This window comes from Rhinolophus sinicus, chromosome 7 (assembly GCF_057876585.1).
Source record: "Rhinolophus sinicus isolate RSI-liver-muscle chromosome 7, RSI-T2T, whole genome shotgun sequence".
Taxonomy (NCBI): Eukaryota; Metazoa; Chordata; class Mammalia; order Chiroptera; family Rhinolophidae; genus Rhinolophus; species Rhinolophus sinicus.
In genome coordinates, this window is record NC_142507.1 from 21,575,674 (window position 1) to 21,719,852 (window position 144,179).

The following is a 144,179-nucleotide window of genomic DNA, read 5'->3' on the forward strand; positions in this document are numbered from 1 at the left end:
TTGAATAAATGACTTCGGTTGTGAAAAACAGTAAATTAAATTTATTGCAATTTAATTACTTAAATCTTTCTCTTCTTTCCTCATTACTTTGGAATGAGGAGGGTCCACAGGCTGTGGACACTTTTGTCTATAAGTGAGCTATGGTAACAACAGAGGTAGACAATAAATGCTGAACTGTGGCACAGGAGAGACAGCGGGAAACTTGGTGGTGTGGAGCTTCTTCATAGAGGAGGTAGCTCTTAAACTGGGGACTTGAGTGAATCAATGTATCAATAGATATGACAATCAGTTCTACCAGATTGTCATAATGGCTGCAGAGAATGTCTCTACTGAATTTTAGATAGTATTTCTACAATAGCTCTACATAGCTCTAAATAGTATTTCTTGACATGTACGTACCACAATCTGTTTAACAATTCACTGTTTTTGGATACCTATGTTGTTTTCAGCTCTTTACTCAAAAGAGCACTAAAATAAACATCTGCAGTTTGTTGTCATTTCGTGTTTAAATTCTTACTCTCCTGTAGCCTGACTTTTTTTTAGTACAAACTTTTATGCCCTGTGGACCTGTAACATTCATGGCGCTTCCGGCGCTTAGTCATCAGGATTATACTCAGCTACTGAGCTGGTGTGGCTAGTTCTCTCTTCCTCTGTCTCTCTCTCTCTCTCTCTCTCTCTCTCTCTCTCTCTCTCTCTCTCTGTCACACACACACACACACTTCAATAATTGGTTTCCCCTGTAGGAGGACACAAGCAGAAGGAAGCAGTAGCAAAATCAAAGGCTGATGAATACAACCCTGGAGTGTGGGGTTCAGTGGTATCCAATCTTGTAAAGGAAAAGTTTCGAAATTCTGGGTAGGTCTTACTCTGGTCAACATAATCTAGCCTGCCTTGACCCCAAGTAAAATAGAGAATGAAGGGAATTATTTCAACACATCCTGCTAAGATCTTGAATAATTTAGCCGAAGCCTTTAATTTCATTTTGTACAGTATCATTTTCAGCTTAATGCCTATTCTAGAACAATTGTTTCTTTCCTTTTTGAATAAGTATTTCAGAGACAATTATGACATAAGGAATGCTTATTTGGCACTTGGTTTACAGAATAAAGATTAAATATAATACTTTTCGTCATGGTTTTTCCCTTTGTTTGGGTCAATTCCTAAATATTTACAGATTAAATTCTGAAATTAACTTTTGAGTTACAGCACTACTGGAAAATCAGAATTTGCCATATTAAAATGGAAGAATTTCTTGTTTTATTTTTCATTTATTTTCGTTAAACTAAATGGAATGGGAACTTCCCAACTAATAGTGAAGATCTGCCCTTCTAGCTTGAAAGCAGCCACAGACAATATGTAAACAAATGTGCTATGTTTTAATAAAACTTTATTTATAGACACGGAAATTTGAATTTTATTTCATTTTCACGTGTCACAAAAAAAATACGTTTTTTCTTCTTAAAAACTATTCATAAATATAAAAACCATTGTTATTTGAGAGGCCTTACAAAAAAAGTGATGGGCCAGATTTGGCCCATGGGCCATGGTTTGCTGAACCTTGATGTAGCAGAACTAAGAAATTTCAAATATTCTCCCCTCTCCTTTGATTAGGTATAGGGCATTGATGGACGATTGGTGCGCAGAAAGATGAGGTATAGCAGACAGAGAGTGAAGCTTTCTTGCTTTAATGATTTCTACAGTAAGTCTAGAATTGTTGTATCCCCTCCCTGGTTGCACTGGGTGCTTATTGCGTGATGGCTTTCAACAAGGGCCACAACATGTTTTGAATGAAAAAACACCTGCTTAACCATGCTAACCAGACTCAGAAGCAGAAAGCATAGCAAAAGAAATCTTTCCATCCAAGCAGGCTTTTCCGGTAGTGAAACTAGAAAAGCAGCAGCACATACTGATGAATCTGTTTTCACATTTGTACTGAAGGGCACGACACAGTGACCACACCTGGGAACTCTTCCACTCTGGGTTGCTATGCAGCGGAAACCAGCAGACTTCCCAAGGGGGACGCTGTTTCATGAATGTTTCATGAGTGGGACCATCACTACCTTTAAAGTTGAATCCTAGTTGTTGAAATGGATTTTAAATCTCATTTTTTAGAGTTGTTTAGGAGGTAACAGGAATTATAACTTGTATTTCCTTCGGACTTTCACAACACCTAAAGCATCATTTTATCCTCAACCTTCTCACAATCATTCTTATGTTTCAAGGCAATGCAGTGTCTGAAACAGTGCAAAGTGCTGTGAGCCCCTCAGCAACTGTATGAGCTCTGCTTACCTCTATGTTACAGTTAAAGCAAAGGCGGTTCAGAGACACTGGGCTATCAACACAGGTGTGAAGGACTCTAAGAACTTTAACTACTATATTATACTATCTCTGTTAATTTATCCTCCCAATTAATTTGTGAAACCAGAAATGTTATTTCCATTTTAAGGAACAAAGTGTCAGAGATTACTGAATGACTTGTCCAAACTGGATCAAATTATGGTCTTGTGACCTCAAGGTCAATATTGACACTTCTTTATGATTAAGGTAATGTGATCAGGAAAGTGAGGGTTTTAGGTTTAGAAACAAGAAGACATAATAACTCTAATATTTACACCTCTAACTTACTTGCAAAAAAAAAATAATTTTTTTTTTCAAAATTCTTAGGAAGGTAGTTTTTCTGCAACAAAAATTAACTAACTGTCGCATTGTAAGCTTCACTATGGAGAGGCCTATTTGCTGAGGAACTGAAGGCAGCCTTTGGCCAACAGTCAGAGGGGAGCTGAGAACCTCAATCCAACAATCCACAAGTAGCTGAATTCTGCAGTAAACTTGCGAGAGATGTTGGAAGTAGATACTTTCCCAGTCAGGTCTGGATATGACCAGCCCTGGTTGACGCTTTGAATGCAGCCAGCGAGAGACCCTGAGTCAGAAGACCCAGCTAAGCCACACTTGGATTCCTTCCCCACAGAGACTATGAGATAACAAATATTGTTTTAAGTCACTAAGTTTTGGGGTAGTTGTTATATAGCAATAGATGACTAATACAGACTGCCTGTATTTAAATCTCTCCCCTTATTAGTTATGTGAACTTGGGCAATTAACTTGAATTCTATCCCTCAGCTAACTCATCTGTAAAATGTTGACAAAAATAATAACACCGTCTGCATAAGGCTACTGTAGAACTAAATAATTAAATACATATTAAAAATTGAATAGAGCCTGGCACAAGGTAAATACACAGGAAATAAATTTTAAAAAGTTTTCTCATTAACAATCTAAGAACCATGTTTTTTTTAAATTGAGATATAATTGACATATAACATATTAGTTTTAGATGTACAACTTGATGATTTGATATATGTATATATTGCAAAATGATTACCACAAAAAGTGGTCATTACCACACAGACACAAATTCTTTTTTCATTGCGATGAGAACTTTTAAGATCATTCTCTTAGCAACTTTCATCTTCCTTAATTTTTAACAATTGAGATATAATTTGACTTACTATGTTTTTCAGATGACAACATAATGATTTGATATTTGTATATATTGTGAAATGATCACCATAATTAAGTCTAGTTAACCTGTCACCATAGTTTACAAAATTCTTTTCTTGTGATGAGAACTTTTAAGATCTACTCTTAGCAACTTTCAAATATACAATACAATGCTGTTAACTATAGCTGTGCATTACTCCCCTGGGGCTTATAATTGGAAGTTAGTACGTTTTGACCACCTTTAGCCATTTCACCTAACCTCCACCCCTCACTTCTAGCAACCGTCAATTTGTTCTCTATCTATGAGTTAGGTTTTCTTAGATTCCACATGTAAGTGAGAGTATACAGTGTTTGCCTTTCCCTGTCTGACTTATTCCACTTATCATAATGCCCTCAAGTTCCATCCATGTTGTCTCAAATGGCAGGATTTCCTTATTTTTCATGGTTGAATAATTTTCCTGTGTGTGTGTGTGTGTGTCTGTGTGTGTGTGTGTGTGTGTGTGTGTGTGTGTACGTTTCCATTTTTTAGATCCATTCATCCATTCGTGTCAGTGGACACTTAGGTTGCTTCCATGCCTTGGCTATTGTAAATAATGCTGCAACAAACATGGAGGTGCAGATATATCTTTTTGAGATAGTGATTTTATTTCCTTTAAACAGATAGCAAAAATGGAATTGTTGGATTATATGTAGTTGTAGTTTTAGTTTTTTGAGGAATCTCCATACTTTTTCCATAGTGGCTGCACCAATTTTCATTCCCACCAACAGTGCATAAGGGTTCCCTTTTCTCCACATCTTTGCCAACTCTTGTTATTTCTTGTCTTTTTGGTAATAGCCATTCTAACAAGTATGAGGTAGTATTTCATTGTGGTTTTGATTTGTATTTCCCTGCTGATTAGTGATGTTGAGCACCTTCTCATGTACCTATTGTCCTTTTAGATATCTTCTTTGGAAAAATGTCTATCCAGATCCTCTGCCCAGTTTTTGATTTTTTTTCTTTTGAATTGGATGAGCTCTTTACATATTTGAATGCTAACCCCTTACCAGATATGATTTGTAAATACTTTCCCCCATTTGGTAGGCTGCCTTTTCATTTTACTGATGGTTTCCTTTGCTGTACAGAGCTTTTTAGTTCGATGTAGACCCAATTGTTTATTTTTGCTTTTGGTGTCAAATCCAAAAAAATAATTGCCAAGATCAAGGTCAAAGAGCTTACCTCCTAGTTTTCTTCTAGGGGTTTTATAGTTTCAGGTTTTATTTTTATGCCTTTAATTCATTTTAAGTTGATTTTTGTGTATGGTGTAAGATAGTGGTCCAGTTTCATTTTTGCATGTGGCTGTCCAGTTTTCCCAAAAGCATTTATTGAAGAGACTATCCTTCCCCTATTAGATGTTCTTGGCTTCCTTGCCATAGATAAATTGATCATATACGTGCAGGTTTATTTCTGGGCTCTTATTCTGTTCCATTTATCTATGTTTGTGCCAATACCATAGTGTTTTGATTACTGTAGCTTTATAATATAGTTTGAAGTCAGGAAGTGTGATGTCTCCAGCTTTGTTTTTCTCTCTCAAGGTTGCTTTGCCTATTTGGGGTCTTTTGCAGTTCCATACAAATTTTAGAATTGTTTGTTCTATTTATGTGAAGAATGCCATTGGAATTGTGATAGGGATTGCATTGAATATGTAGATTGCTTTGGGTAGTATGGGCATTTAAACTAATTCTTCCAGTCCATGAACATGGCATATCTTTCCATTTATTTGTGTCTTCAATTTCTTTTATCAATGTCTTCTAGTTTTCAGTGTTCAGGTCTTTCACCTCTTTGGTTAAATTTATTCCTAGGCAGTTTCTTCTTTTTGATGCAATTGTAAATGGGATTGTATTCTTGATTTTTCTTTCTGATAGTATGTTATTAGTGTATAGAAATGCAACTGGTTCTTGCATTCGAATTTTGTATCCTGCAGCTTTACTGAATTAGCTCATTATTTCTTACAGTTTTTTTTTTTTTTTTTTGTGGGAGTCTTTAGGATTTTCTATATATAATGACACCTGCAAATAGAAACAATTTCACTTCCTCCTTTCTGATTTGAATGTCTTTTATTTCTTCTTCTTGTCTAATTGCTCTGGCTAGGACTTCCAGTAATATGTTGAATAAAAATGGTGAGTGGGCATCCTGGTCTTAGAGGAAAAGGTTTCAGCTTTTCACTGTTGAGTATGTTTGCTGTGGGCTTGTCCTATATAGCCCTTATCATGTTGAGATACATTCCTTCTATAATCAGTTTAGTTTTTATGACAACCTTCTTTGATTCCTCATTTTTCCTTAAGAATGATAATGAGCAATACTAGCTAGTCCTTACTACATTCCAGACACACAGAAAACTTTACATATTAATATATGTAAATTCTCATGTAATTCTCATGATCACCCTATGAAATAGGTTGTTATTAGTATCTCTGTTTTTTTAGATGGAGAAACCAAGGCATGGAGAGGGAGGCTCCATTTCTAGACTCATTTTTCATCCTCATACGTCTAGGCCATAGAGGGTCCTGTTTGTTAAGTGTCAGTTGGGCAGAAGAACGAAGTAATTCCAGAGACAGAGTACCTGGGTTCAAATACTGGCTACTTACTAGTTCTTTGAACTTGGACAAATTACTTAGTCTTCCAGTACTTCATTTTCTTGATCTGCAAAAATGAGCAAAATGTTCTACCTCAAGGAGCTAATATACGTAGTTAAATGAGTTAATATACAGAGAGCATATAGAGTAGCCTCTATCCATTGTGAGCACTGCATTATTTCGTTTTACCACAGTTGGAGTCAGCCCCAACCCTGATACTTGTCCTGTCATCCATTTTCTCGTCAGCTCCCTGTAATGATCAAAGGCTGTGCTGGAAAGTGGCTTAATGAGGAAATGTAGGTAAGGCCGCATTGAAAATCATAGTTTAATTCCCCATTTCCGCCCACCCCCTCACCCCCTGGTAACTATTCTTTATGTCTCTATGAATTTAACTATTCCAGGTACCTGACATAAATTGAATCATACAGTATTTTTTATTTAGATATATAGATTGAGCACCAAGAACTGTGTACTTGAGTTAGAAATTATCCATATGCTCCACTCATTTTTTTTTTTTTTTCACATTTAAAAGCTGAACTATCTTTGCTTTTTCATGAGAAAAAAAAGTTCTCCAAATCTGGGGGGCTACATAGCCTTTGGGGCAGGGAAATACTGGCAAAAGAAAAGGATGAGCCTCAGAAGAGGAATAATGGAAGTCATGAAGACATGAAAATCATCCCTGTAAAAAAATAGTAAGGTGAAGAAGGTAGAAATCTCTTTCCCTTTGATGGGCCCCTCCATTTTCTCACACATTTTACATTTTATGCATGTTTTTCTGGACTCTTTCTATATTGGTGGAAGTAATTAAAGCTATCCCTAATAGCTGTTTTTGCATCTTTACTGTTGATAGGCAGTCTTATGGATAGGGACTTGACAGCTACTTAATGTATCTGTGATTGTAATCGGCATGCCTTCAATTGCAAGAAACAAAAAATCTGACTCAATTGATTTGAGAACAGAGGAAATTCATTACTAATGTAGAGTTCAGTAGCAGTGTGATTTCAGGTATGAGTGAACCCAGATATTTGTTGCTGTGGTTTACTCATGGTTGTAAGATGGCTATAGCTTCTTGTATACATCTTCTCAACCATGTATGAGAAGGCTTACTTTCCTGCTGATCGAAGAGACTTCGATTGTGGATCCACTTCTAATCTAGTCATTGTGACAGGGCAAACGGGACTATGCTGATTGGCTTTGGTCACTGAGGGCCCACCCTTAGAAGCTAGGGTTCATCTACTCAAATCACATGGCAGGGAGATTGAGGATCCTTTAGGAATTACTGGTAGGTTGGCAACCACTAATATCCTTTATTAGTGGGTTAACAGAAAACCATGTGTATTGTACTTCATAGGGCAATTAGGGAATGTCAAGTCAGAGCTGAAATTAAAACATCCCAAGTCAAACTTGCCCTTATCATCGATTGACTTGGGTATTTTTTTTTTTTAAAGATTTGATTGGGGAAGGGGAACAGGACTTTATTGGGGAACAGTGTGTACTTCCAGGACTTTTTTCCAAGTCAAGCTGTTGTCCTTTCAATCTTAGTTGTGGAGGGTGCCGTTCAGCTTCACGTTGTTGTCCTTTCAGTCTTAGTTGTGGAGAGCACAGCTTAGCTTCAAGTTGATGTCTTTTCAGTCTTAATTGTGGAGGGTGCAGCTCAGCTCCAGGTCCAGTTGCCGTTGCTAGTTGCAGGGGGTACAGCCCACCATCCCTTGCGGGAGTTGAACCAGCAACCTTGTGGTTGAGAGCCCACTGGTCCATGTGGGAATCGAACTGGCAGCCTTCGGAGTTAGGAGCACAGAGCGCCAAATGCCTGAGCCACCAGGCCGGCCCCCGACTTGGGGTATTTTAAGTGCTAATTTGACAGCCTTGACCTCTGCCTACAATGTGACTCTGCTTCAGGGACTGAGTGTTGGATCTGGGTTTAAAAGACCCAAATTGAAGTTGTGGCTCTAGCCCTTAATAACAAATCTGCTCTTAGAGCTGGACTCCACACCTGTGCTTTAGAGGGTGCACATGCCACCAACAATATACTTAAAGGCACACAGGATGTGTCCCTCCATTGGTACTCTAGACGTGGCTCCTGCAAATGGCAGGGTGAGGTCTGACCAAGGATTCACTGAAACGCTCTCAATCTCTGCTCATGTGTAAGGACTGATCACAGCGCCCAACATCCTCCTGGGACCATCTGGCTGACCAACTGAGATAGTTACCTATGTGAAGGTATAGGCTGAGCCATAAAAGCACCACACACAGAGATTTTTTGCTACACAACACAGTTCCTGCTATAAATATTCTCTGGGAGGATACAGACTGCTGTACAAGTTTTGTTTTTTTTTTCTAAGTGCCCAAATACTGAGTTTTGATTACAGATTTTTTCAATGATTTATAACTCCCTTCTTCAACTGGAGTAGTTCTCATATTGCGGGTGTCCATAACTCAAAACAAAAAAATGATTTTAAAAAGAAATTAAAAGTTTAATGTAAATTTTATAATCATTTGAATAGTAAACAGGAAAATTTGATCTTTAAAATTCACCTTTCATGTATGAACAGTGAAAAATTAGACAGACCAAGGCTAGAAAATGAGTTCAAAATTGGCACTTTAATATTGATCACATGGTGACGCAAAATCTAATTTTTCATCATTTTCATCAATAGAATAGGAAAAGTGAATTCACCTTTAAGAGTCCTGTTGGCTATGGATTTTTCCAATATGGTGAAAATGTTCATGTAAAAGACTTCCCCGGTCAAAGGGTATTTGGGGCACATGCAGTGTTTTGTAATGCGGGATATGTTTCTTTTCTCATGGGCAGAAAGCACAAATCAATGGATAAGTGAGCATGAATGGAGGAGGAAGTGTTCCTAAGAACTCAGGACAGAAGACAAGAGATCCAAGAAGACTCAGAAGAATTATATGCGCTAACTTTGAAACTCATAACGCAATTGTGGGTCAATTTCTCTAAACTGAAAAATCAGATGACAATAAATACTTACCATATATTTTTTATTTTATTTTTATTTATTTTTTTATTGGGGAAGGGGAACAGGAATTTATTGGGGAACAGGGTGTACTTCCAGGACTTTTTCCAAGTCAAGTTGTTGTCCTTTCAATCTTAGTTGTGGACAGCGCATCTCAGCTCCGGGTCCAGTTGCCATTGTTAGTTGCAGGGACGCAGCCCACCATCCCTTGTGGGATTCTAGGAGTCGAATCAGCAACCTTGTGGTTGAGAGGACGTGCTCCAAACCAACTGAGCCATCCGGGAGCTCAGTGGCAGCTCAGCTCAAGGTGCCGTGTTCAATGTTAGTTGCGGGGGGTGCAGCCCACCATCCCTTGTGGGAGTCGAGCAGTCGAACCGGCAACCTGTGGTTGAGAGCCAGCGCTCCAACCAACTGAGCCATCCGGCCACCAGGGAGCTGAGCGGCAGCTCATTGACTTCATTCTAGTTGCAGAGGGCGCAGCTTGCTGGCCCATGTGAGAATCGAACTGGCAGCCCTGTTGCCCAGAGCTCGCGTTCTAACCAACTGAGCCACCCGTCCGCCCTACTTACCATGTATTGAATGGAGTAAATTGCAAGAATTGTTTGCCATCTTTCCAGGAAAGTACAAAGGATAATGACAACACAATTATTCTAACTGAAGATATGAAAAGCTGTGGTTAATAAAGCGTTTTTACATTTTAGCAGGGGTTTTTTTGCTTAATGCTTCAGCCCCAAGTGGTCCACAACCTGTCATAGGGCAGTGTAAGTAGTGCAGGAAGACACAGAAACTCAGGGGACAGAGAGACTGATCCCAAGAAGAATTGGAAGAAGGACTGGAAAGGCTGCTAAAGATGTGATGTCTGATCAGTGAAAGCTGAGTTAGTTCTAGTCAGGTGAAGCACAGTGTGTTAGGGGAATATTCCAATTGAGGGAACAGCCTGTGCAAAAGCTGGGAAGAACTGAGAGCTGTAGGATCAGGGCTAAATGGTGGGATGAGAGGCGTGGAGGGAGAACAGTGTGGCTGGGCGGTAGGCAGTAGTCAGATTCCTCTAGAATTCGTCTGGGTCCACTTCTGAGCAGCCTGAGATACGATATTAACATGTGGGAAAATGAGTGAACTGTACATGAAATTTTTTTGTGCTCGTTTTTCAAACTTTTTATGACAGAAATTAATAAAAAATGAAAAGTTAAAGAACGAAAGCAAATAACATGAGATAATGTGCTAAGTTTATATCAACAAACCAAAATCTAAGTGAATGGATATTTTCCAGGGGATTATAAATTATTAACAAAACTTATGAAGGCATTAATAAACCTAAATAAAAAGATGACTTAAAAAAATGCTACTATCAAAATGTCTTCCTTAAAAAGGTATCAGGTCTAATATTCCTGGAGCTCTACCCAGGGTTCAATGAATAAATAACACTAAAGTTATTTAGGACAGAGAAATAAATGGAAGGCTTTCAAAGCATAAACAAAACAAAACAAAGTAAACTAACCAAGTGAAATCCAGTAGTGAACTATAATAATACATTATGATAAAGCAGGATTTAATGATAAAATGCAGATACGATTGTATAACTGGAAATTTTAAGTTATTTAGTATTTTATTCAATAAGAACAAAAAAAAATCTCCAGGAAAGAAAAGTAATAACTTTAATTTTAATGCAAGCTACATTAATATTTAATAGAAATGCTTCTAACCTTTCACTGCAAAATAAAAAGCAAGGAACAAGTGCCATTATCATAATATTCCCGGCAGTACTAACCAATGCAATAGGAAAAGAGTAAGAATTAAGAGGCATACATATTGGCAAAGAGAAAAACTCATGTGGATGTCATGATGGCCTATTTAGAAAATCAAAGTGAATCAACTGAAAAACTATTAGCAGAACTATCAAAAAGAGTTCAGTAAGGTGATTGGATATAAAAAATTAAAAGCACCGTTACATATTATACAAACAACACACGCATTAGAAAATTTAACAAAAAAGATCTCATTCAAAATCAAACAAAAAATGTGAAATACAAAGCAATAAACTTGCAAAAAATATGCAAGATTTATATGGTAGTCCCCCATTATCTGTAGGGGATATGTTCCATGACCCCCAGTGGATTCCTGAAACCTCGAAGGTACCAAACCATATATATAAACATACATATATACATATGTATTTACAAATGAAATATATATATAGATGTATATATATACATATATACACATACACATACATAGATATATACACACACACACACACGCCTGGGGTGCCAAAAAAATGTATACAAGTGGACACTTTAGTCAACATTGCTCAAGCAGTAGTTTGCCGTAATCAGAAGTGTCTGGACGCCGATGGCAATCACTTTGAGCACCTCTTGTGATTGCAGAAGTTAAACGGGACTTGTATTCATCTTTTGTTACTGGTATATATTGAGTATTACAATTTTAATACAGTTTTTTCCTTTTTAAAATGTGTGTACATTTTTTTGACACCCTATGTATGTTTTCTGTTGTCTTCCACCCACAAATTTAATGGCTTTTTCATTTTAACTAAACTCTTATCGTGCACAGTGGCCGAAACTTTTGCAGTTTGAGGTGTGACAGCAAACTATCATGAATTTTTTTGCTTCTTCACAATTTCATGAATAGAAAATTCATTACTGTAGATCCTAGCAACCTCAGAATAAATTTTTTTTCCCTAAGTCAAGAACTTGCACCTTTTCACTTAAAAGGAGCACCTTACACCTTCTATTTAGCATATCTGAATTGTTAGCCTCTCTACTCTTGTGCTTTGGGGTCATTAATAAAATAGGGTGACTTGAATGCAAGCACTGTGATACTGCAAGAGTTGATCTGAAAATCGAGACGGCTACTACCGTGTTTCCCCGAAAATAAGACCTAGCCAGACAATCAGCTCTAATGCGTCTTTTAGAGCAAAATTAATATAAGACCTGGTATTTTATTATATTATTAATTATACTATTAATTATACTATACTATACTATACTATACTATACTATACTATACTATACTATACTATACTAATTATATTAAAGACCTAGTCTTATAGTAAAATAAGACTGGGGTCTTTATTAATTTTGCTCCAAAAGACGCATTAGAGCTGATGGCCCGGCTAGGTCTTATTTTCGGGGAAACAGGGTAAGTGACTAACGGTTGGGTGTCATACAGTGTAGACACCAAAAGGCTGATTCACGTTCAGGGATTATGTGAGATTTCATCATGCTACTCAGAACATCGCGCAACTTAAAACTTATGAATTATTTCTGGAATTTTCCATTTAATATTTTCGAGCTACTGAAACCATGAATAAGGGAGAACTACTGTACAACTAAAATGATAAAACTTCACTGAAAGACAAAAGATCAGAATAATGGAGGAGGCATGTGAAGTCTTTGAATAGGAAGTCAATCCTGTGAAGACATCATTCTTCCCAAATTGAAAATTGAAAATCCTAAAAGATTTCAAAAATAGAACTTGATAAATTCAAGTTCATCTAAAAAAAGTAAAAATACTCAGGAAGAATCAAGAAAATTTTGAGACTGATAATGGGGGAATTCACACGTATCCACACATATAATGAAAATTATAGTAATAAAAAACATATGGCACAGGAATGGATAAGTGATCGATGGAACAGGAATTCCAGAAAAAAGTACACACACACACACACACACACACACACACACACACACACACACACAGAGTTAGATTTCAAATTAATGAAGAAAGGTTAATTCATTTAATAGAAAATGATATAGCAATTAGGTATTCATTTGGTGAAAAAATTAGACTAACACATGCATTTGGCTAATACCTGAAAAACTACTCATACCTCACTAGTAATCAAGACATTCAAATTAAAATAACTTTACTGCCAGTTAGATTGGTAACGTCAGAAGTGAAAATATGCAATGTTTTTGAGGGTGGGGGAAACTGGTCCCTTTCATGAGTAGTTGGTGAGAATGTTTTTGAAAGACAACTTGACATGATATACCAAATAACAAAATAAACATGACCTTTGAGCTAAAATTTTCACTTCTAGAAACCTACCCTACTTAAAAAAATACGCGGCAATACTATCTGCAATTACAAAATCTGGGAACAATTTAAATGTTTACAGTTGGGTAATGGTTAAGGAATTCTTACGGACTTGTACTATGTGACTGTTAAAAATGATAGTGCAGGTGTATATGTGCTGATGTGGAAAAATTTGTAAGACATATTAAATTAAAAACTAAATCAAATGTCAAAATAATATAAGCCCACCATTGCACTGTGTGCTCACAAGCTTTTACTGCATAGGAAAACGTCTTAAAGGATAGATATTAGGGTTAACTGGTGTTGCCTTTGGGAAGAGGAATGAAAATGTGGGAGATGGGGCGGACAGCAAGGGCTTAAGGCAGGGGGTGGGGGTGAAGGGTGTTCACTTTGTATTTAAATTGTTAAAATACATATTTATTTATAAAAATGGCTTTAAAATTTTTGCATTTTAACAAGAAAAAAATGATAGAATTGGACGCTAGCAAGGACTGCTAGCGTCCTCACTTGTTTTATGTTAAGCAGCTCCAAAGGTTTTTATCTGTTTTGCATATTTGGCTTCTCGGTGAGGTTTTATTTGAACATGGGGGTTGCATAATAGACTAAAGTTCTTTTGAGCACTAGTAATCTATAGACAGGTCTATAAATCAGTTATATCTGCGTGTGATTAGGGGGCAGGAATATTTAAATCTTGGTCAGGCGTTCTGTTCTACTCATATAAGGTCATGCATGTTCAGGAAGACAAATTAGTTTTAATATTAACAATATACAAGTAAGACAATGTATTGTGGAAATAGCGTATACATGAAAGGCTAAATGACAAACACTAAAAATTAACTGATTTTGGAAATCCGCTTTAACCCCTCCACCTACCATCCCAAGTGGCTAAGTCAAGTCACAGTCTAGTACTAGGGGCCACAGATAGATCTATTTATGATCAATGCTGCTATTATTTAAAAAAATGGTGACAAGTTTATGATATATACCCTAATGCTACATGATGAAAAAGTGTAAAAACAAAACATTGACAGATTTTGATGTTGTAAAACTAATAAAAAGTAATTTAATCCTAATGACCAGTGCAATTGCTCTGTATTGCAAGGCAATCAGGCACGTTGTAAAGTTACAGGACACTGAAATCAGCATTGCTTCTCATTCTCCAACAAAGGTCTTTATTATTCAATAGTTAATTTTTTCTAGTACTTACTGAAAATCCCCTCAAATTAGTCTGATTTCCCCAGCTTCATCCCAGTCCAAACCATGTTTTGTTTAATGTTTAACATGCCCACATTAAAAGATAAAGGTCCAAAATCCCCAATAGCCAGAGTCCTGTCTCTTTCTTTTTACCTACTTGTAAAAATGAGTGAATACAATTTTTATAATACATGAATAATGAAGCAACACATATTCTTCCTCCATTCACTGCCATTTTAATAGAAAAAATAAAAGCCACATTATAAAATATATTTCACATTGTTTTTGCAATGGAAATTTTTAAAACACTAACTTTATAAACTAAAATGTCAAAAAACAAATTCTAAGTGGAGCAAAGACATGAAAGCAAGAAAGTTCTAGAAAAAAGCTTGGATAAATGCATTTATATTGTGGGAGTGGAAAAGATCTTTCCCAAGGACGTAAATGCAGAAGCAATGAAGAAAAAAGACTGATGAGTCTGAGTATATAAAAACTTATGGCAAACAAAACAAAAATACCCACAAGATACGAGGTGTGATCAAACAATATGGTGAATGTTTAAATATAAAAAAAAAAAATTTACTACAGTAAAAGCTACCTTGCCATTAATCTCCCTCAAAGTACTCCCCCTCATTTCAAACATACTTATCCCATCATTCTTGCCACTTTCTGAAGCAGTTCTGGAAGTCCTCTTTTACGTGTCTTTAGTTGCACTGTCATGGCTGCCTCCATGTCCTGAATCATTTTGACTTTGGGGAGAACCAGAAATCGCATGGTGGCAGATCTGGTGAATAAGGTGGATGAGGACACACCGAAATTGCCATTCCAAAAGCGATGTGTGACACGGAGCATTGTCATGATGGAGGATGATTTATGGCACACTTTAAAACACACCTTCTCTCAACCATAGCTCATACCCAACTGACTGAACTGAACAAGATGAAACTTGCTACACACTGTTATTAAGATTCCGCACACTGCTTCCCGTATTGAAGATCCCTGCCTTTTGGTTGGATGGCACTTGGCGGCAGCATTCACCTATGTTTTGATCACAACGGAAAGGCTCTGTGTCACACATCACTTCTGGTACAGCAATATCTGTCAAATAAAAACATTACAGTGTGTCCTCATCCACCTTATTCACCAGATCTGGAACCGTGCGACTTCTAGCTCTTCCCCAAAGTCAAAATGACCAGGAAAGGAAAATGTTTTGAATCGATTTAGGACATCAAGGCAACCAGGACAGTGAAACTAAAGACACGTACGAAAGGACTTCCAGAACTGCTTCAGAAAGTGGCAAGAACGATGGGATAAATGTGTTCAAAGTGAGGGGGAGTATTTTGAGGGGGGTTAATGGCAAAAGTGTCTTTAACTGTAATAATTTTTTTATTTATTTAAACATTCACTGTATCTTTTGATCACACCTCATAAGTCTAACGCTAACAACTGGAAAAACATATTTGCAATACCTACTAAAAACAAAGGGGTCTTAATACATATTAGTAAAGAAAATAACAATCCAAAAGAAAAACTGATAAAAGATAGGAATAGTCAGTTTAAAAGGGCAAAACTATTTTGAAAAGACCAAAATTATGGAAATATGCTCAAATCTCATTCATAATTAAGGAAACACACACTAACAATAAGATACCATTTTCCTCACACATGAGATAGCAAAAACTAAGATGCTTGATGATGCCCCGAGCTGGGGAGGGTGGAGGGAAACATGCATGCTAACCACAGCACAGAATAGCTGATAATTAAAAAAACCCCAAACAGCCCAAATTTCTATCAACAGGGAACTGGTTAAATTATGGCATATCCAGAAGATAGAATACAAGATGGCCACTAAAAGGAATGAGGTAGCTCTGTATGTATATGATGACATGGAAAGGTCTCCAAGATATACTAATAAAAAAAAACTCATTAAGTAAAAAAAAGGTGGGGGGAGTATTGAACAGTGCTGCAATGAAGGGAAAAAAGTGTATTAAGAGTCTACTGCAATTCCTTTCTGTCCTCCGAAGGAATTATAAGATACTGTTAGCTGAGGGTATTTTTAGAGGGATGAATGAAGAGTAGAGGAAGGGGGTGGGAGACTTTTATTTTTCATTTGGACCCATCCTGTACTGTTTGTGCTTCTACCCTTGAAGGTTTACCGTTATTTATTTCAAAAGGGGTTAAATGGGTAGATAGACTATAACTCATTCATTGTTTTCTCTCTGCATTAAAAAAATAACAATAATTGCTTTTTACACATACACACAAAGATGTTACACAAAAATATCTAAAATTTTATAAAGATACAGACATATACACATATATACACACACATGCTGACTGACATTCAGCACAGGAGAATGCCTGACTGTTTCATATCAGACACTCACTGTCCTAATGTACAATACATAGTTAATATTACCCAAAGATCTCAAAGTACTTCATTAACAGTCATTAATCTCCTGTTAAGTTTCCATTTTACATGGTGATATAAGACAATGGGTAAAAAATATCAGTGAATACAGAAATTCCAGCGTCTCATCTGAATAACATTGTAACCACTACATTATCTTTTTGTCCTTTTACCACCTTACTGTTATGATTCAGAGTCTGGTCTTCGGATCAGATCCCCGAAATAAGCAGTGATTGTCTTCAACTTATTATTAAGAAAGTTTTGTTCTATTTCCACTTGCCCTCCAGGCCCAGCTAAGGATGCCACCTAAAAAAAGGAACAGAAGTCATACATACATAAGCATGATTTCAAAATAAATCTTTCAATCATATGTTTCATCAAATAATATGACGACTCTGGCTTTCTATTCAAGTCCTTCAAATCAGGAGGCATCTCAAATGTTCACTCTTACTTTCCAGGTATTAATGCAGTATTTGGTGGCAGAAATGCTTGTTTCAGACACTTTCGATACTACAGATAAGACGATAGTGCTGTTATTGTACAGAACCTAATCTTTCTAATGTCAGAAGCTAAAGAACTCAGAGAAAGAGAAAATGAACACATCCTTTCCAAATATCAGGCTTACTTAGATAGAAATTTAAATAACTCACTTTCAAAAGGTGAACAATTTTGTCCTGTTCCCCTTATCTTCCACATCTTACCCTCTCAATCGTTCAACAGTATGTACTGAGCTATGATATATGATGCATGACACTAGGGATAATACATCAGAGAGCAAGACAGCTATGACCCCACTCTCATGAGAGTTCTGGTGTCCTACTAAATACTTTTTCCTTCTCTAACTGGTCTCCTTTGCTATTTGCCAGCGTGGACTGCCTCCTCCACCTGTTGCTCTACTGTGTGTGTGTGTGTGTTTAAATCTACCCCTCCCTATTTTATTGTGGTAAAATATATTGCTCTTTTTGAGGTCTACTAGAACACAGTGATGAATCCCTTTATTAGGAAGCTAAAAGCACCACCCTCTCCACCTCTACAGAATGAACATCAAAAGAATGCTTCCAACTAGCAGTGCTTTACCCTAAGTTCTTATTCAGGTAGTTTTGTTTTAGTCCCATATTTTTTCCTCCAACCTCTCAAGTCTATTAATTAGTAAATATACTACCTTGTAACTCATGTTGTCATCACCAGAGATCAGGTTACGGAGGAAGCAGTGAGAACTAAGGGAAAGGAGAACGCAGCGGGAAGCCCTGGGAGTCACAGCATTGGAGACGCCGAGTGTTGGAGAAAGGGATGCCCAAAGTACTCCCAGGGACAGGGACAAACAAGAGACATGCATTTTAAAAATTAATTCTGTAACTGTAATTGGCAAAACTGTAGTTGTATACTTTGCAAAGAGAGGCACTATTGGTCTAATTTGGTTTGGAGGCTGAGAGAGTTCAGTTTAATTACACATACATACTACACCAGCATTTAGTAGAATGAAAGATTTATTGTCCATTCCTAATGAGTGTGTATTTTAAAGCATTTCAACTTCCTCTTAGAAAAGAACTAGCAGATACAGAAATAGGGAAGAAACAACAGGTCATTCTATGGTACATTCTTAAGAGAAAGAAAAAGGCCAATAAAGGCAGTAACAATGTCAACATCACCTCTGCCCACAAAGGGACACAAAAGAGATGGGTGTGTTCTTATCAATAGGAATAAGTGGCAACACGAATCAAACAAAGTATTTATTATAGTGATAAAAAGCACACGTACATCCCACTGTTTGCTAATAAAAATGTCATAATTAAGTAAAACTAGAAATTAAAATAGCCTGGTAGTCTCAGAGTGACAATTATTAGGAATAATTGTTTTATTTTCTATTTTGGTATCTTTGTCAGTCTGAGTTTTTTACAAAGGCAAAATGAAGAATTATGTCTTTAAAAAAGCATTTTGTCTAGTATATCTAAAATATAATTGTTTCACAATTTTTCTAAAAGATATAACTTAAGTGCAGTATTTCTCCCATCCCTTTAAACTGCAATTTATTTATAAACAAAGTGAGATTGGCAAACTGAAGTTTTCTTGGGGTGGGGGTGGAGGGTGGGGAAGAACAGAGGAGAAGAAAGGAGAGAACAGAAGGGTTAAGAGAATCTAAGCAGAGCTGAAACAACAGCAAAACATTTGCTAGGATGGGTCTGGTAGAAGAAAAAGCAGTCAGAGGGAAATTTTAATATAAGGTCTACCAATAATTTGCTGTATTGATTTGGAAAGCCCTTAAGATAGGCTTTGACTTTCTAAATCTGAAAAATGGGAATACTATCCATCTCCCCCTAAAAGGCATTTTTTTAATAAGCCATAAATAATGTTACATTAAAATAAATCTCTGAGGAGATATGGTAGTTTCTTTTCTCCGTCTCCATTCTTTAGAGGGTTGCCTGAATTTGGGTGCTTTGGATAGAAAAAGGAATAATGATGTCCTTACTTAAATAGAAGTTTTCTGAGGTCTATTACAAAACAGCAAATGAATTATTTTATTCAACAACTATTTACAATGTGTTTATAGGTTTTTGTTTTAGGCTGTGGAGTGTAGCAAGAAAAACAAAAAAAACCTCTGCCTTCATGAATCTTAAATTCTAGCTGCGAGAGTCAGATGATGGATAAATAAAACAAGTATTGCTCCTGATACTAGAGGCAAAGGTGAATGAATCTATGTCAAAATATAATGACAGGGCAAACCCCACATGCACACTTGGCTCCTGCTTTTAGCACACTTAAAAAAATATTTGAAAGCAGATCTGCTTAGTGTTTAGAAAGAAATTTACAAAAACTTAACAGACTACATACAAGTGTTCTAATTAAAAATAATTTCTGATGGATAATAAAAGGGGACAGGATTAAGATGTACAAATTGCCATATAAAAACACTCATGGGGATGTAAAGTACAGCATAGGGAATACGGTCAATAATGTTGTAATAACTATTTATGGTGTCAGATGGGTACTAGATTTATCAGGGTGATCACTTAAGTTATATAAATGTCTAATCACTATGTTGTACAGTTGAAATGAATGTAAGTATGCTAATTGCAATTGGAAAAATAAAAATAATTTTGAATTTTAGCCTTTTTGCACTTTTTCACATTTTTAGGAGTTGGAAAGACTGTAAAGTTTACGTAGTTCAAGCCAATAAATTAATCCTTTGCTTTAAGCGAACTTAATGACATCAACTTCTAGCTGTCTTTATTTTTCACTAGCAGGTTTAACTGACAAAATATTACTTGGTTCCTTCCCCTTTCCTAAAGTTTAATGGAGAGGAAGAGGGAAGGAGAGGAGAGAAGAGGGAAGGAGAAGAGAGGAGAGGAAAGGAAGAGAGAAAAGGGTGGGTAAGTAAACAGATAAATATAAGCAGTTCTGATTACATGTGATGTTTTTGGTATATTACCTAAATGTACTAGATTTACCAAAAGAAATCCCAATTAGTTTGGACTGCAACCAAAACTAAGGACTGAATGCTCATCAACTAGATTTTACATCAGACAATAAAGTTGTTCTTTGGGGATGCGGGAAGGAGAAACAAGTAAAGATCACAATGAAGGTGATAACTTTAGTAACATGTAACACAGAAGATTTAAGAGTCAAATAAACACTCAAAACTGCATTATTCTTCAAAAGCGAAGTGATTTGAAGTAAAAATGTATGGTAATTGAATGAATGAGGGAAAATAACTTCCAAACCAGATCCTAATGGAAAAACATAAATATTAAGGACAGGAACACTTTAAAATAGGCAGAAAAATTAGAGCACTGAAAAAAAAATCTTCTTTTACTACATGCAAATTACACTAGGTGAGAATTAAGAATACTTTTTATGGGGCCTACAGATCTCTGTCAATTACAGTGACAGGAGCAGCAAACATCTGAAATACTGGCTGTGATTAGAAACCTAATGTCAAAAAGTTTGTGCCTTACCCAAGATGCCTTGTTGTGATCATGTTTCTTTTGTTATAGCCAATTAAGAACCACACAGAAATAAAAGCAAGTTGGGTAAAAATATTTCCAATGAACAGTTATCTGGGAGATAAAAGACAATATTTTTATCAGTGGAAAACCAAGCAACACTAAAAATTACAGGTATTTATTAAAGTTTGTTCTATTTCTTTGCACATGGTAAACAGAAATGAGATTTTTCTATGCTTAAGTGAATAAAACTTAATTTTTTTTTTTTTCCTGATAGTTTTTCATATAACGTGAAGGCTAACCTCCGGTTCTCACAAATATTAAAGCTTTGTCCCTTACCTGTTCTCAGAAACAGATACTGGAAACATGCAGATTATTCTTAAATTCAACAAGTTACTAAACATGATAGACCAGAGTCGGGAAGCCTTTGCTATTAGCAAAGATCTTGTATGTAGCACTATGTGTGGCGTCCTTCTATTCTTTATCTACATCATTTACTGAAAGAATTTACTCAAAGGAGTGAATATAAGCTTCTATTCAGAAATATCTGTGCCTTTCTACTTTGACTTACAAGGCTAGTTCCACAGCCCATCTGGAAAACAACATGCAGTACAAGGATGAATACTGTTTTTAACTGTTCAGCAGCAAACTTTCTAAGGGAAAAGCTGGCTAATAAACATTAGAAGCTGATCAATGGTATCCTTAATTGCAATGTATGATTAAGCAGTGGATTTCACTAAGAACAGAGTTGGTCTAAAAACCTGGGAACGGGCTACTAGAAAAGAGAATACCCACGACAGATAAAGCTCAGCAGCAAGTGTCTTTCATTTTGTGGTGAATTTTTAGCCCTCTGTCGTCTTTCTCACCAACCAGGAATGAAATAAAATGATTCAGCTGAGATTCTATATAATTCCCTTTGCTTCTCTTGTCATAACTTCTATTCACTACTCTCAACCTCAAGGTGGGCTAACTCTGTGATAAGAACTGAATCTGCTCCTTTTCAGTAATGGATACCTGTCAGTGGAGACAGCAAAGCACTCTGAATGCTGCCATTGTGAGCCAGGATGACCTAGCAAATCACTGAACTTCCCTAGTTCACCCGCCAATAAAACCAGGCTCATAACCTGACTCGCTTACTCCAGAGTTATGATGAACAACGAAAATGTGTAGGGAACCCCATAAACTCTAAGTATGCCATTAAGAAGAAGTATTTATTAAGCTCCCATGTTGTAATACAGATGCAGGGTACTGGTCCTTTGCAGCAGGAATGTGCTTTGGAATGCTCTGAGTTTTAAAGCTTGGGTATTTTCAGGTGAAGCAGTTTTAGAATTAATTATTCCTACATGTACCAGAAGTCCAATTTAGTTCTTAGCCCTCTTTCAACTCTCTTCTGCTTCCGGTGTCAAAAACTGGACTAACACCTGTTGAGATGACTCCATCATACCGACTACATGGGTAGAGTTTTGACTGTATTAGAGTGCTGCCATTAGACCAGACTGCCACCATGGAAATTTCATTTTCAACAATTTGACACAAATTTGTTATTAATCCTAATATTTAGAAAACAGTAAGGTGCCATTTTTAAATTGAATAAGCAAATACTACGATAGCTTGGAACTGATATTTGCAAAGAAATTAATGGTCAATTTTTATTGTATTCAGCCAAAAGCAAACACTAAAAATGCTAATGAACTGAACTTAGTTGTATTTAAAATGTATTTCCAAATAATATTACCGGTTTCCATATTTTAAAATAGTTAACAATACAAAAATATTTAGTTTTATTCAAATGCATATAACTGTATTCTTTTGTATGACAAGTTTAAGAAATGTTACCTATCAATAAGCCCTCTCTCTCCCTTTCCCTAATAAACTATTAGAAGTGTGATGACTGTTATAAGGAGGAACTTTTCCCTTCTGAGACATTATGTGTTGGCTCCAATGGGAGGCTCAATCACTCTACCAACTAGAAAGAGATCTCTTGATTAAATCTAACATTCACTTTTATACTTAAGATACAACTTAAACAAATGCAGGATAAGTTCTACCTACAGTATTAGGTCAATTTATAAATATTTTCCTGCTTTATCAGGAAATAAAATAGGTAGGTTTTGGCCTAATTGTTATGATGTCTATTTGAGTGGAGTCATAGGAGGGTGCAGTACGTCTACTAGACAAGCGCCACAAACTACATGATGCACGGCCTCCTAGTTAATTTTCAACACAATTCTTAGGGATGATGCTCAGTGTTGTCCTACTCTCTCGTACTGGTATGAACAAATTAATATGGCCGGAAAAGTACAAATGCTGTCACTTTTCTGAAGCTAGACATTTTAGTTATAAAATCAAACAAAGATAAGGAGGTACTATATCAAACCAACCAGGAGCTACTCCTCTCACCAATCCTGTGTCTGCCCAATGTTAAGAGATTCCACCTTGGCCGCCCGGTGACTCAGGCAGTTGGAGCTCCGTGCTCCTAACTCCGAAGGCTGCTGGTTCGATTCCCACATGGGCCAGTGGGCTCTCAACTACAAGGTTGCCAGTTCAATTCCTCGAGTCCCACAAGGGATGGTGGGCTCTGCCCCCTGCAACTAAGATTGAACACGGCACCTTGAGCTGAGCTGTCGCTGAGCTCCCAGATGGCTCAGTTGGTTGGAGTGCGTCCTCTCAACCACAAGGTTGCCGGTTTGACTCCTGCAACGGATGGTGGGCTGCGCCGCCAGCAACTAGCAACAGCAACTGGACCTGGAGCTGAGCTGCGCCCTCCACAACTAAGACTGAAAGGACAACAACGTGAAGCTGAACGGCACCCTCCACAACTAAGATTGAAAGGACAACAACTTGACTTGGAAAAAAGTCCTGGAAGTACACACTGTTTCCCAATAAAGTCCTGTTCTCCCTTTCCCAATAGAATCTTTAAAAAAAAAAAAATGATTCCACCTATAGGGTTCTACAAAGATGGGGCCTGACAATCATAGCTTCATAACTGTGTAGCTTCCTAGGGGAGACTAAACCATTCTATTCTGCTCAGAGACCTCTATCCATATTGTACACACTTACTACTTGGAAGAGCTTTTCATGGTTGGAAAGCATGACAGGCGCAAAACTAGTATTGGCTGCAATTTTACAGTTGTCAAAGGAAAGAAATGAAGAAAAACATACCGTGTGTCCCCAAAAATAAGACCTAGCTGGACAATCAGCTCTAATGAGTCTTTTGGAGCAATAATTAATATAACACCTGGTCTTATTTTGCTATAAGACCGGGAATATAATATAATACAATATAATACCGGGTCTTATATTAATTTTTGCTCCAAAAGATGCATTAGAGATGATGGTCTGGCGAGGTCTTATTTTCGGGTAACAGGATATAGGCATCAAGTAGATAAAATACCCAGGAATCTCAGAACTGAATTTAATCTGTTCTCAGGTAACTACAGTGATTTCAGAGAATGAGGTATAACTTCTCTCCAAAGTGCCCATCACAAAGACTTTTTAAATTATTCCGTTCTTGAGTTTGATAGTGAAGTCTGAGTAACAAGGAATACATGTCCTGAAATAGCCCCAAAGAAAAAAAGGGAATAAAAGATCGAGGTAATAGGCGACCTAGAAAAATATTTTGCTAGACTTATTAGACTCATCTCCTATGTGGAAAGCTTGGCAGACAAGTTGTATTTATAGCGCCCATACTCAGTGTAACTACCCTAAATATAGATATTACCCAGAGTACAAATCTCCTTGGAGGGGAAATTAATGTTCTTTCTAGTCATTTCTATGGAAAAATGTAGCCTGAATTTTAAACAGCAGATTCATAAACTTTGGGAACCCAACCCATTTGGAAGTTCAGGTTGTTGTGAAATTCTAAATATTCTTTAACAAAAAGTGGACTTCTCTGTAACTCTGCTCTCTCTCAATCTTGCAGTAGTACTCTCTTCTCTCATTTTGAAAATCCTACACATAGATTTTCTTCACTTCTAAAAAGAAACGTTGATTTCTCACTGTTATTTGATCTAAATCCAATAGCAAACAATATACTTGAAACCTCAAGTTTCCTTTTTTTATTTTAAAGATTTTATTGGGGAAGGGGAACAGGACTTTATTGGGGAACAGCGTGTACTTCCAGGACTTTTTTCCAAGTCAAGTTGTTGTCCTTTCAATCTTACTTGTGGATGGTGCCATTCAGCTTCAAGTTGTCTTGTCATTCTTAGCTGTGGAGGGCGCAGCTCAGCTCCAGGTCCAGTTGCCTTGCTAGGTGCAGGGGGCACAGCCCACCATCCCTTATGGGAGTCGAACTGGCAACCTTGTGGTTGAGAGGATGCGCTCCAACCAACTGAGCCATTTGGGAGCTCAGCGGCAGCTCAGCTCAAGGTGCCGTGTTCAATCTTAGTTGCAGGGGGCACTGCCTACTATCCCTTGTGGGATGCGAGGAATCGAACTGGCAACCTTGTGGTTGAGAGCCCACTGGGCCCATGTGGGAATCGAACTGGCGAACCGGCAGCCTTCGGAAGGAGTTAGGAGCACGGAGCTCCAACCCCCTGAGCCATAGGGCCAGCACTCAAATTTCCTTTTTGACTTTTATTATTCTCTAGTGTCATTACTCCCTCTAGAGGTAGAACTACCAACTGTAATTCTGGCAGGTGTTTGAAGTAATTCAAAACCACACATTAAACAAAAAAAGTTAACTTTCTCCTTGGGCTTGTGTTACTTTAACTAGAAAAAATTTAATCACTGTAACTTTTACAATAAATAGTGAATTTCCTATTGTCATTCAAGTATACAGATAAGCTCATCTAATATTTTATATAAGGATCATACACAGCCTCTTTTGAGACTAGTTATAGAGCTATTTACATACAGGAAAAATAAGAATTATGGAATCAATAGGTTCAATCTTATGTGAGTCTAAAATGTAGATCTGAGTCATAGATATGAGTAACAGATATTAGGATTAATATCAAATTTGTTATAAAAATGCATGAAGGGACCTTTTTCCTTGTAACTGATATAACATGTCGTAATTGGGAGGCCTAATGTTTAGACACAATAGCTCATAAATAGATGATATGCAGCAAGATATAATTTCATTTCCTTCTAACTCAGAGAGTAAGAACTCAGGGTTGTTAGTTTTTATTTACTCTTCTTTTAACCCAGAGAATCTTAACTCTGGCTGCACATTACAATCACTTAGGGAGTTTTAAAAAGATTCATGCTTGAGCTTCATTCCCAGAAAATAAGTTAGAATCTTTCCCAGTGGACCAGGGTAGCCAGTAGTTTTAAAAAGCTACTTAGCTAAAACTATAAAACTCTTAGAAGAAAACATAGGGGAAAATGACATTGAACTTGGAAATGGTTTCTTGGATATGACATTAAAAGCACGGGTAGAGGCCGGCCCGGTGGCTCAGGCGGTTAGAGCTCCATGCTCCTAACTCCGAAGGCTGCCAGTTCGATTCCCACATGGGCCAGTGGGCTCTTAACCACAAGGTTGCCAGTTCAATTCCTCGAGTCCCGCAAGGGATGGTGGGCTGCGTCCCCTGCAACTAGCAATGGCAACTGGACCTGGAGCTGAGCTGCACCCTCCACAACTAAGACTGAAAGGACAACAACTTGAAGCTGAATGGCACCCCCCACAACTAAGAATGAAAGGACAACGACTTGACTTGGAAAAAAAAGTCCTGGAAGTACACACTGTTCCCCAATAAAGTCCTGTTCCCCTTCCCCAATAAAATCTTTAAAAAAAAAGAAAAGCACAGGTATTACACAGAAAAAATAGGTAAGTTGAACTTCATCAAAATTAAAAAAACTTTTGTACAGCAAAGAACACTACCAAGGGAATAAAAAGACAACCCACAGAACAGGAGAAAATACTGGCAAAGCATGTATCTAATAAGGGATTAATATCCAGAACACATGCACATGAAAAGATGGTCAACATCATCAGTCATTAGGGAAATGCAAATCAAAGCCACAATAAGATACCATTTCACATCCATTAGGATGGCTATTATCAAACCACCACCACCAGAAAGTAACAAGTGCTAGCAAGAATGTTGAGAAATTGGAATCCTTGTGAATTGCTGGTGTGAATGTAAAATGGTTCAGCTGCTGTGAACAGTATGGTGATTCCTTGAAAAACTAAACATAGAATTACCATACGAACCAGCAACTCTACTTCTGAGTACATATACCCCAAAGAACTGAATGCAGGGACTCAAATAGATTATTTGTTTATCCATGTTTACGGCAGCATTCTTAACAGCCATTTTGGGGAAACAACCCAAAATGTCCACTGAGAATGAATGGATATACAGAATGTGGTATATACATACAATGAAGATTATTCAGCCTTAAAAAGGAGATTCTAACATATGCTATAACATGGATGAACCTTTAGGAAATTATGCTAAGTGAAATAAGCTAGACACAAAAGGACAGATATTATTTGATTCCGCTTACATGAAGTACCTAGAGTAGTCAAAATTTTTATAGAAACAAAAAGTACAATGGTGGTTACTAAGGGCACGTTGTGTGTGGGGGTAATGGGGAGTTATTGTTTAATGGGCGTAGAGTTCCATTTTGGGAAGATGAGAAAGTTCTGAGATGGTAGTGATACTTACACAACAATGTGAAAAGTATTCAGTGCCACTGAACTAACTGTAAGCTTAACAATAATTTATGGTAAATTTTGTTATATACATTTTACCATAATTAAAAAACAAAACCACTCAAGAGATTCTAATTTGCAGTCACAGCTGAGAACCAGTGTTCTAAATTAAAATGAGAATATGTCCAGTACAAGGGAGTATATCTGGTTTCTGATAGGAGGAAGAAAACAATCTATAATCTGGGGTTATGTTTATAAATTAAATTCGATCATTTCACAAATATTAAAGCTGTCTCTATTCTTTCCTCTAGAGAAAACACGTCATCTTTTCATATTGGTCCTCTTCAAAATCACAGTAACACTTACATTCTTTCCACAATAACTTTATAATAGGATCTTCTAAGTAACAAATACAAGGCTTTATTGAAGATTTATGGGCTAGAGGTACTATGATAAATGCTTTACCCAGTTATTGCATTTACTCTTCAAAATCACCACTAGAAAGCTAATAAATGGCAGAGCTGAGACTAAACTCCAGTATGTATGACTCTGCATATCTTTTTTTTAGCCTATTATTTGAACATTACCCACATTCCCAGTTCCATGTCATCGATATTCTTGCCACCTTCATTCACCTCAGTGCCTATGATCAAATCTTTAAAGTCCAGTTCACATGCTGTATCATCCAGGGCCTTTCCTGATGTCATCTACCAGGAAGCCAGAGCATTTAATCTCTACCTTTCTTATAAGAAGGTTGCATTACTTTTACTACGTATGCACCTATCTTGTAATCCCTAGGAAGATGCTGAACTAGTATGACTGCTGACTCCCTTAAGGATAGCTCTGGAGACACCAGAGGGAAAGCACCAAACAAAATAAACTTATGGAGACCTGGGATGGTCTGAATGTGACTGTATGTGTGGAATGAAGGGTAGGACCTCTGGATAAAAGATAAACCAGGAAGAAGGAAAACAAGAAATTTGAAACTCTGCTCTTGCTACCTGTTACCTTTGCTGTGTATAAACAATGCATGCTGCCTCACTTGCAGATACTGAGAACTCTGGTCTATGTTCAGGAGTTAAAAGTTAGGGCAGTCTAATATGAAGTTTTGCTGTGAAAAGCTAAGAGAAACAGGTGGAAACTAACCTAGGCAGCTGTCTTGCTCCTCCCTCTCTAAACCCCTAGAGCTGATGAATTATACTTTAAGATTAAAGAGACCAGCCTTTAAAATGCTGCTTTTGCCCAGCTCCTCCCCAAAGGGCGGGGAGCTATGTCTGGAGATGGTGTTTAGTGAGTACAGTCTTGTGGTGCCTGGCTTAGCAACCCTAGAGTTTACCCACCTTTATCCCTTAAAGTTATCACTGGGGCTGCTGACACAGGCTTCATCACTGGTTCTCAACCCAGGCTACACATTACAATGACCCAGGGAACTTGGCAAAAATGGTTACATCAACTTCTGGGTGGGGCTTGCACAGTCATAGTGTCTGTACAAGTATCCCCAGTGATTCTAAAGTGCAGCCAATTTGACAGTCAGTGGATTCTGGCCTGTCATTTATCCTTCTGCATTACTTGAGAACAGCTAATATCCAATAAGACATTTGAGGACCATGAGTATTTCATGGAAGAAAAACAAAGTGGATAATAAACTGTACCAAAGGCAGAAAGGATAACACAGGTTAATAATTTAAACTTCTTAATATAGAATTTTACACATGAAATCTATGTAACTTTACTAACAATTGTCACCCCAATAAACTTTAATTACAAAAAAAAGAATTTAAACTTCTTATAATATTAGAATGCAAAAGAAAGCAAAAAAGTACAGAAAGGATAAGTGTAAAGAATAGTTGAACTAGGGGCCGGCCCGGTGGCTCAGGCGATTGGAGCTCTATGCTCGTAATGCCGAAGGCTGCCGGTTCGATTCCCACATAGGCCAGTAGGCTCTCAACAACAAGGTTACCTGTTCAACTCCTCGAGTCCCGCAAGAGATGGTGGGCTCTGCCCCCTGCAACTAAGATTGAACACGGCACCTTGAGCTGAGCTGCCTGCCAGATGGCTCAGTTGGTAGGAGCGTGGGCTCTTAACCACAAAGTTGCCAATTCGACTCCCGCAAGGGATGGTGGGCTGCGCCCCCTGCAACTAGCAACTAGCAATGGCAACTGGACCTGGAGCTGAGCTGCACCCTCCACAACTAAGACTGAAAGGACAACTTGAGGCTGAATGGCACCCTCCACAACTAAGATTGAAAGGACAACAACCTGACTTGGAAAAAAGTCCTGGAAGTACACACTGCTCCCCAATAAAGTCCTGTTCCCCTTCCCCAATAAAATCTTAAAAATAAAAGAGTAGTTGAACTAAAAAATACAACAGATGGACTATGATAACAAAACGTATAAACCTGAGGAATGAACTAGATAGGAGACCAAATTGAGATAATCTTTCAGATGGAAAAAGCAGGCAAAACTCCAGAAAATAGTTATAGAAGACTAACATCCACATAATAGATGTCCCAGAAAAAGGAAAAAAGATGGTAAATAGAACATAGTTGAATAAATAATGGAGATAATTTCTCCAGAATAAGATGAAAAAAGCTCAGAATGATAGGGTCAGTTCTCAGAGTACCAAATAGGAGAGCAAGGAAAAACCTACACCTAGCAACACTGTAATAAAATTTAGAATATGAAATACAAAAGATTTTCAACAGAATGCTTAGTACAAAGCAGTATATAATAAGTGCTTTTAAAAAGATCAACAAAAGCATGAAATAAAGACACGATTGGATCTGTATGAGGCAGTTATATCAGATCAAATTCTACTAGGGAAATAAATAACATGGTTAAAATAAATGTTTATGGTAAGAAAGGAATAAGAACATTTTCATGTTAGTCAAGTGTCTTTTATATCTCAAGACTATAGTTGAAATTGATCCTGGCCAAATTAAGGTTTTATTTAGGGTACTATTTTCAGGAATACCTAAAACTTCTATTCTCAAGGTAGGTTTCAGTAAAGAAAAATCTTGTCTAGTTTAGATGTGCACATTTGAAACACAACACATTCAATCATCTGTTCAGAATGATTAAAAGCCCAGAGTGCTTAAAAAAGCCCAGAGCCCAGAGTGATTAAAAGGCCAGGAACTGTGGACGGAGATGAAGATGAAATAGTTATGGATTTAACTGTCAAACACTTCTAGTTTTCTAGTAACGGTCAAAAAACCAGACTTCTCATTAATACATTCTCAAAGAAATACTCTTTATCTTTTTCTGCTCATTTTTTGTAACAGTCATGGCAGAGGCTCATAGTTCTTCAGTAATGGCTTACCTGGTCAATATCAGCATTTCTTGGAAGAAAATAAACAATATTATTAGTGATCTTCTGGGACAGTCTGAAGATTTTGAAGGTGACAGTAGTTAAGGAAAAGTAACAAAAATAGCAGTAAATTTCTCATCAGGTTAAGTTCTTTCCTTATTATATCATAACCCATATGTATTTTAATATGTAATAATCAGGCACACATTTAAATCCCTTAATGGAACCTAAGAGAATTAACTAGCAGATTTTACAATTCAGTAGCACAGGTCAGAACCTATTTTTCATTTATCCTAGTGGTAGGCAACCAAGAGTTAGAAATACACACTCTCTTTCTGTATTTCCTAGTTATTGTGAAAATAGAAACAGCAGGAAAGCAAAATACGACCTCTTTCCAGTAAAGAATAAAGACAAATAACTGTCCATTGTAGTCTACATTCTAAGTTTTAATTAGCAATTTAGAAACATGTTTCCTGTTAGAGTCAAAAAGATGGTTCTTCCGGGGAGTAGAGATAAAGAAAGGGACAAATAATATGAACATTATTCTTTATGAACTAAGGGCTTGCTTCAGTATCTTGTAAGAATAACAGGAAAAATGTGAAGCTACACAGAGAATGAGCACAAGCCAGTGTGAACTGAAGAAAAGTTAAGGGACCATCACCCAGACTTTAGGTACAGGTCTTGAGAAAATTCCTAATTTCCAGACAATAATTCCAAACAATTAATGCTTTCTAGTTCTTGTTTTGTAATGGTAAAATTGGATAGTAACCAAAGGAAGTAAGACCCCATATTTGCTATAACTTTTGGAGATCCATCACCAGTTAATTTTTACATACTGTACCTGCTTTTTATGTAAAACTAGAATCTATCAAGTGCTATTAGCTCTTCTCCTCTTCACTAATTTCTTTCAAACACACATACACACACACACACACACCCTTCTCACAACCAGTGTTTGTGTAAATTCTTAGGACGTCTGAAGGATATCCATCAGGAGACATCATTGTCCTAATGTCAAAGGTCTCTGCAGTAGCGTAGTCTGGCCCTCCCCACGGGGGGCTGAGGAACACAACATCAGCCTTTAAATGAGAAGCCAGCAGCAGGAAATCTCCACAGATGAACTCTATCTTGTCCACTACCCCATAAACTTCTGCATTATTGCGAGCAAGATCAATCTTAACAGGATCAATATCAATGGCAATCACTAAAAACGGGAACAGAAAAGATGAGTCAAATGATATGGATTAGCAGTTATATAGAATAGAATAGTTCACCTTCTGATCAGTCTGTTTATTTTCTGTACAAGAATCCTTTTTAAAGATCAAGTGAGATTTGGTCTTATATACCAGAAATAGAGAATTTAATTAAAATTTTCTAATCTAAATTACAAAGATTCACTTATGTTGTACCAAGAAAACACGACTGAAGGACATGGCTTTCAGAGTTGTCTCACTCAGCCAGCTTTACCAAAGCAGCGCTAATCGCCACCAAGTATCTAAGAGCCCAGAATGTGCTCATCAGCACTGTGCTCTGTGCAGTGTGAGACCCGAGCAGCAAATACTTGGAAAGGCCCCTGACTGCACGTAAGGCCTATAAATGCTAAGATGTCTGGGAAGACATCTTCAAAATCTCTTCAAAATGAGGCAACCTCCAAAGAAGACAAATGTGACAACTTCTACAGTAAAGCAAAATAAAACAAATTTTGAGAAACCTAGATAGCCAACTTATGAATAAATGTAAAATCATCTACTGCTGATGTTTAAAGAGACATTTTAAGTAGACGAAACACGACAACGTTATGTTTTCACCAAAAGGGCTTTCATTAAATTTATTGCAATTTCATAATTAGCAATGCAAATATAAGTTAAATTTAGGTTACTCATGTCCTGCATTAAGTACACCTGTACGTGCACTAGTGTGTTAGCTAGTGGCAATATTTTATATTTGGAAGGGCTAAGTGGAACCCTGATGCATACATCATGGTTGTCAAGGAAACAGCTGTTTTCTAGAAAATGTTTTCAAAATGTTAACACTTTTGAGATACAATGCAGGAAACAAATCACTTGAACAATGAATACAAGCAGCAATTATGCATTGCAAAATCATGCATTTACAATGCTATTTTTTCTGTTCTAAATAAACTAACATTCATTTTTGTAAGAGAAAGGATGAAAATATCCTTTTTAGCTGTTCAATCTGCTACATTTATAGTACAGAGACAGATGGAAAGACATGCTGACAATACCAAAAAGTCAATGGAAAAAATGACTTTCAACATCAAATATATTCAGTTAATCTTCATGTTTTCATGTGTACTTCCCTTGGAGGAAGACTTTGTTTTTAGGCCTAACAGAATGTAAGCACTTAATGTATCACATAAATGAAATGCTGACAAATGCTGGATGACACTATATGGAACTGTAATAATGGCAGCCACCAGCCACATGTGGTTATTACCTTTAAACTGATTAAAATTAAACAATATTAAGTATTTAGATCCTTGGTTACACTGCCACATTTCAAATGCTCAACGGCCACTTGTGTCTAGTGGCTACCATACTGGACAATGCAGATATAGAACATTTATATCATCACAGAAAGTTCTAAAGAGTAGCACTGATACAAAAGTACTGGAAGACACAGAAAGGGGAAAAATCTTTAACAATAGAAAAATGTAAAACTGGATTCTCTAACCATTTAGTTGGGTATATGCATAGATAACAACTATCTGAGTGGAAATAAGTCTAGTGAAAATAAGGGTAAATAGTGAATTCAGGGAAAACAGGAATAATTGCTATTCCAGTAAATATGAAGATAGCTTTCACCCTGGAGACAACAACAAGTTAGGACATGTGCTCTGGAGCACAGCAGTGATTGAACAAGGGCACACACAGTTCACCTGCATTGGTCTTAAAATCAGTGTTAAGTTTCACCTCATCATTTTCTACCTTTTCTATTATCCTTTTCAGAACCATATGGTTTCCTAGGTAACATTAAAAACTTTATATACTCAAATGAAATTTACTGAAATGGAAGCTATATGTAAACTATAAGGACATTGGGGGAAAGAAACATTTTCAGAGTATGACTTAACAACTGATGCCTCTAATATATCACATTATACTACACTTTAAAAAGAATTTAGAAAGAACAGGAATATCAGGTTCAGAAAAAAATGAGTAAAAGCCCTGGCTTCACAACTCAGCTATATCTATTTGGGCAGACTATTCAATTTCGTGAAGCCTTCTTTTCCCTGGGAAACAGCACATGTCTACTTACTTGACACAGTTCCAGGCAGATAGATAGTAATAGAGGTTTTCTTTTTTGTGATTCCAAAGTAAAGCTACTACAGGGATGATCTACTATGTGAAAGATTTTTAGTGTCTTAGAATGTTAAAGCTGAAAGATATCACAGAAGTTATCTCAAGTTAATGTCTCCTTTAAGGTTAAATGACGCCCAAAATCATAAAGGTAGTGAGTGGCAAAGCTGGGACTCCCAGGCTACTCTTCTTTTCTTCTAAAGAATAGTTTCCCAATTTTAAAATTTTTAGTTTTCTATAATATAATCTTGGCTCCCCTAAGTGGGGTCTGTGTAATCTTAGGCAAGTTACTTCATCTCTTTATTTTGCAGTATTTCTGTGAAACGTAGATAGTAAACGGTGTACTTTACAAGACTACTGACTAAATACATAGTGAGCACTTACATCTGTTTGTGACAGTGTATGCTTTATATATGCTAGTTATCATTTTAAATATTTGGCATTAAGTTAATAATTATACATTAAATTTCAGCAAAGATACGCTGACGCAAAATGAAACATTTACAGAATAAATTGAAAATAAATTCTTTTTCTTCCACTGGTGGCTAATTACCTCTCTTTCCGGTTAAGGCAAACTGAATGGTATTTCCTCCAACTCCACAAAATGCATCTACTATAATGTCACACTTGAAGGACTGACTGACCCGGCCAGCAATGTGTTCAGCGATCTTCTCAGGTGTAACTGAAAACCAGCCCTCTGCGAACAAAGAATATTTCTATTAAGAGGTTCAATTTCAAGAAGCCAAGCTGAGCATAAACATAGCAAGCATTACTATATGATATACATTTAAAAAAAAAAAACTTAATTTCTCTTTTCAAAACTTATAAATAACCTACTTTTAAAGAAAAGTTCTACAAAGCTTGTTAGTAGAAAGGAGCTACTGCTCCATTTCCATTCCTAATTTCCACAAGAGCAACCACCTCAATTCTGGCCCGGTTCTTTTGCAATGTATCTCCAAAAACTGAATGTAATTTCGATTTTTATATTTCAGTATTAACTATTATCTACTATGGAAAATGGAAAGTTAGCTATTCTAATTGGCCAACTCCCCAAACTCCAGAGTTTCCCAATTATTTAATTCCTAATGGGGAACGCAATGAACCAGACTTGTACTGGATACTTTGGAAAAATTCAAACATTTTTAAAGGTTCAGGAAAAACAAGAAGCTGATAGCAAAAGGCTGCAAAGCTGTAGGAATAGCAGAACTCTCACTGTTTTCAGAAATGAGGTCCCATGACCATGCCAGAGGAAAGAGTATACTGCTTTCCTTATTTCCCAATAGAAGAAATTTATATTTTTCAGAAAGCTATTTCTCTGAAGAAAATGATGCACCAATTTTCCTGTTTCTTTTCCTTACCGAAACATTAAATGGCTCCTCACTGCTGGAAGAATAAGAATATAAAGTCCTTTTACAGAATTAAAAGCTTTTATCCAGTCTTATTTCTCCCAACAAATTCCCTTGCATTTTTCTCAATACATAACATTTTGTAAATAACTATAAGAGGTTCATAGACCCTGAAATGCCACCAGTGGTCAAGACCTCCTGATTTTGACCGTGGGTAAACACCTAATTTATGTAGCCCCAATATGAAAATAAGCATCAACCTGCAGAATTAAATAAGCTATTCAAGGTCACAGCAGGGAAACTCAAGAAAGAATTAAAAGTTTCCAGGGTTAATATTAAATTACATCTTTTTTGTCCCCCCAAGTCAAGTAGTTGTCCTTTCAATCTTAGTTGTGGAGGATGCCGTTCAGCTTCAAGTTGTTGTCCTTTCAGTCTTAGTTGTGGAGGGCGCAGCTCAGCTGCAGGTCCAGTTCCCGTTGCTAGTTGAAGGGGGCGCAGCCCACCATCCCTTGCAGGAGTCGAACCCGCAACCTTGTGGTTGAGAGGACGCGCTCCAACCAACTGACCCATCTGGGAGCTCAGCGGCAGCTCAGCTCAAGGTGCCGTGTTCAATCTTAGTTGCAGGGGGCAGAGCCCACCATCCTTTGCAGGACTCGAGGAATTGAACTGGCAACCTTGTGGTTGAGAGCCCACTGGCCCATGTGGGAATTGAACCAGCAGCCTTTGGAGTTAGGAACACGGAGCGCTAACCACCTGAGCCACCGGGCTGGCCCTAAATTACATCTTTTTGCACTAGGTATTTCTTCCTCAGATATTCTGTTGAATAATCTATCAGTTTCTTTTGCTATCTATCCTAAGATGCTACAAATACAGACTAAACCTGAGTTTGAAAATTAAAAAAAACATATATAACCAAACTGAGAGACACTAGAAAATAACTGGCTGCTATTCTTTGGAAAATGTCAAAGTCATGGAAGACAAAAAAGGCTGAGGAACTATTCCAGATTAAAGGAAAGTAAAGAAACACAAAATTTAGATGCAATACACGATCCTGTACTAGATGGAAAAAAATGCTATAAAGGATGTGATTAGGATAATTGATAAAACGAGAGTATGGATTGTAGATCACAATATTGTAACAAGGATAACTGGATCAGAAAAAACACACAGACACAGAAACACACACACACACACACACACACAGAAGGATAAAGCAAATGTGGCAAAATGTTAAAAAATAGCTGAATTTGGGTAAAGTAGATATGAAAATTTTCTTATTACTCTTGCAAGTTTTCCAATGGTTTGAAATTATTTCAAAATGAAGCTAAATATTACATATATATTTTACCTCTGTCCAGCTTAATCCCATCATCAAAACGGGAGAAGAGCCTGTATCTCTGGGCCCAGTATTTTGCCAGCTTAGGAACAGCAGCTATCTCAGGAGGCAGACCAATTGCCTTTTTGTTCTTCTTTTTCTTCTTCTTCTTTTTAATTTCAGCTGCAATAAAAGAATATGAAGAATACAGATGCTCACTTTGAAGAAAGGATATCACAGGTGAATTTACCCAGAAGTGCAGCCACATCAAACAGTTACAATTTGGGATTCTGCCCCAGAATGTGTGCAATGACATACCTGGGGAAGTAGGAGAGCATAATGGAAATAGCACTGACTTCAGATTACAGCCTCTAGCTTGCTACTTACTGGCTCCCCGATTTTGGAAAAGTAATCGAGGCTCTCTAAGCTCTGATTTTTTTAAAAAAGGAATGAATGAATAAGTAGTATTTTACCTACCTACTTCACAGATTGTTAGGAGATATGTGAAGGTACTATTACAGTTATAAAAGTTAATACTTCTGCTAGATAAGACACTGTTTTAGTTGGTGAACTATAGAAATCCAAATTCCCGTCTTTAAAATAAAATTTGCTAAGGACTTATTAAATTCTAACTCTCAGCTACATCAATCCTCTAAACCCAGCCATGACCTAGAAGTCATAGGGCCACTGAGAAATTGAAAGATGGGTCACTAATTCTAGAAAAAGATCTCAGTGGTAGATGAGGGGAAAGGGGATCAAATATATGGTGATGGAAGGAGAACTTACTCTGGGTAGTGAACACACAATGGGATTTACGGATGTATTACAGAATTGTACACCTGAAATCTACGTAAATTTACTAACAATTGTCACCCCAATAAACTTAAAAAAACACACGATCTGATTCATTCAGAGACTGACTTTTCTTAGATAAACGATTTTTATTAGTTTGGTTTTTTGGTTTCAGTTCTGAGCAGATCAGAAGATGACAACTAAGTATAATGACAAAAAGTGATGCCGACAAATAAAACTCTATTACGTTTAAATGGTCCTCAAGGATAGGACCATGTCTTAATATGGTTATCTGATCACTGCAAATAGATAAAGCTGTCATCAGCAGCAAAGTGCAGCGAAAGGTTCACAAGAGAAGGAATACTGACATTTTGAGTGAATGACCCTTACAGTGTGAGACCATCCTGTACACGACTGAACCTTAAGTACTAAATGCCAGAATTCCCCAGTCATTCTGACAACCAACATCTTCCAAATGCCCCTGAAATAGTAAGAACTACCAGTACTGTGACAAGTGGTGAAGAGGGAAGTAGGGTAGGGGGGAAAATGGGATTTAGGAATCAAACAACTTGGTACTGTGTCCTAGCTATGCCACTTACTGGCTGTGTGACCTCAGAAAACTTCTTAATTTCTCTGAGCTTTAATTTCTGTATTTATAGAACAAAGCTAATTCCACCTACCTCATTGGGTTATTTTACAGATTAAATGAGAATAAGGCTCGTGAAAGTATTTCAGAAATTTCAAGAGCACATGAACATGAGTTATACATAAAAAAATTGTTGCACAATAAAAATATTTAACTACCATAAATATGCTGTTTAGAAAGAAAAGAAGTATGTGATATAGTTATCATAGATCTAGACACACACATGCATGTATGAAGAAAAAAAAAATCAAGATTCAAATGAGGTTATATTCCTCAAATACAAATTAAGAAAGAAATCATCACAATAAATATAATTGTTCCATTAGGGCAAGTTTGAAATAACTCATCAATAAAAATGAATACTATTTCAAATAAAAATTTCTCCCTTTAAAAGCCTCAATGTTTCATTGAATATAATTATTATTTTTTAAATTATAAAAGAACATTTGCTGTAAAATAAATTCAAATAGTACAAAAGGGCATAAAATGAAAATGCTACTGTTCTCCACTCGTTATAGCTAACTACTGTAAATACTTCATGTCAATGTACCATCCAAAAACAAATTACCACTATTCACAGCCACTAAAAAAACAAAAAAATTAGAATGATCAAAATGAAAGGCAGGACAATACTAAATCTCAACAGGGATAAAACGACTGGCCACCTTTAGACCATGGCAGAGACCAATCTTAATGGCACAGACTGAGGTACTCAAACACAGTTCTGCCATATGCTTTCCCTTTGATTTTATCATGATTGGCAACAGTAAAGTGTGCTCTGGGTGCCAAATCATTGCCATTAGCACATTCCCACTTAATATGCCTTCTTTCAACATAAATATAAATTGCAGTAAATCCTAAGTGAAAACTGGAAAAACATTAAAAAGAAAATGTATTTATCTAAATCCATTAGGAAATTGAAGCACATTTAGCCTTACCTTCAGGTTCTACCTGAACAGAGTCTGTTATATCCTGAGCAACACAATCCTCATCTGTAACAGCTGCGACTGTGCTGTCCCCTTCACATTTTTCTGTTTCAAGTTCACCAGCTGAAGCAATGGCGTGACACTTTTCAGGTTCTGGATTGCTCCTCTCCAGTGGGTTATCACCTTTTGTAACAGACATTTCTTGTTCTGAATCACTGCTTGTGCAAGTGTCTTGCACAGTGTCATGAGAGACTGACTCCTGCGAAGCTTCCTCATCCACTGGTTCATTGACCCATTTCAGGAATTTTTCTACCTGAAATTGTATGACGTTACAAGAAGGAATTACTTCCAATTACAGAGAATATTCCTACCTGCTTTACCATTTGTGCCCTGACTGATAAGCTGCATCACAATTATTAGCTCTGGTAAGAACACTGATTAGTCAAGCTAATGTGAGTAAGTAATTCCAAGCTAATTGCACTTTGTTATCTGGACATATCATGACCTTATTAAAGATTACTTTAAGAGGAAGAAAATATCAGATTAAATACAAGACTATGGTCTTCCTGTTATCAATTAACACTAAGAGGACAAAGCTGAACTCTTCCAGTAGTTTTCCATAAAGACTTCTAACAATATAACTGTCCGATGTGGTATTACCATTATAAATGTACCTACCTATAATTAAGTCATTGATTTTAGTTTTCAAATTATATAGAGCTTTCTGCAATGTCCAGGCTATAATCTATGTTAAACGGTGCTCAGCACCAAAGATAAACTTTAAAAAGATTTTGTGTTAATCTGTTTATAAGAATAAAAACCAGTGCTATCTTGGAAAGAATGAGAGCTGCCTTTTAATGAAGCAATGAGAGCCAGTAAGATGATTCCTAAAAACTAAGCTTTTTCTATGAAATGTTAACAAGGCTCAAGGTCAGATGATATATACTTTCTTGCAAACTTCTGTAACACAAATATTCTTCACAACAGACCTTCATGACCTTCCTAAGACTTAGGAAATTAGACCAAGAATGGTCGACAGAAGATGGGCATGGATAACGACCCATGATGCATAGGGATAACTTCCTTTGATGCATAGGGATGGTGCCTATGCATCAATCAGATATCTAAGGACACGACAGCCACATTTATTTTTTTCCTGAGCAATACTTAGCAGTTGTTTCTGTTCTTCATTTACAGATGAATGTATGGGGACTATTACATCCAACACATTATAAAAGGTCCTATAGGACTGATTGAACTGATATTGGGAATCTGTTCCAGATATAAGTAGGGCCACTAAAATATTAAAATAACACCAGCAATCAAAACATCTGGAATACAATAAATGTAAAACCAGCTATAAATTTGTTGCATGTTTTGGAAGAATACTGGAGTTAGGAAGGATAACGTACACTGGGGGAAAAACAAAGTCATGATGGGGTCTGAGATTTGGTTCTGTTGACTTAAAAGAACTGCTGAGATGTGACTGATAAAATGGTTCTGCTCACCCAGAAGGTGCTTTTTTTCTATAATGGAGAAGGATCACTCATCAAACCAAGCAAAAGCAATTTCAATTACTTTTGTTTTCCAGGTAGTTAGAGGACAGGTACAGCAATGTCCAGGAAAGGGAACATGAATATTCTTGTTAACAATGTGAATAATTAAATTAGCCTTGAGTCTCATGTCATTAGGATGGACTTGTTAGTGCAAAGTTTAAACAGTCACCTTTAGATGACCCCAAAATTAAGGATTACAATAAAAGCTGTATCAGACATTGGACTTCTAGGATTCTATTTAGCCTAAAACAGATGAGAAATTTCCACTGTCTGTTACCACATACACAAGGCAATTTTACCTGTTTATCTTCCCAGAAACTACTACTTTGTAGCTTTTAAAACATCCTCTTTTCATATTATCAACTTAATCTTTTCCAAATTTAGTTTGCACAATATATGCCTTTAGGAAGCAAGGGGGAAAGAATTTTAGGTATCCTTATATTTGGTAGAAGCAGCGTATCCATTTGAAAACAATAATTTTAAGGAGTCAGGCTCACAAAATGAAATTATATCTTTAAATATAAAAGAAAATTTATACATACCTTACTCAAAGCTTTGCTTTTCTTGAAACATGTTTTTTCTGATTCTTCAGTAAAGAAAATATGCTTGTTTTGCATACTGATTTGTCTTCTCATGTCCAAGAACTTTGACTTATACTTCACATCTTTCTGTAGATACCTTACTCGCCTATGACTAAAATTTGAAATTCCACCATATCTGTGACCAAATCAAAAGAAGTTGATTGAAATCTTAAGTTCTGAGTTTGTTTCCTTATATGAAAAGAAAACAAATATTTTCACTATTTTTCTATTAGCAGCTAGTATCTTAATTTCCTTTTTCTAACTTATGAAAATTATGGAATAAAGTTCAAAATGCAGAAGTTTAAGGTCTAGTTTGTATGTTAATTCTCAAGTAAATGTGAAACACCAAACTTGGATTATCAGCATATCTTACATAGAGCAGAAAGTAGAAATTAAGTAGTAAAATAAAGAAATAGCAGAAAAATACAACCCACTGCAGTTGGAGAAATATAATTTTTTCTTACAATGAGGTGATGCCAAAGCTCTTTATCACATATCTGGATATGTTCGAATTATCTTAAATGTGGTCACTAAATACTTAACCTAAATGAATCTGAACTCACCAAAAAAGCAAACCCATATTATTAAAATAATTAGAGACTGTCTTTTGATGTAACCATTTGCATTTTTCCTGTCCTGAAAGATGTATACATGTATCTGCTATGAAGCCTTTTTTGACTATATAAGTCACATTAACTTCCTCTCCTACGGACTATTAGACACTTATGAGTGTAACATATAACTTAGCACTTATAAACTCCTAAACAGTTTGGTTTTAAATGTCAGGTGTTATCTTCTAGCCATATTAAATACTTCTTTGTAAAAAGTGTATCTTATCTTTCCCTTTTAAATAAAACTGGGTGCTCTAAATAGAGAGAGAATAGTTAAATCCAAGGTAAGAGAATAAATCTCAATAAGTGTATACTAGCAAGAACTACCCAAGCAATTTCTCCATAAAATTACAAATGGGTAGAAATAAACTCTGCCAGGAATTTAAATGTGACACTATCAGGAAAATCCATTATTTTAGTAATCTTTTTTATCTTTAGCCTTAAAAGACTATATGAACTACAATTGCTCTGAAGTACCATACGGAGAAATAACTGACAGTCTTTTAAAAAAATATTCACAGTATTATAATTATGAGCATGTATTTCTGAACTGATTTGGATTTAATTTAGGTCAACCTATGTCCTTTTCTTGCTGACTTCATAATATGTAGTTTCACAACTAACAAAATATGTCTCAACTCTCAGAAACATCAAAGACCTTAACTTTGATTTAAGTTACTGGTGCAAGCTGACCAGTAGGTAGGTCATCAGTGTGCCTTAAGTACGCAGTTTAGTATTCATGTCATGTGCAATAATCTCATCAGTTTCCTTGTATTTAATTCTTAGGTATGTAATCCCATAGATCATTTACACTTTCTGTATACAAAAGTTCATAGCAGCTTTATCTATAACAGCAAAATACCACATATAATCCAAATGTTCTTTAATAGGTAAATGGTTGGACAAACTCTGGTACCCCTATACAATGGAATACTGTTCAGCAATATGAAGGAATGAATTATTGGTACAGGCAAAAATCTGGGGTTACCTCAAAGGCATATGCTTAGACCTTAGGAAACTACCTCGCTGTACATACAGGATAGTCAATTAGATACAAGGCCTCACTGAAAGGATCAGGTAAATGTACTCATAAGGCAGGGTGTCATGGTATATTATTGAACGAAAAAAGTAAGCTGCAGACTATGTATAGTATGATTTCCTTTCTGTATTTTATAAAAAGAGAGTAAGATGTGTGTACATGTACATAATCATAAAAACATACATGAATAAATTAGAAAGAATATATGCCAAACGATGCTTATCTCTCTAAAGTGAAAGGAAAAATTTTCACTTTATACTTGTTACTTCTATTTTGTTTAAGTTTTACTACTGCCAAAATATAAAAGAAAAAAGGTTACTGCAGATTTGAACTTTTTATGGCATGTTCACTATACCCCTCAGATGTACACAGAGATATGTGATACACTAGGTGAAGACAGAACCATGCTTAGAAATCTCAAGAGCTGGGCTTGAATCCCTTCTCTTCAGCAAATGATGTGATTGTGACCAAGTCAAACCCTCAGGAGCTGTAATTACTTTCTCTATGAAATTGGAGTAACAACACTGGATTGCTATGAAGCATAACTGCGTTAATTAATACATGTGAATACATCAAATGTATGGTGATACCTCTACAATTCTTACTAACAAGAGAGGTTAGTGTTTTAATTGTAACATCTTAAGTGCTATAAAATATATCATCATTATTAGCTATCTGAATATCAGAGAGTTTTAAGACGGCTGAAGTGTTTAACATGTAGGGACAACAGCACTTAGGTATAATTACTTTTGTCCTGAGCCATGCTTGAATCCTAGAAGGGAACCATTGTCATCAAAGTCTGAATCTGGATTTTCATCGATGTCCAGTTCATGGCTAAAGAAATAAACAAAAGGTAAATACTGATAAGCCGTTACCACCAGAGCCCCCCAGTTCAGGCAAATATCAACAGGTACATATAGTCAACCTATGCAAACTTTCCCATCATAACAATCAACCACAGTTCACAAATCCAGAAAGACAGGAAAAAGAACACTTTAACTAGGATTTTTCCAAATGAGATAAAGTACCCAGCAGTGTTTGGAACACAGTAATAAGCACTCAAATCTTAAAAAACGTTAAGTAATTATCTCTATTCCCGAACACGGTACAAACATGGATCTCTCCATTCTCCTTTGGGAAAACACCAGTAAAAGCTGCCGCCTTAAACTAATCTCCTAGAAAAACACCTCTAGAGGTTTTTCTGAAAAACAAGGAAACATTTAAGTAACAAGCCAACCAAAAAAATTACAAAAGAAAAAATATTGTTGTGAAGAATAAGATTGTGATACAAATGATATTAAGTAACCCAAGATCATCCATCTATTGGGGATAACTTTTAATGCTCCCTACTATCTGGGAGACAGTAACAAGTAAACAAAAATGATGAGAGACTATTTGTACCAACTAAGTTATACTCACTGAACATTTATGGAGGAACTACTGGGTCCCAGGAATGCAAGTGCACATACAGTCTGCCTTAGGGAACTAATGGAGGAGTTAACAAGCAATGCCTACTATGCAGAAGAAACACAGCAAAGGTATGCTTTTATCTACTAAGTTGCTGAGCCTCTAAAGCTTGTTTAATGTTTTTCTAGACGCTGTATGGAATATAAAAGTCTTATGTGGAGCACTTCATATCCTGTCAAAGAAATGTTTCCAGCTAACGTCCAAATTCTAAAATCCATCCTTTCCTTGTATTTCACATCATTAGCTTTTGACCATATGCTACACCTTACATTCTTTTTTTTTTTTTTAATTAAAGTTTATTAGGGTGACAATATTAGCAAAGTTACATAGATTTCACGTGCACAATTCTGTAATACATTATCTATATATCACATTGTGTGTTCACCACCCGGCGTCAGTTCTCTTTCCATCACCATATATTTGATCCCCTTTACCCTCATCTACCACCCCACATTATTTTTTATTTGTTTAATTACTTGTATCAATGGTATACCAGAAAGAGTACTGTCTCTGAAAGAGTTGGACTGAACTCTAGCTTTTGAGCTGCCATTGTTGCTGTATAAATCTGGGTAAGGTATTTATCCTTGTTTTGTCTTAGTATTCTTATCTACAGAAAAGAGCATTAGATTTATCTGATATATTTCAGCAATAAAATTCTGTGACAATATATACCCAGAGTTTTGAAAAAAAATTAAAACTTCCTCGATAAAGAGGCCACACCTACTTATGTATATATTACTAATTGATAGCTACTAAGTGTCAGATATATTACGTTATCCCAATGATCTCACAAAAAAGGCATCAGTTCCATTTTATAGATAAAAAATTATCGTAGAAGAGGCAGAGTTGGGATCTGACCATGTTCCAAAGCCCCAGGTCTTGCCTTATCTCTTCTCCTCACAGGATTAGCAGTGTTGTAATGTATCAAGCACTTTATAACTGTTCACTCGTGGACAGAGTGCTTATGCTAACATGTTCTGGAGAAACGTAACATGCAACTTACCTCCTCTTGAGTTTGCTTGGCTTGTGTTCAGGTGGATCTTCCTCATTCTCATCTCCATCAGTACCGCTGGGGTGTGGTCTTTCTTTGGCTGTGTGTGCTTTTGAAGATTCCTGTGAATCTAAAGCGGCAGAGATAATACTGTGGATTTCCCCCTTGGTTTGACAATTCTTCTGCCATTTGCAAAGGTGATCCAAATATTTCAGTGCCTTTCCTGCATTGAACTGTATGTGCACATGAGACAAAGTGCCAGACTACATCTACCAATTCTGCGTATCTAGATGAAGAGTCTGAGCGTAAAAAAATTAGAGCAATGTCTATTAAAGTTTAAAAGTTTCTATGATGTAACTACTTAAAAAGTGCACTAAAACTACTTTTTTCCTGATAACTGTTCAAATCTACACAAACTAATCCACAAAGTTACCTTTTTCATAGCTGTTAAGACATTTTGACGGAATTTTCATCTCAATGACTCTAAAGATGGCATGATCACATTGACTAAAATTAATCTCTTTATTAAGAAGCAAATACATCTCATTGTCTCTAATACAGTTCTTAATAATAGAAGTAACAGAAAAATAAACACCACCATTTAAAAAGAGGATTAACTTGCTATGGCTTTGAGGTCATGTCTGTCTTAGTTCTGTATTTCTTCAGACTGGAACAAAGTAGGTGGTGGAACTGGAAGCGGAGAGGTGTTTGCAATATAGAAGTGGGAAGTTTTGACTGTGCAAGGACAGAATATTTCAGGTAAACGTCCAACCACAAATAGTAGAAAAAATACTTACAGAGAAATGCACTATAGACCTTATGTTTTAATCTCAATGGAGAATCAAAAACAAATCAAAATCTAGAATTCTCAAATCGGTCCTGATGGCAGTCACAATGGAACTAATTACAGAAATGGTCATAATTAAGGGAACAGGAAATAGAAATGGTCAATCTATACACATAGCTTAGGGAACAGGCAATAGAAGACAGACTGTGAGGTTCACTGTGTGACAAAGCAAAAACGTAGGAAGGGAGGATAATCAAAAGGAGTAACACGAAGCAGTAAGATAGGGGCCAATGCATTGACCAATATACACATTTCAAGTTTTATTGTCAAAATAAGTATAGAAAGTAATGAGTAGAGTATTGAAGAATAGCGAAAGACTAATATAAAATAATCACATAAAAAGGATAACGGCAGCAAAATAGAAAGGAATGAGAATACTGTACTAAAGTTAAGCTCCATTCTAACAGAACAAAGAGAATAAAGTAGATAGAGCTCTTTAGTGACTCTCTAGAGGACTTTCAACTAGATGAAGTAAGATCCGCAACCTGAGATGAGCAAAGCAAACCTAACTGTTAGATAAAAGGCCAAAACCTTTTGCTTCATATAGGACTAAGGCTGAGAAGTCCCTATGAACCAGACTTCCAGTACCAAACATCAAGGATGCCAAGGTAACATCTTAGTGGCCTTCAGGAAAAATCCAAGTTATAAAAATTTCCTCCTCTCCCATTTTCCTGGTGCCTTCAGTTAGCAGTACCCTTTCCCTAGCAAGAGCCTTCTTATCCACTCTTAACTTCTCTTAGCACCCCTCTTACTGGCTTTCTTTAGTCCTGACAGTGGCACCAGTCTGCATTACGATTTTTTTTTTTTTTTAATCACTTAGGCAGGAGTCAACCAAGTTCCTTAGCCTGGGTATTTTGAGAATCCTGAAATCAACCCTTCCAGTTATAAGTTAATATCATGTCCTGCTGAGATTCCCTATAGAGCAAGACTTCACTTGTCTCAGCTGAATTCCAGATAGGACTCCCATTCAGATTTGCCTAATGGCAAACGTGCACTCTCAATCATTCTTTAATGTGCCTTCATTTCCTCTCCAAATTAGACTTCTCAAGGGATTTCCAAGTTTTAATTCACTAGCCACAGGCATAAGAGGAAGGAATGATACTTTTGAGAACTCTGTGCAAATATGCTTCTTTATTTATATAAAAAGGTAATAAACAACTTGTGATATAAAAATAAGATGGATTACATAATTTCATTATTTATCTATAAAACGTACCTGGCATCATTTAACTCTACCATAAAGGATTAATATTAGTAATTTTGTTAAATAGATGCATTTAGTTAACTATTACTTAGTAGGATAAATCTTGGTCAGTCTTACCTTGAGCTGGTTGATTTGTGCTTCTGTTCTCAGACAAGTTGTTGCCTTCCTTGGTTTCTCCATCACATGGTTCACTTTGGCCAGAAGCAGGGCATTCTCTTTGGCTGTTAACAGCACTTAGCCACTGATGTCCATCAGAACTTACAGAGGAATCTAACTGGTTGTGTTCTACTTTCCCTGAATTCAGACTTATATTACTAATTCCATCAAGTATTTCATTATGATCTTTATCACTTGAACTAGAGCTTTCACTACCAATTGATGAAGATGGAAAAGAAAGTAAGACTGTTTTCATGCAATTTTCATCCTTCTCGTTGTTCACTTCTGTTTTAGACTCACAGGTGTTTGTATCACAGCTTTGTGAGGCATCAAAAGTCCAACCCTGAGCATCCCAATACTGAAATTGTTCCAAATAATACCAATAAAGTTGACTATAATGTTGTTCCCATTCTTCCTTTGTATCAGGACTGTTCCAAGGTTCAGAACATAGGGTTTCATCTGAATGTTTTTCTTGCCAGCTTTGCCATAATAGTCCTCCACCATATTTGTTCCAGTACTTTTCCCATTTCTCTGTAATTTCTAGCTGTGGAGATAATGTATTTTCAACAGGAAGGTTTTCAGTTTTAATGTCTTTTTTGGTTTGAAGTTTACGTGTTTTGGTGTTCTCATACTGTTCACCTGAATACGGATCATCTGAAGCCAAAATGTCATCTTCTTCATATTCTTGTTTCCAAGATTCTCTCATAATCTCATCTAAGTACTTCTTTTGATATTTTTTCTTTTTCTTTTTTATTTTAACTTTATTTCTAGTATTCATAGACACCTGCATGAGATAAATAACTTGAATATGAAATGCATTTCATGAACTAAAAGAGAAAGTAAAACCCAAGTCTATTTAGACATTAAACAAAAATACCCTCAACCTCCCCACCCTGGGCTTTTAGTTACACAAACAAGTTAATCTTACTACCTAAGTTTCCAAGAGGAGAAAAAAAAAAATCACATGTGGGACATATCGCAGCATTCAGTTTTGTTTAATTTATAAATACGTACATTGAAAAACAGGTGGAGTGGTCTAATTCATGAATGTATTAGATTTGGGACAAAAAAAAATTCCACGATATTTTACAAAGAAAACTAAGAAATAACAAAATTAATACTTACCTCAAAATTCTTATGTGCAGACATCCCACCAAATTGAAGTGGCAGTCCCATACTTCTCATGAGTTCAGCCTCAGAATCAAGTCCATTTTCATCTAGGCCTATTTCTTTGCTATCACATGATTCTGCAGTGTCATGGGAACGACTACCTTCTTCTTCTTTAGCTTGGTCTCCTACAGATAGTATTTGTTAGCTTAATTTTTGAGGAAATTGAGACGCGAGTTTTATCATCATTTTAATGAAGAACCCGAAATCCAGAGTTATTACATGACTTGCCCAAAATAAAAGTACACAAATGTTAGAATTTCTAAGGGGAAGAAAAAGAAAATTGATGGCAATATGGACTAGTTAAAAAACAGTCAACTAAGAATCAAGAGATAACTTCTAGTCTGGTTTTGCTTGCCACTACCATCCAGCTGCTCATTCATCTTATATTTACTGAGTATCTCCTCTGTGCTGGGCATTGTGCAAAGTACTGAGGACATGAGATGATATGCAGCAGAGTAACCACAGGGGAAATATGTACATTTTCACATTCCTTTTGTGCAATATTACTGAACTAGATCAGTGGATTTAAAATGGTATTTGTAGTTATCTTAGGAGCTGTTAATAGCAGAGGTGAGAGGTATGTCTTTAGGCCCCTCATGGGTACTTCCATCGCAACTGGGTTTACATCCTGGGACTCTATGGGAGAGTTGACTTAATGAAAGTATCCTGCTATTAAAAGTTTGAGGGCCGGCGTGGTGGCTCAGGTGGTTGGAGCTCTGTGCTCCTAACTCCGAAGGCTGCTGGTTCGATTCCCACATGGGCCAGTGGGCTCTCAACCACAAGGCTGACAGTTCAACTCCCAGAGTCCCACAAGGGATGTTGGGCTGAGCCCCCTGCAACTAAGATTGAACACGGCACGTTGAGCTGAGCTGCCGCTGAGCTCCCGGATGGCTCAGTGGGTTGGAGCGCCTCCTCTTAACCACAAGGCTGCCGGTTCGACTCCCGCAAGGGATGCAACTAACAATGGCAACTGGACCTGGAGCTGAGCTGTGCCCTCCACAACTAAGACTGAAAGGACAACAACTTGAAGTTGAATGGCACCCTCCACAACTAAGATCGAAAGGACAACTTCACTTGGGAAAAAAAAAAGTCCTGGAAGTACACACTGTTCCCCAATAAAGTCCTGTTCCCCTAACCCAATAAAATCTTTTTAAAAAAAAAAGAAAGTTTGAAATCTACTGAAGTGGAAGAAAAACAAGTTTCACTTTATCCTAATACTCGTATGCTGGTTTTAAAAGCCTGTAACTCTTGTTGCAGTTTTCCCCATGTCTAAAGAAACATAAAGGATATGTTTGGAAAGGACAAATAGGGTCCTGATAGGGAAGTCTGAGAGAGACCATGATGGTTTTCGGATAACAAGGTGAGGCTCAAAGTATAGAACAAATTCTATTATTTGATAAAGTTAACACAGATCATGGCCTCTTTATTTCAGGCAAAAGACTATGGATGTTCACTCGGAATTTATCCTGAATCATTTATCTGTACAATTGTTAAAGTATTTAAACAAGGAGGCCATTAGATTGAGATGGCTGTAATGCCTTGGTAACCTACCCAAACAAATCAAAACCTAAGCCAGAGTCAATGCACTTGAACCTGAGAAAATGAAATTTAAGAACAAACAATCACAAACACCTAACTAAGTTTTCCCAATTAAGGCAACTGCTTAAACTGCCAACTAAGTTTTCCCAATTAAGGCAACTGCCAATCAAATAATCTTGTTTTGCTTCACATCTTCTCTATAAAAACCCCTCCCCTAGCTCCAGTCAGCAGAGCATTCCTAGCTACCTTTGGTATGGTACTGTCTGATTTGAATAGATGTATGCTGAAATAAACTCTTGAAAAAATGTAAAATGTGCCTCAGTTTATCCATAAGCACAAAAAAATTTTGTTGAAGAAACTATATGCTCTCTACTTTTCAAAGCTTCAAATTTCAAGTTGCTTTTATCTAATGCTAACAACTTAGGAAAGAACGCTACACAGCGCTAAAGAAGTTACCTCAAGTCCATGGAGAAGCTAGCTATAGGAAAAGAAAAGATCTGCTTTGATAGGGATTCTAGAACCATGTTATAATAAACAATAAAGACTGTTTATGATTACATGGTTATTTGCCATTTATAATATTTTATGCTAAGAAATTAATACAGTTTTATAACAAATTATAATACAGTATTATGGTTAATTTTAGCAAGAAAGGGTTATATAGTTTTATACAGTATTACCTGCATTGTTGACATTACCTTTAACATAGTAGCCTTTTAATCCCAAATTGCACAACTTTCGATCTCTGTGAAGCAAATTAAACAGTCAATATTGAAAAAGATTATTAAACTATAAATTTAGAGAAAAAACAAGTTCAGGGCAGCAAAGATATTTAAGAAAAACATTAAGGAATAAAAAAAGCAATCTGCTAATACATTTTCCTCATCTATAATACAGAAGTATTTCTGTGATCTCATTTCGGCACTTTCAGAAAGGACTTCCTTTTATTACTATTAATAAAAGGCCACACAGCTGATTATTGGTAGAGCTGGGATGTGAAGCCCAGATAGATATTCTGCTCCTAAGGACAATATTCTTTTAAATTCTGGCTCAGGAACTTGTGGGAAAGGACATATCCAATGATTGTGTTGAGTTTATGATTCTTCTGTATATGAAAAACCAGAGGTCACCACTAGACACTGTCACATAGGTATGACCAGAGATAAATTCAGGCTCTTCAGTTTCCACAACAGTTCTCTATCTCAACTAAAATACATTATGTTAAAGTATTTTAACGAGTCACCAGTGTTAGTGACTTTAGACCACTTAAATACCTTAATCAGAAAGATTCACTTATGTTCTAGACAAATTCAAAGACCTCCAGGGCTGCCACTTACCTGACTGTGGGATTTTTTTTGAAAAGGCCATTATTGAGACTAAGTTTTCTATTCGAATAAAGTAAAGATTACAAGACATATATCTCAGGGTGTTGCCGGAATGCTTACATGGGGGAAAAAAAGAATGAAGTGTAAAACAATTAGTGCCTGGCACTCAGCGAGTAGCTTTTCTAAAAAAAAAATTGCCAATTATAGTGGATGTTTTTTAGTTTTCAATTTGCTTGATATTGTATCAGCTTTCCAATGTACTCCTTCCTTCAAACATTTGGTGACAGTATACTTGAGCTTGTCTTCTACCTTTTTCTCCCCTTTTAATCTTCACAAAATGTTGGAATTCCTCAAAGATGGATCCCACTTCTTCCCAACCCCCGACCCAAGTGCTAAATCAATGGCTTCAATGACTATTTATACTAGAATGGCTCAAGGTTTTAAAACTTCTCTAGAGCTGCAAACCAACATATTTAAGCACCTATGACATTTAATCTTGGATATCTGATAGCTACTCCAAAATCAAAACACAGTAAATTGATTATCTCTTTAGTATCTTCTGCCATACCTCCAAAAACCCATGACTCACTAAGTGACCCCTATCTCAATGAAAGGCATCAATATAAGCCGGAAACCAGGGAGTTACCCTTGACCTACTCTCCTCTTTCCATCCTTTATCTTTCCTTCATTCCCCCAAAATCCAATCCAATCCCCTAAAGTCAACAATTTCTCTCCTATATTTCCTCCTTTCTCCATTTCCACTGCCACCAAGCCTTATCCACGCCACGATAATCTGTTGCCTGGAGATGGTTTTTTTAAGTGGTTCTCCTCCTCCAAACCATCCCCCACCCTGCTGCTAGAGTAATCTTGAAAAACGTAATGATCATTTAAAAATGATCCTGTCCTCCAAAAAACTCTGCATGTTTTGATCCTGCCTACTTCATTAACCCTATTTTCACAGGCTTTCTTTTGCTTTCTCAAGGCTTTCAGAGTTCTGATTGGGGAATGCTTCCTCCATTAAATAAACATATCCCAGTTTATTTCCATTCACACTTGACCTCTTTTTAAATGCTACCGAACTTCCTTAAAGAAATCATTGTCATCTGTGGAGAAAGGGTAGGTTTCTGCCATTACGGCATCCTGTACTTCTCTTCCATAGCACTTATAACTATAATTAATCAAATAATTATGTAACAGTTGTCTTAATATCGATCTCCTCCTCTAGAAAGTAAATTCAAAGGGTGTAGGGACTGGCTGTGTCTTGTACCACCCCGTGCCTACTCGTACATAATACAAAGAAGCACAACAAAGATTTGTTGACTGAATGAATACATGCAGACATGAATACAAAAATGTCAACACTTTCACATATATATAACACAGTGTTTAATTTCTATCGGATTTTCAGATTACCCCACAAAAACACATGATGAAGCACTGTTTCAAACTTAAATTCTACTACATTAAGCTACATTAAAATTCACTTCTACAAGTTGAATCTAACAATAAGCCTGTGAGATGATTATGGTAAATACACCTGTTTTAGAGATGAGCAAAAATTAAATGGCTGAACTCACACATGAAATATAAAGAAAACAATCCCTAGAATATAATTCTTTAGGCAGTTTTCCTACTCACTAGCTATCTTCCATGCATGGAAATTTCAACCCAAAACATATATTTTCCAAAGGTAAAGACAGCTCAAAAACGGATGTAATGAGTTAAATCTTTTACCTTAGGTAATTACAAGTTCTATGTAGGTGCATTTGCGCTTTAATAAATCTTAAGGTTTTAAAAATGACGTTAACCAAAACAAGTTACTTATCTTTTAAACCATCACCTTGTGATGTCACATCCATTAACGAGATTTCCTTTTACATTTCACTTTCCCCCAATTTTAAAATGCCCCTCTATTTACAATGAAAATAAAATTACATATATAAGCCACCACATTTTTTTCCTAACAGCCTACAAAGTAGATTTACTCCTTCACTTCATTGTAGTAGGGGGCCACTCCGTAAAATCTGAGGACTTTTACCCCTTTTTCTTAAACATCACCTTGCCTAAGGGTCAAATACTCTGCCCGTGGTTCCAGGGAGCAGTTACAAATAGTCTGCAACACCTACATTTCTGGGACATGATCGTGCTAGAAAGGAAGAGGAAGACGTTTTTACTCACTCCACAAACGCCCTGGAGCAGAGGCAAAAGATTTTAGAATCCTCCTCTAGGTCTTCAATGAAGAGAAACATTTCAGCCACGCGGCTCCACTTCTCGCAGCACATTTTACCACCTCAGATCAGGCAGCCCTGCGGTAAACGGCACGGGACCGGCCGCTCGGCCTCTGCTGGGTTATTGGAGACCCAAAGCAGGCCTCGCCGGCGCGCCCCGTGGTGTAGGATGAGGAACCGAGTTGAGGTCGCTCCCGCCCGGAGCGAGCCGGACCAACCAGAGCAAGCTACTGTGCCTTCACCGGAAGTGGCTCCGGGGGAGGGGCACAGGAAGAGGCGGGGCGACGGGCGGTGTAACACTCAACGCTGCTCGGGCTGCAGCCGCTTTTTGGCTATTTCTTCACCGAAGGTTGCTCGCGAAAGTAGGCCGCTCACGTTTCTCCGCTTCCCTCGGCTGCTGAGCCATCGAGGAGCTGCCGCCGCTGCTCGAGTGTGAGGGCGAGCCCCCTCTGCCTTCTCCCGCCCGAGGTGCGTCGGTCCCTGCTTTGATCTCACGCGCTCCTCCCTCCCGGGAGCGCGTCAGTCTCGCGGGGCTGAGCCGCGGAGGCCGCGCGGCTGGTCTCCCCGGGGCTGCCCTGGAGTACCCGGCTGCGGGCTGGGTTTCCCGCCGGCCTCGGCGTTCGGCTCCGGCACCCAAGTGCTGGGGAGGGGAGGCCCTGCCTGGGTTACAGCGAGCCCGTTCACCTCGCTCCGCATCTCCTCTCGCGCTCAGAAACACTCAGTTCGGGATGTTTCACTTCTTAGTGTTGGAGCGAGGACTCTTCATCCTCACTAGAGGCCTCTGGGCTGGCTCAGTGTGGCCTCCCTGATCCCGGGCTTTGAATCGACCCTGCTGTGTATGAAAGCTAAAAGGAAATCCTGTGGTGGTCACGAGTGGAGTTGAGAGGCCGCGTTGGTGGTGGTGAAGTGTGCTCGCATTCAGACAAATCAGACCTGGAATCCTGGTTTATGCCCCTTTTACTACCTTTGTGACCCGGGCTAGCGACAGCCTTTCTGAGCATCATTGTGATCGTCTGTAAAATAGGGATGATTAACAGTACCTGTTCCCCAGGGCTGCAGAAAGGACTAAATCCTACCTCATATGTGCTATTAATAGTTTGCGTGGGTACATTCTTTGTAAGCTCCAGGCACTGTTGGTCTGCCCGGGTGTGCAGCCTGTAAAACAGGTCTCTGCCCTCAAGCGGCTGATTAATAAGAAAAATACATTTGCACATAACCAGGATGTCGAAAATTGTAACACCACTGCTAGATTTGAAAATAGCAGTGTTTGGTGTGGAGTGTTGGTTGAGACCACTCAGGCAGCTTCCTAAAAGAAGCACGTTCAGGTTCGAAGACCGTCGGAGCTCTTAGGACTAGGTTGGTGCTATTAACGCCAAAATGGCATTGGTATTGCTTTAGAATATTTAAAAACCAGGGTAACATCTAGACATTTAGAACAGTCGCTAATATTTTGACTGCATTTACTAGCGAGTGGAATAAGAAGATTAATTTTCAAATATGTTTATTCCAACATCCTTACTGCTGCCTTTTATGTCAGATAAGCTCATTTTAGTGACTCAGGAAGTTACGAGTGCTGCACAGTTACATATACCTCATGTGCAACATTTTTGGGATGAGGATAGGTTAAGAAAATAATGGTAGAATGGTAATTATCAAACAGAGTGGACGCTTTTAGCTGGAAGTTGAAGCACATTCTAGGGTTAAAAAAATAACCGTGAGAGGTGATTTATATCAGAACCTATAGTTTAAAGCTTGAAATCTAAAAGGTATTGTTTTAAAGATAAAGTGATTGGATTTGCTAGGTATCTTTTAACTGATAAACTTCAGCTTTATTGATTGTTTGAAATCGAATGCTTATTCACTAAAACTGAGTACTAAAACCCCTGCTAAACCATTATTAAATATACAAAAAGTAAAAGGGGAAATTAATTTATATTTATGCAAGTGTTACTTTTAATTGACATTGTCAGCATATTCTCAATGTGGCTCACGTACTAAAAGTAAGAAATGGATCTGCTACCACCATGGTGGTAAAAGTCCGGTATGGTGTTTAAAAGTAGATTTACTTCCTTAAGGTTTTGTAGAAAACAAACAAAAAATCCTGTGTTCTGATTTATTAGTTTTTGAAATATTCTGATTTTAAACGTCTATAAAGTCAGTTATAGTAAATGTTCCTCACCATCAGTATCAATGTGGTGATATTTCAACTTGTGAACTTTTTCTTACAAGTTATATTAGTTGCAGATGGGAAAATTAAGCTACTTTCTATGTGATGCATAGGTTTGTGTTTTATTGTAGATTTTTTTTTTTTGGATAGGAAATAATCTGGAATTTTTGGTAACTAAAATGTTGTATCTCCCCCAAAACACCTTTTAACAACTATAGTTTTTGTTGGATTAAAATAAAGAGGTAGAGTCAAGAACAGAACAGCCTGTGGTAGATTGGAGGAGGAGAAGGGCCAGGCAGAAGTAGAGGGAACACAGAAATTGTAATCTTAATGTTTTCAGCCTTTCTGTCGGGGGTGGGTGGGGGGGGTGGGGGGTGGGGGGGGTGGGGGGTGGGGGGGTGGGATTAAAGAAATTGTAATGAAAACCAGAATAGGAAGTAGGAGAACTTGGTTTTAATTTTGGCTCTTGGTTTATCAGTGAATTAGTTTGGTAACTTTGGGCAAGTCAACTTGGCTTACTGTTTTTTTTGTTGTTGTTTGTTTGTTTGGCTTTCTGTTTACAACTTTTGTTTTCTACAAAATTAAGAGGTTGCGTTCATTGAGTTCTAACACATTTTCTCACATTATCAAAACTATTTTATCAACTCAAAAGCTTGTTATTCAAACTCCTTTGTTAATTCTCTAGTAGCAAGTTTTAGGGCACTTCTTGGTCTACATTTTTATTAAAGACTTGGATAAACACAAGTTTAGATCTATCTGAATTTAGCTGGTGTTTGTGCCTACTATGTGCTAGGCATATTATTCTCAGTGCTTCACCTATGTTTTCTCATATAGTCATCTACTTGTTTACTGATGGATCCCTTTTTGCAACAATATTCCTTTGAAGAGTTGTCTGTATTTGTGGTTTCCAATTCATTTACTCCTGTTTTTTCTTGAACTTACTCCACCTGATTTTCATCCCCACTGTTTCAAAACAGTTCTTATGAGGGCTTGCCAATGCCTCTTTGTTGTAAAATCCGATGATCATTTGTCATTCTTTATCTTACTGGATCTCTGAGCATCATTCGAAACAGCTAAATACTCCTTTCTTGTTGAAGTGCCTTATTATTATGATATCCAGGATGCTGCTCCTGGAGGAAGGATGCTGGTTCCTCATTGTCTTCCCAACTTCTAAAATGTTGAGTTCCCCCAGGCTCAGTCCTAGAAGCTATTTTGTATTCACTCCCTAGAGCAGGGCCCGCGATCCATTTTATTGGCCCGCAGCAAATTCCAAAAATATATTTAGTTTACTTAAATAAACCAGGTGAGGCAATACATACTTCACCTGGAGTGAGTGGCCCGGCTGTTTGTGTATTTTATCGAATATGGCCCTTGGTGAAAAACGTTGAAAAAAGTTTGGACACTCCTACCCTAGAGGGACCTTATTTAGTTTCGTGGTTTTGGATACTGTCTATATATGTCACCAGTTCCTACATATATTTCTCTAGCCCTGATCTTCCTGCTAAACTCTGCTGACGTCCAGCTGTATATTTAACGTCTTCACTTGGATGTCCAATAGAAACTTAACATGTTCAAAACTGAATTCATGATCTTCATCCCATCCCCAAACCTGTTCTTCCTGAAACTCCATCTTTTCACAAGCAAGCAGGTAATGATGATGATGATGATGATGACGATAGTGATAGCAATATTTAGTGTTTGCATAGTGGGAGGCACACTTCTAAGCTTTTTTTTATATAAAATGTTCACAACAGTCTTATTAGGTAGGTACTGTTATTACCCCATTTCATAGATGGAGAAACTGAGGCAGAGAGGTATTAAGTAACTTGCGTAGGTCAAACAGTAAGTGGCAGAGCCTCCCAGGATACAAACCCACGTTGCCAAAAAACTGTCGTCATCCCAGACTTCTCTCACTCACATTCTACATCCACTCATCAGCAGATCCTGTTGGTTTTATCTTTAAAATATATCCAGAAACTGATCATCTCTTATGACCTTCATTCTGCCACACTTGTCTGAGCCACTTTCTTCACTATTTCAATTGTTGCAATAATTTCCTGTTTGTTCCCTGTACAGTAAATTCTCAACATAGTCATTTAAAATCCAATTCGGGCAGTCTCACTCTTCTGATGCCTTCTTCATCTCCCGTAGATAAAAGCTGGCCCACAAATTCTACAATGCTGCCTCTCTCTGCCCATTTCTTACTGCTCTCCCTATCACTCTTCCTCAGCCTGCCTACCTTGCTGCTCCTCAGACCACACCAAGTATACAGCCTTTGGACTTGCTGTCCTTTTAGCCTGGAATTCATTCCAGATACTCACATGGTTTGCTTCCTTACTTCCTCAGGTCTCTGCTCAAATGTACTTTTACATGTAGCCTACCCAGACATAGTGACCCCCTCCTCACTCCTCCCTTGCCTCCTTTAGATCTCTTTATTCTTCTTACCCTGCTGTACGTTTTTCTGTATGGCACATCTGGATTACTGTACATGCTTCTCTTAATATCAGTTAACTGGAGTCAAACACAGGGAGTAACCTCAGTCGTGAAAGGTTATGAAATCAAGGTCAGAGAAATGGTTGAAAGAAAAAGATTCTGACCAGAAAAGGGGATTTTGCAGTTCACGATCTCTGTCCTAAAACTTCCAAGGTTGTGTAATGGAAGAGGTTCTACAGGACAGAACTAGATCCAGTGGGAAATGGTTACAGCGAGGTTCATATAAGGGAGATCTTTTTAGTAGTTTGATGGATGGTTTTGAAAATTGAATGGGACGCATTTTGAGTTTTCTGTTCTGGAATGGTTTAAATCAAAATTAAGGATGACCATTTGTGGAGGAAGTTCTTGCATGCAGCACTGGGCACTGGTAAGGGACTGCTAGATGTCAGGAAGGTTTCTGTGTAACCTTGCTCACTGGCTGTCTGCCTATGCACTCACTGTCCCTTTCCCCTCACTGTGTGTGTTAAGGATGTATACTAATGTATCAGAATGTGTTCCAGGCTAAGAGGTGTAGTTCTATTACCATATTGGATTGGAGGAGGTACTAAAGAAGGTTTTAAAATCACAAGGTTTTATAATCCTGTTAAAAATCAGAAATGAGGCTAGATTACTGGGGACAGTTGTATTAAGCAATAAGGGTCAAATCACCTAAATGATTGATTTTTAGGCCTAGAAAAAGCTTGTAACATATTTGAGAGACTATTATAAATTTTAGTTTATTAACAATATTTAACAGCTCTTTTTTTGAGATATAATTCACCATAACAATTTATTACTTTAAAATGTACAACTCAGTGGTTTTCAGTATATTCCCACGTGTACAGCCATCACTACTATCTAATTCTGGCACATTTTCATTACCCCCCAAAAATACCTCTGTTTCCATCAGCAGTCATTTCTCATCAGCCCCTCCCCCAGTCCCTGGCAACCACTAATCTTTCTGTCTCTATTCTGGGTATTTCATATAAATGTAATCATAAAACATGTGGCCCTGAGTGCCTGACTTGTTTTGACTTAGTATAATGTTTTCAAGGTTCTTGAATATTGTAGCATTAACCAGTACTTCATTCATTTTCATGGCTGAGTAATCTGTTATATGGTATAGATAGCACTTTTGTTTATCCATTCATCAGTTGATGGACATTTGGTTTGTTACCACTTTTTGGCTATTATGAATTATGCTGCGGTCAACATTCGTATACAAATTTTTGTGTGAATATGTTTTCAGCCCTCTCAGATATACGAGTATACACCTAGGAGTAGAATTGCTGGGTCATATGATAACCCTATCTATGTTTAGCTTTTTGAAGAATTGCTGAACTGATTTCCACAGTGGCTGCACCATTTTGCATCCCCACCAGCAATGTGTGACGGTTCTAATTTCTCCACATCTTCATTAACACTTGTGTTTCTTTTCTTCTTCCTTCCTTCTTTTTTTTTAAAATATTTTTTTAATTGGGGAATATTGGGGAACAGTATTTTTCCAGGACCCATCAGCTCCAAGTTGTTGTTCTTCAATCTAGTTGTGGAGCGCGCAGCTCAGCTCCAATTCCGGTCGCCATTTTCAATCTTAGTGGCAGGGGGCGCGGCCCATCCCATGTGGTAATTGAACCGGCAACCTTGTTGTTAAGAGCTTGTGCTCTAACCAACTGAGCCATCCGGCAGCCCCTCTGGCAGCTCAGGGGCAGCTTGTTATCCTCAACCTAGTTGTGGAGGGCGCAGCTCACTGGCCCATGTGGGAATCAAACTGGCAACCCTGTTGTTCAGAGCTCGTGCTCTGATCAACTGAGCCATCCGGACACCTCCCTTCCTTCCTTTCTTGACAATAGCCATCCTAGTGGGGAAAACTCTCACTGTAAAAAGTAAGAAGTTTTGCTCTGTTTCATTCTCAGTGATCAAACATTGGTGAATTATAGTGGTTTGACTCAGAATGTGATGTAGACAAAGCCCAGGCTTAAGTGTACTGTAGTCACTTCTGTTAGCATAACAGGCCCAGATTGCTGACAGGTAAATAGTTACAAGAAAATTAGACTAAACCCTCCATCCCTGGAAGAACAAATCAAAGTGCATGTCCTGCTAATAAGCCGGTTAGCAAGATAATCTTGGCATAAACATAACATGTAATTGCTTTTGTATTTCTGTTTCCCTCTCTCCCCCATGCCTTTCATTCATGCATTCATTTCCCGCCTCATCCACAAAGGATTTGAGATCATTTTCATTAAGATTATGTTGTATGGCATAAAGGTAAAATATCTCTAAGAATAGAATCAGAACCAGAGAAAAGAAGAATGGAAAAAGGAAATCTTATGTAGGAGAACATGATCATAAGGGCTAATATAATTGTATCATTGAATTTCATGTTTGATCATCAATTTATTATCTGGCAAGGTTACTAAAAAGAGACATAGTTACACATATTAACACCATACTTTTTCTCTGAAGAAGCAAGCTTTGTTTTCTGTATCTCTAAATTAAAAATAAATAGTCTCAGGTGGAACTTTGTATAGTACAACTAAAGAGTGTATAGGGGTGTCCTAAAGCATTGATAGAGTATAGTTTTTAATTCTGATACAGTGGTGTGGGGCTGTATTCATATTTGTCACACATTTGTGCATGTCTCTTGCTATTTTATGGAAATTCTAATTCTAGGCATTAATGATTATCTGTTTTTAATCATACTTTTTTCCGTTTGTATACTGTGTTTTCCAGAATATATACATTGAAGCTTGGGACAAGATATCTGTCTAATTTCTGGTAGTTAAATGACTTGTTTAGAGAGTAACAAAATAATCGTATGGCTGTATTTTCAGTCATTTAAGGTTGAAGAGAAATTTTAGTGACTAGAAGATAAAAATGATACTGATAAAATATTTATTAGTACATGATGTCAAAAGACAGCTTTTCTGTAAACCTGCTTATAAAAGACAGTATCCAAAAATATATATGTCATCATTTCCTAAAGATTTGGGTTACTTTTATTGAATCAGATATTGATGTTTTCTTTTGTGAAGAAGAGAGATATCTCAGTATAACTTATTTAAGACACAAATGTTCAGTATGATCCACTTAAGATATAAGTCAAATTAATAAGATCAATCTGAAATTTCATTCTTCATCAGCTTTATTTTTCTCTTTCAGTTATAGCTTGTGAGTTCTTTCAAAAGCTAAACCTTGAAATACTTCATGGGTTGACAAGTGAAAGTTTATAATTTTCACATATCTATGTGCAGCAAAGTTAACCATTTACAATCTACTCGTTTTTGGTATTAAGAAATGACTAGTATTTATGCAGATAAAAATTTCACTTTTCAGCTGTGAAGAGAATAACATTGGATTCTTTTTCCCTTCTAGTGGCAAAATTAAAGACCTGTGATGACAATGAAGAAAGAGGCTGAATTTGTCATTTTCACCTGAAGAAAAATGATAGACAAAAATCAAACCTGTGGTATAGGACAAGATTCTATGCCCTATGTGACTTGTCTGATTCACATATTTGAAGAATGGTTTGGTGTGGAGCAACTGGAGGACTATTTGAATTTTGCAAACTATCTCTTGTGGGTTTTTACACCACTAATACTTTTAATACTTCCTTACTTTACTATCTTTCTTCTCTACCTTACTATTATTTTCTTACACATTTATAAAAGGAAGAATGTATTAAAAGAAGCCTATTCTCATAATTTATGGGATGGTGCAAGGAAGACGGTGGCAACTCTGTGGGATGGACATGCAGCAGTTTGGCATGGTAAGCAAGGTTACTTTGATCGCTGTGTTGCTGTTCATGTGTGTGGCACAAAAACTACATCATCATTTCATTTATTGATTGAGAAGATACTGAAAAATATAATGGAAGGTATATTTACTATTTCTTGTTACTTATTTGCATGCATTGTGCATATACATGTTTTTCTTAAAATGGGCTTTTCTGCACATTAGTGTCCATTAAAGAAAGAACTATATCACAGTATAGACTATTACCATAAGCTAAAATATTAAAATTTATATGTAAGACATCTGAAAGAATACAAGTTTAAAACCGTATAGAAGACTGTTTTGAAGATACTTTAATTATTTAGCATTTACTTCCATTTTGTTCAAAATAAGTTTGACTTTCTCAGTGTAGAGATTTTTAAAAAAGGAATATGAAATATAATTTGTATATCAAAATTTACCTTATTTTGATATGATTTATTTCAGAGGTCATTATATCTTTCTCAATAAATGAGGTAGCAATAAGTTTCTCTCCAGAATATTCATTCTTTTCTTTGTTATTTTAGACTGTGATGTTGTACATTTAATGATTGGTGTACATTTGGCCATCATGAAAATTGCCCTCTAGTGGCCTACTTTCAAGGACTTAGTATTTTTCTCTACTAATTTTTACCTTACTTGTTGGTCTCTTTTTGTTTTGGACTATACAAAAGTACAGAGGATTCAATGGGCTTGTAACAAAGATGTGCTTTCTATATCATGTTGTTGAGCATCAAAGTGGTCTCACAGAAAGACATGGAAGGAAGCACAGATTTTGAAATAGACACGTGAGTTGGTGATAACATCATAAGGAATATAAATGCCGAATCACTGTTGTACACCTGAAACTAGTATAATGTATGTCAACTATACTTTAATAAAAAAATAGCCACTTAAGGATATATATGATTGAAATATAAGGCTGCTGTTAGCAAAGATCACTAGTAATGTGCTTGTCAGGCTAACGTGTTGTCATTTTAATAGTCCATACTACATTCTTACAAATCTTTTCTGAGCGCTTAACTATGCCATACCCTGTAAAATGCTTAGCATGTATTAATTCTTTTAAACCTTATAACATGACAGACAGATTCTATGTATTACCTCCATTTTACAGTTTTCCATGAGAAAACAGGAGCAGAGAGGTTGTTATTTGCCCAAGGTACACCAGGAAGCTAGGAAAAAGAGCCAGAATGCAACCTCAGATATCAGGTTCCAAGGCCTGTACTTTTGTAATCTGTCCTGTGTGGTAAATTTGTTGGGGATTCAGGGTCAAAAGAAGTGGTATTCAGCAAACATGGGTTTTGATGTATTGAATTCTTAATATTTACTCATTTATACTAATGCTCTTGCCAGTCAGTACAACACTCATACATACTCTCTCATGGTTGTTTTACATGAGGCAAGATGATACTTTAGCATTCCATGTGTGCATGTCTGTAGAGACTGTGTCAATGTAGACTTCTGTTATTCATTGTCTTTAAAATAATGGTACAAAAATTCAGTGGCATCGTTTACAATACTCATTGGGAATATATATATCTCCCTCCCACATACGCATCCCTTATTTCTCAGAATAACATACATTGTAAGGAATTTTAATTCAAGCGCTAAACTTATTTTGTAGCAGAATATATAATTTTGAGGTATTTTATTTATTGAGGTAATTTTAAATATGCACTTTTGACTTCAGAGGAACTATGACATACATAGTTCTTAGGCTGTTTTAATGTTTTATTATAACATTTTATTAGCATAAGTGGTATTTTTAAAAATGATTTTCTTTATCCTGTTCTTTAGTGACATATATAAAAGGCATTTGTATGCACATTTATATTTTGTATTGGTGTCAAATCAGTATTATTAATTCATGCTTTCAAAGGAATCTTCAAAGGAATTTTTTAACTATTATGAATGTTTATTGTAAAGAATGTGTCAAAAAAAATAAAGAAGAAAATAACAGTTACTTAAAATTTACCATGCATTAAGTTCTGTTAAAATTGTGTTGCGTTTATCATTTTTAATGTGTGTGGCAGACTAGTGGTTTTCATGTCACTCAGCCTTCTTAGTGACTTCTAATGACTACATGGAACTCTATAAATCCTAAAACTAATTTAGTCAGTTATCTATTGAACTTTCAGTTATTTATAATTTGTTTATGTAAGTGTCTCTGTACAAGAATCTACCCAGTGTTTTCTGTTTTGAAGTAAAATTTTACCCTCATACTATATATACTGTAAGTGCTGAACATTTTTTAGAAAATTCTCTGATTCTTATGTGCTGTGCCACATAATACCTACACTATCAAGAAACGTTAGTTTGATGTTTCTTTAATACCTATATTTCTAAGCAGTTTGCTTGGTGTTGATGGGTCAATGAGGTCCTTATCCTCGAGTTGCTTACAGCCTTTAAACTGCAAAAATTGGAGTTATTTTTTAAAAACATTTCCCTAGAAAGTATGAATGACATTTTAAAAAGCTAGACTCTTAATATTTAATTATTTCCCCTGAAAATTAATTTGATGAGGAAGAGTCTTCAATAAGATACCTAGATTTTGTTTGTTTTTGTTTTTATATTGGGGAAGGGGAACAAGACTTTATTTGGGAACAGTGTGTACTTCCAGGATCTTTTTTTTCCAAGTCAAGTTGTTGTCCTTTCAATTGCAGTTGTGGCGGGCGCAGCTCAGCTCCAGGTCCCTTTGCCGTTGTTAGTTGCAGGGGCACAACCCCCCATCCCTTGTGGGAGTTGAACCATCAACCTTGTGGTTGAGAGCCCACTGGCCCATGTGAAAATCCAACCTGTAGCCTTTGGTGTTAGGAGCACGGAGCTCCAACCGCCTGAGTCACCGGGCTGGCCCTAGATGTTTTTGAGAAAATTTAAACTATATTTTAGGATGTTTGTAAAGATAATGAGGTCCATGACTTTTAGTTTAGGGAAGTAGGTAATATTTTATTTGGGGGCTTTTAGTTGTTTGTTTTATCGTGTGTGTGTGTGTGTGTGTGTGTGTGTGTGTGTGTATTATACAAAAGAATATACTTTGTTCTCTGAAAATGGTGTTTATGCTTACCTAACACTAATAGAACTGATTCAATTCATTGCCAATACAAAATTTTGGAAAAATGCAAAGGTTTGATTAAGTAGTCTGATCATATGGGTTATTATTTATATTACATGAGTGACTGATTTTTTTTTAAAAGGACTATAATAGCACAAACTCAATTTTCTTTTACTTTTTCTTTTTTTTTTTAAGATTTTTTTTATTGGGGAAAGGGAACAGGACTTTATTGGGGAACAGTGTGTACTTCCAGGACTTTTTTTCCAAGTCAAGTTGTTGTCCTTTCAAGCTTAGTTGTGGAGGGTGCCGTTCAGCTTCAAGTTGTTGTCCTTTCAATCTTAGTTGTGGAGGGCGCAGCTCAGCTCCAGGTCCAGTTGCCATTTTCTAGTTGCAGGGGGCACAGCCCACCATCCTTTGCGGGAGTTGAACCGGCAACCTTGTGGTTGAGAGGACGCATTCCAACCAACTGAGCCATCCGGGAGCTCAGCGGCAGCTCAGCTCAAGGTGCCGTGTTCAATCTTAGTTGCAGGGGGCGGAGCCCACCATCCCTTGCGAGACTCGAGGAATTGAACTGGTGTGGTTGAGAGCCCACTGGCCCATGTGGGAATCGAACCGGTAGTCTTCGGAGTTAGGAGCATGGAGCTCTAACCGCCTGAGCCACCGGGCTGGCCCCTTACTTTATATTTTTTAAAGAAATAGATACATTTTATTTACTAAAAGGATCATATGAATTAAACTATATGTAGCAAAGTCTTTATGGGAAAATTAAATTGGGGTATCAGGAGAACATTACCTCTCTATTTCCCTTAGATAAGAGTTTCCTTTCAACTCCTCTGTCTTTAATGCAGTGAAGGACTCCTCAGCCAGACCGCGAGAGTTTAAAACCAGGCTCTCCCCAATTTCTGGCTGGGTGACCTTGGCAAGTTATCTAACATTCTTTCCCTCTTTCGTCTTTTTCCCTTTCCTTTTGCTTCTCTCCTTTCGCCCTTCTCCCTTTCTCTTCCTTCCTTTTGCAACAATCATGATTTTTTTAAAATTTCATTTTGAAAAAGACTTAGAAAAGTTAAAATAGTATTGAGGGTTTCTGTATATTTTTCACCCAACTTCCCCTAATGTTAACATCTTATATAACCATTTGTACAATTATCAAATTAACAATTGTACAGTAATATTAACTAAACTACAGATATTATTCAAATCTTACCAGTTTTTCACCAATATCTTTTACCAGGATCTGAATACTGCATTTTGTTGTCATGTCTCCTCCAATCTATGATGGTTTTACTTTTTTTTGGTCTTTTATGGCCTTCACTATTTTAGAGAGTACTGCTCAGTTGTTTTATAGACTGTCAATTTAGAGCTGATGTTTTCCATAATTAGATTGAAGTTACGCTTTTTTGACAAGAATACCGCAAAATTGATGATGTGTTCTTCTCAGTGCATTATATCAGAGGTTCATGATGTTGACATGTCTTATTATTGGTGACATTAACTTTGATCACATGTTAAGGAGGTGTCTGCCAGGTTTCTCCACCATAAAGTTGCTACTTTTTACTTTGTTCCTGATAAATATCTTGGAACTACCTTAAAACTATGTAAATAGCCCTTCTCCTCAAATGAGATACTTAACTTTTCTGAACCTCATTCTCCTCTTCTTTAAAATGGGTTGTTGTAAGGATTTAGTGAACTTTCATGTAAAGTATTTAGCATAATTTCTATTACATACTAAATGTTCAATATAGTTATGTGCTGCTTAACGATGGATATACATTCTGAGAAATGCATCCTTAGGTGATTTCATCATGTAAACATCATGGAGTGTACTTACACAGACCTAGATGGAAGGGCCCACTACGCCCCTAGGATATATCTATATGGCATAGCCTACTGCTCCTAGACTACAAATCTGTACAGCATGTTACTGTACAAAACAGCATGAGATTAAATGATGCACAAGAGAAAATGATGCAATCAAGAGAAACAGTAAACACGAGATATATGAGGCTGCTGCCAGAGTAACATGGCATACTCTTTTATAGCAGAGTTTTTTTAAATAAGTAAAGTACACTCTAAAATAATAAAAAATATACTACAGTAAAAACATAAACCAGTAACATAGTCATGTATTACATTATGAAGTATTATGTACTGTACATAATTGTATGTGCTATAGTTTTATATAACTGGCAGTGCAGTATGTTTGTTTACACCAGCATTACCACAAATGTGAATAATGCATTGTGCTACAACATTATGATGGCTACAGCGTCACTAGGCAGGTATTTTTCAGCTCCATGATAATCTTGTGGGACCATCATTGTGTGTGGCCTGTTGTTGACCAAAATGTCATTATGCGGCAGATGACTGTAAATGTTAGCTATCATATAGGGCATCTTTCTTGAATTGGAAGACACTAAAATACATCACTGTATGTTGATCATTGTTAAGTTCAATTTAACTTACCTACTATGTTCAGGGTCCCTAGTATTTTAAGATACAGTTTTAGGCTATCACATTTTTGACTATTACTCCTAGTAAGAAATACATTTTGCCACCTAGTATACACACATGTATATACTGTTTCATGAAAAGTAAATATACTTTGTACATGTGATTTGCTCTATTTTTAGTCTACTCTCTCTTTTTTTTTTACAAAGAAAAATGTTTGTCATAACTCACTGAAGTGATTTCATAGGTCACTAATAGAGTGCAACCAGCATTTGAAAAATCACAGCTAGGTTAGCATGGACATAACTGTAGTAGGACGTGTGCTATGGGGCAAAATTCAGACTTTGGTGTTAGACAAATGTGGGTTTTGCATCCGGAGCCCCACCACTGTGTGACCTTGAGTAAGTTTTTTGGGCTTTTCTCACTTAGGTTTCCTCTTCAGTTCCCGGTTTCTGTGAGGACTAAATAAGAACAGTTGTTATGGGCCCAATACAGTGCTTGTCATGTAAATACTCAATAAATAGTCATTCTGTTTTCTGCAGGGCAAAAAAAACAAAAAGCACTATTCAGAAAGGAGGTAGCTTTTGAACAAGGCTTTGAAGAATGAGTAAGAAAAATTTAAAATTTAAAAACCAAATGAAATGGACAGTTTTGCAGGAAAGTAGAAATGATCAAAACTGGTTCAAGAAGAAGAGAGAAAAACAACAGACCAATAATCATAAAATTAGTTGGAACAAAAAGTCGAGAATCCACAAGTTATAGCAAACTTTTAAGCAACAAATAATGCCCATCTGAAACTGTTTCAGTGTGTAGAAGAAAATGTGGCGCTATAGTTTATTTTGCAAGACTAGTATACTTTGCTATCAAAACTAAGGAGAGCACACCCAAAAAGGAGATTTCTGGGTCAGTCTTAGAAAATAATTTTAGAAAATTCAATATATATGATTAAAAAAATCTTAGCAAGTGAGGACTAAAAAGTACTAATTTGACTAAGAAAGGGACTGTACCAGAAATCTTTAACAAACATGATCCATAATGGAGAACTGAAGAAGTATTAAACCAATTGCAATCAGTACAGACCAGGACAAGGATGCTCTCACCACTACTATTTAACATTGTCCTGGAGGTCCTAGAAATAAGTATAAAGATTAGAAAAGAAGATACACCTGAAAGAACCAAGTGAATCAACTAACAAACTTATCAGTTATAGTAAGACTGGTTAGCAAGCAGAATGTGCATAAGGTCACCATAAAATTAGTAACTACTCATATACCACTAGTAATTCTCTTAAAAATGGAAAGGAAAAATTTGGTTAAAGACTGAAGCTAACAAAAAACATGTAAGAACTTTATGGTGAAATACTTTACAGGTGGAATTCGAAAAAGAGTTGAAGAAGTGGATAAAGAATCTCAGTACAGTGAAGATGTCCCTTTACACTTTATAGCCCATACTACCAGTTCATCTGTTAATTCGATACAATTCTAACTGATTTTTCATGCAATAACCGAGGCAAGTTTTCAAAAAAACAAAAGTATTTTCCCTATCATATCAAAAACATTAACATTTTTAATGATTAAAATTATGGTATTGGTACAGGGAAAGGATTATCACAAATACATCAAACATTAAAAAGTTCAGAAACACGTGAATCTAGTAAATGATCAAAGTAGTTTTCCAGATCAGCAGGAGAAGACGTAGGAAAATATTTGATGACCTCCAAATATAGCCTTAAAAATGAGTTTACGATGACAAGTTGAGATGGGATCTATCTCAGGAGAAGATTATCCTTATCTGAATTCATGCTGTTGATGTCTAAAGCCAGTAGGCAGTAACTCATTTACATAATAAACATTGCTGTGGAGATGAGACCACTGGAGCTCCTTGTAATGTCAAATCCTCTCTCCATGGGCTAAGCTATATGGAAAGCCGAAAAATCAGGAGAGCGTAGCACGGGGTCAGAGCAGGGGAGGTAAATAAATTTGTACTTAATAGCATCAAATAAGAGCCGCATCATCACAAAATAGGGATGTTGTTATTAACAAAGCCCAGACTACTCAAAATTTGCATATTGAGGCTCCCCATCCCTTTACAGTGGTTGGATGGACATTGACAATAATTACCTTTGTGATTGCTTTCTCTGAGCTTCTTTTGCTCATCAGAAACCCTTAGGATTGGTGATATGTAGGCAGAAGATAATGGGGCTGCACTTTGAAACTTATATTGGGAAGAGGGTGTGATAGGTTTAAGGCAGTTTCTGGAGGTAGAATGTATAGAACTTGGTGACCAGGTGAATGTAGTCTGAGATAGGAGGAATTAAAGTGTCCTAAGATTTTTACTTCTGCTAGATAGAGGAACGTTGGACAGGAAGTGCTTCATTTAGATGTAATCACATGAACAGAAGCACAAAGGTGGGAAGGTATATTTAGGAAGTCACCATTAGTCCATGCGATTCATGAAAGAATCTGACTAATATCACTTGATGGGCAGTTGGAATCTAAAAGGCCTTGAAAATGTTGGACTAAAGTGATAATCCACTAATGCTTTCTGTGCAAGAAGTGGTATGATCACACCTATGCGCTGAGAGTGACAGTTAAATAATATTTGGACTTCATATTTAGTGTTGCTATGGTAAACTTCAGTTTTTGTCAATAATTGAATTGATTAATTGAATTTTTCTGCTTTCAACCAGGTGATTTGGTATTATGTAAGTAGTTCAATTATTTCTTAATTCTTTGTTTTAATGTTCTGGAAAGCAAGAGAGAACCTCAGAAATACTCTGTATAGAATCCCCCAAAGAAATACTCTAGTATTCTTTATTTTTCAGAAAATTTATCTGATGGGACAATTGATCCTTCTGGTAACTTCAGATAATCTCAGTGATTGTTCTGTAGAGCTTAAAGTAAATTGAATTACTTGATTAGAATTAGGTAATTGGAAAGAAATTTTAAAAGTATAGAAATACATAAAATCTTGACATATCATTAAATTTAATTTTTAAAAACATTCTCTTAAGTCCATTTGAAATATTACCAAGTGGTTTATTCTTTCAACACTAGAATCACAGTTACCACACTTAATCTGTTTGGTAAAGACATTATACACTAATTTAAAAATGAATTTCCTGCACTAAAATTTACACTAAAATGTTTCCAGTACTTGAATGCTTGTTTCTTAGCAAACCAAAGAGGGATAAAAACTTAAGGAAAGAAACTGACAGTTTCAGATTTCCATATTCTGGACTTTCTTTTGGTGTCTTACAAAGAGTGTGTCAGTCCTTCTTGGGACAGCTGTTGCGTGTGGGGCAGTATGGTTATAGGAACTTCCTTTCCTTTTCTGCTATAGCCACTGGAAATTTCCTTTTTACCTTTTTTTTTTTCTTTCTTTGAGCTTAATTCTGCTCTTGGCCTCTGAATGCTTCCTTTTTTCTCTTTTTCTCTCTCTCCCTTACTCCTTCCCTTCCTTTCTTTCCTTCCTTCGTTCCTTCCTCCCTTCTTCCTTTCCTCCCTTTCCCACCCTCCCTTTCTTCCTTCCTTTTTGGAGAAAGCCTTCCAAAATAATTATATTTAACCCAATGGAGTATAAACCAGAGGTGGTGGTTCATTTATGACATTAAAAAATAGTAACAAAAACATCTTAATTTATATATTTATAATTTTTTTTCATTTTTTAATTGAGGTATAATTGACATATAACACATAACATAATGGTTAGATATTTATATAATTTAAGAAGTGATTCCCCCTGACTAGTATTACTGACTATACAGTGGTACCTCGGTTTTCTAACATAATCCATTCCAGAAGATCGTTCGAGTTCTGAAACGTTTGAAAACCGAGGCACAGTTTCCCCATAGAAAATAATGCAAAATAGATTAATCCATTCCAGACTTTTAAAATCAATCCCTGAAACTGCAAATTTAGCATGAATTTTACTATCTAATGATACCATAGATCCACAAAATTTACGGCATTCGTAAACTGAAATGTTCGTCAATGGAGACGAAAACCAAGGTACTACTATACTTCCTATGCTTTATTTTACATCCCCATGACAATTTTGTAACTACCAATTTGTACTTCTTAATCCCTTCACCTTTTTCACTGGTCCCACAACGCCCTTCCCATTTATCACCCTGATAAATCTAGTACCCATCTGACACCGTACATAATTACAATATTCACTATATTCCTTATGCTATACCCTACATCCCACTGACTACTTTGTAACAACCAATTTGTACTTCTTAATCCCTTCTCCTTTTTCACCCACACCTCCCAATCCCCCTCCCATCTGACAACCATTAAAATGTTCTCTGTATCTAGGAGTTTGTTTATTTTGTCCTTTAGATTCCACCTATAAGTGAAATCACATTGCATCTATCTTTTTCAGTCTAACATACTCCACTCAGCACAATACCCTCCTGGTCCATCCATGCTGTCACATATGGCAAGAACCCATTCCCTTCCATGGCCATAAGCAATATTCCATTGTATACGAGTATATATATAATCACATGTTAAGGAGATAACTTCTCTTTATCCATTCATCCATCGATGAACACCCAGACTGCCTCCACATCTAGGTCATTGTAAACAATGCTACAGTGAATACATGGATGCACATGTCCCCTGAAAGTGGCGTTTTGGGTTTCTTTGGATAAAAACCCAGAAGTGGGATTACTGGGTCTTTCTTTGTCTCTTCTTATAGCCTTTGTTTTAAAGTCCATTTTGTCCGGTATAAGTATTGCTGCTACAGCTTTTTTGTTTGTTTGTTTCCATTTTCATGAAACATTTTTTTCCATCCCTTTAATTTCAGTCTGTGTGTCTTTCAGTCTGAAGTGAGTTTCTCGTAGGCAGCATATGTAAGAGTTTTGTTTTCTTATCCATTCAGCCACCCTATGTTACTTGAGTGGAGCATTTAATACATTTACATTTAAAGTAATTGTTGATAGATATATGCAGTTACTGCCATTTTATTATTCATATTTTTTATTTTATTTTATGTTTTTTGTCTTAAAAAAGCCCTTCTAACTTTCTTTTTAATATTGGTTTGGTGGTGATTAACTCCTTTAGCTTTTTTTTTTTTTGTCTGTGAAGCTCTTTATTTGTCCTTCGATTTTAAATGATAGCCTTACTGGGTAGACTACTCTTAGTTAGGTCCTGGTTTTCATCACTTTGAATATTACATGCCAATCCCCTCTAGCCTGCAAAGTTTCTGTTGAGAAACACCTGACAATCTTATGGGAGCTCCCTTGTAGGTAACTAGTTGCCTTTCTCTTGCCAATTTTAGGATTCTCTCTTTATCTTTAACCTTTGGCATTTTGATTATAATGTGTCTTGATGTGGGACTGTTTTGGTTCATTTTGTTTGGAACTGTTTGCACTTCCTGGACTTGTGTCTATTTCCTTCACCAGGTTAGGAAAGTTTGCAGTCATTATTTCTTCAAATAGATTCTTAATCCCTTGCTGTAGCTCCTGTCCTTCTAGTACCCCTATGATGTGAATGTTGTTAACGCTTGATGTTGTCCCAGAGGTCTCTTATACTAGCCTCCATTTTAAAAATTCTTTTTTCTTTTTGCTATTCCGATGGGGTGTGTTTTGCTACCTGTCTACCTTGATCTGATCCTCTGCTTTATCTAGTCGGCTGTTGAATACTTGTAGTGGACTCTTCATTTCAGTTACTGTATTCACTTTTGACAGATTTTTTATGGTTTCTGTTCTTTCTTATGTTTGCTATCTCTCTGTTGAAGTTCTCACTAAGTTCCTTTAACATCCTTATAACCAGTGTTTTGAACTCTGTATCTGGTAGGTTGCTTGCCTCCATTTTGTTTAGTTCTTTTTCTGGAGTTTCCTCCAGTCCTTTCATTTGGGATGTATTTCTTTGTTTCCTCATTTTGGCTGCTTCTCTGTGTTTGTTTCTATGTATTAGGTAGATCTGCTACATCTCCCAGTCTTGGCCAAGTGGTCTAATGTAGTAGGTGCCCTGTGGGCCCCAGTGACACAATCTTCCTGGTCACCTGTACTGGGTACTCCAGGAGTGTTCCTCGTGTGGGTTGTGTGTGCCTGCCTGTTATAGTTGAGTCTTACTGCTGTTGGCACGTCAGTGGGTGGGATTGACTTTTAGGGTGACTGACTGGCTGTGGGGTTTGGCCATGTCCACAGCTTATGGGCTGCTGTGTGTGGGGCTTACCCCATAGAGCAAGATTAGCCCCAGCAGGCTCTGGTGCCTGTTGAGACTGCCCTTCACGTGTGCTGCTTGTGGGACTACTTGGGTGATGCTCTGCTGTGGTTTGAAGACAACCTCCAAGTACGTTGGTTCTGGGGCCTCTTGTGAGGGGCTGTGGTGCAGGCCCAGATCACCCATTGCCTGTGACCAGCCAGGCACTACCTGGTGGGAGCTATAAAGGCATTCCACAGTTGTTGCCTGTGCTAAAACTGAAGATGTGTGAGAGAGGCCACACTGTGAACCGAGGATGGCTTGCACATAGCTCCACAAAAAGCCGGGACATCCTGAGGCCTGTTGCCATCTGCCAGTTCCTGTAAGGTTCAGCTGCTCATAAAGCCTTGTGTGGTACATGAGTTGGGTAAGGCAGGGTCTCAGCTAGTCACCTGGATGGGATGAGTTGTGTTCACCAGGTTAATGTGCATTGTGGTTTGGTGCCAGTGCTGAGCCTGGAGCTACTCAGCAAAAGTCTCAGAGCACACCAAGCTAGCCACTGCCCATCTGGGGCCTATGGACCTTTGATAGTTGTCGAAGAAATAGTGTGGGTGGAGCTGGCTGTTTGCTGAAAAAGTGCTTCCAGAGTTGGGAGAGTTGGGTGGGCAGGGACCCAGGGAGTCACCAGGGTGGAGCGAGTGGAACTTACCATACCAATTCAAATTCAAATTTGGCCGTGGGCTTGGGGAGAGTGCTCAACATAGGAATGATGGTACGCGACTGCCAGCCACATGGAAGAGGGACCCCACACAGGGAAAAATGCAACTGTCTCTCCAGTCCTCACTCTGAAGCCACACAACTCAGTTTCTCCCTGTATATCTCCAAGGCCCACCGAGTCACTGTCCTCCTGCTGGAGCCTAGGGTGAGTGTCAATGAGCAAGTGAGTCTGTGCATGGGCCCTTTAAGAGGATGTCTGGGTTTCCCACAGTCTTCCACCCAACAGTCAGGATCCCTACTGTTTTTCACAGCCAGGTGTTGTGGGGACTTCTGTTCCCAGCACCAGTACTCACAGCTGGGGAGCTGGGTGTGGGGCTGGGGTCCCTCGTTCCTCTGGGTGCAACCCCCATGACTGAGATATCCGTCCTGATTCTCAGACGGAATCAGATATCCGTCCTGATTCTCAACCACCACACAGGTTTGATGTTGGCTTGTCTGGGTCTCCACCTCTCCTACCAGTCTTGACATGGCTTCTTCTTTATGTCTTAGTTATAAAACTTCTATTCAGCTAGACTTCAGATGGTTCTCCAGGTTGATTATTCTATAATTTAGTTGTAATTTAAATGTGGTCATGGGAGGATTAAGCAGAATGTTTATCCACTCTGTCATCTTGGATCTTTCCAAAATTTTTCTGGTTTCTTGAATAGACATTTATTGCTATGAATTTCCTTCTTAGAGCTGCTTTTGTTCCATCCTATAAGTTTTGGTATGTTGTGTTTCCATTTTCTTTTGTGTCAAGGTTTTTTTTTGGTTTTGTTTTGTTTTTAAATTTCTCTTGATTTTTTCATTCACCCATTGGTTGTTCGATAGGGTTTTTTCTTTTGGCCAGGATCAGGTGAGGCAATGGTCTGACAGTGGTGAGATGAGACAGAAAAGCAGGTATTAATGACTAGAGCCATGATCACATTCCATCTGGTCCTCAGAGTATCAGTTCCCAATTCCTGTGATAAAGTACTCAGAGTATTTTTCTTCTGAAACATAGGTGGAGCTTACTTAAATCTTTTATATTCCCTGCAATTCACCAGCAGCACAGATTGCTGTAAAAAAACTATGTTGGTGTTTGGTAGCAGTGTGAAGGACAGTAAGCAGGTTAATCTCTTTAGCTGGAGTAGGAGAAAAAAGGTACTGCCAGGAAGTGAACCTTGAACCTTGAACTGAGGTTAAGTTAGAAGGAAGCCTCTAGAGATCATTCCCCTCCCCATCTCCATTACCCTTTTCATCCTGTCATTTGCTTTCCTTGCTGAAACCCTTGTTCCTGCTTATGGTGACTTAGAATAGGGTTTATAATGTGGCAGGAAGAGGAGCTAAAGAATGGCAAGAGTCTCTAATGTATTACCAGTTTTCTTGGTCACAGTTTTTCCCCCCAAATGTAGTAGTTAGAGTCAATAATATTATTTTTGTTTTTAAAGAATAAAATGGGAATTCCTGAAGAATAATTTATGTTTATGAATTAAATAAAAGTTTTAAAAATTTACACCGCTATTTAGTTATTCACATGTTAACAGTTTAAATGGTGGTTTATTTTGTATTGGGTCACTAGTTAAGAGTTTTTTCCTGTTTTTATCAGTAATTATTTAATGACTGTTAAATTTTACTCTAGGTTGTGTTACCTCATAGGAAAGTTTTAACTTATTTGATGTCTCCTACCCTGACCCTTTTCACCCACCCTTCTTATGTTCCTTGTACTCTTTAGTAACTACTCTATATCAAGCATCACAGTTCTTTATAAGCCTGCAGATTCAATGAAGTGTGCTTCATGTTTCAGAGATGTATGATTCCTCCGATAACCTTGATTAGCAATCAAAAGTAGTCTTAAATTCTGATATTGTTTGTTAGGTTGAAACCTGAAGGTCTTTTTACCTTACAGAGTGTATGATTCTCTGATTTTACATTATTTTTCCATAGATGGCAATATGATTGTTCATTTTATTTGTAGACTTTTAAAAAATTAATATTCCAGGTATTGTACAAAGAACTTACTTTCTTAAATCATTTGACTGTAAGTCCGTACATTGCCCTCTCTTTAATACTGTTAGTGTACATTTCCTACAAACAAAAATGTTCTATTTAACATCACTAAAATCAGGAAATGAACATTGATATATTCTTAACATCTAATCTTTAGATCTCATTCAAGTATTTGAATGAGATAGCCTTTCCACTAGATTCATTGTTTTTTACAATTCCCTTCTACGTGTTGAAATTTCTAATCTGATTATATGCCCACTTTTTCTGCTAGATTCTTTAACATGTTAAGCGTAGTTATTTTAAGGTTACTATCTGATAATTTAAACATTTGGATCTGGTTCTTTTGATTAAACAATCTCTTGGCAATGGGTTTTTTTCCTTGCCATTTTGTATGTCCCATAATTTTTTAAATGAATTCTGGGCATTGTTTGAACAAGAACAGTAGAGAATGTGGTAAATAGTATTTGTCACTGAAAATTGTCCTTTTTCTGTCAGGTCGTTAGGGAGTGGGGTGGGGGTTAATTCAATCTATTCAATAGTTGAACTGAGATTGGGGTTTGTGGTAGCTATAGTTACCTTCAGTTCAGCACACACTTCAAAATCCTCCTGCTGCCTTGTGCATATGTAGAACCTAGAGTGCCAGAGGGGTATTTCTCGATATTCCTACTGCACCCTGAATCCTACATGCCTGTGCCACAGAAGGGCTCTCTCTTCATGCTGCTACTTCTCCTCCAGGAAAAGGTGGCCTTTACTTTTAACTCCATGTGAGGCTTGCGGTAAGGATGGGGGTGGCGGGGGCACTCCTTAATATTCCTGGTTTAGCCAAAATCTTACACAGGCCCTGTAGGCCTGGGCCTTTCTCAATGGTCCTCTCACTTTTTCCTGTGGCAGGCAAACTTTGCCTTGTATAGATGAGGGTTTGAGGTTGGGAGCAAGTTTCCTGTCCTTCCTCCTGGTGATAGCAGATCTCTTCTGTGTGTCATGTCAGGACCATGGGCCTACCCTATTCCGCCCAGTGGAGATGCTTTGGCTTCTACCCTTCCCTGGTAATAGTGTATTTTTGCCTGAGACTGGGATGGTGGCGCGAGGCCCGAGAGAGGAGGAGGGGGAAAATGGAGCAGCACTGTCCCTTCCAGCATCAGTTGCATATGCCTTTTCCTTAGAAGGGGTGTCAGGGTTTGCTTTTACAAGAGAAGTTTCCAGGGAGTAAGTGGGGTTTTGGTCTCTGTACCCTTAGCAGGGGCTCTCTTGGGTCCCTTGACTGCCCTGCCCCTAATTTTTCTTGAGAGCAACCACTGAGGCCTGTGGAGAAATGTTGGTGAGTGAGTGTGGACTCTTGTTTGTATCTGGGGTGCCTAGGGATTCTACACTCAATACTCTTCCACGCTTGGCCTTTAATTATTTAACATTTCAGTTGTTTTCTTACCTACTTTTATGGCACCTACTGCTTCCTCCCATACTCAGTTTTTTCTCTGTCATCAGAGGGGCTTGTCACCTTTTGGAGCTCAGTACACCTGATTGAGAGAGTGACCTCAGTTTTCTGACATGCTGCTCTTTCCCATTCTTAGGGTGGAAGCAAAGTTCGCTTACAACTGCAGAGTTTATTCTAGTTTTTTCTTGTTCTGTAGTTGCAACCACCTTCTCTAACAGTGAGAAACCTGGCTGACATTATTCTTAATATGTCGACTAATTTGATCAGTTCCCTCTGTTAATAAACAATCTGCCATCACTGCCACCATCCTCTTCCTCTCACAGGTAGCATCTTATCCCACTCGGGCTGTAATACCCTGTACCAGGCCGCTTCCACGTCTGGATGTCATTCTCATTTTACTCAGCCTCTGACCCCCCATGCATGCCCCGCCCTTGGCTCCTCTCCTTTTCCTACTCAGGCCCCAGCACCCTGTTCTAGGCTCTTCTCCTGTGTGGATGCTCTTGTGGCTGCTTGGGCTTTGACTCCCTACTCTGGGCCACCCCATGTGGAATCCATTCTCACTCAGCCTGGGCTCCAACACTCACTCCAGGCCACCCCCCTACACAGGTATCTACTTTTCGCTGGCCCACCTAATGGCTATGGGCCAATTTGTTCCAGAAGGGAAGGAAGGGCAACAGGAAGGCGCATATACTTCTATAAGAAAAAACTGAGTTCCTGAGTTAGTGACCATCCCTTAGTATAAATAACTAATAAATATATTTTAAGTATTGTATTTTGTCTTTAACAGGTTATGAAGTTCATGGAATGGAAAAAATACCAGAAGAAGGACCAGCACTTATAATTTTTTATCATGGAGCTATTCCTATAGATTTTTACTACTTCATGGCTAAAATTTTTATCCATAAAGGCAGAACTTGCCGAGTAGTAGCTGATCACTTTGTCTTTAAAATTCCAGGTAAACTTTCACTGTAGATATGATATAAAAATTTTTAATTAACACAATCAAATTTTGTGGAAATCTATGTCTTTGCTGTCTAGTATCATTTAGAAAAGCTTTTTGCCTTTTTTTCCCCCTTCTTCTGCCTCCCCCTGCCCCCCACTCCTGTTCAAGCCATTGTTTCTCAGTCTAGTTGTGTAGGACACAGCTTCCTGGCCCATGCTGGTATGATGAGCCTTGCACTCCCGCACCCCCACCCCACCCCACCCCACCCCGGCTAAGGCAGTTGGTCACCAGTCCTTGGTCGGCCACTCACAGCAACTCACGGCAGCTCTCACCAGCTGCGGGCTACTCTCGCCAACCTCCGGCTGCTCATAGCAGGCCAGCTCCAGGGAGAGCCATTGTTCACAATCTTAGCTGTAGAGGGTGCAGCTCACTGGCCCATGTGGGAATCGAACCAGCGACCTCGGTGTTAGGAACAGGGCGCTCTAACCATCTGAGCCACTGATCTGGCCTGCTTTTTGCCTTTTTATGTAACACACTTGGAACTCCAATTTGGGAGCATGTAATTATCCTGTATAGGTTTTATATTTAAATATAAAAGCATAATGGCCCAAATGTTATCTAATTTCTTTCTTTATTAACAGGTATTTAGTCATTATTTTTCAAAGTTGAGTCCTGAACTTTTACTTTAAAAAAAAATAAATTATAACTTTTGCCAAACAATTAATTTATATTTTGGTATAAAATGTCTTGTCTCTTATCATACTTGATTTGCCTGGTAGACTTATGACTCTTAATCTTTTTAATCTGTTTATAAAAGCTGTGTACCTTTTAAAAAAGATTAATTAACCAAATCGTTTCAAACATGATAGAGTTTTTAAAAAAATAATTTTAAAATAAACTTATTGAGATTAAATGAGATTAAATCTTATTTTCTTCTGTCACTAAGTGACCAGAAACAAGCCAAAAAGTTTACAGTTTGTTCTCTGGAATAATAAAAACAAAAGCCACTCAACCAGACAAACAAACCCCAAGCAGTGAATTAATAACAATCTACTCCGTGCCTTTTTTCATAGACATGGTTAATGTTTTGGATATCCTAATGTCATTAAGACGTCATTTGTACTTTGGGTATAAACTAAATTGGCTATAAAAGGTTTTTCTTTAGAAAGTAATACGATCACTTTATAATAAACTTGGAAACTAGAGAAAAAATGTCATTATAACTTTACCACCTTAACCTAACCTTTTAATTTGCGTATGTTCACATATTCAAACCATTTTGATCTTTTTTAAAAAAATTAATGTTAGCATTAATATTTTACCATGTGTTATGAAGAATGGTTTTTTTTAGTAAACAATAGTTTTAGTATATGACTAAAATATTTACTTACCTAGTTTTCTCTTATGGAACATAAGAGAAATGGTTGCTGCCATTTTTCTTTTTATATATAATAGCATATGAATATTTAGCATTTGGCTTTTTAAAAAAAGTTTCCCCTTTATGATATTTATGATCTTATAGTTTATGAAACCTCCCCTGTTCATTCATTGACTGTGAAAATGCATTTAGTTAAGTCAGTGAGCTTTTAATGTAATGTAGGATGAAAATTATTTCAATCTGACTAATACTTATAATCTTGCTTCAGATCCTTAAACCTATGAGAATTTGGTTAGTCTGCACAGTTTTCACTATCCATTTCCATATTTTCCAGTATCAAGGAATAATGTATACCAACATCAGTGCTCTAAAGTTCCTGTTTAGGATTTGGTTAAAATATTTAATTACTTGGTAGGATTATTTTTTTCATCCACAAATAATTGTAATTAGAAAAACTGTGTAGTATTAATACCTGGAATTGGCTGCTTCTGAATCACTCACTTTATTAAAAACTCTTAATAATTTTGCTATTATTATTGATTTAAAATATTTAATCGTGGAGAGAAATTTTTAATTTCAGTAGGTTTGATTATGGCTTGCAAATTTGGTAGGGCTAAGCATAGTCAGATTCATATTCTCTTGAGTGATTCTCTTTCTTATAGGGTTCATATGCTGATGGGATATCATTTCTGATTGCTCTAGTAAATACTGTAGACAATGTTCAGCCATGAGACTCAGTGGAAGGAATTTTGGACTAGACATACCTGGACTGGAATCTCTGCCCTGCCATTTGCTAAATGTGTGACTTTGAGCAAGCTACTTAATCTCTGAGCCAACTTTTCCTCATCTGTAAAATGAGGATAAGAATTCCTGTTTTCCAAGGTTTTTTGTAAGTTTTAATTAAGAGTTTAAACATGTAAAGTAGCCAGAGTAGTAGGTGATCACTATGGAGGTGATCAATAGTAGGTGATCAATAAGACATAGCTGTTACTTTACCAGCAATGTTCATCTTACGTTAACCTTAAGAATTCTTGTTGATTGTAAAGTAAAAAAGAATTTACTGATTACGTATGGAGAGAAAATTATGTAGGTTGTGAAGATATTTGCTTTTGAAGAATTGGGCAAGAAGTACTTAAGATATGTTCATACTAATGTTTCTTACAGGGTTTAGTTTATTACTTGATGTATTTTGTGCTCTACATGGACCAAGAGAAAAATGTGTTGAAATTCTGAGGAGTGGTCACTTGTTAGCTATTTCACCAGGTGGAGTTCGAGAAGCCCTAATTAGTGATGAAACCTACAACATCATATGGGGTAATCGTAAAGGCTTCGCTCAGGTTGCAATTGATGCAAAAGTGGTAAGTTGTATAAAACTACTTACTAAAGTAAAAGTTAGGTTGAATTTATAATAAATGTTTAAATAGTGAGCCAAAGTATATAGGAATTTAGATACTGTCATTGCAGTACTTTAAAAATTAGTGTACATAACTCTTAAAACAGTGTACATAACAATAGACGAAATTCCTTGTGGATGAAAAGCCATCTAAAAAAAAAATCAGTCTGGAAATTTGGCAAATATCCAGCAGAATTTTATTTTACATTTCAAAATCCAGTTTCTTTTAATCAGATTTGTAAAATTCTTTGTATTCCTTCAGTTATACTTTTTAAAATAAGTAATAATCACTCTAGTTCTATGTATTTTAATCCTTTTGTACGATTGAGTTGGCCTATTTTAATGATGGTTGTTGGTTTTCATTGCAATTCTTTTATTTGTGACCAATTTATATAACAATAGAACTCAAATAATATATGATTCCTATGATTTTTCATCAGCAAATGTGATCAGCTATCTAATAATATGAATTAAGATGAGAAATAGATATGGGCATAATTTAGATCTTTTTAAAAGGCTTTACAAGTGAATTTGCCAATAAAATTAAATGTTCCTTTGGGATTCACTCTAATTAATGTACTTAGTAGACTGAAGAACATGGATGCCATTTTATCCTTTTCTTTGGCTTTGGAAAGTATTTCTCAGCTTTTTGGCCTCCATATTGTACTTTATCCTATGAAACACTTATTTATTACTTATGGAATGTTTCTTCTTTGTTTTCTTTTTGTTTGCATTTTAGATTGTCTATCAGGAAAAGAAACCGTAGTACCTTTGACAAGGTGGTTTTCTTTTCCAGGCCAATTAGAGACAGCTGCCAGTGCTTTGACATTTCAGTTTTTTTGTGTACCCACTGCTGCTACATAAAGAGGCCAGTCTTCACCCTTAGCTTGCCTGTTCATCTTGCAAATAAGACTGATGATTAAAAAGGAAAAGATTGTGGATGTTTCACTCTAATCCAAGACCAGTATTTGAAGAAGAATGGAAATTTTCTCTTAATTTTTTAATTGCAGAGTTATAATAAAATAAAATGCATTGAGCTCTATTCTCTCCTGTATGTATATGTAACTCCTAGAAGTAAGTTATTGCTGTAGCACTTTAATACTGTTGTCCTAGTGTAAGAGTTAAATTACTTGCCCAAATGCTTAATAATAGACAACATAAAAATTTAAACACTACTGTCCTACAGTGGATTATAAACTCTGGGGACAGGGCAATCTCTTTATATTCTGAGTCCTTAGTACAATGACTAGCACTTAGTAGGCTATTTGTATTTGTTGTATTAGATTTTTTTTAACACAATGTTAAACACTACTAGAAAGGAGCCTTTTGAATTTAATGTTATGTTACTAGTATTAGTTATATAGAAAATTAATTTGTGCACATTTTATTTTCCAAAAAGTCTTAAGTACTGATATAGAAAACAAAACCTTGGGACTATATTAATAATATGGAATAAAAAAGCGTATATGCACAGTTGTTCAAAAATTAAGGATAGTCAATGTAATGTATATTAAAGCAATGATAAAAGCTAAAATCTAATCAAAGATAGTTCAATTTTTAAAAATATTTTGAAAGAATTATTTTTTTTAAGGTTTAAGATAAAAATGACAAGTATAGATTTGGAATTACATAGATTGATCCTGAGGATTATAATTCCTCATCCTTAAGTTTATAGTTTTAAGGAACATTGCCTGGAAGAAGGCCTGAAAAAAATTACAGAGAGAAAGGAACTCTTATTCCAATCCTTGAAAGAGTTTCTAGATAATTAAGATAATCTAGATAATATAATTAAGGTGTTTTTTTTTTACAAAACTTGAGAAAATTTAATAAACAGCCTTTTATGAACAAACAAAAATCTTTAACATTGGTGATTTACAACATAGCGTTGTGAGTTTAATAAGTCTCGTACCACCCCAACCTTTTGTAGTCTTTTAAAGTCTTTATGTTGCTACTCCTGTGCAGTAAGTAGGTGACATACGTAATTATTCCAATGTTGCAGATGAGGAAACTCAGGCACAGAGAGATGAAGGGCTGGAGGGATCGGGTCATACAGCAAGGCAGAAGCAGAGCAGAGCACACAGTTCAGGACTGCAGGCAACTGGTGCTGTTGCCATCACTAACTGCATTTCACAGTGAGTCTGCTGACCTTGAGATTAGAGGGGCCTTCTGGATATGTGAGGGAAAGCGTTCAGTCAGTATGGATATAGTTGTAAATGGCTCAAGTATCCCAGCTGGAAAACCGCTTTATAGGCCTCAGAATTATCGTAAACTTTGAGTGAAGATTTAAGACTGTTGTTTCAGGATTAACTATATTTAAATTATGACATAACAAATTAGAGTGAAAAATCAAGATCATCAATTCAAATTCACAAAATATTGGTAGAAAATATTTAAGGTTCATATGAAAGTTATAGCTTTTTGATGTAATATATATACATCATTCTTATTTTGTGAGTTCTTGAGAATTAAAAAACTTTGATAAGAATTTTTTAGGTAACTTATCTAACATACCTAAATAACTTGGGGAAGAAATAGCCTATATACTTTAGTTGAAAAACAAAAAACAGATGTAAAATAAAATAACATTTGTTTCAATAAAGTTGTTTATATGTACTATCTCAATCTATAGAAAAAAAACCTTCAAGATATGATAATTATCCCCATTTTAACATGAAAAAACTGAGACTTAGACATGGTAAATAACTTATCAGTGGTTCCCACTTTTTTAGTGGCAAAGTTAAGACTCCAGAGATCATGTTAAGCCGATTCTCCAAGAATAGTTTTTAACAAAATACACATTCTCTCTTGCACACATGTGCACACACATACATACAGAGACACATGTATACATGTAAACAGAATTTAATTCTAGGTGGCTTATGCAACTACCTTGTATATAAAGTGTGCACAAAGAAAGGAATGAATAATTGTACTACAGCATCAAGTTGTGATAAAGTAATGCTTGTGGCTTTAAGGCTGCAGCTTGAAAGCAAATGGCCTAGAATGCTGAGCCTCCTAGGGTAAGCTTTCTCCTGTTTAGTAGGTTCTAGAAATGTCCAGCTTCTGGAGAGCTAGCTATTTAAAGGATGATATGTAACCTGAAGAGTCTTTATATAGTGCATACTTCAACACAAACTTTGGAGTTCATGCCAGTTAGTAGACATAAATCCAGCAGTACTGGTCAGAGAAGGCAAAAGCCGAAAGGTTTCTGTTCCTTCTTGGGCATTTGAAGTACATCTTAATGATGTAACTATTTAAAGCATTAGAATTTCAGCTATCACTTTATTTTATAAAACTGGTGGTTTCCTAGATCATAATCTGAATTTTTTAATGAAAGTGTCAGTGTATTTTGTCTTATTTGTTTGCTTTGTGAAGTAACTCCATCAAATTTTAAATTCATCTGACTGCTTTTCTCTTTCGACTTACCTTTTTCCTAACTGGTTTTAAGATTGCTACTCCCTGTTTCTGACTCTTTGCGTTCAGAGAATACGAACTAATTCATTACAAGCATTGTCTCTCTCTTCTGTTTATTCATTCCTTCTTCATTCTTTTATCACACTTTCTTTTAGCATCTAGTCTATTCCAGGCAGTATTCTAGGTGTTGGGATACAGCAGTGAACAAAACAATGTCTGTGTGGTTAAGAGTCTTCCTTCTCGGGGAGGATACAATAAATAAATGCTCAGTTAGTTATATGTGAGGTAATAAGTTTTATGAAGAAAGCTATACGTGTAGTCTCTTTTCTTCAGTCCACCACATTTTACTGTTTTCCAAAGCTGAATAGGAATGGCTTTTTAAATGTCAGCTTATTTAAATGTCTCAAACCCTGTTCACTGAGACAGGTCATTCTGTATTAAGCAAATACTGATGGTAGATTGTAAGTAAAGTGACACTCACCCCCTCCTCCCAGTTTTATCTATTCTAAAACACTGTTTATTTTGGTATATTTTGTGTATATTTTAAAGTGCTCAATTTTTTAATCTACTTAAGTTCTATCATGGTATAACTTCTTTACATGATCCTTTGTTACTTCATTGTTTTATGACATTTAGTTAAGGTCTTCATTTTTAAATTTATACTTAATTATTGATACTCATGAAAAATAAAAACCATGAACTTGTGAGCAGAAATCCTCTAAAATGATTGATAGAAAGAATTTTCATATATATGCTTTTCCTTTTTTTTGTGGTGAGTCTTATACTTTTTATTGATGTTGAACATTTTTAGATTTAATAAGATCACACCAAAAAATGGTATTTTGCTAATTTCATGACAGCATCTTGCCAAAATTTGTCATTTAAATTTATACAAAGTTCCAGGTAGAATTTCTGTCATATAACTTCCTTCAGTGAGGTTAAAAATAATTGCAAAAACTGCAATTACTTTTGAACCAACCTGATATTTAGTAGCCCCTAAAACCAATTTAATTTCCCACATTCATTTTATTTAATTAAATTAATGATTATAATCTTTGAGTGTCAAAGGTTTATGTGGAATGATAGAACGTTGGTAAATGAAATATTATATATTACCACTAGAGGGTAGTGTTTCCTGTTTATATTTCTCCAAATGATCTAGTCTGATAAATCACACTAGTGATAAAAGTGTATCTTATTTTTAAAATACCTTATTTTCATAATCTTAAACAGGTCCTTAAAAGTTTACATTAGTGACTCAATGGAGACATTGAATGGATTATTATATTTACTTTTTAATTCAAATTCTCTCTTTAGCCCATTATTCCTATGTTTACACAAAATATTCGAGAAGGATTTAGATCACTTGGAGGAACAAGTAAGTTTTGGTTCATATGGTTTTTCTAATTATAATATATTATTTACAATGTAATATTTTAAATGGGCTTTTGAATTCTATAAGGGTTCAAAAGTTAGATGTTTTTCTATTTAGATGTTTTTCTATTTAAAGTCTAAATGATAACTGGTTATAAGTAATGACATTTTTTAGATGATAGGTTTTCATTAAGTCTCATACATACTGAAGCTTATTTCTTGGGCTCTTTAAAATTACAGAGAATATTATCTAATTTACTATATTAAAACATGTTGTTGAAGGTTAGGACAAATTTACATATAACCCAGGCTGTCTTCCTAACTCACCCTTGAAGTTACAGCTTTAAAAATGGATGACAATATGGTATTGAATTAAAATGAACAACCTAAGGAGATACAATTTCCCTTGGTTTATTTCTGTTAGGTTTTTTGTTTTTAAAATATTTTGAACCGTGATACATTTACATTGAAAAGTTCTTTTTGCTGACTTATAATTTATTGATAACAAAATAAGTTCTGAATCTAGTTATGGGGTGATAACATTTAAATGTGCTTTTTTTTTGCAATGTCTCTGTTGTTTTTTTATTTTAAAATTATCAGTTTATTTTTATACCCTATGCTTTATATATTTGGTTGATTATATTTTATGTCCGTAGTGTTTTATTAGTGTTTTTCTATCCACATTCAAGTCTTCTCCCAAAAAACTTCTCTTGCTTCTTTTATGTCCAATGTTGGTGTACTGTTGGTATTCCATTATGTTTTTAGGTCTTACTTTCTTTTGTTCTTTTTTTTTTTTTTTTTCAAAAAGTGGAAAGGTGGGTTGATGTGATGTTTAACTTTTCTTGTGGAATTATTCCAATTTTCCGTCAGATCGTTTCTTCTGAATTTGTAAGTTGCAAACTGAAATTATTCCTAATTTTGTTTCTTTAATTGCAAAGTGGTTTTAAAATTGTTTTTGACTGCTTTTAACTTTGATAGTTGATTATCTCAAAAATTTAGTGTCCAGTGATTTTTTTTTTACCGTTACTTTGAGTCTTATGGTGTATTCTGTGATTCCATATGTAAACAGTGTTTTAAACTCCCAGTACAATTCATGATTTATGTATTCCATGTTGCTTGCCTTTCTTGGATTCATTTTTTAAAAACTTAGTCATATAATCCATCAGTTTACATTATCACCACTTTTAATCTTGCTAAATTTTATACCTGGTCACTTGCATTAGTAACTCTTGTCTTTGTTACATTATTCCTAATTTGCAATAATATTTTTAGTGTTTACTGAGTTTATTAATGCATTTTAGTCTCATGTTTATGTGAATTTTTTTTTGCACTTCCATTTTTTTCCTTTTTTTCCCCATATAAGTCACATATTTGTGAGTTTCTTGACTTTAGCTCTAGTTTTTGGTTTCAGTCTTTACCCTTTGCAATACTAGTAATTGGTTTGCCTTTTAAAATTCTCATGTTTTTAAAAGCTCATCTTTTTTAAAATTAATAGACCTTATTTTTGACCATTTTTAGGTTTACAGGAAAATTGAGCAGAAAATACATCGTCACCCCCCAGTTTCTTCTATTATTAACTTATTGCTCATTTGTTTCAATTGATGAAAAGCTCATATTTAAAAAAAAAATACTAATTATCAGGAGATGTCACCTTCCTCTAAGTCTTACATAATTAATTTGAAAGTTTACAATTACATGCTCAGATTATTTAACCAATTAAAATGATTTTGTTTACTTTAAAACAGGGTTATTTAGATGGCTTTATGAAAAATTCCGTTATCCATTTGCTCCAATGTATGGAGGTTTTCCAGTGAAGTTACGCACCTATTTAGGTGATCCCATTCCATATGATCCAGAGATAACAGCAGAAGAATTAGCTGAAAAGGTAAATTGTTTCTTTCTTAGTCCTTGGATAGATTTTTACTTTCAGTTATTATATTAAAAATTAATTAATTTACTTATTTTACATGCATGTTCTAGATCAGTGGTGATTTCTTCCCCATAGAATATTTGGCAATGTCTGGAGACATTTTTTCTTGTCACAATGGGCAGGACTTGGGAGGTGGTAGTGCTATTGGCATCTAGTGAACAGAGGCCAGAGATGGTAGTAAACATCCTATGATGTACAGGACAGCTCCCCACAGCAAAGAGCTATTCATTCTAAAATGTGACAATTAAAAATGTCTCTAGACATTGCCATATGTTGCCTGGTGTGCAAAATCTCCCCTGGTTGAGAGCTGCTGTGTTAGGGCATTACGGAAGCACGAAGGAAAGGTATCTATCTAGATTAGATTAGGGACATTTCCTTGAGGGAGGTAATGCTTGAATTTGATTTTGAAAGACAAGAAGGGATTAGGTGGACAAAGAGTAATGAGGTAGAGGGAACTGAATACATAACGGGATGACAACATGAAATAGCATGAAATCTTCGGGGAGCTGAGGGCAGTCTGGTATAGCTGGGCAGGATATTGTAAGAAATGAGGTTACAAACTTAGGAAGGTGCTGGACTATGATGGCTTGTAATTGATTTTGTTTACTGAAATCCAGGAGAGCTATTGAAGGTGAATGATGTAATGGATTTGTATTTAGAAAGATCACGAGAAGTGGTATGGAGGCTAATTTGAGTGAGACCAATAGAAGTTCAAAGGGGAAAGAGACTACTTTGTGAGGGAGAAAATAGGAAAGCTTTCTGAATGAGGACGTTTGTAGTGGGTCTTGAAAGATGGGCATGACTTGGACATGTGGATTTGGGACGGGAGGGAGAGTATGAGCAAAGACACTGGTAGGAACTGAGTTGACTGCATTTACCAGCAGTGTTGAGCTGTCTGATGTGATTGGAACAGCAAGGCTGGGAAAGACTGCCCAATAAATTCTCCAGGAATTTTGCAAAGCACATTAACATCTTAAGGATTCTAAGAAGCCCTGTAATAAAGAGGTCTATTTACCTTTGTTTCAAAGAGCATTTTCCAGTCTCAGCTGACAAGCACCACCTCCCTGTTTTTCCTTGTATAGTGCTTAATAACAGCGGTAGAATAAACTTGGGGGGTGTCACTACCTTAGTGGGTACGGTTTGGTAAATGAAACTGGAGAAGTAAGTAGCAGCTACATTTTTAGGCCCTTAAATATCAGACTAGGGAATTTGTCTATCAAATATATTTCAATTAGGATAGGCCTCTGCTTGGAGGTGGAAGTATCTCTTCCACTCACAGTTTTTTGACCAAAGCAAGTAGATATATAATCTCTTCATCTACAGTGGTTTGTGAAAATGATGCTAGCAATTGTGATTGCTTAGATACAAAGAAATAAATGTGCGTTCTTTAAGATCAGAGGTTATGCTGTGAATTTTTGTGTCTCCAGTTCCCAGCAGTGTTAGATATTTAATTAGATCTCAATACATGTTTGATGAATGGATGAATTAGATAATGATTTCTTTATCTACTTGACAGGGAAAGCAAGGTACAGATTTGAGACTTTACAGGGATGGAATGTACTAGACTTGAAAACTAATTCTATATAGGTAGTTACCTACAGGATATCTATGTATATATGTTTATGTACATAGGTTTTGGGAGATATTTTACTGGAGTTTGGGAGAGAAGTCAGAATTGGTGATGAAGTTCTAGAAGTCATTTGCTGAGACAATTACTGAAGCCATGAGCTTTACAGGGCAGGTTAGAGAGAAAAAGGAGGGGACTGAGGACAGACTGTAGGAGATGTGACATGTAAGGAGTGGGCCATGGAAAACAACCAAAGCTGACTGAAAGGGAAGTAGCAGAGGGTAGGAGAACAAGTAAATTTGTGTGAGAGAACTCAGCATGTGAGGTTTTTTAAAAAATAGCAATGAGCAGTAATATTCGTTCCTGCAAAGACATCAAGGAACATGAGATGAGAAAAGACCACTCAGCTTGCAATTACACTTCCAGAGGGTATGAAACTACAGAAAAAGCAATAAATGTCATGTTATTGAATCACCTAGAAAATGGGATGAATGTGTTATGAGTTTTATACCATCCTTTTGTATACAGTCTGATTTTTTTTAAAGTTTTTAAAATTGTGGTAAAAACACTTGACAAAATTTATCAACCGTGTAAATGTATGGTTCAGTAATGTTGAATATATTCACATTGTTGTGCAACTGGTTTCTAGAACCTCTTCATCCTGCAAAACTGAATTTCTCTACCCACTGTACAACTACCTCTCTCTCTCTTTCTTTTCTTTCTTTTTCTTTCTTTCCCTCCTTCCCTCCCTTCCTTCCTTCTTTCCTTCTTTCCTTCTTTCCTTCCTTCCTTCCTTCCTTCCTTCCTTCCTTCCTTCCTTCCTTCCTTCCTTCCTTCCTTCCTTCTTTCCTTCCTTCTATTTCATATATATCCATCAAGACTTTATTTTGGTTCCTAATTATGGGCTACGCAAGATTCCTTTTTTCCCCCGGCTTTATTGAGATATAATTGACATATAATATTGTGTAAGTTTAAGGTATACAGCATGAAGATTTGATACGTGTATATATTGCAAAATGGTTAGCACAGTAAGGTTAGTTAGCACGTCCATCACCTCTCCTTACCTTTTTTTGTGTGGTGAGAATATTTAAGATCTACTCTTAACAACTTTCAAATATATAATACAGTATTGTTAGCTATAGTCATCATACCGTACATTAGAACTTATTTGTCTTATAACTAGAAGTTTGTTCCCCTTGACCAACATCTCACCATTCCCCCACCCCTTAGCCTCTGGCAATTACTATTCTGCTCTCTGTTCGTATGAATTCAGCTTTTTAAAATTCCACATATAAGTGAGATCATATACCAACCAACTCCCCATTTATTCCTTCCCTAAACCCTTGACAACCACCATTCAACATTTTGTTACTATTATTTTTGACTACTTTAGAAACCACATATGAGTGGAATCATAGTATTTGTCTTTTTGTGATGGGCTTATTTCACTTAGCATAATGTTGTCAGGGTTTATCATATTGTAGTATGTGACAGGATTTCCTTTTTTTTTTTATAAGGCTGAGTAATTATTCCATTGTATGCATATACCACATTTTATTTATTCATTCATCCATTCATTTATGGGTGGACATCTGGATTTGCTTCCATTTTCTTGGCTGTTTGTATAATGCTACAGTGAACATGGTATGCAAATGTCCCAAGACCCTGCTTTGAATTCCTTTGGATATATACTTAGAAGTGAGATTGCTGGATCATATGTGCAAAGGAAAAACTACAGTTTTTCCCTCCTTTGTAGAGAAAAACCTGTTTTTCCCTACTATGTCTTTCTTTCACCTGCGAGTCTACTTTTGCACAGAACACTTCTGGTCACCAACTGTGTGAAGGTTTTCCCCTCCACACCAAGCAATTCTCTGAGACCAGCTGGAAGTCTTACAATTTAACTCAATTCTGACACTGTTTACCTGGAGATAGTGTCAGATCCCACAGATTAAGACTGTTCCCACCACACTTCAGATTCCAGTCAAAAGAGTAGGTCCCTAGGTTACCCACAATTTCTGTCCGATTTGGCTACAGATTGTAGGTTCCTATGGCCCCCTCCGCATGTTTCATTAATTTGCTAAAGGAGCTCACAGAACTCAGGGAAACACCTTTACCAGTTTATTAAAGGATATGACAAAGGATACAGATGAACAGCCAGATGCAGAGATACACAGGGCGAGGTCTGGGAGGATCCCAATTGTAGGAGTTTCAGTCCCCGTGGAATTGGGGTGTGTCACCATCCAGGTGTGGATGTGTTCTCCAACCTGGAAGCTCCTTTCACCTTGTACTATACCGATTGTATGGAGGCTTCCTCACATAAACATTATCAGTTAACTCCATTTTTATCCCCTCTCCCCACTCTGGAAAATGGGGAGTAAAGTTGAAAATTCCAAGCTTCTAATCATGACTTAGTCTTTCCAGTGACCAGCCCTCATCCAGGAGCCCATCCAGAATTGCCTCAATAACAGAAGATGCCCCTAATACCCAGGAAATTACAAGGGTTTCAGGAACTCACTCTGTGCCAGAAACCGAAGGCAGGGATCAATATATATCAATTTATATTTTCTATTATCTCATAACATGCTAATTCTATTTTTAATTTTTTGAGGCATCTTCTCCATACTGTTTTCTATAGTGTCTATGCCATTTTACATTCCCATCTACAGTGCACAAGGGATCCAATTTCTCCGCATCCTCACCAATACTGTTTTTTTATAGTAACCATACTAATGGGTATGAGCTAGTATCTTCATTGTAGTTTTGATTTGCATTTCACTAATGATTAACGATGTTGAGCACCTTTTCATATGCTTGTTGTCCATTTGTGTACCTTTTTTGGAGAACTGTCTGTTCAAGTCATTTGCCCATTTTTTAAATTGTATAATTTGGGTTTTTTGTTGAATTGTAGAATTTCTTTATATTTCTGGGTATTAACCCTCATTAGTTATATGATTTTCAGATTTTCTCCCATTTCTTAGGTTCCTTTTCACCTTGTTCATTGTTTGTTTTGATGTGCAGAAGTTTGGGAATTTGATGTCCCATTTGTCTATTTTTGCTTTTGTTGCCTATGCTTATCATTCTTTTACATGTGGATATCCAGTTTTCCCACTACCATTTGTTGAGGAGACTGCCCTTTCCCCATTGTGTGGTCTTAGCACCCATGTCAAAGATCATTTGATTATATGTGCAAAGGTTTATTTCTGGGTTATTTTGTTCCATTGGTCTATATGTCTGTCTTTATGCCAGTTTTTGATTACTGTTGCTTTGTAATATGTTTTGAAATCAGGAAATAAGAAGCTTGCAACTTTGATTTTCTTTTTCAATTCAAGATTATTTTGGCTATTCAGGGTCCTTTGAAATTCCATATGAATTTTAGATGTTTCTTCCTATTTTTGCAAAGAGTTCTGTTGGGATTTTGATAGGGATTTCCTTGAATGTGTAGATCACTTTGGACAGTATGGTCATCTTAACAATATTAAATCTTCCAATCCATGAGCACAGGATATCTTTCCATTTATTTGTGTCTTCTTTAATTTCTTTCAGCAATGTTTTACAGTTTTCAATGTATAAGACTCTTTTCTTTGGTTAAGTTTATTCCTAAGTATTTTATTTTTTGATGCTGTCGTAAATGGGATTGTTCTCTCATTTTCTTTTTCAAGTTGTTCATTGTTAGTATATAAAAACACGCTGATTTTTGTATGTTGATTTTGTATCCTGCAACTTTGCTGAATTCATTTATTAGTTCTAGCAGGTTTTTATGACATCTTTGGGGTTTTCTACATATAAAATCATATCATCTGTAAACAAAGATAATATTACTTCTTTTCTATGTATAGTCTGAATTAATCCTTACATCAAGACCTTAATATCACTGTTTTATCAATGAGAAAACTGGATGATTTATTCAGCTTTGCTGGGTTATGCTGTGGCAGGAAACAACCACAGAATCTCAGAAGGTTAAGACAATAAAGCTTACTTATTGTTCATGTTATGTTTTTCCTGAGGTCAATGTCTTGTTTATCTAGGACTGAAAAAGCCCTGTGTGAGACGTTGTCATTTGCATGACCAAAGGAAAAGGTCAGGAATGGAACCATGAGATGGCCCTTAAAGCTTCTGTTTGGAAGTGGCTCACTAACTCCCACTGATATTTTATTGGCCAAAGCAGTCACACGGCCACACTGGACTCTAGTGGAGCCGGCCCTGAATTCTCGCACAGGGATGGCCCAGAAAAGAGGGGCTTGGTGGGCAGAGGGAAGGAATGACTAGACTACACACTGCCATACTGGGACTCAGGAAGGTCAGACACTTAGAAAAGGATCTGCCGCTGAACCAGCTATAATGTTATATTAGATGACACTATTCAAATCAAGCAGCTGATATATAAGTTTCACAAAGGAAACATTAATGATACATTTTGTGCCTTGTCTATGAACTTCATTCTTAGAAAACTTACGTCTAATTATTCTAGTGGTTCTTTAAGCACACTCATAGTTTATTGCTCACTTTTATCCTGATAGTAAAATCCTATGACACTGATTTTTAGGATTAGGACATGGTCTCCACAAAGCACGACTCTTCTCTCATCCTGCAGCAATGCCTTCCTGAGATGGCTGCAGGAGCTCTACTCCAGACTGGGACCTCACCCTGTGACATTGCTTTTGCCCACGCACACTTTATTGTTAATATAACACATTTCTTTGCTGCTCCCTAACAGATACATTCTCCTTTAGGATATAACTAAATTCTGTTGTGTTCTTTATACTTTTTTTTTTCCTGCCTATCTATTAGGATTTAAGTGGGTCAGAGCTAGTTAGGAACACTTTTTTACAGAGACTGTCTTCTTTTTATGGTCAAAAAAAGAAAGTAATGGAGAGAGAGAGGGGAAAAAAGCCTGACATGCTTATCAGAGGTTTCTTCTAGGTTTAAAATTAAACGAATCATTTTCCCTTATTTTTCTTAGTTAAGGAAAACGTATTACTGATAAATTTCAGTGATTTGATTTTTCATACGAGTTTTTCATGAGAGATACCTTTTAATATTTACTCATACTCATATCACTGGTGGAGTTAGATATTTTATATATTAAAAAAGGTATATATACAGGTTTATATGTATATGTTTATATGTATATGTATGTATATGTACTCATGTACATACCGTGTATCCCCAAAAAGAAGACCTAGCTGGACAATCAGCTCTAATGCATCTTTTAGAGCAAAAAATTAATATAAGACCCAGTATTATAATATTATATTATATTATATTATATTATATTATATTATATTATGGTCTTAAATTATAGTAAAATAAGACTGGGTCTTATATTAATTTTTGCTCCAAAAGATGCATTAGAACTGATTGTCTGGCTAGGTCTTATTTTTGGGAAAACACAGTATGTACATATGGTGTATATACATACATATGTATATTTGTATACCTTACCAATTCAAACCAAGTAAGGAAGGAAAGGCCTTTCTGGAGCATTGAAATACTTCAGTTATTGTCTCCAGTTACTTTATGTACTTCATTATCAATACTTACAGTAATAGAACCAGTCTGCTAAAAGCATAGTTTAGTAGAATTTCTTGAGGGAATTTAAATATATAGTTGCCATATCCATATTTTTTATCATAAGTTGTCATTATTGAACTAAAGTATACTTGAAATAAAGAGTACTTGAAATTTTCCTTTTGTGAATACATTGTTATGATTTTCCAATCTTCCTTGTTACTAATACAAACATAGACTACAGCATAAGGATCCCTGGACGATCACAAATTCAAAATTACTAGCATCCAAATTAATGTAGAAATGAAACCTCATTTAAAAAATGGGTGATAGTCTGACTGTTCAGACATTTGATTGTGGAGAACCATTTTGTAAATACTATCTCAATCTAAATTAAAATATACTGTACTAATGCTGAAGAGGACACAGGATATTTCCTCCAAGTTCTCTCAGTCTTAACCTCTGTTTCCATGTTTACAATATCCGTTTCTGTCTCTTTGCCTCTCTGTCTACATTCTCATATACACATCCACCTATGCATATACAGATTTATTTACATATACATGTATATGTAATATACATGTATTATTAAGTTGGAAAGAAGATGGAGAGATGGGGCGATACTAATGGATGCTGCCAATGGATTGGCTACTTTGAATGAGAAGCAGGAGTTATTAGGATGACGCCTTGGTTTTGTCTTACTTGGGTAGATTCATGGTAGTGTCATTTGCTGAAATAGGGAGGGAGCTCAAGACAGGGCAAAGTATAAGGGGAAAGAATGTTAGTTTAGTCTTAAATTAAGCAGGTTGAGTTTGAGGTACCTTTAAAACATTCAGAGGGTCATATTGAACATTCCTGTCTGAAACTGAGTGGGCTGGAGATATAAATTTGGGAGTCATTAGCAAATGGGTGGTAATTAAAGCTGTAGGAATGGATAAGATTACTGAATCTTTGAAGAATAAGTCAGTGCCTGATTTGGGGATTATAAATCTGCCAAAGGAGATTGAAAGGAGCAGCCTGAAAGTTAGAAGAAAACCTAGCTTTTCCTCTACTGTGATCGTTACAGAGGCAAGATCAGTGATGATTGAGAGGTCAGGTAAGATTAAAAGATTGTCTATTGGATTTAGTGACAAAATGGGGATCTTTGCAATAGTTGTATTTCTTTAATGCAAAGCTCTGACATTTTCTTCACCCCAAAATCTTTCATTGACACCTCAATTCATACTAAACAACGTCCGTACTTTTTCACTTGGTATTTAACTCCCTTCATGATTTCACTGAATTCTAATTTTAATGCTTTATACCACCCAGCTTATACACAAATACCTGAAACTCCAGCCAAACTCACCAACTCGCCATTCCTTTGAAGTTATTTTTCTGTGGTCTTTTTCCTCATGCTTCTTCCTTCACTGTTATTGAAATTTTACTGGTCCTTGGAGACCCAGACCAAACAGTACCCTGTTCGTGTGTCTTTCCATGGTCATTGCCTACCAAAGGGGATCACAAGTCTGAATTTCCAAATACTTTCTTTTCACGTCTCAGCTGGTACATCTGACAAATAATCTTGCATTTTAATTACTTTGTACTTGATTATGCTTATTAAGTTATGAGCTTCTAGAGATTTGAGACTTGTTTCTCTAATGTTACAGCTTCCAAAGCATCTAATATTTTTTGAGTAAGTGAATAAAATGTAAAAAAATACTTTACAGAGCACAACCTATGTGTTTGTAACTGTGCCAACTACCTGAAGGCATGATTTCAATTTCATTTAATCATAATAACTGTATGAAATAGTTCTCATTTCACTGATATGAAAACTTATGCTTTAGAGAGGCATAGTTTTTAAATACATCTTTGGGCTACGGTTTATTAATTATATTTTTAAAGAGATGAAGTTCCAAGATTTGTAAAAATAAAGCTCTTTGAGAGGTTAGCATCTAAAAGGAAGTAATGTATATATGTGCATGCATGAACCATGTACATGCATAAAACATTGTTTTAGATAGCCACAGCTGATTTCAAAGTAAAAAAGTGTTGAAATTTGTCATGAATTTAATGGGAAACAAATAGTTTTACATTTCCTGATATAGCCTAGTTAGCTTTTCCATTGCTATGACTTAATTTAAATTCCTGTCTAGAAATTGAGGTAATGAACTAAAGTAAACTGTGTCAGCTCATTCATTCATAGTTTTCCTCACTTTTTCCTTTTGCATTGCCTGATATAATTGTTTGGTGTGTATGGTGATGAAAGAAAAATGCACAGAAATCTATTATTTATTAATAGAAAGGAGTGAAACTTCCATTTGCCTGCTAGAAAATTTCCTACTTTTTTTCTTGTGATTTTTTCTTTATTCTTTAAAAAAGTGTTTATTGTGTGCAAGGCCTTGCTGTGCTCAATGCTGGAAAAATACTAAGATGCATCTTAAAGAGTTTACATTCTGGTGTGGAAAAGATCTATGTGGACAATGCTGTAATTCAAGCATAATAAAATGAATATAGGAGATGTACTATGGGTGTACTGAGAATGCAATCATTAATTCTGAGAAGAGATGGGTGCTAAATTAGGGACGACTTCTTGAAAGTAGTAGTACATTAAAACCTTTACAAAAGAAATGATCTATATTGAGAACTAAAAGAATAATGGCTTTTCTTTTGTTTTCTTAATAGACGAAGAATGCTGTTCAAGCTTTGATTGATAAGCACCAAAGAATACCGGGAAACATTATGAGTGCTTTGTTAGAACGTTTTCATAAAAACCAAAAGATCAACTAGAAGAGATTTAATACATTTATATTAATATATTTGTGTCTAATACTGTCTTCTAAATTTTGTAGGTTCTATAATTAGTATTTTTGTAAAAATCATGGTAATAAGCATCTTTCACTGAACTTGCTGAAAATTGTGTTGTCAACTTTGTGTTTGCAATCAATTGTGTCAAATTTTAAACTAACTCATTACATGCCTAATAATTCAGAAAAATCACATTTCTTTTTATAAATTCCTAATATTGTATGATAAACATAGTAGAGTACTAGAGTTAAGTTTATTAATAATAGCAATTTAAATTAAATACACATTCCTAAATAATGCATCTAATTTCTGTATCTGTTCTACTTAGCTAATTTTGCAAGATGGTATATAACCTAGGGTTTTGTACAGATGCTTAAGTTAGAAAAAAAATGTCCTTTTATCTGCCCCTCATTCCTTTCATGCATGACCTTGGGCAAGTCACTGTAAAGTTTTTGTGCCTCAACAATTCACTTTTTTAAAACATAATACTATGTTGAAAAATATTATTTTAAATTCTTTATATTTGCTGCTATTGATAACTGTAGACTTGAAATTATAACTGAATTAATTAAACAATACCAAGATCTTTTATAAGTTCATGTATATATTTTGTCCATTGGATGTTTAAATTATTCCTTCAGGTATGATGTCAAGTTGCCAAGCACAATGAAGATGTTCTGTTTTTCAAATTGAATAAAAAAGAAATTAGGAAAAGTAAAATTTTTAATATTATTTTTAATATTATATTTTTAACGAGAATCTGTAGACAATGCATAGTGTGTACTGTGCATTGTCAGCCCTGTAACATGGCGTTAATAGTGCTTTAAGGTTAAAAAATCACTGTCGTGCTCTGCATTTCATGTCAGAAGCTGATTCTAGGCTGATGAAAGCAGAGTTAAAGAAAGCTCTGCTTTTGCTCAATATCATGGCGTATTCAGTTTGACTTTGCAGCCAGTCAAATGGTTTATTGTTTCAATAAAAATATACTTGAATGATGAATATATGTGGACACAAAGCTTTCTGAAAAATTAATGACTTTTGATTTGTTGTCTTCTTGAAATCTTACTGTCTCCTTAAAAATATTTATTTAAAAACAATAGTACCAGAAATCAAATGCAGTATCTCCCTCTCCCTTTTTTAGATATTAACGTACTTGAATTTTTGTATATATTTTTGTATAACAAATGTGTATGTATGTAATGTATATAAAATTAAGCAACATAAAAATAAAACTGGATTGTAATTTATTGTCTTGTGAAATTGCATGTGACATTTTCTTATTTGAAACTGATTTATTTTTTACCATTCATAGTCATGTGTTTCAGCCATAATGAATAAACCTTACTTTCCAATGTAATTATATTTTAATTTTAGTTTTAATGAAGTCAATTAATGATTATTTGCAGCTTTCTTTCCTTCTAGCAGTGAGCAATGTTTGTTTAAAATTAATAAATATTTCCAGAATTAATGAGTAAATGATCATAAAATGAATCAGAATAATGTTTTTCAGTTTTAAAAACTGAAGAAAACAACATTCTTTACTAATGTAGCTAAAGCTATTTTTTTTTTTACAGTATTTAAGCTTTACTGCTTTATTTAAAACGTTGTTTGCTGTTGTTTTCTGATACTCAGATTAAGAGGAGGGCTTCCTGTCTTGCTTGATATAAAATCTTTATCTTGGCTATTTGAATTTAAACCCCTTGTAGAAGAATGAGGGAATGTGACTAAATATAGAAATATAAGTAATAACGGAAAGGGAGTGTTCTTGACCCTTTTTGTATGGAGTGTTCACAGGTTAGAATCTGATGAAAACTAAGGACTCTCTCCAGAAGAAGAATATGGCACACTTTTATGAGAAATCTTTCATATCCTTTAAAAAACTCATCTTGAAACAATTTCAGATTTACAGAAAAGTTGTAATAGTAGTACATAGTACTCCCATATATTTTGTACCCTGTTTCACCAATTGTTATGACACATTAGTCTTAATCTCTTCACACACCCCTTATCCTATCTCCACATATATATATATATATATATATATATATATATTTGTACAGTTTTTATTCTGAATTATCTGATTATAAGTTGCAGATAACATGCCCCTTAACTGTAAGGCCATCCATTAATAGCACCACAGAACAAAGATCAAAATCAAGAAATTTAACATCCATAAAATACTATCATATGGCCTCAAGATTGGATTCAAATTTCAGTTGTCTCAATAATATCCCATATCAGTTTCTCCTCTTGATCCATGGTTCATAGCAGGATCACACATTGAGTTTAGTTTTCCTGTCTTTAGTCACTGTTAATCTGGAACGATTCCCTAGCCCTTCCGTCTTTAATAATTCTTTTTGGAAGAAGACAAGCTATTTTTTAGGGTACCTTCAATTTGTTTTTATATTTCATCATGGTTTGATTCAGGTTATGCATTATTTCAGAAATACTACATAAATGATGCTGTGCTCTTTCCAGTGTGTCAAATCAGGAGGCACATAATGTTGGTTTGTGTCGTTAGTAATGGTAGTAACTGATCACTTGGTTAAAATGGTGCCCACCAGGTTTCTGTCATTTTTTTTTTCCTTTGTAAGGGATAAGTTTATGGACAGCTACTTTCAGACTATAAATATCTGTTTCTAAACAAACCCATTATCTTTAGCATCCTTTGAATTCACTATTCCTGAAAATATATTACTAGGAGGGTTTCAAAAGTGTGATTTTTTTAACTCTAGTCTACATTTATTGGTTGGCATTCTATAAGAAAGAACTTTCCAATCCCCCCAACCCCCCTTCCCGACATACTTATTATCAATATGGACTGTGAAATTCATATTTTGTTTAAAGGATTGTGTATATACTTTTAAGTAATTTAAATATGAAACGAGTTTAAAACATTTATGAACTATTGAAATAGATGTTTACAGGGGAAAGCGGGGTGAGTTTTTGTATCTGTGTATATAATTACTATTTTAAAAATATTTTTGTTACTTTTTTATTGTGGTAAAATAAATGTACAATTCACTGGCATTAAGTACATTCACAATATTGTGAAACCATCACCACTATCCGTTTCCAGAGCTTTTTCATCATCACAAACAGAAACTCTATCTACTAAACAATAACTTCATTCCCCACTTCACCAGCCCCTGGCAACCACCATTCTGCTTTCTGTGTCTGTAAATTTGCCTATTCTATGTATCTTTTATGAATGGAATCATACAGTATTTGCCCTTTTGTGTCTGGCTTATTTCACTAGCATAATTATTTGATGTCTTTCTGACATCAAATGACAGTTCCAATGCCAGTTCTCCAATTCTCTGACACCAACTCTGTGTCCTACAATTCCATTAAATTCTGACATTACTGGAGTTAGCACAGACCCAACAGGGTAATGGGGCTCAATTCCCACAAGACTACCCCACTCCAGATGCCAGTTGTAAATGGGGTCCTGAGGCTACCCCCACTTCTGCCTCGCCTACTACAAATTTGAAGGTTCCCATGACATCTCCCTACCCCCACTGGATAATTCAATAGAACCATTCACAAAACTCAGGAAAGTGCTATACTTACAGTTTCATTATAAAGACTACAACTCACGAACAGTGAAATGGAAGAGGGCAAGGTATGGGGTGGGGTGTTCGAGCTTCCATGTCCTCTGTAGGTGCGCTATCCATCACATCGATGTGGTCAACCCACAATCTCCCCCAAACCTCATCGTGGCACGATTCATTGAATCATTGGCCACTGATGATTGAACTCAGTCTCTAACCCCTCCTCCATGGAGCCTGGGGATGGGACTGAAATTTCTAATGTTCTAATCACATAGTTTTTCTGATAACCAACCTGCATCTTGAAGCTATCTAGTTTTCCCTCCCCCAATGAGTCATCTCACTATCATAAAAGAGGCATTTCTATCACTCAGGAAAATCCAAGGTTTTAGGAGCGTAGTGCCAAGAACTGGGAACAAAGACCATTCTCTCTCTCTCTCCCTCTCTCTCTCTATATATACACACACATGCACGTCTATATATACATATACATACATATATTTACATATTATATAATATATATACAAGTATATATATTATATATACAGGTAACCCCCATATAACGTTGTTAGGTTCCTAAAAAATGCCATGTTATGCAAATCCGTGTTATATGAAACAAAGAACTAGTACAAAAAAGGGGGTTAGATTCCAAAAATTAAAAGCCATTCTATTATATTTTTATAATTAAGAGAAATATCTTTATTAAAGCAATTTTCACCCAAAGTATAACATACCAATATATATTAAATAATGTTTTCTTCGTCATCACTACTAAGCTTTTATTACATTCCATGTTGTTCAGGGATTTCCCTAATTTACAATGAGATATCTTTTGCTCTTAAAAGCTCTTGTTACGCTCTGTGTTGTTCAGGGATTTCTCTAATTCTCAAACCGTGTTAGAGTGAAACTGTTCTAGGATGCTGTATTGTATGAGGGTTTTCCCCAATTTTCAAACCATGGTAGAGTGAAACCGTGATATAGAAGTGCTGTGTTATACGGAGGTTACCTATAATATACATTATATAATATATGTATTATATAATATATACTTACATATATTATATATTATATAATGTATAAATATATTAATAGTTTTTTCCTTTCTTAAAATGTATACACATTTTAAGAAAGGAAAAAACTTAATTCTTAAAATATATACACATTTTAAGAAAGGAAAAAACTTAATTGTAATACTCATTGTATACCGATAACAAAAGGTAAATATAAGTCATGTTTGACTTCTGCAATTACAAGAGGTGCTCAAAGTGATTACCATCAGTGTCCACACACTTCTGATTACGACGAACATTGTTTGGTAGACTTCTGTGGCAAGCGTGTAAACTGTTCCAACACCTCAGCAGAAGCAGGACTTGTTGCTGTGTGAGGCCTCCGGGATCTGCCCTGTGCACATCACACGTAGTACCAAGCGTCTCAAACTTATAACAAATACGTGCAATTGTTAGGCGTATTGGAGGTTCTCTTGCATACTCACGCCTCCATTGTCGTTCTGCTTCCACAACATTCTCGAATTTCAAATACCACTTCAAAATGGTCTTGCGCTCCTTCAATGACAACCATTTTCTGCCATTTTCTTTGCTTCTGCCCTTTTCTTTGACTGTCCTTCCTGTCGCATGGTGACGCTAGCATTCATTTGATTAATACCATCTTTTGAGCAAATGTCATACTACACATTGCTATCATAATTCAAATCAACTTTGAAAAGTAATACATAGATAACATCTCTTAAAATGTATACCGGGGGTGCCAAAAAAAGTATACACCTGACTTGTATTCATCTTTTGTTATCGGTGTATGTTGAGTATTACAATATTAATAGTTTTTCCTTTCTTAAAATGTGTATATATTTTTTGGCACCCCCTGTATATTATATACATACTTCTGCAATTACAAGAGGTGCTCAGAGTTACCATCAGCGTCCAGATACTTCTGATTATGGCGAACTACTGCTTGAGTAACGTTGAAAAAAGTGTCCACTTGTACACATTTTTTTGGCACCCCTGGTATATATATTTATATATTATATATTAGAATATAAATATATATGTATTATATAATACATATATGTATATATGATTACCATTATATATTATATATATTTGTTGCTGTTCATGTAGCATGTATCAGGATTTCATTCCTTTTTAAGGCTGAAAAATATTCCATTGTGTGTATATATCACATTTTGTTTTATGCATTCATGAATTGATGAACATTTGGATTGTTTCTACCCTTTGTGGCTATTGTAAATAATGTTACTGTGAACATTGGTGTATAAGCATTTATTTGAGTCCTTGCTTTCAGTTCTTTTGGGAATATACCTAGAAGTAGAATCACTGGATTTTATGGTAATTTTATGTTTAACTTTGGGGAAACGCCAAACTGTTTTCCACAGAGACTATACACCATTTTACATTCCCACTAGCAATGCACCAGAGTTCAGATTTCTTCATATCCTCACCAACATTTGTTATTTTCAATTTTTTTGATAATAACTGTCTTAATGGGTGTGAAGTGATATCTTCTTGTGGCTGTGATTTGCATTTCCCTAATGACTGGTGCTAAACATTTTTTCATGTACTTAGTGGCCATTTGCTTATCTTCTTTGGAGAAATGTCTATTCAAGTCTTTGCCCATTTTGAATTAGGTTTCGTTGTTGTCATTGTTGAGTTTTAGAGTTCCTTATATATACTGGATCTTAGTCCCTTATCAGATATATGATTTGAAAATAATTTGTCATGTTCGGTGGTGTATCTTTTTACTCTCTTGATAGTGCCCTTTTATGCACAAAAGTTTTTAATTTTGATAAGATCTAATTTATCAATTTTTTCTTTTGTTGTTTGTGCTTTTGGTAGCAAGAAATCATTGCCAAATCCAGTAACATGAAGATTTTTCACTATGTTTTTTTCAGAGTTTTATAATTTTAGTTCTTAAGTTTAGGCCTTTGATCCATTTTGAGATATTTTTTGCGTCTGGTTTAAAGTAAAAGCTCAACTTTATTCTTTTCTACGTAAATGTCCAGTTTCCCCAGAACCATTTGTTCAAGACACTGTCCTTTCCATTGTGTGTTCTTGGCATTCTTGTAAAAAAATCAGCTAACCATAAATGCAAGGGTTTGTTTCTGGGCTGTCTATTTTGTTCCCTTGGGCTATATGTCTGCCTGTATACCAGAACCACACTGTTTTACTGTAAGTTTGTACTAAGTTTTGAAATATTGAAGTGTGAGTATTCCAGCTTAGTTCTTCTTTTTAAAGGTTCTTTGGCTATTTGGAGTCCTTTGAGATTCTATATGAATTTTAGAATGGGTTTTCCTATTTGTCAAAAAAATAAATAAATAAATAAATAAAAACAACAACAACAACAACAACAACAACAACAACAACCTAAGGATTTTGATAGAGATTGTATTGAATCTGTAGATTGCTTGGGTAGTATTGTTATCTTAACAATATTAAGTATCCAATCCATAAACGTGAGATGTCTTTTCATTCATATCGTCTTAGGTTTGTTTGAGCAATATTTTATAGTTTTTAGTGTGCAAGTCTTTTGCATCCTTGGTTACATTTAATCTCTTTCTCTTTTATTCTATTTTAAATGGAATTATTTTCTTAATTTTCTTTTCAATTGTTTGTGTTTAGAAACACAAATTATTTCTGTGTGTTAATTTTGTAACAGCAAATTTGCTGAATTCATGCATTAGCTCTAATAGGTTTTTTTGTAGAATGTTAGGGTTTTCTATACATAAGGTCATGTCATCTGTGAACCGAGATAATTTTGCTTCCTCTGTTCTAATTTGGATATCTTTTATTTCTTTTTCTTGTCTAATAGATCTTTTCACACTATGTTGAATAGATGTGGCTGAAGTGTGCATTGTTGTCTTTATATGATTATTTTTCCTGTTAAAAGATGATGCCTGTTTGTGTGAATGTAACTGAAAGAATAGACATGAATTTATGTATCTCTTCTATGTTGCACATGTTAAATTATATACATCAGGCTGGTTTGTGATAGTAAGGTTATTTGGCATGCTGGGTGGCTTTATGGTATTATTTTAGATCATAATTCAGTGTCTGTGAAACATTTTTCTGTCTTGGTCATCTCATTTAATTTACCCCAAAGCAGCTATTTACTTATCCTATACTTAACCTCTTCTCTAATATGTGTTATCTGTGGTGTTGAAAGCCACTCATTATTTATTCAGAACTTTTGTTCAAACACTACACTTAACATTATTTTCCCATTTAGGACTACTGTGCTATAGATAATACAGAGCACGTTAATCAACCTAGTAGGCACAATCAAATTCCAAGCAGAAACTCTTACTTTAAAAAATTGACTATATATTATCTTCTACAAATCAAAATAATGACCCTAAACTCTATAGCTCTAAATCAGAAGGCACCATTTTCTCAGAGCTATGTGTTACTCTTTGCCTCCCCTCAAAAAATTCTCTAACATAAAGCTGTCTGGCTTATTCTGGATCAATATTCTGGTAGTTTCGTTTTATTCTGTCTCCTGAATTTTTTTTTTTTTTTAAAGATTCCATTGGGGAAGGGTAACAGGACTTTATTGGGGAACAGTGTGTACTTCCAGGCCTTTTTTCCAAGCCAAGTTGTTGTCCTTTCAATCTCAGTTGTGGAGGGTGCTGTTCAGCTTCAAGTTGTTGTTCTTTCAGTCTTAGTTGTGGAGGGTGCAGCTCAGCTCCAGGTCCAGTTGCCGTTGCTAGTTGCAGGGGGCCCACCATCCCTTGCGGGAGTCGAGGAATTGAACTGGCAACCTTGTGGTTGAGAGCCCATGCTCCAACCAACTGAGCCATCTGGGAGGCAGCTCAGCTCAAGGTGCCATGTTCAACCTTAGTTGCAGGGGGCGGAGCCCACCATCCCCTGCGGGACTGGAGGAGTTGAACTGGCAACCTTGTGGTTGAGGGCCTACTGGCCCATGCGGGAATCAAACCGGCAGCCTTCGGAGCTAGGAGCATGGAGCTCCAACCGCCTGAGTCACCAGGCTGGCCCTCCTGAAATTTTTTGCTATTTGTTTAGTAGCAAAGGATTTTCAGTTATATATACATATATATATATATATATATATATATATATATATATATATATATACACACACAAACACACATACACACATACATATACATATATATAAATTCCATAATTCTATGTATATATCTATCTATCTATCTATCTACATACATACATACATACATACATACATACATACATACATATATATATATATATATATATATATATATATATATATATAAATTCCATAATTCTCTGTCATTGAAATTGGACTTGATCCTGGTATCCATTAACTTGTGAAAGTAAAACTACACTCTTATTCTTTTTCAAGAATATATATTAAAGTAGAATATAGGCTGAATAAAGCTTATAATAAAAAGTTGCAGTCCTCTGTCCTTCCTGTTCCCCCACACACACTCCAGACAAATACTTTCAGTTCTAGCTGCTTCTGATAATTAACTCTAAATAATATTATAGACTACTATTTATAAATTTATTTGCTAATTTTCCTTCTGATTTCCTACCAAGAAAGATAGTGATTTAGTTCATTTACATCCACTATTCACTGTGCCTCTCCTATTCCCATTATTCCAATTGAGTTATCACAATTTGGGGTTAAGTTAGTATTCAGTGTTATTACAGCTATGCAAATATGTTTGTAGCTGAATCATTTAGTGTACTATGATTAAGTTTCCTTTCCTGAACAGCCTTCTCCATTCCCCTGTTAAATTAGTAATTATCTCATTTTTCATTTGGTTACTTTTCTTTGGGTTTTAATACTTTGTACCCAAGCTTTTCTACAAAGCTGTAGAAAACAGTCAAAACAGATTTTATGATCAAGTACATCAGCCAGTTTTTATTTGTTCCACTCTTTTCTTGGTGTTAACTCTGCTGGAGCCTTCTGTACATCTGTTGCAATCTGGCATAGTTTCTCTAACCCTGCTGTGTCACTCTAGGAATTTTTTTGACTTTTCTCCTTTGAATCCCTGCTTCCTGGATCCCATTCTTCCTTTTTCTTGGTTTATGTCCATTTTTGGTGAGACATGTCTTATAGTTTCCTGAGAAAGGTTGCATAAGAGATATATGTTTAAGCTTTTGAGTAGCTTCATACTTGTTTGGCAAATTACCTGGGCGTAGAATTCTATAGTGGAAATTATTTTCAGAATTTTAAAATCATTTTATATTATTTTCTAGTATCCGTTGTTTCTCATAAGATGCCATTTTGATTCTGAGTGCTTGACATGGCATCTGCTTTTCTCTCTGGTAGTTTCATTTTATCCTGCCTCTTGAAATTTTTTGCTACTTGTTTAGTTTTTCATTCTTTAAGCTAGGTATTTGAGACTTTCTTTTAATCTGAAAATGTATGTATTTATTTATAAGAAATTAGCTTTCTGTTTTTGTTTTTTGGTCTGTAAATTTTTAAAAAGATTTTTGTTAAAGTACAGCTAGCATACAATCTTATATTCGTTTCAGGTGTACATCATTATTATTCAACAGTACCCACCTAGTTCTATACAGTGTATTATTATTTAGGAAGTGATCCCCCTACCTAGTACCACCTGGTACTATACATAGTTTTTACCATATTGTTGATTATATTCCCTGTACTTTACATCCCCATGACTATTTTGTAACTACCAATTTATATTTCTTAATACCTTCACCTTTTTCACCCTGCCTCCAACCCCATTCCCATCTATAACCCTGATAGAACTAATACCTACCTGGCACCATACATAGATATTACAAGATTATCGACTATATTCCTTACACTATACCCTACATCCCCATGACTACTGTGTAACAACAAATTTGTACTTCTTAATCGCTTCCCCTTTTCACCCATCCCTAACCTCTTCCCATCTTAAAGAAGTCCCCCTGACATTCCTTGTAATTCTGGTTTGGTGATGATGAACTGCTTTAGCTTTTTCTTGTCTGGGAAGCTCTTTATCTCTCCTTCAATTCTAAATGTCACCGGGTAGAGTAATTTAAATGCTGAGTAGAATAACCTTGGTTGTAGGTCCTTGCTTTTCACCATTTCATATTTCCTGCTAATCCTTTCTGGCCTGCAAAGTTTCTGTTGAGAAATCAGCTGCCAGTCTTATGAGGGCTACCTTGTAGGTAAATAACTGCTTTTCGTTTGCTGCTTTTAAGATTCTCTCTTTGTCTTTAACCTTTGGCATTTTCATTATGATGTGTCTCAGTGTGGGCCTCTTTGGCTTCATCTTGTTTGGGACTCTCTGCACTTCCTGGACTTGTATGTCTATTTCCCTCGCCAGGTTAGGGATGTTTTCTGTCATTATTTCTTCAAATAGGTTTTCAATTCCTTGCTCTCTCTCTTCTCCTCTGTTACCCCTATAATGTGAATGTTGGTATGCTTGATGTTGTCCCAGAGGCCCCTTAAACTGTCCTCAGTTTTTTGGATTCTTTTTTCTTTTTGGTGTTCTGGTTGAGTGTTTTCTGCTACCTTATTTTCTACATCGCTGGTTCGATCCTCTGCTTCGTCTAATCTGATGATTCCCTGTGATATAGTCTTCATTTCCGTTATTGTATTCTTTATTTTTGATTGGTTCTTTTTCATGATTTCTATCTCCATTTTTATGTCTTCTAGCTCTTTGTTAAAGTTCTTCCTGAGATCACTGAGCATCCTTATAAACTGTATTTGGAACTCTGTGTCTGATAGATTGTTTATCTCTATTTCACTTAGTTCTTTTTCTGGAGCTTTGTTCTGTTATTTTATTTGGGACATATTCCCCATTTTGGGCTGCCTCTCTGTGTTTGTTTCTATGTATTAAGTAGGGCTGCTATGTCCTCTGGTTTAAGTAGAGTGGCCTTATGTAGTAGGTGTGCTGTGGGGCTCAGTGACACAGTCTTTCTGGTCACCTGAGCCATGAACTCCAGGTGTGTCCCTTGTGTGGGTTGTGTGTGCCCTCCTCTTGTAGTTGAGCCTTGGTTGATAATTGCCCATCAATGAGAGGGACTGACCCTTTGGCTCACTGGTTGTGAGGACTGGCCTTGACTACAGTGGAAGAGTTGTTGTGCAGGGGCTGATCCTACAGAGCAGTATCGGCCTCAGCAGGGCTCTGGTGCCTTCCCAATCTTCGCCTTGGGTGTATCATACTTGAAGGCAGTTGTATGATGCTCCAGCTCATTTTGAAGCTGGCCACTGAGGCACCAGCCCCAGGACCGCTTTGGAGGGGATCCGTTATAGGTCAAGTTCAGGCACAGCCTGGGCCCCACCTGGGGCCACCTGGCAGTAGCCACAAAGAAATCTGCAGATGACTGCTACCCGTGCTGTGCTTGGATGTGCTATGACAGTCCAAGCCATGAACTAAGGCTAGCTGCTGCTAGTGCCGAGCTTAGGGCTGTTCAGCCAGAGGTACAGGACACGCTCAAGCCAGATGCTACGTTTCTGGGTTCTGCGAACCTTTGGAGACCCTAGGAAAGTCTGCAGCTTGAGCTAAGTCAGGTGGTTTGTACAAAAAAGCCACTGGAAATGGCTTGGGTGTGCCCAAAAGTTGGGTGGGGCAAGGACTCCAATAACCAGGGCATGGCGGTGAACAAATGGTGGAGACTCAGATATGGCAGCCACCTATGTCAGTATGCCAGGAAGGGGGAGGGCTCAACAAAAAAACAATGGCCTCTGCCAGCTCCTCTGTCCAGGAGAAAGCCGCCTCTCCAGCCCCCATCCCTACCCAGAAAACTAAGTTCCCCACCATAAGTCCCTGCCGCCTTTCCAGCTGCTGCCCCAGTGCTGGAGTTCAGAGCGAGTGGCTCCGTTGGTGGGTAAGTCCATGCATGGTCCCTTTAAGAGGAGCGCCTGGGAGTGTAGCCACCCTCTGTCTCAGTGACAATCTCCACTGGTTTTCATAACCAGAAATTATGGGGACTTCTTTCCCCAGCACTGGAACCCTGGGCTGGGGTAGGGCTGGAATCTCTTGCTCCTCTGGAGGCTTGGGGGGACCTCCACAGCCAAAATATCACTCCCAATCTTTAATGGTCACATGCAGGTGTGGGACCAACCTGTTCAGCATCGCTGCCCCTCCTACTAGTCTTGAGTTGGCTTCTTCTGCATGTCTTTAGTTGTAGAGCCTCAATTCAGCAAGATTTTAGGTGATTCTCAATGATGGTTGAGAGAAGGTAAGCACAGCATTTACCTACTGTGCCATGTTGGAATTCCCTAATTCTTTAAATTTTTAAATTGTTAAACATATGATTTATCCAAAAGTGACTATAATGTATATGAGGTCTGACAATTAAGTTCGAGAACTCATCCTAGAAAAAGTGCTACATACCCCATTGCTGAATATCACTATGGTCACCTTCAAAGTACTCCCCTTGGGAAGCTATGCACCTAGTCCACCAGCGCCTAGACCACCCTTCAAAGCAATTATAGAACTCTTTTTCTGGAATGGCCATCAGCGCTGTTGCCATATTAACCTTGATGTCCTGAATGTCATCAAAATGTCTTCTTTTCAATATGTCCTTTCTCTTCGGGTAAAGAAAGAAGTAATTGGGGCCAGGTCAGGTGAGCAGGGAGGGTGTTCCAATACAGTTACTTGTTTACTGGCTAAAAACTCCCTTTGCTTTTGTTCATCAGTGAGCTCCTTCCAGACCATTTTTGCACACACGTTTTTCATTCCAAGATTTTCAGTTAAGATTTTCCTAACTGCTTCTCTATCAATATTTACTTGGTCTGCTATGCTTCTCACAGTCAGCCAATGATTTTGATGCATAATTTGATTAATTTTCTCAATGTTCTCAATATTTTAGTCAGTTCTGCTCGTTACTGGCCGCCCTGACCTCTCTTCATCAGTGACACATTCTCCCCCCTCAGAAAAATGTTTAATCCATTTGTACACTGCCGTTTTCTTCATGGTATTATCCCCATAAACTTGTACTAACATGTCCCTGATTTCACTTCCATTCTTGCCCAGTTTAAGAAGAAATTTAATGCTTGTTCATTACTCTAATTCAAGCTCAGACATTCTCGTATCAGCACATAAAAACACGCAACAACAATAATGAATGCCACTCAGCAAGACACCGGGGCACACATTGACACAAACAGAGCTCTGAGACACTGATATACCAAGGTTATGAAACTTTACCGAGCTGTTTATACAGTGCTGCCAATGTAAGTGCACAGTGGTAAGTTCTCGAACTTACTTGTCAGGCCTCATATGTAAATTTTCCTGTAATTTTTTTCCTGTAATTTTTGTCAGATTTTCATATCAAAGTTATACTGGGCTAATAAAACTTATAAAATTGAACTTTTCTAGACTCGGGAAGAATTTCTATAATATTGCTATTTCTTCGAATTCACCAATGAGATCATCTGGTCTTAGAGTTTTCTTTATGAGAAGATTTTAACACCCAAACTCACTTTTTGTAATAGATACGGTTTTTCTACTTGGCAAGATTTTCTATTTCTTCTTAGTAAATTTTGATAAGTTATGTTTATATAAGAATTTATCCATTTCCCTAAAATTTCAAATTATTTTCATGAAATTGTTCATAATATCTTGTAGGATTTGTAGGATAATCCTCCTTTTCATTCTTGCTATTGATAATTTGTAGTTTCTCACTCTGTCGTTGTGTCTCTAAATCCCTTTGACTCCCTAATCTCTCTGTCTCTCTTTTTGCCTTGATGCCATAGAATAAGCTTGTCAAGCTTCTGTAAAAGTGTAAATATTGATGATGTATGCTACAAACTGTCTTATCTAATATAATGAGGTTTCAAAGTCTGCAAATTGATTGGTTATTTGTTCATTTATCTTACAAATTTTTAATCAGCAGGTAGTTTTAAAATGTCTGATATGTGCCCAAGCATTGCTATATGCCAGGGGCTACAAAACTTTTTCTGTAAAGAGCCAGATAGAAAATATTTTAGATTTTGCAGCCCAGATAGTCTTATTGTGACCACTCAGCTCTGCCATTCTGTTGTGAAAGCACCCATAGACAGTATGTAAATATATGAGCATGGTTATGTTCCAATAAAACTATTTGGACACTGAAATTTCAATTTCATATGTCACGAAATATTATTTTTCTTTTGATTTTTTTTCTCAAATATTAGAAAGTGTGAAAACCATTCTTAGCTCATAGCCTATATTAAAATAGGTGTTGGGCTGGATTTGGCCCACAAGATGTACTTTGCCAACACCTGCTATAGAAAATTCAATTTCATTGTTCTGTTCAAAGTCTTCTTGTTGTAGTTGTTGATATTCTTCCCATTTATGTTTACTTTCTTTTTCAATAATTTTTGCTCACATCTTCATTATTTCCTTTTTCCACTTTTTTGGGTTTAATTTATTGTTTTTATAACTTCTTGAGATGGATACCTAAATCATTGAGTTTTCAGACTTTTTTATTTTCTAATATATGCATTTATATTTGAATGCTGCTAAGAGTAAATCTTTTTTTTTTTTTAAGAGTAAATCTTAAACATTCTCATCACAAGAAAAACTTTTTTAACTATATATGGTGATGGATGATAACTAGAGTTATTGTGGTGATTATTTTGCAGTGTATACAAATATCAATTCATTATGTTGCACACCTGAAACTATAATGTTATATGCCAATTACACCTCAATAAAAAATAGTCATAAATTTCTTTCTAAGCTCTACTTTAACTGCCTCTCAATTTTGATGTCATTCTTTTATTATTAATTTCAAAATATACCTAATATTTTTTATTGTTTCTTCTTTGTTTTCTTTATTTTCTTCTTTGAGAATAAGGTAACATAAAAGTACATTACTTGGTAACTTAAAAGTGTATTGCTTAATTTCCAAACATTTAAAGATTTTTGTTGTTGTTGTTGTTGTTTGTTTTTAGTTGATTGCTAGCTTAATTTTACTGTGAACATACTTGAATGATTCAGTTATTTGAAATTTGCTTTATGGTCCAGGTCATGGTCAATATTTGCTAAATGTTGTATGGACACTCAAAAAAGTTTAACTCTTTCAATCTGGAATGCAGTCTTCTATGTATGTCAATTAGGTCAACTTTCTTACTTTGTAGTTTTATTGTTATTCAGGTATGGTGAGGCAATTTGCTTGAAACAATTGCCATTGAAAAGATGGTTTGTGACTCATAGATCCCAAGAGGAGAGAGACACCCCCCATGCAGGGCCACAAGGGGAGGCACCAGAGGCAGAGGAAGATGGGAAAACTGTGGGTAAGAGCCCTTAGTATGGTTTCTTCAGGAAGGAACAGACAAGGCAGGGTCAGCAGGATTGAATAACTTCAGTGGGCTCTGAGGCATAGGGAATATCCATAGTGCCTAATACCTGGGTCTGGGTAATTAAGGTAGGATGGTGACTCTGATGTGAGAGCTAAATTGAGGAGGTGGTTGAGGGTGCGAGTTCTGAATTGGCTGGTTTGCCTTTGAAAGGTGAGGTCCAGGCTAGTTGTTTGTTATTTTTAGAAATTGTCTAACCCTGGAAAGGGCTGACCCTCCAGGATCAGCAAGGCTGTAAGATGTCAAAGCATCAGAATACAGCAAATAAGAAGATATGGTTAAAACAGGGAAACATGAATCCACACGCATGTGTTGAGTTTCAGGTACCTGTGAATCCCTCAGAGGAGAGTTTCACAGGTGGATAAATGTTCATTTTGAACCAGAGACTTAAATTTGGAGACAGCCTATTAGAGGTAGGGGTTTACATAAGGTTATTTATGGAGAGGATATAGGAGGAGAAGAGCATAAACACCAATAGTTTAGGGACAAAATAGAAAGGAGACAGAGCAGGAGAGAAACCATATGAGGGTAGTGTCGCAGATCACAGAAGGTGACCGCACACCATGAGACAGGCACTCATGCAATCTTCTCTTCTTTCAGGAGGAAACGGCAGAGGGGAAAGGAAGTTAGCAGACTAATATATTTCTGCAATGGCTCACGCCTACTTCAGTGCAACCTTTTAGTAATCTTCATGCTTTTTCCTTGTCACTGAGTTTCCGGGAACTCTCTTCCACCCTCCGTTTTTTTTTTCTTTAAATAAAAATTGTGGTAAAATACACAACATAAAATTTACACCTTAACCATTTTTAAGTGTACAGTTCAATACTGTTAAGGGCCGTCACATTGTTGTACAACCCATCTTCAGAATTCTTCGTTTTCCCAAACTGAAGCTCTGTAGCCATTAAATAACGACTCCTAATTCTGCCCTCCCTCCAGCCCCTGGCAACCACCATTCTACTTTCTGTCTCCATGAAATTGACTTCTCTAGGTATCTCACATAAGTGGAATCATACAGTATTTGTCCTTTTGTGGCTGGCTTATTTCACTTGGCATGATGTCCACAACGTTCATCCACATTGTACCATGTGTCAGAATTCCCTTACTTTTTAAGGCTGAATAATATTCCATTATATGTAAACTCGTATACCACATGTTTATCCATTCATCTGTTGATGGGTACTTGGGCTGTTTTCACATTTTGGTGATTATGAATAATGCCACTATGAACATGGGTGTACAAATATTTCTTCAAGACCTGCTTCCAATTCTTTGGAATATATATAAACAGAAGTGGGATTGCTAGATCATTCAGTAATTCTGTGTTTAATTTTTTGAGGAACCACCATACTGTTTTCATGCCCTTCTACTTTTATTACTGGTTTGACCAGAAAAGATGTTTTAGAATGTAACAACTATTATAGAAAAAATGTTTTGATTTCTCCCAAAGGACTGGAAATAAACTTGATAACGGGAAGGTGCAAGTGGATAAAAAGCCAAGGCAACTGTTAAGGGGAATGACATGTGGATGAACAGGAAAAAATAAAACAGCAAAGCTCAGAGGAGCTCAAGGCAAAGAAAAATACTCAGTTTTAGAATAAATATCATGGTAGCAACTAAAAGAGAATGCTTTCTAGATCCCTGTGCTTTAAGGGAGCACAGAGTTAATATAATAATTGAGTCTTTAAGAAAAATAGTGTAACTTATTACCATCACCACACTCATAAATCTTAAAATAAACATTATAAAAGTTACAGAATTAAAAACCCTGAATTTTGGAATCTGAGCAGGGCCTCCACATTTCCCAACCCAAATCCCTTCCTTGGTAGATGAGAAAACGTGTTTTTTCATAATTTGTTTCTCAAAAGGTTAATGGGAAAATAAGGTGTGATCTATAAAACAATCAGAAGACACAAAGTAGAGGAAAAGGAGGTAAATTATGTGAAATTTATGGAACTTGTTTCAGACAAGAATTTTGACACACTGCACATTCAATGTTTGTCACTACATTTAGTCTTAAAGATCTTTTAAAATAAATTACTTGTTTAAATGTGGAAATGAAAAATAAAGGTCTTCTAGTGTGGAAAATTATGATGTAAGTTTATTTTATTTTTTTATTTTTTATTAAATTTATTGGGGTGACAATTCTTAGTAAAATTACATAGATTTCAGGTGTACAATTCTGTATTACATCATCTATAAATCCCATTGTGTGTTCATCACCCAGAGTCAGTTCTCCTTCCATCACCATATATTCGATCCCCCTTACCCTCATCTCCCACCCCCCACCCCCACCCCCCTTACCCTCTGGCAACCACCAAACCATTGTCTGTGTCTATGAGTTTCTGTTTCTCATTTGTTTGTCTTGTTCTTTTGTTGCTTTTGGTTTATATACCACATATCAGTGAAATCACATGGTTCTCTGCTTTTTCTGTCTGACTTATTTCGCTCAGCATTACTCTCTCAAGATCCATCCATGTTGTCACAAATGTTCCTATATCATCTTTTCTTACCGCCGAATAGTATTCCATTGTGTATATATACCACAACTTCTTCATCCATTCATCTATCGAAGGACATTTTGGTTGTTTCCATGTCTTGGCCACCGTAAACAAAGCTGCAATGAACATTGGAGCACACGTGTCTTTATCTCTAAATGTTTTCAGATTTTTTGGGTAGATACCCAGGAGAGGGATTGCTGGGTCATATGGCAATTCTATTCGTAATTTTTTGAGGAACCTCCACACTGCCTTCCATAACAGCTGCACCAGTCTGCATTCCCACCAACAGTGTATGAGGGTTCCTTTTTCTCCACAGCCTCTCCAACATTTGTTACTATTTGTCTTGTTGATCATAGCCATTCTGACTGGGGTGAGGTGATATCTCATTGTGGTTTTTATTTGCATTTCTCTGATGATTAGTGATGTTGGGCATTTTTTCATATGTCTATTTGCCATTTGTATGTCCTCTTTGGAGAAATGTCTCTTCAAGTCCTCTGCCCATTTTTCAATTGGGTTGTTTGTTTTTTTGTTGTTGAGTTGCATGAGTTCCTTGTATATTCTGGATACTAGCCCCTTATCGGAGGCACTGTTTGCAAAAATCTTCTCCCATTCAGTTGGTGGCCTCTTTATTTTGTCAATGGTTTCTTTTGCTGTGCAGAAGCTTTTAAGTTTCATATAGTCCCATTCGTTTATTTTAGCTTTTACTTCCATTGCCTTTGGAGTCAAATTCATAAAATGCTCTTTGAACCCAAGGTCCATAAGTTTAGTACCTATGCTTTCTTCTATGCAGTTTATTGTGTCAGGTCTTATGCTTAAGTCTTTGATCCATTTTGAATTAACTTTGGTACATGGTGACAGATAGCAGTCCAGTTTCATTCATTTGCACGTGGCTATCCAGTTCTCCCAGCACCATTTATTGAAGAGGCTGTCTTTGCTCCATTGTATGTTTTTAGCTTCTTTGTCAAAAATTATCTGTCCATATTTATGTGGTTTTATTTCTGGGTTCTCAATTCTATTCCATTGGTCTATGTGTCTGTTTTTCTGCCAATACCATGCTGTTTTGATTATTGTGGCCCAGTAGTACAAGCCAAAGTCAGGAAGTGTGATACCTCCATTATAGTTCTTTTTTCTTAAGATTGCTTTGGCTATTCGGGGTCTTTTGTGGTTCCAAACAAGTCTGATAATTTTTTGTTCTATTTCTTTAAAATATGCCATTGGGATTTTGATGGGGATTGCATTGAATCTGTATATTGCTTTGGGTAATATGGCCATTTTAACTATGTTGATTCTTCCAATCCATGAGCACGGAATGTCTTTCCATTTCTTTGTGTCTTCTTCAATTTCTTTCAAAAAAGTCTTATAGTTTTCAGCATATAGGTCTTTCACATCCTTGGTTAAGTTTATTCCTAGGTATTTTATTCTTTTTGTTGCAATTGCAAAAGGAATTGTTTTTTGTATTTCTTTTTCTGAGATTTCATTGTTAGTATATAGGAAGGCAATGGACTTTTGTGCGTTGATTTTGTAGCCAGCAACTTTACTGTATTCATTGATTGTTTCTAATAGCTTTTTGGTGGAGTCTTTAGGGTTTTCTATATATAGCATCATGTCATCTGCAAAGAGTGATAATTTAACTTCTTCATTCCCAATTTGGATGCCTTTTATTTCTTTCTCTTGCTTGACTGCTCTGGCAAGGACTTCCAACACGATGTTGAAAAGCAGAGGTGATAGGGGACATCCCTGTCGTGTTCCTGAACGTAGAGCAAAGGGCTTCAGTTTTTCTCCATTAATTATGAGATTAGCAGAGGGCTTGTCATATATGGCCTTTATTATGTTAAGGTATTTTCCTTCTATACCTATTTTATTGAGTGTTTTAATCATAAATGGATGTTGTATCTTGTCAAATGCTTTTTCTGCATCAATTGATATAATCATATGATTTTTGTCCTTTATTTTGTTTATATGATGTATCACATTGATGGATTTGCGTATGTTGAACCATCCTTGTACCCCAGGGATGAACCCCACTTGGTCGTGATGAATAATCTTTTTAATGCATTGTTGTATTCGATTTGCTAGAATTTTATTTAGGATTTTTGCATCGGTATTCATCAGAGATATTGGTCTGTAGTTTTCTTTTTTTGTGCTGTCCTTACCAGATTTTGGTATCAGGGTAATGTTGGCCTCATAGAATGAGTTGGGGAGTACTGTTTCTTCTTCAATTTTTTGGAAGAGTTTGTGCAGAATTGGTATTAGATCCTCTTTGAAGGTTTGGTAGAATTCACTAGTGAAGCCACCTGGTCCCGGACTTTTGCTTTTGGGAAGGTTTTGGATGACTGATTCAATTTCGTTATTGGTGATCGGTCTGTTTAGATTTTCCAGTTCTTCATGGTTCAGCCTTGGAAGGCTATATGTTTCTAAGAACTTGTCCATTTCTTCTAGGTTGTTGAATTTGGTGGCATATAGTCCTTCATAGTATTCTTGGATGATCCTTTGTATTTCTGTGGTGTCCGTGATAACTTCCCCTTTTACGTTTCTGATTTTGTTAATCAGTGTCTTCTCTCTTTTTATCTTAGTGAGTCTATCCAAGGGTTTGTCAATTTTGTTAATCTTCTCAAAGAACCAGCTCTTTGTCACATTAATTTTTTCTATTGTCTTTTTGTTCTCTATTTCATTTATTTCTGCTCTAATTTTTGTTATTTCCTTTCTTCTGCTGACCTTGGGTTTTACTTGTTCTTCTTTTTCTAGTTCTTTAAGGTGTAACATGAGGTTATTTATTTGGGAGTTTTCTTGTTTCTTGAGATAGGCCTGTAATGAGATAAATTTCCCTCTTAAAACGGCTTTCGCTGCATCCCCAAAATTTTGGTAGGATGTATTTTCATTGTCATTTGTTTCTATGTATCTTTTGATCTCTCCTCTAACTTCCTCTTTGACCCAGTCCTTCTTTAAAAGTATGTTGTTTAATCTCCATGTATTTGTGTTTTTTCCTGCTTTCTTTTTACAGTTGATATCCAATTTCAAAGCCTTGTGATCAGAGAATATGCTTGGTATGATTTCAATCTTCTTAAATTTGTTGAGACTGATTTTATGTCCCAATATATGGTCTATCCTTGAGAATGTTCCATGTACACTAGAAAAGAATGTGTAGTCTGATGTTTTAGGATGAAGTGTTCTATAAATGTCAATTATGTCCATTTCATCTAATGTGTCATTTAGGGCTACTATTTCGTTATTTATTTTCTGTTTGGATGATCTATCCATAGCTGTCAATGATGTATTTAAGTCCCCTAGTATAATTGTGTTTTGGTCAATTTCTCCCTTTAGTTCTGTTAGTAGTTGCTTGGTGTATTTCGGTGCTCCCTGATTGGGGGCATAAATATTGATGACTGTTATGTCTTCTTGTTGTACAGTCCCCTTCACCATTATGAAATGTCCATCTTTGTCTCTTGTTATCTTTTTCACCTTGAAGTCTGTTTCATCTGATATCATTATGGCTACACCTGATTTTCTCTGGGCACCATTTGTTGGAGTGTCAATTTCCACCCTTTCACTTTGAGTCTATGCTTGTCCTTGTAGCTGAGATGTGTCTCTTGGAGACAGCATATGGTTGGGTTTAGTTTTTTGATCCAATCTGCTACTCTGTGCCTTTTTATTGGTGAGTTCAGTCCATTTACATTTAGGGTGATTATTGATATGTGAGGATTTCCTGTCATTCTATCTTTAGTTTTCTGGTAAGTCTATGTCTCCATTGTTTCTTTGCCTTTTTGTTGTTGTCTATTATTTCTGTGTGGTGGTATTCTATGATGTTTCCCTCTGTTTCTTCTTTTATTACAGTATATATTTCAGTTCTGGATTTTTTTTGAGTGGTTACCCTTAAGTTTATGTAAAAGTAAGTTTGATATTTAGAGTATTCCATTATCTTCAGCACGCTTACTTTCTCCATTCCCATATTCCGGTTCAGGCCTTTACTCTCCCCCTTTTTGAGTTTTGGTTGCCACAAATTGTCCCTGTTGATGGTGGTCGAATAGCCTCTTTTAGTATTTCTTGTAGTGCAGGTCGTGTATTAGAAAATTCCCTCAGCTTCTGTATGTCTGGAAAGGTCTTTATTCCTCCTTCATATCTAAAGGATATCTTTGCTGGATATATTATTCTTGGCTCATCATTTCTTTCTTTCAATAGTTTGAATATTTGGTTCCACTCCCTCCTGGCTTGTAGAGTTTCTGCTGAAAAAATCTGATGATAATCTAATGGGCTTTCCTTTGTAAGTTACTGTCTTCTTTTCCCTGGCTGCCTTGAGGATTCTTTCTTTGTCGTTGATTTTAGACAGCTTCAATACAATGTGCCTTGGAGAAAGCCTATTGGGATTGAGGTAACTAGGTGTTCTATTTGCTTCTTGGATTCGAGGGTCCAGTTCTGTCCACAAATTTGGGAAGTTCTCATCGACAATTTGTTTGAATATATTCTCTGTTCCCTTCTCTCTTTCTTCTCCTTCTGGTATGCCCATTATTCTTATATTGCTCTTTCTGATGGAGTCTGAAAGTTTTTGTAGAGTTCTTTCATTTCTTTTAAGTCTCAAGTCTCTTTCTTCTTCTATCTGTGTCATTTCCAGGTTGCTATCTTCTATGTCACCGATTCTTTCCTCCATCTCGTCAACTCTACTACCTAAGCTGGTTATTTCATTCTTAATTTCTTCTATTGAGTTCTTAATCTCCAGAAATTCTATTTGGTTCTTTTTCAAAATTTCAATCTCTTTTGTAAAATGCTCATGCTGTTCTTTAATTGAGTTTCTGAGTTCATTTAACTGCCTATCTGTGTTTTCTTGTATCTCCTTGAGTTTTTTCAGAACTGCAGTCTTGAATTCTCTGTCATTTAAGTCACATATTTCTGTATCTTTAAGTGCCTTTTCTGGAGATTTTTCACTTTCTTTCTGAGCTATCTTGTTGCCTTGGTTATTCATGGCGATTACTGATTTACTATTTCTCTTCCTAGACATCTACAGGAGTGACTTCTGCAACAAGTTGATAGGAAGAGGTCTTTCTTTTGTTTTCCAGTACTTGTTGGTAGAACGTTTTAGTTTTTCTCCGACTGCAGGCTTTTTTTCCCCTCTCTCACGAGGTAGTGCTATGTTTTCTCTGCACTATTCCAGCTTCTCACACACTGGGGGGATTCCCTGGGAGACGGGCTTCTCCTCTGTTAATAGTTCGTCTAGGTCACAGGGCGCAGTGTCCTGGTGGGTATGCGGAGAGCTTTTAATGTTCCAAAGCTCTTCCAGCTCCTGATTCAGAGCCCGTATGTTTCAGCAGTTCTGTTTACTCCTGCAGGGATCCGCCCAGATAGGTGGGGACAGTGGCAGGGTGAGTTGTGAGAGGTGGCCCAGAGCAATGACAGCGACCACCACCACAGCCGGTCCTGCTTCCACAGCTCTCTCCCCTTTGCCGGAACTAGTTGGGCTGTGAATTTGTATCTGTGGGCCACAGTTCTCAAAATAGCAAATTTTCTGTTGTTTTAATCTGACACTGCTACTGTTTCGCTTCTAGCACCGGGCAGGTGGGGGCGGGGCGAGCTCTGGGAGGGGAGGGAGGGGGCGGCTAGTCTCAGTGCCTAAGGCTCCGTTCTCTGCTCGGCAGTGCGGGCTTAAACCACCGTTTTCAGCCTTTTTCCCTCAGTCTTTTCTCCGAGGTCTCTGCCGTGAGCGTTGGGTTCAGCCGTGTTATATGCTGTCCCCTCAGCCCTGTGGAGCCCTGGCGGAGCCCTAGCAGTCCGATCTCCCGCAGCTGCGGTGGTTCCGGGAAGCAGCGAGCTCGGCGCACTGAGCTAGGTCTGCGTCCTCCGCCCGCGCGGCTCCGTCTCCGCGCACTTCTCCATTTCCTCCTCCCCCCACTCGTGCGAATCTCCCACCTGTAGGTGATTTCAGTCGGTAGTGGGCCTCTTCGTCTTGCCTGTCTGCTGTGCAGGGAGTCCTTTGTGGAGTTTTTGTTATTCGATTCTTTGTAAGTTCCAGGGGAGCTTTACAGAGGCTCACCTCATGCCGCCATTTTAGGGCCCAGGATCGATGTAAGTTTAAATTAAAGAATTGATCGGCTTTTATACACAAATCCTTGTATTTTAAGCAAAGGATTTAAATCACTAACTTCCAGTCCACGCTCAAGGTGTTCTCAATCTTTTCAGTGAATTGCTCTGGCTTTACCCCCTCATCCAGGGACCTTGATCTTTGTACCTTAAGTAACAAGAGGAGCTGCATCTTTCAAGGTTACTCAGGACACAGATTTCAGTGCCAATAATTCCAAAGCAGAGACTTCCATGAAGAGATCTGTGGGTCAGGTTATGGGAACAAATGGCATGGTGATGTTTGAGACCAACACTGCCAGGCACCACCTGCTGCCCTGTCACTACCCTAAGGGCTGAAGGGCTGGGGGTGGGTCAGTGATACATGGTGCTTCCAAACCCAGGGTGAGATGGACTTTGGAGAATGGGCTACTGGAAGGGCCAGTAAGATACAGAAGCAGGGAATGAGGAAGCAAAGAATACCTACTCTCTCTCCTCCATCCTCCAATTGCCTGCTGGTCCCTTCTTCTGACCCAACTCAATGGCAACCAATGGAAGGGAGCCTGCAGGAGCCATCAGCAGGGGCCTTCCTAGGGTACAGACCAGGGCAGAGAAAGGTGGGAAATGGACACAGAAGGTATGGGATAGGGGCAGCAGTCAGCAGAGTCAGCAGCAAGATTTGCCAGCAGAAAGTGACATTCAGTGGAAGAAAGCTGCTGACCATTCCTAACCCTGACTCCTTTAAGAAAGGACCATCGTGTTCGAGCAAGCCAAATGGTGAAAGTCCATAGAGGACAGCTGAGGGGCTTAGGATGAGTGAAGGTAATCCATTCTATCTAGGTGACACTTTTAGCACTCGTTCAATAAATATTTATGAAGCACTTACTGCTGGGCCAAGGTGACCGTTAGTCTGGAGCATGGGTACATGTTGCTGCTTTAGGACACATCAACCTGCAGGTGTGTTTTGTTTATTATTTTTATTTTCAAGTTTCAATTTTGGTTGCTTTAGGTGACCCTGACTTGTCCCGCTCATCAAAGGCCCCATGGCTCACTCCTCTCATGCATTAGACAGGCTCACCTCTGCCCGCCAATGGCCTGAGAACAGAACCAAGCTGGGTCTTGGGCTCCAGAAGATGTTTTCAATGTAGTTTACTTTCCACAAACTGTAACCTTTTTTTCTCCTTCCATCACTGCTCTAGCTTCCCTGTTAACACTTAATTGGTATGCTGACAACCCACTCGCCCCATGGACCAACATGTTCCTCCTTGGGCTGGATCCTGCCTCTGGGCCTGTTCTGGCTCCTGTCTGGGCCCTGCCGGGCCCTTTTTGTTCATCTCTGATCACTCTGAGAGCTTGGGCCACTCCAGACAAGCGTAGACCAGTTTTTGCAGACGGTCTCAGGGCTTCTAGCACTGGCTCGTCAGGTGGCTTTTCTGCCCCCACCTTCCAAGAACTGGTACCACCCAGCTGTTCCCCAAGTCCTGTTGGCCATCCTGTCCAGGCCCACATCTGTAAGGGAGAATTCAAGTCCTTCCACCTCCCCCACGCTGCCACCCCACCTAAACTCCAGCAAAATCTGAGGAAGGGCTTGGCTCTTAGCAGAGAAGTTTGTCCGTGGGACCTTTATCTGCTGCTGTTTCTAAGTTGAGACCTTGGATTTGCAGAGCGTGGCCTGACCTTATGGAATTTGGTCATTGAGGATGAAAAGAGATGAACTGTTCAATTCAACCTAGGGCTGGAAGAAATCTTGTTTGTTATGCATCATTTCTGCAATATATATATCCTATTTACAATGGTTACTTTTGGAGAATGGGAATGGTGAGAGGGAAATTTTTACCTTTTTCTTTCTGCCCTTCTGTAATGATGATGCATTTACTTTATAATAAAGGAAAACAAGAATGCCCAATATTTTATTTTAAGGTTTAAGGTTCTATAGAAGTAAATCCTGTCCACATCCCCAAAACCTTAGTAAGACCACTAAAGGGACTGGTGTAAGTGAGATTTTAGGGGTTAAGGATGAGAGAATTGTTTGCTTTTCTGTGGAAATCAAGGAAACGGACCAAGAGTTATGACCAGGTGGGTTAAGGGTGGTGCGAAGCAAACTCACTGGGGCCTTCTAGGCAATTCTTGAACTGAACAAATTCAGCAGAAACTACAGTCCAGAGACCATAATAACCAAGTAGTCGTGCTCCTGGGAATTTGCAGAATTTGCTGTTACTAAAACTTCCTAGCAACTCTGCAAGGTAAATATTAATATTATCAATAGTCCCATTTTATAGACAAGAAACTGAAGCTTAGAGTTTATAGAACCTGCTGGAGATCACACACAGGGAAACTAGCAGAATTCAATCTACTAAATCCCCAGTTTCATGACTATGCTATACTTTCACATCCTGTATGATCTCTGTTTAATATTCCTCTTAAAATGTAACATCTAGAGTTGATACCATAATTCCCAAATGACTGAACTGGTAGCAAATGCAACAAAACTACTCCTTCCTTTGACCTGGGCACTCTTACTAATGGGCTCAAGGTTGGATTAACCATCTGATACATTTGGCTCATAATCAATATAAATTTATAATCAATGTAAAAATCACAGATCATTTTTACCAGAACTGTTTTAAAACCACAGGTCATCGGCAAAAGGAGAATGAGATAAGAATTTATTGCTTTGAACTACCCAGTATCCATTCTTTCCTTTCTTTCTTCTTCCTAACAGAAACCTAATTTTATTCAGGTATCCACCCCTTCTATAGGAAGTCTGCATGTCTTAGAGGATGCTGGCCTCACTTGCAATTCCAGGAGTGGTCTAATTGACCTATAGGTATTCTCATGCCTTTGATTTGTTAATATTTTTCACCTGGGAGATGGAATTAGAGGTGACTTGAGATTTCAGGAAAAATATTTCTCATTTTTGGGGGGTAAGTTCCTGGAAATGATCCTTTCTCTCTTTGTCTGGATTTATTGATCATGAGTGAGAGTCCTGGATATGCTGTGAGCTTGTCACTCCCAGGGTGGAGAAAAACCAACATCAGAGGAGGCCAAGTAGAGAGACTTGCAGGGACATAGAGATGGAGCCATTAGATTAAGTCAACCCTCAATGTCATTCTACTTCTGAACTTTCAGTTATTACGTTCTCTCTTGTTCAAACCTATTTAAGTTGAATTATTTTATTACTTGCAACTTACATATATTGATTAATATGTGGATGGAATGGTATAACATATAATTTGTTATATGCTAGTTTCCTTTCTCTCTGACATTGGAAAATATCATTGTATGGTGGTCATGTGAAAGATTTTAGATTTCAAAATTCTTAGATAGTTTCCTGGGTCTGCCATGTCACAATTATGTCACATTGGACAGTATTCTTACCGCCCAAACCAAAGTTCACGTCTACAAAATGCAAGACTAATAAAATCTCCTGTCTTTCAGGTTTGATGAGAGGATTAATGGAAAACACCCCTATAAAGGGTTTAGCACTTTGTGGCATCCAGGTGCATAATATATAAAGCACAAAGTATAGGGCCTGCCTCATGGTTAGACATTTGGTATTCAGTAATTATCTGCCATTATTATCAATTTTCCTTGAGTGTACATTGTGTCTATGGGCAATTTAACTGTTGGACCTATATTAAAACTTCATATGTATCCCTGTTAAATTTTATATTCTTTATTGCACCCCATCATTCCAAAGTGTAGTGATCTCTCTGATTCTATCATCTGATATACTGATATTTCTTTCTTTTAAAAATTTATTATTTATTTGTTTGCTTGTTTATTTATTCAAACAGCTTTGTTGAGATGTACATTTAAGTTTTGATTCATCCAGGGATTTGATATGCCAGTTTTCTCTTGAACTAAATCCAAGTTGTTAGTAAATCTTTGTTCTGCCATCAGAGCTCTCTAAGTGCTATTTTGACCCAACCTGATTTCAAGCCCCCAAATCCTACTTCTCTCCATTGTCCAAGTCACCTGATTCTCACGTGTAAGCTCTACCCATCCTAAAGTCCAAGAGGGAAGAAAACTAACACTTAGCACCTACTGTAGGCTGGGCTTAGTGCTAGGTACTTTAAATGTTACGCCTTTTAATCCTCACCCTATCTGTTGTACAAATACAGAGGAAACTGGAAACTCAAAGGGATTAAATAACTTGTTAGCAAAGAGCTGATCTGTCTGCAAAAGTTTTTGACTTTTCCATAAGTACCACCACTATCTCCAATTTCAGTCATGCTCGTGGTCTAGGTGTGCTGTAGGTGATCTTCTGTGGTGTAGAGACCCACCATCAGGCCAAGTGTAGTATGTATACCACTCATCCCCCTTCAGGACAGAGGTGCTTTCCCCCAGCTGCTGAAGGCTCAGAGCTGGGTGTCTCCCCTGGCATTGCCTTCTGCTGAAGGGGCTACAATATTACTTAAGTCCCAGGCACTAGCCCGCATCCAGTTCCTGGTACATGGGGGCAGAACACAGGCCTGGCCCCAGACTCAATTCAGGATGTCTCTAAAGGGCTGCCCCAGCTCCAGACTTCTCCATGAGCTTGACAGCTGTTTCTTGTAACTTCTCCTCCTGCCAGTCCTATTTCTTTCACTCTCTCATGGCCCAAAAACCATAGCCCTATGCATGCTAATATCCGTCTCAAACACCAACCACACTGTGTGTCCAGTTCTGAATGTGCTCCATTTGCAGCTCTGACCAGGTTCCTCAGACCCTAGTTCTGATCATGGAGTCCTCAACCCTAAATCCCTCCATCAGTTCTCATCTTCAGCCCCAGGTACCTGTGGACTTTCTGCATACCCTCCTGCTGGAGCCATGAATAGCTTGCTCCTAGGCTCCCAGATTTAACATATGGTTCTCCAAGATCTCTTGTTACATTAACTTTCTCTAAAAAAGAATCAAGATTAGTATGGCATAACTAGTTCTTAGTAAATTGATGCTGGTTTTAGCTGATCATCTCTTCCTTTTCTAAGTATCACTAACCATCTGCTTGATCAACAGAGCTAGAATTATTTCATTAAAACAATTCACTTAGCTTTCAATATCTGCATTTTCTTTCTTTATCACTCTGATGTTATCAGAATCCACTTTTGCCCCCTTTTGAAAATGAAAACATTCATTCAAGTTCCCCCTGGAATCTTTTATCCTTATACAGGGAATTTTGGTCCAAAATTCCATGTATATTAGTAGCTGTAAATTCTAATTCATCTGGAACTGGAGATTTGAAAAATCAAAAACAATTAAAAATTACTATGTTACAAATATCCTAAGCATCAATTCTTTTGAAGAAAGCTTATTCACACTTTTCTAGTTTTCCAATATTTTCTAATGAAGAAGACCAAATCTAAATTAAAAGTGAGTGTTTTTGCTTGCTATTACATGTTTAGCTTTGTTATTAAAGGTTTTTAGTTTGTTATTTAATGCTCTGTCATGAAATGTTCAGTACTCACTTATTTCATGATACCTGCCACGTGCTAAATTCTTTATAGATGTGATTTAATTCTAAGAGTCCTATGAGGTAGAAACTATAATCTCTATTAAAAAGTATATGAAATGGTCACATTTCTATAGAGAAACAGAAATTTAGGTCCTCAGAGATTAAGGAACTTGCCCACGGTCATGTCACCAGTCATGAAAAGAGGGGAGAATCTCCCTCCATCCCTCAGCTCACTCTGTTTGCCCCAGAGCCAATCCCTTTCAACTTCCACACACTGCTCCTCCCTGGGCCACCAGCCTCAAGCATGGTTCTGTCCTCTTCTTGTTGTTTAAAAGGGTCTTCTATTGTCTGTGATAGTTCTGTGTCAACTTGACCGGGCCACCAGGTGCCCAGATATTTGGTTAAACATTATTCTGGGTATGTCTGGGAGGGTGTTTTTGGATGAAATTAACATTTGAATGGGGAGACTGAATAAAGCCCATTGCCATCCCCAATGTGGGCGGGCATCATCCAGTTCTGGGAGGCCCGAATAAACAAAACATGGGGTTAGGAAGAATTCACTCCCGCTGCTTGTTTTGAAGGTGGGACATCAGTGTTCTCCTACACTTGGCCTGGAATTTATACCACAGGCTTTCCTGATTCTCCAGCTGGCAGATGGCAGATCACAGGCCTTCTCAGCCTCCGTAATCGTAGGAACTAATTTCTAATAATAAATCTCTTTATATACATATATATCTCCTGTTGGTTCTGTTCACTGGAGGACCCTGATTGATAATAGGATTGGATTGCCGATTTAGAGTTCCATTGTGCCATTTTGGAATTTGCTCTTGGACATTTGTCATTTCTTCCATTTTTCATAAGTGATCTATCAAAATTTGAGATTTCCAGAGGGCAATTTGTATAACTGCATAGGTTTTGATACATGCCCTTTCATTTCCTTATACTTTGTGCTGATATTGGGAGGACTCATGTAACCGTGCAGAAACTTTACTTTTAAAAAATGACTTTTTTCTCTTTTCTTTCTCCCTGAATCAAACTGGCCTTGTCTAGTCTAATAGTCCTATGACTCACTTCTTTTCTTATCCTTCTGCGTTTGCACATACGGCACAACCACTCCCTTAGTCATTAAGCCCTTAGGACCTCAAATTCTGGTCAGCATTCAGTCTTTGGAACAAAACCTCAGGTTGGTTGATCACAGAAACAGAGTTTCTGTCAAACTAAAGATAATATCTTTACTTTGTTACTGGCATTGGGGTTCTTGAGTTCCCCAAGAGAGAAATAGAGAGGAAACCCAGAAAAATTTCCAGATAAATTTTATCAAGCTTATGCTTGAGCACAAGAGGAAAGAAAGGTCCTCCAAGCCGATTTGAGGGCTGGCTCTGTTTGGCAGCTTTTACAAACTGGGGACAATGGCAGCTTGCACAAAAAGACAGGTTTTTTGAAAATGGCAGGCTTTTTGAAAAAGGCAGGCTTGCTTTTTCAGCTGTGTCGCCTGGTAACTATGTTTGCACCTATACTGTGGGGCAAGATGGCAGTCTGCTCATTATCTCCACCCCAGGAAGGTCTTATAGCAGTCAAACCTTGATCAATGGTGCATGGGGAATGGTGGTTTCGACACCTGCAAGGAAGGAAGCAGTTAGAAGGGAGATAATAATCAGCTACTTTTGTACTTTTGTGTAGAGAGTGAGGGAAGGGTGGCATTTTTGTGGTCGGCTGTGGTCAGCTTATCCCGTGTTCTTCCTGGCCACCTGGTATTCCTTCAGGCCCTGGTCCCAAGTCCCTATGCTGTTTCAACCTCAGTCGTGTTTCAGCTCCAGACCCAAGAAGGTGGAACAACCCTGCCAGCCACATCCCCTTGAAACAAGACAGGACACCATGGCTGACATCAGGACCTGAGGCAATGATCAGCTGCCTCTTACCCCGGCCCTGACCGCTCAGGGCAGCACAGGACCCCAGCTTCCTGAGCTGCCACGACTGATGACCCTTCCCCTATATAACCATCCCCTAGAAGCCATCCTAGGGCCATGTCTTTGAGCACCAGCTCACCTGTGTTTCCTGGCTTGGCACCATGTCTTTAAATAAATCTGTACTTCCTTTGTTGTAAACTCCTGTTCATGTCTCATTTGGCTTTGATGCATGCAGAAAAACAACCCCCCTTTCGTAGGGTAACACTTATATTTTGGATCTCTCATTCTTGTCAAGCCACCTTGCTTTTTTAGAATCTCCAGATACAGAAATGTGCCTATTTTTATCTAAAGCCAAGAGTGTCTATACTCAGAATTCCGTTGCTTAGCTTTAAATATATTACTTTTTACCTTTCCAACCAGTCCGTGTTGTTCACAGTTAAGTTAGAATAACAATTCTTTGTAATCCGTTCTCTCCTGAATGTAGGATGTAATTAACTTTATGGCAAGTCAGGATTTATAAACTGCATTTTGTTTGTTTCTTCTTGGTCAAATGAGATCCTTAGCAGAAGTTTTCGTATTGTATCATTTTCTATCCATTTTGGGAGAGTTTTTTTTTTTCCTTCTCATCCTCTACTTGAATATTCCTGATTTATAAAGTCTCCTCTCTTCCATTCTTTATTCTGTTACTTTTGAGCTCTTTGTTTTCTTTAGTTCTTCGAAGTGCACTGTTTCATTAAAAAAGGAAACAATAGTTACTACAGGGGAAGTGAAAAATAAATCAGGGGAAAATGTTAATGTCACATTTACTTCAACTTGTCAAAATGACATATTTGTGTTACACTTCATATTCATTTTATTTAGGTCTTTAGTGCCTTAAGAACAATAACTATTTCTGTAGCAGTGTATCTGGCACTTCAAAGGGCCAGTGTTCAATAGATCAGAGTTTGGAGTAAGGAAATGTTATTGACCTAGGAGGCTTATATTTAGTTAATTTTGAGTTAATTTTGGTACACTGAAATAGATAGCAGTCTAGTTTCATTCTTTTGCACAATTTGGCTTTCTGACTTTCCCAGCACCACTATTGAAGAGGTTTTCTTTTCTCCATTGTATATTTTTGGCTCCTTTGTCTAAAGTTATCTGTCCAAATATATGTGGGTTTGTTTCTGGGTTCTCAATTCTTTTTTATTGGTCTGTGTGTCTATTTTTCTGCCAATATCATGCTGCTTTCATTATTGTCATTTTGTAGTATAATTTGAAGTCAGAGAGTATGTTCTTTTTTCTCTCAGGATTGCTTTGGTTAATTTATGATCTTTTGTTGTTCCATGCAAATCTCATGATTTTTTGTTCATTTCTTTAAAAAATGCCATTGGGATTTTGATAAGGATTGCACTAAACCTATATGTTGCTTTGATCATTTTTAAATATGGCCATTTCAACTATGTTTTTTCTTCCAATCCATGCACATAGAATATCTTTTCATTTCTTTGTGTCTTCTTCAATTTCTTTTATTTTGAAAAAAACCTTGAAATCAATTAACACAGTGAGTTAGTTAATAATGTCTTGCAGTTTTCAGTGTATTGGTCCTTCAGGTACTTTAAGTTTATTCCTAAGTATTTTATTCTTTTTTTTTTTTTTTTTTTTTTGCAATTGAAAAGGGAATTGTTTTTTTGTTTTTCATATCTTTTTCTGAATTTCATTCTTAGTATATAGGAACACAATGGATTTTTGTATACTGATTTTTGTATCCTGAAACTTTGCTATATTTGTTTATTATTTCTAATTGTTTCTTGGTGGAATCTATGGATTTTCTATGTAAAAAATCAGGTAATCTACAAAATGTGATAATTTGACTCCTTCATTCCCAATTTGGATGCCTTTTATTTCTTTTTCTTGCCTGATTGCTCTGGCTAGGACTTCCAATAGTATGTTGAATAATAGTGATGAGAGGGGACATCTTTGTTTTGTTCCTGATCTTAGAGGAAAAATTTTGAGTTTTGCACAATTAAGTGTGATATTAGCTGAGGGTTTGTCATATATGACCTTTATTATGTTGAGGTACTTTCTTTTTATACCCATTTTATTAACTGTTTTAATAATAAACGGATGTTGTATCTTGTCAAATGCTTTTTATGCATCTATTGATAAGATCATATGATTTTTATTCTTCATTTTGTTTATGGTGTAACACATTGATTGATTTGCATATGTCGAAATATTCTTGCACCCCTAGAATGAATCCCACTTCATCATGATGTATAGTCTTTTTAATATATTGTTGTATTCAATTTGCTAGTATTTTGTTTAGGACTTTTGCATCTGCATTCATCAGAGATATTAGTCTGTAGTTTTCTATATTTTGTTATCCTTACCAAGTTTTGGTATCAGGTAATTTTGGCCGTATAAAATGTATTAGGAAGTATTGCGTCTTCTTCAATTTTTTGGAAGAGTTTGAGGAGGAGAGGTATTAGATCTTCTTTGAATGTTTGGTAGAATTCACTAGTGAAGCCATCTGGTCCTGGACTTTTGCTTTTTTGGGAGGTTTTTGATAATTATATTTTACTTTCCTTGCTGTTGATCATTCTATTTAGATTTTCCAGTTCTTCATGATTCAGTCTAGGAAGGTTATATATTTCTAAGAACTTGTCCATTTCTTCTAGGTTATTGAATTTGGTGACATGTAGTCTTTCACAGTATTCTTATCTGATCGTTTGTATTTGTGTGTATCTGTCTTAACTTCTCCTCTTTCATTTCTGATTTTGTTTATTTGTGTCTTTTCTCTTTTTTCCTTAGCGAGTCTAGCCAGGGGTTTGTCAATTTTATTAATCTTTTCAAAGAACCAGCCTTTGTTGCATTAATTTTTTCTATTGTCTTTTTGTTCTCTATCTCATTTCATTCTGTTTTAATTTTTATTATTTCCTTTCTTCTGCTGACTTTGGGTTTTATTTGTTCTTCTTTTTCTAGTTCTTTAAATGTAATGTTAGGTTATTTATTTGGGATTTTTCTTGTTTCTTGAGATAGACCTGTAATGATATAAATTTCCCTCTTTTACCACTTTTGCAGTATCCAAAAATCTTTTTTTTATTAGTTTCAGGTGTACAACACAATGTAATAGTTACACATTTATCATTTATACCCCTCACAAAGTGATAACACCCTCCCCCAATCGACTACCCTTCTGACATCGCACACAGCCATTACATTTCCACTGTCTCTATTCCTTATGCTGTACTCCACTTCTAATGAATATATATCTATATATCTATATCTATATCTATATGTATCTATCTATCTATATATATATATAAAATTATAGTTGGCATTCATTATTATTCAGCTTCTGCTTCAGGTGTACAGCACAGTTATCAGGCATCTACACCATCCATGAAGTGGTCTCTCTAATAAGACAGGTGTCCATCGGATACCCTACAAAATCTTTACAACATTATTGATTATATTCCCCAAACTGTCTTTCGTATCCCTGTGGCAATCTTGTGGTTACTGATTGTGATTTCTAATCCCCTCACCTTCTCCCTCATCCCCAACCCTGCTCCCATCTAGCAACCCTCAGTTTTTCCTTTATATTTCTGAGACTATTTCTAATTAGTTTGTTCGTTTATTCTATTCTTTAGATTCCACATATAAGTGAGATCATATGGTATTTGTCTTTCTCTGTCTGACTTACTTCGCTTAGCATAATGTTCTCTAGGTCCATCCATATCATTGCAAATGGTAAGATTTCATTCTTCTTTATGGCCGAATAATACTCCATTGTATAAATGTACCACAGTTTCTTAATCCAGTCATCTACCAATGGCCATTTCGGTTGTTTCCATGTCTTGGCTATTGTGAATAGCACTGCAATAAACATAGGGGTGCATAAATTTTTTTGAATTAGTGTTTTGGATTTCTCTGGATAGATACTTAGGAGTGGAATTGCTGGGTCATAAGGTAGTTCCATTTCCAGTTTTTTGAGAAACTTTCATACTTATTTCTATAGTAGCTGCACCAATCTGCAATCCCACCAGCAGTGCATGAGAGATCCCTTTTCTCCACATCCGCGCCAGCACTTGTTGTTAGTTGATTTGTTGATGATAGCCATTTTGACTGGGGTGAGGTGGTAACTCATTGTGGTTTTTATTCACATTTCTCTAATGATTAGTGAGGTTGAGCATTTCTTCATATGTCTGTCTGCCATCTGTATGTCTCCTTTAGAAAAATGTCTCTTCGTGTCCTCTGTCCATTTTTAATTGGGTTGCTTGTTTTTTGTTTTTTTTTTTGGTGTTGAGTTGAATGAGATTTTAAAAAAATAAATTTTGGATAGTAACCCCTTATCTGATATATTATTGACAAATACCTTCCCCCATTCAGTAGGATCCCTTATTGTTTTATTGATGGTTTCCTTTGCTGTGAAAAACTTTTTAGTTTGACGTATTCCCATATGTTTATTTTTTCTCTTACTTCCATTGCCTGAGGGGATATATCAATAAAAAATCTTACTCCAGGTAATGTCTGTAAACTTTCTTCCTATATTTTCTTCTAGGAGTTTTATGGTTTCAGATCTTACATCTAAATCTTTAATCCATTTTGAATTTATTCTTGTGTATAGTGTAAGGAGGTGGTCCAGCTTGTAAGGAGGTGGTTTTCTTGCATGTGTCTGTCCAGGTTTCCCAGCACCATTTATTGAATAGACTGTCTTTACCCCAAAGTAAAATCTTGCTTCCATTGTCGTAGATTAAATGACCATATAGGCATGGATTTATTTCTGGACTTGCTATTCTGTTCCATTGATCTATGTGTCTGTTTTTATGCCAGTACCATACTGTTTTTTTTTTTTTTTTTTTAATTATTATTATTACTTTATTTAATTTATTTTTTTCAGTCTATTTATTTTTTATTATTTTTTATCATTTGTTAACTTTATTTTTTAAAAACTTTCTTTTATTTTTTAAAAACTTTTTTTTATTAGTTTCAGGTGTACAAAGCAATGTACTAGTTAAACATTTATCATTTATATCCCTCTGACACTGCATACAGCCATTACACTTCCACTGCCTCTATTCCTAATGCTGTACTCCACTTCTTGTAAGTATGTATATATATATGGACAGAGCCCCAGAAAGTAGTTTACAGGCTCTCGGCCTCACGTGGAAGGGTGCTGGCTCGGGTGGTGGATGGCCCTCGGCTGTGGCTGATTGGCCGTGGGCTGTGGCCGGTTAGCCGATTGGCCGCTGGTATAACTGCTGCGACTACGGAGGAGAGCCGAGGACTGCCGAGGATTGCCGAGGATTGCCGAGGAGCCGAGGAGAGCCGAGGAGAGCAGAGGAGAGTGGAGGAGAGTCGTCGCTCGGTTGGTGGAAAGGCGGCCGGCAGGTCGCGCATCCGGTGGGCCCAGCCTCCAGTGAGACCATAGTGGTATGACTCCCCTACCTATGGTTCCGTGGGTGTTCCTTTTTGGCCTCACCAAGTCCTGCATTCTTATGTGGGGAGCGGGAGCAGAGACCCTGCAGGCCACCCCCCACGACTATATATATATATATATATATAAAATTGTAGTTGACTTTCATTATTCTTCAGCTTCAGCTTCAGGTGTACAGTGCAGTGATCAGGCACCTACATCATCCCTGAGGTGGTCTCCCTAATGAGACAAGGGTCCATCAGATACCCTACAAAATCTTTACAACATTATTGATTACATTCCCCAAATTGACTTTCGTAACCCCGTGGTAATCTTGTGGTTGCTGATTGTGCTTTCTAATCCCTTCACCTTCCCCCTTATCCCCCTCCCCATCTAGCAACCCTCAGTTTTCCCTCTATGTCTCTGAGACTGTTTCTGATTGGTTCATTCATTTATCCTTTTCTTTAGATTCCACATATAAGTGACATCATATGGTATTTGTCTTTGTCTGACTTATTTCACTTAACATAATGTTCTCTATGTCTATCCACATTGTTGCAAATGGTAAGACTTCATTTTTCTTTATGGCTGCGTAATACTCCATTGTATAAATGTACCACAGTTTCTTAATCCAGTTGTCTACCGATGGGCATTTCAGTTGTTTCCATGTCTTGGCTATTGTGTATAGAGGTGCATAAATTTTTTCGATATTAATTTTTCCTATCCATGAACATAGTATGAGTTTCCATCTATTTGTATCTTCTTAATTTCTCTCTTCAGTGTCTTATAATTTTCTGAGTACAGGTCTTTTACTTCTTTGGTTAAATTTATTCCTAGGTATTTCATAGTCTTTGAAGCAATTGTAAATAGAACTGTTGTCTTAATTTCTCTTTCTGATAGTTTATTATTTGTATAATCAAATGTAACTAATTTCTGAATATTAATTTTGTACCCTGCTATCTTACTAAATTCATTTATCAGTTCTAATAGTTTTTTGGTGGATTCTTTTGGATTCTCTATATATAGTATCATGTCATCTAATGATGACAATTGTCATGTCATCATATAATGACAATTTTACATCTTCCTTTCCAATTTGGATGCCTTTTGTTTCTTTTTCTTTTCTGATTGCTGTGGCTAGATCTTCCAGAACTATGTTGAATAGAAGTGGTGAAAGTGGGCAACCTTGCCTTGTTCCTGATGTTAAGGGGAATGGTTTTACCTTTTCCCCATTGAATATGATGTTAGCTGTGGGTTTATCATAGATGGCCTTTATTATGTTGAGATATGGTCCCTCTATTCCCACTTTCTTAACAGTTTTTATCATAAATATCTGCTGGATTTTGTCAAATGCTTTTTCTGCATCTATTGATATGATCATATAACTTTTATTTTTCATTTTGTTAATGTGGTGTCTCACATTAACTTGTGGTCACACAGCAGCCTAGCTGTTTGTCCCCTCCAATCTTTCCTTAGGGAAAGAAGACTCTGCGGGACTGTCCCTCTTTGGGGTTGAGTTCATTGATCCTAAGTCTCCCTATTTGGTCCCTGTAAGCAGGGTCTGCAGTCAAAGACGAGTAAGTTTCCTCATGGGAGGAACGACTTAAGCCAGACGGGACCCCATTGAGACCCCCGTGAGTTAACATAATAACAGTCAGGAGGTAGCCATACCCCTCCTCCTCACCATTATGGGAAGCTGCTAATGCATGCCCCAGTTGTTTTCCCGCACCCTGCTGTGCAAAGGACTTCTTAGAGCGATAAGATATTGCTCTTCCTGCTTAGCTCATGGGATGGTTTTACTTTGTGAGATTTGCTCCCCCAGGAGGTTGTACACACCCACCTTAGTCACCTGGGGACAATGAGCATTGCTTTGTGACAGATATCTGGGAATTGGAAGAATTTTTATGGTGTGGTGTGAGAATTTCACAGACCCTGCCTCTAATCATGTGATGCTTATTGTAAGAAATCAATAATATCCACGGCGACCCGATTCGGGGCTCCAGTCCCTTGAGGCTGCGAGTCCCTCGGTCCTCTGTGATTTAACTGTATTTGAGTCTCTGTCTCTTTAAGATAGTTTAACCCTCGCCGCCTCCCTCGCCTTCCCACGGCTTGTGTTGTGCAGGTCGCAACATTAATTGATTTGCCAATGTTGAACCAAACTTGCACACCAGGAATGAACCCCAGTTGATCATGGTGTATGAGCTTTTCAATGTATTGCTGAATTCTGTTTGCTAATATTTTGTTGATGATTTTTACATCTATGATCATTAGGGATATCAGCCTGTAGTTTTCCTTTATTGTAATGTCTTTGTCTGATTTTGAGATCAGAGTGATAGAGGCCTCATAAAAAGTGTTTGGGAGCCTTTCCTCCTGGATTTTTTGGAATTGTTTGAGGAGAATAGATGATAATTCTTTTTTGAATGCTTTGTAAAATTCACCTGTAAAGCCATTTGGTCCAGGGCTTTTGTTTGTAGGGAGCTTGTTGATTACTGATTCAATTTTCCTGGTAGTAATCAGTCTATTCAGGTTTTCCGTTTCTTCTTGAGTTAGCCTTGGAAGGTTGTATGCTTCTAAAAAATTGTCCATTTTTTCCAGATTGTCTAACTTGTTGGCATATGGTTGCTCAAAGTAAGTTCTTGAAATTGTTGTATTTTTATGGTGTCTGTTGTGGTCTCCTCTTTCATTTCTGATTTTATTAATTTGGGTCCTCTCTCTCTTTTTTTTCATGAGTCTGGCTAAAGGTTTGTCGATTTTGTTTATCTTTAACCAGCTCTTGGATTGATTGATCTGTTGTATTTTATTTTAGTCTCTATTTCATTTATTTCTGCTCTGATCTTTATTATCTCTGTGGGGACAGTGCCAGGAGTGCAGTTTCCAGGCTCTCGGCCTCATGTGGAATGGTGCTGGCTCAGGTAGTAAATGACCACCAACTGTGGCTAGTTGGCTGTCAGCTGTAACCAGTGAGCCATTGGCCACTAATATAACTGCTGTGGCTATGCTAGCAGAAAAATTGGGACTAACAAGAAGATGGTGGCTGAGCTAGCAAGAAGGGATTGCAGTTATCACGGCGGATTGCAGCTAGCAAGTGAGGTTGGCTGGCAGAGACAAGTGGATGGTGGGTTGTGGATTGTGTTGCTCCTGTTTCCTGTGTCTCCCACCCAGCTGCCAGCGAGAGTATAGTAGTATGGCTCCCCTACCTATGGCTCTGTGGGTGTTCCTTTTTGGCCTCACCATGTCCTGCATTCTTATGTGTGGAGCGGGACAGGGGACCCTGCGTGAAACTCTGCATGACAATCTCCTTCCTTGTACTCCCTTTGGGCTTATTTTGCTGTTCTTTTTCTGGATCCCTTAAGTGTAAGAATAACCTGTTTATTTGTGATTTTTCTTGTTTCTTTAGGTAGGCCTCCATTGCTATGAATTTTCCTCTTAGGACTGCTTTTGCTGCATCCCATGGGTTTTGGGTCATTGTGTTTTCATTTTCATTTGTCTAAAGATATCTTTTGATTTCTTCCTTGATCTCATTGTTGACCCATTCATTATTTAGTAGCATGTTATTCAGTCTCCACGTATTTGTGTGTCTTCCAGTTTTTTTTTTCCTGTAGTTGATTTCTAATTTCATAGCACTGTGGTCAGAGAAGACAATTGGTATGATTTCAATTTTCTTAAATTCATCAAAACTTGTTTTGTGGCCTAACATGTGGTCTATCTTGGAAAATGTTCCATGTGCTCTTGAAAAGAATGTGTATTCTGTAGCTTTGGGGTGAAATGCTCTGAAAATATCGACTAAATCCCACTGGTCCAATGTGTCATTCAAGGCTGCCATTTCCATATTTGTTTTCCATCTGGAGGACCTGTCCCTCATTGTCAGTTGTGTGTTGAAATCCGCTACTATGATCTCTGTCTTTATGTCAGTCAATATCTGTTTTATATATTTAGATTGGGTGCATAGATGTGTAGTAGGGTTATGTCCTCTTGTTGGATCGATTCCTTTATTTTTATGTCTTTCAATATATTCTTCATTTTAAAGTCTATTTTGTCAGATATAAGTATTGCTACTCCAGATTTTTTCTCATTTCTATTTGCATGAAATATCTTACTCCAACCCTTCACATTCAGCCTGTGTGTGTCTTTTGATCTGAAGTGAGACTGCTGTATACAGTATATGCAAGGGTCTTGCTTTCTTATCCACTCAGCTACCCTATGTCTTTTGATTGGAGCATTTAATCTATTTACATTCAAAGCGATTATTGATAAGTACATAGTTATTGCCATTTTGTTATTTGTATAGCTGGTCTTCATTAGTTAATTGTTTATATCTTTTTTCTGTTTACAGAAGCCCTTTTAACATTTCCTGCATTGCTGGCTTTAGCTTATTCTTTTCTGAGAAACTCTTAATCTCTTCTTCAATTTTAAATGATATCCTTGCTGGATAAAGCAATCTGTGTTATAGGCCTTCATTTTTCATCACTTTGAATACCTCCTGCCACTCCCTTCTGGCCTGCAAAGTTTCTGTAGAAAAATCATTTGATAGTCTTATAGGAGTTCCCTTGTATATAACCCACTGTCTTTCTCTTGCTGCTTTTAGGATTCTCTCTTTGCCATTTTAACTATAATGTGTCTTGGTGTGGGTCTTTTTGGTTCATCTTGGTTGGAACTCTCTGCACTTCCTGGACTTCTATGTCAATTTCCTTCACTAGGATAGGGAAGTTTTTGGTCATGATTACTTCAAATATGTTCTCGATCCCTTGCTCCCTCTCTTCACCTTCTGGTATTCCTATGATGCGCATGTTGTTGCACTTGATGTTATCCCAGAGGTCTTTTAAACCATTTTCATTGTTTTTTATTCTTTTTTCTTTTTGTTGTTCCTCTTGGGTGATTCCTGCTAACTTGTCTTCTAAATCACTGATTCAATCCTCTGCCCCATCTAGCCTGCTGGTAATTCCTTCAAGTGTGTTCTTTATTTTAATTATTGTATTCTTTAGTTCTAACTGGATGTTCTTTATGATTTCTCTCTCCTACTTTATGTTGTCATTAAGCTCCTTAAACATTCTTATCATCAGTGTTCCGAACTCTGTCTCTGATAGGTTGGTTACCTCTGCTTCATTTGGTTCCATTTCTGGAGGTTTCTTCTGTTCTTTTATTTGGGACATGTTTCTTTGTTTCCCCATTCTGGCTGACTCTGTGTTTGCTTCAATATATTAGGTAGATCCCCTAGGGTTCTCAGTCTTTGCTGGGTGATCTTATGTAGTATGTGTCCTTTATGTTTGACTTCCACCACCTCCCCATTCTCCTGTGTGTGTGCTCCAAAGGTGACCCTTGTGTTGTGTGTAGTCTCCTGTTAAAGTTGAGCTTTAATTGCTTTTGGTTTGACAGTAGGTGGGATTGACTCTTAGGCTTACTAGTTGTGAGAATTGGCTCTGCCCACAGTGGATGAGCTGCTGTGTGAGGGTGACCACGCAGATGAGCCTTGGCCCCATGGGCTCTTGTACCTGTAGAGAATACCTTCTGGGTGTGTCACTTGTAGGTCACACCCGGTAATACTGTGGTTTGGTCTGGAGTTGGCCTCTGGGTCTGTTGAATCTTGTGCCTCTTGGGCTGGGTCCTGGTGTAGGGCAATTTCAGAACAAAACAAATCAACAAGCACAACAATAACAACAAAGAAAAAAACCAACTACAGTCACGTGTAAAAACAACTGGTAGCTAACATTCAACACAGGCAAAAATATCAAAAATATAACCAAAAAATAAGAAAGAAAGAAAGAAAGAAAGAAAGAAAGAAAGAAAGAAAGAAAGAAAAATAATCAATATAGAAAAGTGGAAAAAGGGAGGAAAAGTAGGGCAGGGAAGAGAAAAAAAAGAAAGAGAGAAAGGGGAATATATATATATATATATATATATATATATACATATACATATGTATATACATATATCTATGTGTATATATATGTATATATATATATATATGCTGAAAATGATAATAATGCTAAAAATGAAAAAAAAAAAAAAAAGCAGCGTCAGTTTTGGCTTGAGCCCACCAAACTACCTCCAAGCTGTCCTCTGCTGTAGAAAGACTCCTCTATGTCTTGTGGAGGTAGAGCCAGCCACCTGGTGTCCAGAGTGACCCTGGCACTACATTTCTAGATGAGTGGGGCTATGTGGTGTGGTTGGTAGTTTTTACGAAGTCAGTGCAGTTTCTGCTCTCACCTGCACAAATGTGCATTTAGAGCACCACAGCCAGCCACTGGGAGGTGGGCTTATTTCCTGTGCCCAGGTCTCCTGAGTCTTAGGGCATTTCTTCCATCAGGGGGTGTGGAAGGCGTGAGATTTCTGAGTTGCTGAAAGCCCAGAGCTGACTCTGTCACTTGCTGCTGACCACTGGGTGTCTTTCCACAGCTGTAATTGCCCTGCTGCAGGCAGGCCAGAAAAGGTGGTGGCTGGGAAGGGCGGTGCCTTCTTTCTCCTGGCCTGGCCTCCTTCCTAGGTCACAGCTGCAACCGGCTTCTTCCAGTCCTGAGCACGACAGCTCCTCTGTATTCTGACACTACTCCTCAGTTCAGCAACCAGCTTGAGACTCTGGAAGGGTGGGGGTAGGATTACTGTGGGAATGGGGGAGGGGCTCAGGTATGGCTTTTGCTTTTTTGTCTGACCTATGGCCCAGCTGGAGATCTCAGCTGACGTTATTGCCTCAAACGCTGGATATGCTGCTCTCTTGGCAGGAGAGATCAGCTGTGGGACACAGGGAAAGAGCATACCACATGGCTCTTGTGATCTCTGTTCTGTGCCCTGGGGCCCCCCCACGTCTCCGCACCGATCTCTTCTCTCTTCTACTGCTTTCCCAGTTTACCCACCTTCAAGTAATCCTCATATGAGTCTCTTAGCTGTTCTGTGTGATGAGCAGAGTCCTTTGATGGGTTATAGATGTTCAATTTGTGGTGAGTTCTGGAGGAGAACTCAAAAAGCCTAACTCGCTGCCACTATTTCTATGACATCACTCCCAAAAAGTTTTGATATGTCCTATTGTCATTCTCACTTGTTTCTATGCACATTTAGATGTCTCCTTTTATTTCTTCTTTGACCCTGTCATTCTTTAGTAGCATGTTTAATCTCCTCATATTTGTGTTTTTTTCTGCTTTCTTTTTGCAGTTGATCTGCAATTTCAAAACATTGTGGTCAGAGAACATGCGTGGTATGATTTCAAACTTCTTAAATTTGTTGAGGCTAGTTTTGTGTCCCAACATATGGTCTCTCCTTGAGAATGTTCCATGTGCCCTAGAGAAGAATGTATAATCTGGTGTTCTGGGATGAACGGATCTGTAAATGTCGATTATGTCCACTTGGTGTAATGTGTCTTGTAAGACTGATATTCCCTTATTGATTTTCTGTTTGGATGATCTATCCATAGCTGTCAATGGCATATTTAAGTCCTCGACTATAAAGGTGTTTTTGTCAGTTTCTCCATTTAGTTCTGTTAGTAGTTGCTTTATATATTTTGGTGCTCCCTAATTGGGAGCATATATGTTAATTAGTGTTATGTCTTCTTGATATATTGTCCCTTTTATCATTATGAAGTGTCCGTCTTTGTCTCTTGTTACCTTTTTTGTATTGAAGTCTATTTCATCAGCTATAAGTATAGCTATACCCATTTTTCTTTGGATGCCATTTGCTTGGAGTATTGTCTATACTTGTCCTTGTAGCTGAGATGTGTCTCTTGAAGGCAGCATATGCTTAGTTTGTGTTTTTTGATCCAATCTGCTACTTTGTGCCTTTTTATTGGTGAGTTCAGTGCATTTACATTTAGGGTGATTATTGATATATGAGGATTTCCTATAGTCATTTTGTTTTGTTTTCTGGTAGCTTGGTGTCTCCATTGTTTCTTTGCCTTTGTGTTTTTGTCTGTTGTTTTACTGTGGTGGTATTCTATGAGTTTTTTTCTCTCTTCTTTTTTATGTTATGTGTCTCAGTTGTGGATTTTTTTGGTGTGCTTACCATTAAGTTGATGTAAAAGATAGTTTCATATATACATCCTATTTCTTTTGCATTCATCTTATCTCCATTTCCCTTTGCAAATTCAGTTCTTTACCCCCTTCTCTTTTATGTTTTGTGTTGTCACAAATTATCATATTTATGCTGTGAGTTCATTTCTGAGTTACAATACCTCTTGTCTTCTTCTCTTTATATTTTTTTAATGTTTTTACCTCCTTTAACCTTTATGGTATATTTTAAGTGTATAGTGCCCTATTCTGAATAAGGGTTGCAATTTTCTGATCTGTCTGTCTGTTAGTCATCTTACTCATAGTTTTGTATCGTTTTGCCTTTTTGTTTCAGGTAGAATAACCCTCTTCAGTTTTTCCTGTAATGCAGGCCTTATGGTGGAAAATTCCTTCAGCTTCTGTATGTCTGGAAAGATCGTTTTTACTCCTTCATATCTAAAGGATAACTGCTGGATATATTATTCTTGGCTGGTAATTTTTCTCTTTTAATAGTTTGAATATTTTATTCCACTACCTTCTTGCTTGTAGAGTTTCTGCTGAGAAATCTGATGATAATCTAGTGGGTTTTCCTTTATTGGTTACCATCTTCTTTTCCCTGGATACCTTGAGAATTCTTTCTTTGTCAGTAATTTTTGACAGTTTTAATATAATGTGCCTTGGAGAAGGCCTTTTTAGATTAAGATCATTGGGTGTTATGTTTGCTTTTTGGATTCAAGAATCCAATTCTTTCCATAGGTTTAGGAAGTTGTTGTTGACTGTTTGAATAGGCTCTCTGTTCCCTTCTCCCCCTCTTCTTCTTCTGGTATACCCATTATTCATATACTGTTCTTTCTGATGGAGTGAGATAGTTCTTGTAGAACTCTTTC

The 144,179-nt window shown here is 36.9% G+C and overlaps 2 protein-coding genes across 7 annotated transcripts; one reads left to right on the top strand and one right to left on the bottom strand.

Annotated features, from left to right (window-relative positions):
* Positions 1–10,733: 10,733 nt before the first annotated feature.
* On the bottom strand, positions 10,734–53,878 carry TGS1 (trimethylguanosine synthase 1). 2 transcript variants are annotated; one of them, XM_074319028.2, is made up of 14 exons: positions 53,610–53,878; positions 50,805–50,851; positions 48,523–48,692; positions 47,359–48,181; positions 45,203–45,320; positions 43,480–43,566; positions 41,044–41,218; positions 38,958–39,258; positions 36,615–36,764; positions 34,474–34,617; positions 31,588–31,804; positions 30,613–30,691; positions 20,706–20,807; positions 16,929–17,058 (listed from the first exon to the last, which is right to left on the bottom strand). In XM_074319028.2, the coding sequence occupies exons 1-13, from the start codon at positions 53,711–53,713 to the stop codon at positions 20,739–20,741; spliced, it is 2,484 nt and encodes an 827-aa protein (XP_074175129.2). In that variant the 5' UTR covers positions 53,714–53,878; the 3' UTR covers positions 16,929–17,058; positions 20,706–20,738. The 2 variants fall into 2 exon arrangements, with proteins under 2 accessions (XP_019566634.3, XP_074175129.2); XM_019711075.3 differs by lacking the exon at positions 20,706–20,807 and having other exon boundaries at positions 10,734–17,058.
* Positions 53,879–53,957: 79 nt separating this feature from the next.
* On the top strand, positions 53,958–99,448 carry TMEM68 (transmembrane protein 68). Of its 5 annotated transcripts, XM_019711065.3 has the most exons (8): positions 53,972–54,127; positions 61,671–61,873; positions 61,967–62,064; positions 78,692–78,859; positions 81,390–81,583; positions 86,350–86,410; positions 88,152–88,291; positions 98,079–99,448. In XM_019711065.3, the coding sequence occupies exons 2-8, from the start codon at positions 61,740–61,742 to the stop codon at positions 98,181–98,183; spliced, it is 900 nt and encodes a 299-aa protein (XP_019566624.1). In that variant the 5' UTR covers positions 53,972–54,127; positions 61,671–61,739; the 3' UTR covers positions 98,184–99,448. The 5 variants fall into 5 exon arrangements, 4 of the variants coding, with proteins under 4 accessions (XP_019566622.1, XP_074175130.1, XP_019566624.1 ...); XM_019711063.3 differs by having other exon boundaries at positions 53,960–54,127; positions 61,671–62,064; XM_074319029.2 differs by lacking the exon at positions 98,079–99,448 and adding an exon at positions 83,618–83,750 and having other exon boundaries at positions 53,970–54,127; positions 61,671–62,064.
* Positions 99,449–144,179: the final 44,731 nt, after the last annotated feature.

What these genes read in the sequence shown, in the direction of transcription:
- TGS1 (XM_019711075.3), bottom strand. Translation starts at nt 53,713, where the DNA reads ATGTGCTGCGAGAAGTGGAGCCGCGTGGCTGAAATGTTTCTCTTCATT. An exon ending in TGTTCAGGTAGAACCTGAAG is followed by an intron (nt 36,765 to 38,957) that starts GTAAGGCTAAAT and finishes CTTTTATTGCAG; the next exon opens with CTGAAATTAAAAAGAAGAAG. An exon ending in ACAATGATGTCTCCTGATGG is followed by an intron (nt 30,692 to 31,587) that starts ATATCCTTCAGA and finishes AACTACTGTCAC; the next exon opens with CTTCAAAATCTTCAGACTGT.
- TMEM68 (XM_019711063.3), top strand. Translation starts at nt 61,740, where the DNA reads ATGATAGACAAAAATCAAACCTGTGGTATAGGACAAGATTCTATGCCC. An exon ending in TTGCAATTGATGCAAAAGTG is followed by an intron (nt 81,584 to 86,349) that starts GTAAGTTGTATA and finishes TTCTCTCTTTAG; the next exon opens with CCCATTATTCCTATGTTTAC. An exon ending in CAGAAGAATTAGCTGAAAAG is followed by an intron (nt 88,292 to 98,078) that starts GTAAATTGTTTC and finishes TTTTCTTAATAG; the next exon opens with ACGAAGAATGCTGTTCAAGC.